This window comes from Photinus pyralis, unplaced genomic scaffold, assembly GCF_008802855.1.
Source record: "Photinus pyralis isolate 1611_PpyrPB1 unplaced genomic scaffold, Ppyr1.3 Ppyr1.4_LG3a, whole genome shotgun sequence".
Lineage (NCBI taxonomy): Eukaryota > Metazoa > Arthropoda > Insecta > Coleoptera > Lampyridae > Photinus > Photinus pyralis.
In genome coordinates this window covers 17,689,890-17,809,932 of record NW_022170509.1, presented here as the reverse complement: position 1 = coordinate 17,809,932, position 120,043 = coordinate 17,689,890, and the positions used below count along the sequence as shown (strand labels likewise).

Sequence of the window (120,043 nt, the reverse complement as noted above, 5' to 3'; positions counted from 1 at the left end):
ATCGCGGTAAAAAGTCATTGGAAACTATTTGCTTGTTGTTGGCTTACAAACTCAGGTATCCCAACCAGTTCTTTCTCTTAAGGGGAAACCACGAATGCAAGTCTATTAACTATCGTTACGGATTTTACGAGGAATGCGTAGACAGATACAGTGCTCGGCTATGGAGAAGCTTTAACAAGTGCTTCAATTTTTTACCAGTTGCGGCAATAGTGGGTAAAAAAATTTTCTGCTGTCACGGAGGTTTAAGTCCGCACTTAAAAAAGATGGAACAAATCGAGAAGATATGCCGACCCACCATTGTACCAAGAAAGGGCCTGCTATGCGATTTATTATGGTCCGATCCCAGTAAAAAAAGCGGTTGGCGTCCAAATCCTCGGGGACTAGGTGTGCTTTTCGGCGAAGACGTCGTCTACGAATTTGTTCGGAAACAGAACTTAAAATTGATTGTTAGAGCACACGAGGTATGCAAAGATGGTTTTAAACTTTTTGCAAATGACACGTTAATCACCATCTTCAGTGTTTCCAATTATTGTGGCATGAGCAATGATGGCGCCATTGTCTTTGTTAATGAAAATTTCATGTGCACCTTCAAAATATTAAAGTGTAAGAGAAAATAAAACAAACTACTGGTGGTTGCGATGTGTACTGCTTTGTAAGTTTATTTACTTATTGAACATAGTAGACATCAGAACAATATACAGAGTGCGACGACTATTATGGGAATGCCTTGTTTCGTATAATCAAACAGTTTGGAGATGCGCTTTTTTTTTTTAAATATTCCTACAGCCACTACTATACAAGGTGTAGAATTGGTTTACGCACCATAGGTATTTCGATGGTAATTCTCTGTATATTGAAATATTCTCTCCCCTAATTATTTTAAGTTGTACCTAATTTTTTTGTAAATTGTAAAATTCTGCGTCTATTCATGTACCCATTTGTAATTTTTTTGTTGTAGGAAATTTCCGGTTTCCCGAATTAATAAACCGATACAACGGAATATCAAAGGATCCTCAATATTACCATCACTTTTTTAATGACCTTTTATGTTAAGGTTGCAAAATTCATGTGGTCGCCAAAAATGCATTAAATTTATGTCTTGGGCATTGAGATAATACTCTCAGTGCCGGTATTTCCATCTCGGGATAAAGTCAAGTATAAGATATCTTCCAGGTAAACCGACAGTTAGCGTCGCTTCGGGTATTTCGAACCTCGTTTAAATATTATGGGCAGGATAAGTTCTAGATAAAGTTATTGGGTAGATTTTCTACAGTTATCAACATAACCCCAGGATATTGCGTCAAATTTCCAGTAAACTGGTGACGTTTTAAAAATTTGCGAAATTACCAACCGTACCTATACTAAATAGGAAGAAAGAAATTGAAGTATGGAAGTAAAAGTACGCAAATACATACTATGTTTTCTTGAAGGATATAGGTAACCTATTTTAGATTCCAAATGGATCAAGATTTTCTTGACACAAGCACACGATTTTCAGATGTGCTGAAATTAGCCTTTTCTTTCTACGCGGTGCATTTACATCACGATTTTGGTTCATGTTCAGAGTATTCATAAGTAAAGCTTATTCTGTAATTTACGTTTGACAAGTATATTACAAGTCACTGAATATATACTCTGTAACTGGAACGGCATCACCCGTAATCAGACGTTGCCAGGGGCCGTGGCGAATTTTTGTGAGAGAGAGATGGGTAGAGGTAGGTATCCCTTACCTTGTTCCACTCATGTGGGCTTATGGGATGGTTTATACTACGTCTTACATTTTGCTTATTTTTGTCTAAAATAATTTATTAAGAGATTTGCAAGAATGGTCATGAATTATGTTGCATATACGTGCAATCATTTTTATAATAAAAATTCAAATATTCAATTTCATGGGTACGTTTTGATCACATTTTTCAACCTCTACGCGCGCATTTAATATTTTTGCGCATGACGGCATTTGCACCGCTCAGATTTCTTTACTAATGTGTAATGTACACTCACACTCATTTATACTGTCCTTATGAATGATAATTCTTCTTTCGCACTCTTTAATACTAATTCAATAGGGCATGCCACTCGCTAGAGAGCATCATATGAAGAAAAGCGTTAACGCCGCCAAAACCTATAAAGCCGTTTTGACTTACTAATTTGAATATGAAGTTCTTTATTATTTAATTTTTCACTCAACATTATTATTGATACTGCTCACTAATGGGGCGAAAAATACCTTTAAGGATTGATTTTTTTATTTATTACCGATTCCTTCGGCCTACAATGAACGTACATTAGGAGGCGTCAAAGTGTAAAGATAAAATATAAAAGCATACACATATCACACAGGTATATCACAAAAGTTACAGTAGAAAATATCACGGTTTGCATTTTCTACATCCATATCCATCCACATATGCTTTAATGGTGTAGAAGCAATTACATATGAAAAACTTTTTTATTTCCCTACGAAATATTCCGAAGGATTTGCAGGTCTTGAGTTTTTCTGGGGCCAAGTTATAAAGGTGAGTTCCGGAAAATATGGGAGACTTTTTGTAGAAGGTGTAATTCTGACCCCATATAACTCGGCGTACGTTTCATCTTGGAACAAAACTGGGTTATTGTAAGGTAACAATGTACCCGTGCCTTTATTTATGGGAGCGTGTAAACGCTCCTTTACAAATGCACTACATTGACATCAATAGATGTCGCTAACTAATCATTAATGACATTAATGATAACATAATCAAGTGTCATTTCCACTTCCTAGTCGTAGTCCTAATCATGGCTGTATAAAAGGAGGATCCCTTGAGTTTAGAAGACACTTCTATCCTGTCATTTGATGACCAATAACCTGAATCCAGACCTGAAACTGATAATCATTCATCCGATTTCCCGTTTGCATTCGATACCGTTTCCGTTCCGCTTATATCCTTAACCCACCTGTCCCTGCACCCTTAACCTCGCCATTCATTAGAAATCGTCCAGTCCTTGAAAGACGAACCCTCAAACACCCGAGTTCGATACCTGTGGGGCCTGTGACCCGCATGTAGCCAGCTCCCGCTTGCTTGATTTAGTCGTAAGGTTGTGAACAGAGTTGGACTGGGTCACTGGGTCAACTGGGTCACCTGGGTCACTAAATTAAACTGGGTCGCTGGGTCACGTCATACTCTTTTCAGTTAGACCCAGTGACCCAGTTTGACCCAGTGACCCAGTTTGACCCAGTGACCCAGTTTGACCCAGTGACCCAGTTTGACCCAGCGACCCAATTTCACCCGGGGACCCAATTCGACCCAGTCACCTAGTTTGATCGAATAACGCAGTTAAGTCAGTGCCCTCGGTTCAAGTGTACAGATTATGAAATAAATGAAATGCTGGTTTGTTGAAAATAATACTCGATTGCTTGACAACTGCCATTTCTGTGATGTTTGCTTTAATACTGCCGTAAAAAACTTTCCATGTCCCGAAATGTATTAGAATAATGTTATTTATTTGCTTCAGAGCTTACAAGTTTGCTTACAGGTGTTCATTCACATTTAATTTTTTTCTACTCGTTAGCTTAATCCAAATAAATCTTTTGTCTAAATACTTTCATTGATTACTTGACTACAAACTATAAACAAATGCATTTGATTTTTTTAGGTATTAGTTCTCTTGAATGAAATTGGGCTACGTGCTTGTTGCCGAATATTATTGAGGAAGTTTTTTTAAAAATTAAAGGTTACTTGAAATTGTTTTGGATGATACCTAACAATAATTTAATTACTGGGTCACCGGGTCACGACGGGTCACTGAGTAAAGCTGGGTCAAGATGGGTCACTGGGTCAAGCTGGGTCACCGGGTCAAGATGGGTCACTGGGTCAAGCTGGGTCACCGGGTCAAGCTGGGTCACCGGGTCAAACTGGGTCACCGGGTCAAACTGGGTCACCGGGTCAAGCTGGGTCACTGGGTCACGGTCAAGCTGGGTCACCGGGTCACTGGGTCAGTAAACTAACTGGGTCACCGGGTCACTCTATGCTTGACCCAGTCCCACTCTGGTTGGAAACGTTAAGCGGAGGTAGTGGCCGTGTCACATCTTGCTTTTCGTTACCATACTATCACCAGTCCCTTAGATACGAGGCGAGTCAAAGTACGGGAACTGGGAACTGTGGGGCCTTCGACCTGCATTCCTCCAGTTTGCGACCGTTGATTCTGCTTCAACCTCGAGCGTGGTGTACGGGGGTAGTGGCCGTGTCACATCCTGTGTACCACCTCTAGCATAAGTACCATACCGCACTGACGGGTCGAGTATTCGGAAGTGCTGGTGTCATTCACCTGAAATAGAACCCGGCGGCACCAATCATTCGCACCCCGATTCATCGATAGCTTACCAACTCCCGGATAAAAACCCGCTAATCGATAAACTTACAGCTACCGGCCAAATTAGAGTACCGCTGAGCCGAGGCGATCAGCTCCGACATCTCGATACCTGAGATCGTGCCTGAGATCGCCGCCATTGCCCTTTTGCCGCAACCCGAGGCAACGGCATAGCAGAATACTACCGTATCGACAACACCAGGGATACCAACTAAATAATAATTCTGTATTCTGTGGTGTAGATACACGGTGTCCAAAAATAAAAGGAAACTGGTGTGTAAATAAGTTTTATTAAAAACCCTGGGGCACGACTGCAGCTACCCGCGTGCCCACCGAAAAACCCTTACATTATATGTATAAGTAGCGCAATTAACCGTCTGGTCCAATTACCGTGGTTAGATGCGCCAGAAACAAACGTTCCATAAGACCAGTATAAGGCATTCGTCTCAATTCGTTTCCATCTAACGGCAATGCGGTGACCACTACGAGTAAATTGAATTTTTGCTCTTAAAGTAACCATGATTCTTTAAACTCATTTTATTCTGAAAAAAAGTGCTTTTTTAGATTTAGTTTTACCTCGACGCCAATTGTAATATATTAGGTATCTCCTTGCTAATATATTATGTAAAGGGTACCTACGTTGCAAACGAACACAACCAATGTTTATAACTTTATTTTACGTTAATAAGCAAATGGAATGTGTCGAGCCACCGTGAATGACATTAGTTGACATTATACTTTTGTAAGTACAAGAATCAAGTATGTGAGTGTGTGAGTGAGAAATGAATGGCGCAGTTTACCACATTATTAAGTATACTTGAAATCACGAATCTTTGTCCCTGCGTCATTGATTTGTGAATCAATTTCAGACAAGTTTTTTATCGATTTCGCATACTTGACAGATATTACAGTGTTTTAGCGTATGTCTGAAATTGATTCACAAATCAATGACGCAGGGACAAGATTCGTGATTTCAAGTATATATATTTTAAGATATTCCATTAACAAATAGATATTGGCTCTTATAAAAGCATCGGCAAGCATTTATCTTTATCTTTCTAAAGCCTCAACCTTCCAGTTTATTTACTTATCTGTATTTTTAACCAAATACGTGTGATCGGTCCTGCATATGCAATACAAAACAACGTGCCAGACAAGGATGAGAATGCCTACGTTATGCTGGTTGCCTAAAATCATTGCGGCACGCGATTTTGGCGCTCGATGCCGTTCCAGTTACAGAGTATATAGTTCAATGATTACAAGTCACTGAATTTCTTTCCAAAACAAAAGCATTCGTTCAAATTGTCAGGTAGTAAGCTATCTTGCTCTAATATATGGCCCTGCCGTTCGCTATCTTTTTCTATTACAGACTTCTAAAATCGGCAACATTGGCTATGGTTAGGTAGCTATCTACGGGATATATTTATACCGGACGCTGATGGAAATACCCGCAGATAGATAAACGGAAGATATCGGGCGGTATAAGTTATTTTGCAGGTACGAATCTAGTACGTTATCCGAAGATGGAAATACCGGCCCTCAGTCTTTTTTGCAACGATCGCGGTACAAGAATAACAACTTTGATATGTTTTGATAAAAATCCACGTGGTCGCCAAAAATGCATCACATTTTGGTCTTGGGTATCGAAGTAATGCTCTTGGTATATTTCCCAACGATCTTGATGCATGAATATCGATGTTGATATGTTCTGATCAAACTACATGTGGCTTCAGAAAAAGGATTTAAAACATCTTTGAATCAAAGACACGCGGTTATCAAATGTGCATGTGTACATTTTCCGTTGATGCGTTTTAAAGCTTTTAAACTCCAAATTCGTGTGTAAAGAAAAATTTTACTCTGAAACTTTTGACCTAGACACTGGCCCGGTATGGGAGTGCGTACACATTGGTTTTCATTTTCGGTAAAACACAGAACGTACTTTTCGATCGATCTGAAACGACGGATTGGACAGATCGATCGTACCGTGTGTAGGGCCTTTAAGCTGGCTGATACTGCAGTCGTATCGCGACATCTGTGAGGTGCGGGATATCCAATGACCGGCGATAATACCATATATATTTCTTTTTAGCGCATTTCCTCAAAAATAAAAAAAAATGCGCTATGGTGGCCACTTTGTCCGTCTGTTCGCTCGTTCGTTGAGACGCTATTAGTCCTTTATATTAAGAACTATTGTTCTACTTTTTTCGCTAGTTCGCTTTGGTTCGTTATGGTGTCGAGGCCAAGGAAGGAATTTTTTCTGCGTTTATTGCTAAAAAAGTTATTGTAAAAAAACGAAAAACCCGTTTGTTACTTGTTCCATAATTTTACACTTTTGCCGTTTATTAACCGCCCTAGAGATCGTTTATAATTTTGTATTGCTGTCTGTCTGTTGGTCTGTCCGTCTGTTCCTTTGTCTGTCTGTCTGTCCATGTATCTGTCCGTGCGAATGATCTTTGTTTAGAAATGTCCGATCGCTTTGACATCCCCGTTAGTTATGAACTGAATTGCATGAAATTCAATATGGGCATAGGTACGCAATGCCAAAAGTTGAATCGAATGGATTCAAAATTCACAGATGCCCTTTTCGCATCTCGACCATGTATAAACCGAATTGCAAACTTTTTTATTTAGTAAGTATTTGATACATAGGCGCTTGGAATAAAGGAAAATCAAACGCCGGTTTCAAAATTTTTATATGTATGGATGGATAATAGGTATAATACCGTCCCGTGCCGAATCATCTTGGTGGGAGCGAAATAAGGGAAACTGTCGTCCCGATCCTGCCACGTGGTCGTCATTAATTTTTCGAAAATGTATTATCATATCGCATCCACAAATTGTGGTCGTTCATTGTTGTTGCGTTATTTTATTATATATTTCCTTCTTGGCGAGCATGCAAAAACTTTTGTTCATTATGAGCTGCACGTAAATAAAATTCGTGAACTTTACCGCTGTTTCTCTGCGCTCCTTAAATTGTGCATCTTTACATTTTACGATCATGAGCTCGCCCAGAGAAAACCGTTTAGTTGTTCGTCTCGAATCAAAAATATTTTCCGGTTGAAGACATCTTACGGAATTTGAAACTCAATTTGCAATTCGCTTCACTTTCATCAAAAGCAATTGCAAGTTTGAAGAGATGAGAAATAAATGAAATTAATTTAAAAGACGCATAATGCACCCGTTTAAAAGAGATAGTTGGTCGACCATTGCAATGTTGAGATACATTCTCTAAATAAATGCAGCATTAAAGATGCCAAGTCGGTCGCTGTATTTACACCCGATCCCATACGGGGTTGACGACCTCTACAATATTAATTTCAAACTAGATTAATGCAATTACTAATAAATTCGTTTCAAATTAAACAATTTACGAGTCTACGAATGAAATGAAAATATCATATGGACAGTTAATTAGATTTAAGATAACGTGAAAGTGATATTTCAGTAGCTCTAGTGGAGTATGAAATTTACTACTAGTTTCAATTAGATTATAAAACGATTCGATTTCAATCACATGTACGACTGAGTACGCATTTGTTTATGGTGTTAATTTTTTTAAATTAATTATCGAAAGACGTCTACTTCTTGTGGTCCCCACATACTGAAACAAGTTAAAAAGTAATCGTAAACGATTTACATGAAGCGCATTTCCACTTGTGATTCATTTCCTATTTGTAAGATGCAACTTTTGTTAAAATTGTAAAAATCCGGCCACAAATATGAAAGATAGCGTTGCACATGTGCAATCCATTTTTGACGTGCTACTTCAATTTCAGTTTATAAGAAGAGTTTCATTTCAATGCTTTTCTAAATAAGAAAGTTGGAACTGCACATGCGCAAACCTAAATTTTGAAACTGGTATTAGCTTTTCCTTTATTCCAAGTGCCTATGTATAAAATTTCATCTAAATGCGTCCATAACTAAAAAAGTTGGCACTGCGCATGCGCAAAACCAAATTTTGAAATTGGCGTTAAATTTGCTTTTATTCCAAGTGGCTATGCATCAAATTTCATTTAAATCCCTTCATAAATAAGAAAGTTGGCACTGCGCATGCGCAAAACCAAATTTTGAAACTGGCGTTAAATTTGCTTTTATTCCAGGTGGATATGTATCAAATTTCATTGAAATACTTTTATAATTAAAAAAGTTTGCAATTCGGTTTATAAATGATCGAGATGGAACTCCTTTTTGTTGAGTGTATGAAAGTAAAAGAGTTTGATTAGAACCACGATAATCACATGAGACGCTGTCTACCGTTGTCAGCGCTAATGGCCTCATTCACGAATTTGTGGAGGTCGCATCGTTGGAAAAATGAATTCACACATGTGATTTCCATTTCTTAAAACTATCGCTCATTTTGCTGTTATCAATTCTCCATGAATATGTTTCACCATTTATGAACATTTTTAGCACATACGAATATTATTGCATTAGAAATATCAAATTAAATACCTACATTTTCAAATTTTCTGGAGTGCTATGATGCGGTGCATTTGAAAAGACACAAAAGTGCCTATACATTATCTTAAAAAAATCTCTCTGTATAGCTCTGGTTATTTTTTAAAACAATTTTGAAGACTACATACCTACATAGAATACAGTCAATTTTTTTACTTATACAGATATTTTTGAAATCTTAACTAGATACTTCTAGTACAGACTATTGCATATAGTAAACATCAAATTTGCGCATGCGCAAACTGCATAATGTTAACTTTCTTACTTCTAGATATTTTTTGTAAATTTTTTAATTACTAGTTCTAATAAAAACAAACGCATACATGGTATAGAACGGTTTACGCATCATAGGCATTCTTTATATCGAAATATTTTCTCCCCTAATTAGTTTAGAGCAAAGTTGTAAATAGGTTTCTTGTAGCTTGGAAAATTCTGCGTCTGCTAATGTCCTCATTTATTATTTTTTAACTCGAGAAACTGGAAAAAATAAATAAATTAGAATTTAGGGATGATTTTGAAAAGTCCTTAATTTCTCCGATTTCCCACAACAAAAAATTACAAATGGGCACACGAATAGACGGAGAATTTGACAATCTATACAGAAAATGTATTCACAACTTTGCTGTAAAATAGTTAGGGAAGTAAATATTCCGATATAAAGAAATTAGCATTGAAATCCCTATGGTGCGTAAAACGTTTCTACACCCTGTATAGTAGAAATGACTCGATCATACCTAGATTTTTTAAAATTTTTAACTACAGATGTTTCTAACCAACGGAAACGTCGCGGTCATGTTTAAAATCAAATTTGACAAAAACGAATTATACTTGTAATAAATCAGGTATTCAATGAAAACCAGTATTCCAACCTTTTGTTTTATTTCTCAAAAACTGTAATAGAGATGTAAATTATTTCTAGGCCTCTGCCACTCACTGCTTCGGTAGTTTAAAAAATATTAGAAATGGCAGAGGAAGTTGTGCACATTTTTACCTAGAAATCAGAAGCGTAGAAATGATTTTCATATCTACCTACTACAGTTTTTGAGAAATAACGCAGAACTGTTTTTTATGTTCGCTTGTTTTCATGGCATACACGATTTGTTACAAGTCAAATTTGGTTTTGGTCTAACTTATTCATGATTTGAAAACAAATAAATCAATACATATTATTTATTTCTACGCCACTGATTTGTATTTACTTGAAAAATTACAAAACTTTCTTTTACACTTTTTAGCGTATTTTTCATGCACATAAATTCCACACTGGGAGTTTGAGATTTCAGCACTGGCACCTAGTAGGTTTCAACATGTAAAGTGGTCGAAAAGAAAGAAGAATGTCGAGTTTCCGTTTCTGCCCAAGGGCATTCCAGCTTTACTGTTTTATAAGATACTTTAACGAAATTTTAAAACAGGTACTTGTCATTAAAGTGAAATCAAATGGATTTCTTCACCTACAGATCTAACTTTCTGACCTATGCGAGCGATTCAATTTGAAATGATATCCTTCTGATAAAAGAATCAAATGGAAATTAAGGAACAAACGCACTTGTCGGTAGGGCCAGGCATCACATGCGAATATGTAAAGGGCGGAATGCCGGAAAAGGGTACTCGCAAAGGGAAAAGTGAAGGTTTTGACAAAATGAATATATTATGGTAACAAATGCGAGTATCTCCGGAACGGAGTATCGGAACTCGGTACTCACAACAAAGAGAAAGTGATAGGTCTCCCACGGTAACACATTCGGCTTGATTGTATCACTAGTGTCGGAGAAGAGAGTATTGAACCAGGGTAGTGACAAAGTGAATATGAAGCTTATTGAACAGATGTGAGATGCATCTATTTCAATGAAACATCATTTTTACTTTCCGAAATATGTCAAGTACGCGCAAAATATGCTTCAATAAAGACGTCTGAAAAATATACGCTTTACCAATTGCTGGAGTGACGGCTTTATTACTTGTTCTCATATGATAGATTAACTAACGGTCGAGTTGCGTGCAACCAGCTGTAAACAACAAATCCCCCTTCGCAGGGACGGACCTAGACAAAAAAATCGGACATGACATTTTGCCAACTCAACGGTAAAAATTTCCAACTCAAACGGGTAGTATCTATTAAGTATTAAGTGGTATTTCCAAGTCTAATAAATCATGTAGAAAATGTAAGATATCAGTATACGGTCCCTAATACTAATTAAAAGCATTACCAAAATACCAACCTTGTGTTGAAGAAGAAGGAAGTGACTTTCCTATTAAAGAGTCCTTTTTTATAGATTTTGCCGCAATTCCTCATTCCTTCAATAGTCGATTTATTACATTTACGATTTACCTACTTTCGCGGCATTCGCCAACTGGTAATGAAAATTACCAACTCTTGTCAAAATTGCCAACTAGTTAAGTATTGGAGGGGCAGCCTGCCCCCCCATAGGTCCGTCGCTGCCCCTTCGTTTCACCACTTAAACTGTGCTTGTTACATGCATCGGCTGATTACTTTCTTTAGATGTAGATTTTTGGAAACCTAAGGTAAATACAGTCGACCTGCGACCATTTCAATAATGATCTCAAATTGCTGACATTTTTTATGTACAGGGTGTAGGACCTAAGATCCCTCGGATCGTACCTCATAACAAAATAAGTACTTTTCAAGTACTCCAAGTCAGTAATAAAATATGGGGTGTTCCATTTAAAAAAATGCAAGTTTGATACGCCACTGGAATACAGCACGCCCCTGGTGATCAAAAATATTTTAGGAACATGTCGGCGGTAATTGTGTTCAATTTTGCTCTAACACTTTTTTCGGTATCTTTTCGGGTAAAGGAGTTATGACCCGATTGGTGCTACATCCTGTATACAGTGTGTCCCTTAAGCGGAAAGTACCAGGCGTAATTTCCCAATTTTATTTCCTTAATCGGTACGGTAGTCGTCAGCTACGGGGAATTAGTGACGTAATTAACAGTAGTCATCCAGTTATTGCACCAAAACGCTGTTGAAATATGAATTTGTTTGGTTATTTAAAAACAAACCATCATCCAAATAAATAAAGCGGATGTTGTAAGCATTACACAATTACATCTCTTTCGCCAGTGTGATTTACGTATTTTTGGTGTGTGTTGTCCGCTCTAAAATTGTAAAATGATTCGTAATGATACTGATTTGTGTGAAATTGCACATTCGATAGTGGATATGCAATATGTATTGTTTTGGGCATTCTATTATAAGGTCATCATTAAAATCAGCAACGCGTCCAAGTATGACACCCTTCAATACGCTCGACTGCCCTTTCCGACCTTCCTGTTACTCACCTTATATTGGTTGCGTTAGAAGGGAGAAACCCCTCTTTAATGTCCCCCGTATTTGTTGCACTTGTACAGATTACGCGGGTGGCAAGGGTTGAACGACCTATCCCGTTTTATTCTCTTATAATTCAAGACACGATCTTCGATAGGTACGTGATGTTTTTGATATGGGTAGAAGAAATAAAAGTAGAACTATAAAACACTGTCAAACAACATTGGCTTTCATTTCTTTTATACTATTTGCAGTTATTAAGAGATGCATTTAACGACGTAGCGAATTTGCAAACGAGCTATACAAAAAGAAATGAGGTACAGTTTATTAGACTGTGAAATTATACAATGAATAATTACCTATTTCATTGTCATGCAATTCGGCTATCAAATTTGCGGTTTAAATTGCAAACTCATACCTAATTTTTATCGAAGGATATTATGGTTACGTTCCTACTTTTAGTTTTTACTAGATTTTACAAAACATTCCCGATTTTATTTTTCTATCAGTAGGTGATTACGGTTGCATTAGCACAATGCTCGCAATTGCTATGGTACCGAGTATGGTACCTATATGGAGTCATCATTTTTCAAAATGCAGTCCCTACAGAACTATTACAAAACTAAACAACTAAAGTTTATCCGTAAGAGATAGAAGGCCGGTTAAATTAGAGAACAGTGGCACTATCTAGAGTACAGTTTCATCGCTTCAAAAAAGTCATGCCTAGCTTACTAGGTATAAACACAAATCTAAAATGGGTCATTTTGTTTCAAGTGGGATATTTCGATTATTACGTAAGCTGATCCGAAAATGTCTACAGACTGACATAATCATTAATCAAGATACCTATGTATATGTTGTCATGAAAACTAAAAACAAGTAAGAAGGTTTTCGCCCTAAGGCGAATATATCCAGCGCATTTTCCATGAATGATCAGTACTTCACAAAAGGCCGTAGCTATATGCGCTGGGATTTTCTTTACTAGAGGCATACATGGTTAAAATTTCAAAGAAATATCTCTAGAAGTACTACCGAATGCAAAAAGAACGAACTTAATATCTTGAAAACTGTAGGAGGCCACGGGCGGACAGAGAAAGTGACTGCAATAGCGCACTCAACTTTGTTGGAAAATGCGCTAAAAAGTAAAGGTTACACAATCTCGTAGTGCAGGAAAGAAAACGATTTAATGTTTTTTTTTGTCAAAGTGACCAAATTACTGTTCCTTTATCTATAGAGTTAAAAAAAAGTTTCAAAGCCCACTTGTGGGTGTTACGGCGTGCACAACTGTAAATGATGAGTCAACTGCCAAATAGACACCATACTAGCTATCATTGGGCAGGTTCGACATTTTTTATTTTAAGTGANTTATTATAGTGAGAATAATCTACTTACATTATTCCCAGCGAGAATTTTTCAATGTACATTGTTTTTAGTGAATTATGACAACCACATGACAACTATTTTCTTGATCTGACGCGTCTGTCATAAATTTTCAAGAAGCTCGTAAAATGAATCGCAAACGTTTTAGTGAATCATCAGTCGATGAAATAAGTAATATAATCATTGTAAGTAAATGTAAGTGCATTTAAGAATATGTAGTTACCCTAATAAGCAACGCGTCTGTTTGGAAACAATTCCAATTATTTTGCGACGAATTGAGGGGCTATAAATTGGAAGAAACCGCAAAACTAGTCGTTATTTTGAAGGACTAATGGGTTGAATATGCGAAGAAACAGAATGGAGAAGACTATAAAGAACATCTTAACAGTGATTTTGATTGTAACGTGAAAAAATAATCTATCGAATACCACACGAGAGTTCGATAAATTAGATAATAATTCTCCAGGTCTTTTCTCAAACTTGTTGCCATTTGGCAATAGCCACTCGAGCCCTTTGGGCTCTCGTGACTATTGCCTGGGAACAAGTTTTCTAAAACCTGTCGAATTATTTTCAATTTATTCTCACTCTCTTGTGATATTATTACAGAGAATATGAATTATTTACGAAACTAATTTGCATTTAACCCCAGCTAATGCCGCAAGTATTACAAATACATGTTTGTGTTTTTCTGCTGCAATAGACCACACTGTTAATTATACTGGGTGTACATAAATTAGGATTCATAAAAGTCCAAATGTATACGTTCTGTATTTACATTACGATTGTAATAAATCCGTAGTAAATGCAAATTCAACTTAACTGTTGGGTACTGACCCGACGTTTAAAAAAGCTTTAAGTTGTGGCTACACATGTGACATAAGATGAGCTTTACAGTGCCTTGCAATAAAGCAATTCTTTACTGCTGTTTTCAAAGCGTATACACTCCACCGTATATTTACACTGTTGTTTATAACTTTATAGTTATCTTGGAAACAGTATTCTGTATCCCAAGAGATTGCAGTTCCTTGAACCATAAGTAATTTCAAATGCAACTTGTGAAAAAGTTTCATGCTAGTACCCTGGGGTCGCGATCCCGCAAACTCCTGAATATACGTCGCATTTCCTTTCTTTCGAGAAAAGTGCCGTCAGACTACTCTCATGGGATCTTTCCTACGTTTTACTTATCATTATAGGTTTAAAGGTACGAAGTCACTTTAATGAATGGCCATAAGGCGATTAATCGATAAGAAGTTTACAACATCTGAAAGCTTAAATTGTATAACGCACTTACAACTATCCGACTTTAGTGCTACATTTTACGATACAATCAATATCTATTAAGGAAGGTTATTACACTAACAGCCACTAGTCCGCTAATACAAGGGTGAAGCAGCCATCGATATCAGACAACTCCAATGCCTTGCTATAATTAGAAATACGATAAAGAGCATCTGAAATCCAATTGCTCGGAAATTAGATTTTAATTATAAAGTACTTAATTGGAAAACCTTTAGGTGGCGTCTTTGAGCATATCCTCCTTTTATAGGCACAGGATGAAGTGCCCACCTCCTCTAGGGACATTAAACTTGTAAAAAATTCTAATCGTCTCAAACTTTAACGATATTTAAATTTATTCGTATCTGGTGACGTTATTAAGAAGAAACTAAGCAATATAATTAATCAAGGTGCTCTAATACATCCTCTTTCGTTTGCCTTCTTTCATATCCTGACTGGAAACACATTGGCAAAGAATAATCCGCAACCGGACAGTGCACTGGGTGTCGTAAAATGCGGAGTAGGGCACCGATTCCGAGTTTTTGGAAGAATAAATGCAGGATGTTAATGTATACCAATTTTCCAACTTTTCTAACATACAGATTATTGGTTTTTCTGATTTGGAAACGCTTTCTTTTTCCACCAACTTTATTATTCGATTTGTCGCAATCGTACGTTTTATCAAATTTTGATACTTATATCTTCAATATTCAATCATTCAATACCCGTACGTCTGTCTATCCGTGTAGTAGGATTTTCTTTAGTTCGCGCGCACGTTATTGGTACATTATGACGTAAAAAAAGTATTCTCACGATAAACTTTAGATTATATAATTTATAAGTAATAAAACACCTTCATATTTTTTTAAAAATTTTATATTATAATAATACCTACATATCTCTGGGAATACGAATCATCTTGAAACCATACGTCCTTATTTCTTAGAACTGCAAAAACCCTTTTTAGTCCAGGAGGCAGCGACATTTTTTATGCGCTCATTTCTATAAAGCTGATATTCTGCCATTTTATTGTTTTAATAGTACAAGTAAACAAAACGGTAGTCTACTGCGTCGGCGGTGTTGCCTAAATTTGCAACAATGTTCTGAACATGTTAATAAATAATATGTACATAAACTTATTTCTACAAAAATGAAATTTTTGTTTCAAAAAGTTGATGTCATAAGACACCAAAAAAATTGTTCTTCCGACCGCGTGATGTTGCTAAGGTCGCGGTAGACACGCTGGAAGATACGATTTCCCGAGCGCAGCTGCTGCACTGCTCTGCTAAAAGTACCTCTAAACCAGTGTTGTTAAGGGGGCCGCGAGATCCCTGATGTGTTTGAGGCAAATATTTACCTTTAAAATATTTTATGTACAATTGTATTTGACCAATTTTTACGCCAATAAGAAGGGTTAGCAGCGGCGTAGCGAAGGGGGGCGGGAGGGCGATCCGTCCCGGGCGCCACTTTAGTGGGGGCGGCAACTGGATTGAAAAATATAATATTTTATGGGCCATAACAACTTTTTTCGCACCGCCAAACAGTTGAGGAAAATTTACCAAGCTTTTGTTAAAAATATTTGTTGATATCTTTGAAAATAAATGGTTGTTTGGCGATAACTTCGCTATTTGTAAACCTACAAGACTTTTTGGAATGGAAAATTAATCACCATACAATTTTGCATAAATTGCCCCAAACGGTTTTGTATCTCTTATACGGTTTCCGAGTCCCCATAATGAAAAAAAGACTCACCCAGTAATTTTTTTAATAATTACGTTTGTAGTAACAGCACTCTTTATTTTTTAATCGGGTTAGGGGTGAGGGGGGGGAGGGAGGGTGTGAGTAATTTTAGTTTTATGAAAGGGAGCGCCATGGAAATAGGTTTGAGACCCACTGATCCAAATTATTATATACACGAGCATAAAATACATGTATTTCAAAAACGAACATAGGCAATTAACATGGGAAAAAGGTTTTCTGCAGATCGTTGCTCTTAATCAAAAAAATTGTTTTGCGGATCCGCAAACTTGTTTTTTTCCTTGTTAAGACCGCCGGAACGCATCAAAAACAGACCATCGCCATTCCAACAATCCTGCTTTTATTTAACAAAATTACAGTGTCATATTAGCTGACATTGATCTAGAAGGTTCAGTGTTGAACCTAATATACTTTGTTTGTTAATATATTGCACCATTTTGTCGTAATTGTTGGAATTGCGAGATACAAAATACAATGAAGCGCAGACACACACCCATGTCCATTAATTGTAAAATTTTATCAGTCCGTACTGTTTCGTAGTTCAGCCATTATATGAAAGATGGCATTATTATCGCGTTATATTTTTACTATTCGTATTTTGTAATTGCCGCGTCGAATGAAAAATAATTTCATTCATATTGTTCTTCAGTAAACAATAAGCGTTTTGTAGTAGGTAGTAGGTAAATGTTTTAGAAACAAATGCATGCGTTGGAAAATCTAAAATTTTCGCAAGTAGGAATTACACGCAAGTGCATCATAATAATACATTTTTTGAAAGCATGTTGTCTAAAAACTACATGAGCTATTTTCATATTTTGACCAAGGGCTCGTGTTTGAAACAAAGTATGGAAATAACCAAATGCAGTCTTTTACTTAACACTTGCTTGCATCAAAAATTATCAGGTTTATTTTAAAGAACGAGTCTAATTCGGCACAATATTTCTAGAATCTTTGATTTATTTCAAATTAGCATAAACCTCATTAGCACAGAAAGCACTCGTTGAAATTATTTTGCCTTGTTACTATAGACACGGGGCCTATAAGAAATTATTGCCGGGATCTTTCACATAGAGGGAAATTATCACTGTAATTGAGCGATAATTGCCCGCTTCATATGGGATTTATTACGCATGAGGCGCTCTTCTCTCTTCAGTTTTTTAGCGAATTTTTTAAGAATTAAAAAAGATGTGCCATGTATGCGTTTTGTCCGTCCGTCCTGGAATTTTTGCAGTAGGTAGCTTATACCTTGAAGGTGTGCCAGATGGACATCAAATTTCGCTGTGTAAAAGGGGGGGCCCCGCACGAATTATTTCCTGAGATGCTGTTTTTGAAAGAAAACGGCAATAGCTTTTACATACGAGATACGACAACAAATTGGTCTCAGATTTTGCATACGAATGCCTTTAATGGCGCCAAGTTAAACTTTAGAAAAGGGGGGGGGGGGGGGTAAACACATGTTCTACCTTTCATGGTATTATAATGAAAGGTCTCATCGAAATAAATTGATTTGTACAAACTATATAACTTTCCCGTGCGACTCTTTTTCGAAAACAATGAGCGAAGGGGCCTGAGGGGGGTGGGGGGGTTAAAAATTAATTTCATCTCTCATTGAATTCTAATTAAAGGCCTCAACGAAAGGAACAAACTACTGCCCTTCTTTCTGTCCTCTTATCAAACTACGGAGTGGAGGGGGAAGGGGGAGGAGTGGAACTAGTTTTCCTTCACGGTACTCTAATGAAAGGTCTCAACGAAAGGAATTAATTTATACTAACGATAGTCATCCTCCTCGATCCCTTGTCGTGATCGGTTATAATTCCTTATATCTTAAGAGTGAACTGTCAAAGGAAAGTACCTACAAAGGGCCATTGGGACGTTTGGAAGAAATATAACCATTAGGCATTTAATTTAAATAAAATTTGATACATATCCACTTGGAATAAAACTAAATTTAACGCCAGTTTCAAAATTTGGCTTTGCGCATGCGCAGTGCTTTCTTATTCATGGAGGCATTTAAATGAAATTTGATACATAGCCACTTGGGATAAAAGAAAATTTAACACCAGTTTCAAAATTTTTTCTTATTTATGGAGGGAGTTAAATGAAATTTGATACATAGCCACTTGGAATAAAGCAAATGTAGCGCCATTTTTCAAATTTGGTTTTGTGCAGGATGTACAGTGCCAACTTTCTTATTTATGGAAGAAATTTCGTAGGGGTGTTTTAAAAAAAATGCGCTTTACCAAGGGTTGTGCACAATTTGTACTTGTTAAACCTTAAATTTCATGTTTTCTTTCGGCCTAGCAAACTTTCGCGGTTCGCAGGATCTCAATTAGGGAATCGTTTGCAATACAGATGCACGGTTTTTATTGCACGCGAGGTACACTTGCAACATATCAGTTAATTGACTGAAATCCATTAAAAAAAATTAAGCCAGCAACCACAGTAAAGTTTCTCACGATTTCTGTTACATTCGATGCCCCCGATAATAATAATTTAAAACCTAGTTTAAAACATTTTTGTTGCATTGAATTCGGACAAAAACTGTAGGCGCTACAGGTTGAAGCGTTTTTTAAACTACCCCCTGTATTGTATCCAGACGTGAGACGATCCATTTTGCCTTTGTGGATGCTCTCCTCCCAGATATCCCAATCGGCCTTTGTTGAGTGCCCTCGTCCGACACTACGCTCTTAGGATATAAGAAATTATCACCGATCACGATAAAGGGTCGAGGAGAACCGGTTAACCCCCCCCCGGCTCCCAACTCTGATAAAATGTGGGTGAAAAGGGTGGTAATTGACAGGGAACAGTTCCTTTCGTTGAGACCTTTAATCAGATTACCTTGAAAGGTAAAAACATTTCCGCCCCCCCTCCCCCCAACTCCGTCTTCCCACGTCACTCTTATCTCTAAAAGCAGTCGCGGAGGAAAGTGGTAGAAACCAATCCCTTTCGTTGAAACCTTTCATTAGACTACCATGGACGGTAAAAAGTGTGATTACCCCACTTCCCATTTTCAAAAATTTTGTTTGCCAAGCGTATACAAAATCTGACACAAAAAGACGCAAATGAATATTATGCACCTTTTGCTTCCAAACCGCATCTCGGAAAACAATTCATGGGGGGAGGGGGCTTAAAACAATAAAATTTGAAGACTCTCTGCAAAAACCCAGCACAATTACCTAAAAAGTTCAATACCCCGGAATTCTTCTAATTTAATTATTTTAATTTTGTCATAGTCAGTATGCAGTTAATTTTGACCTATAAAAGGTGGCGTAAAAGTATTTATTGTTTTAAATGGTCCATTTGGCTCCAAATAACATGTATTTGGAGAGTGCACACCATTTTTTTCCCGGCACAACTTTTGGGAGCCAAAAAACCTCAAAATGTTTGGAGTTCTTTCAGTTTTTCGCTTAAACCTCGAAAACGGTCCATATTTAATGAATAACACTTATTTAGTGAAAAAGAAAACAAAATTCTGCGGTGATCAAAAGATGAACAAACAAAATCGGTCCGATAGAAAAATTTTTACAAGTGATCAAAGAACACCGATTTTTTCCAACTTTTCTAAAAAAAACTGAGTTAACCTTTTTTTAATGCGTTGTGGCTCCTTGCTTGTTTGTTTGTTCATCTTTTCACTTTTGATCGACGCAGAATTGTGTTTTCTTTAATATACTTACTAAAGAAGTTTTCTTCATATAAAATATGGACCGTTTTCGAGTTTTAAGCGAAAAACTGAAAAAAATCCGAACATTTTGAGGTTTTTTGGCTGTCAAAAATTGTGCCAAGAGAAAGTGGGTGTGTACTCTTCAAATACATGTTATTTGGACCCAAATGGACAATTTAAAACGATAAAATCGTTTACACCACCTTTTGCAAGATTCGCCCCTTCTGACTGCTCGGGCCGTAGCCAGATCAGTTACTAGCGGGCAGGAAAAATATTAATAATTTTCTGTGTTCTGGTGAAGGAATTCGTTTTTAACGCAATCCACGAAAGTGGAGCGCTGATGACTTCACATTTCTGTCCGTCTGCGTGTCGTTCCGTACTATAGCTCAGTCGCTAGACCTCGTATCGACTATCAAAAATTAACTTTGGCATTCATCACGTGTTATAGCTCTAAATTGGTCAAAATTGTTATTTATGCACCAATTTTGTTGGGAAAACGATCAAACTCGATTGCTCGATGACCAAGAAATGATACATGCCTATTTTTGGCGACCAAAATATTTTTATCGTTATTTATGCATCGATTCTCTTGAGAAATTCAATTGCGCAATGCCCAAGAAGTGATCCATGTGTATTTTTGTTCACAAAAAATGTCAAAATCGTTATTTATGTACCGATTTTCTTGGGAAGACTTCTAGTTTTCGCTATAAGAAAGCTTATGGTTCCAGATGGACAACTATCAAGAATTAATTTTAGTAGCAATCACTTTATTACCCAATATCGATCTAAATCCTTATTTAATCACCAATTTTTTTGGGAAAAAGACCAAACTCGGTGCCCAAGAAATGTGTGTAAGTGTATCGTATCGACTTAAAAAGTTGGAGGTAATTTGTAATTTGTACGTATTGCAGGTGGTAACAAAGATGATAAAATGATAATAATACAGGGTGAGTTTTTTTCATTGTCACCATGGGGATCTCGTACGAGATGCAAAGTCGCTTAAATGGGCAAAGTTACGCACGCATACTAGACTATAATAAAAAATGCTTTATTTTTGATAATGTGATTAGCTGAAACACACCATGTTCTTGTATTAGAATACCATGAAGGGTAGAACATGGGTCCCCCCCCCCCTATTCTAAATTTTAACTTGGCACCACTATGCATGCGTATGGAAAATCTGAGACCAATTGGTTGTCGTATGTAAAAGTTATGCACGTTTTACTTTCAAACCAGCATCTCAGGAAATAATTCGTGGGCGGCCCCCCTTTTAGACAGCGAAATTTGATGGCCGTCTGGCACACCTTCAAGTTATAGGCATACTGCAAAAAATTCCAGGACTCTAGGACCATTCCCCCAGTAGTTCAAAACGGCAGAAGTGGGTCCGGACGGACGGACGGACGGACAAAACCCAAACCATAGCAAATTTTTTTTAATTTTTAAAAAATGCGCTAAAAATGGTTTTTGTGCACTGTTTTTACCACCCGTACATTAGTAAGGGAGTTATTGCATCGGGGTAAAAAATGACCCCCCACTTTTTTGACGGAAATGCACGTTTTGAAGCACCGGGAATCTGAATCAAACAAAATATCGATGATGTCTGTCTGTCGGTCCGTCTGTACTCTCATTTCCGAGTTATAAATAGGGTTTCTGGACTATAGCCCAAGGTGCCACTTTCAAGGGAGCGGCAAGATGTGCTAAATTATATTTTTGCATTATTTGCAATTCCCCGCCTCTGTGGTTCTTGGTGAATTTTTTTTTCAAAATCAATACAGATAAATAACCGTCTGAAGCTTGGTCACTAAGTAAACAATTTTACTAATACAAACATTAGTTACGGGGGCAGTCGAGCTAAATATACCCCAGGGCGCTAAAAACATAGCCCGGGGTCTGACTGTTGTACAGATTATTGAGAATGAAGTAAACATGCGATGCGTTCTTTACCTTTAATTTTACCACTGAATAAAGAATCTGAACTTTATTCAATAACCGGCATAATAAATTAATAATTTAGCACCTAAGTAGCGTTTTTTCATGTGAGGAACAGTTTTGGTTTAACCAAATTTTAACATCGTTGATTAGTTCGATTAGTTGATTGATTAGCAAAGGCGACCGGGAAGCAAATATATTTTGCTTGGTCTAACAAAAAAGTGTAGTACAATTTTTTAAATAATGCAATCAACCAAATGCGCTTTATAACATGACAATCGTTATCATTATATAAAAAATAATCGCGTACAAGAACCTGCAGAACAAGCGTGTCGCTAAAAAATCATTCCGAAATATAGATCCATAATGATATTTGTCCCTTTGATAGTTTATAAATTCGAGGATAAATAAATTACCACTGCATGAGTGTTCACATAATATGCTCATTCGTGCAGACGTAGACGGCGAGTTGAATTTCATTTTTACAATCGTTATAAATAGGTATAATTTGCTATCAGCATTGAGTGCAGCTATCAGCTTTCAAGATAAATTTATTCAATGTTATCTTTTATGAAGCGCCAAAAGCGGCATCTAGTTTTGTATAACCATGGTATAACCCAAATATTTAACATTTTACTTCGCAACTGCCATCTGTATATGTATAGTACAATCTTAATGTTTAGGGTAATTTTCCACGCTTAGCAAGAAACACGAGGGATCGGGACCGCGGTCTTAAAGATTTTTAAGCGAAATTTTGTATCTAGTCACCTCGAATAAAAGTAAAACATGGCAAAACTAACTCCGTTTCAAACAATTTGTTTTACATAAGCTATTCCGATCTGGTGGGGCAGAATCAACCCCTTAAGGCGCGTTATAAAAATAATGGATGCGTGAAGAGAGGATCGTTCGGTATTCAGTTGTATCGGATTTTTTTATCAAAAATTCGTTATTCGTTATTCAATTCGAAATGAATACAAGTTTATGACAACTGTCAATAATTTGTTTTGTAAAATTTATTCACTGAGGAAAAAGTAAACGACGTTTACAGCGGAGTTACCGTACGCGATATTTGTTTTCCATCCATTTTAATGAGCGTCCCACTCTGTCTGTGTCATATTAGAAAATTTTCATGGCTTAACATGATTTTGGTAATTGGAGTTATTTTTGATAAAATAGGTAATAAGAAATACAACTGAAAATGAATTGATTCGTATACCATTAGATGAGAAAAGAATCTTCATTCTAAATCCTATAAGTTATCATGGGGAGCAACGATCTGCAAAAAGACTTTTTCCCATGTAGGCAATTAGCCTATGTTTGTTTTTGAAATATTCACCCGGTACGGTATATAAAAAAACAGCTTTACAGCTTTTCATTTTATGCCCGTGTATAATAATATTAATAATAAATTTAGAGATACTTTTAGAAAAGCGGTGCAGCAGGAAGTTGTACCTTCCAGCGTGTCTACCGAAACCTTAGTAACATCACGCGATCGGTAGACCAATTTTTGTAGTGTCTTATGACATCAACTTTTTGAAACAAAAATTTCATCTTTGTAGAAATAAGTTCAATTGAATAATGCATCTTGCGTGGGTGGTATAAACTTGTGATAGTAACGCTTCCAGCTCGGTAGACTATTAACATAGTTCATTTATATACTTAATTACTGTACAAACTTTCATTCTTGTAGAAATGAGGCATGTACCTACATACTTATTATTTATTAACATGTTCAGAACATTGTTGCAAGTTTAGGCAACGCCGCCGACGCGGTAGACAACCGCTTTTGTTTACTTTTATTGTACTATCAAAACAATAAAATGGCAGAATATCAGGTTTATAGAAATGAGTGCATAAAAAATGTCGCTGCCTCCTGGACTATTTGCAATGTCACTAAAATTTGACAAGCTGCAACGAGAAAATCAGAGCGCGGGGCCTCTAACTATTGCGGCTTAGCAACAAAATATGCTCAAAAGATGTTCAAATTGTTAAATTGATACTTAGTTGTTATTTTTTAGTACGGAGAAAAAATTTAAAAAAAAATTGGACTAGGTTGCAATTTTTATTTTTCTAATCCTAAATTTTCATTTTTGATCACAGTGCGCCGGGACAAAGCTGTCCCGTATTTTAAACCTTGTTTGATATTATTATATTATGGTGCTTGTTGCTCTCAACTTTGTTTCGGGCCAGAAACTGCACGCCCGGGATTAAACACACACTTTTAGTCTCTTGGAAGTATATAATATAAATATAGGTACCTTTGTTTTTCTCGGGTAAAAAAATGAAATCCCGTTTTGATGGCCGAAATAAAAAGGTGTCCTTTATAGCCCAAAAAAATCTGGCAACGCTAACTAGTTCTCTAATTTAACCGACCTTGTATCTCTTATTATTATCAAATTAGCAATAATGAAGGCCCTGTATACCTAAAAATGTGTATTATTGGTGGTCTAACCATTTGCAATAACATTGTAATGCAAATTAAAATTGCCTATGAGCATTGAATAAAAACACTATTTTATTCAATGCTATGAGTCATTGAATAAAGAGGAATGTAGCTATTCAATTCGTACATGTTTCGCCATCTACACTAATAAGTAAGACTAACAAGTAAAGAAAACGTTTCTTTATCAAAAGGTAAATTCTGATAGAATACTATTTGTCACTCTGCAAACTATTGCCATCTTCCATGAAATGGAGAACATACAGATATCTACAATGAAATTATAAAATTCACTTTGCTAAGGGTTGCTATACGGTTGGGATGTTATACTGAAGCAACAGGTATAATGTCAATAATTTAGGGGTGGTGTATTACGTATTTTAATAACGGTCCTGTTAGAGGCCGCCATACGTTATATTTGTTTTTACCAATTACGTCATTATTTAGTAGTAATGTACATTTAGAACAGGCACACTGTTATTCAATAGAAAGTAGTTATGCACATGTGATATTAAAATACGAGCTAGTCATTAGTGAGATGTGTACATTCCAAATATTCGACTGATACAGTTTATAGTGTGTGAAATTATTTCGTCGAAATGAATGAATGTCAATTTGCCTCGAGGTGTATCAATACCGTAAATAATAATGTATTTTTGCATAGGTATAAGTAATTGTAGCGGTAGAAATAATCGATAAATTCCAAGTGAATTGCTCAATCTTTATCTTATCACAGCCTGTCGTTTTTATCAAAAGCAACCGATAGATTACCTTCGCCAGTACCTAATTTACCTGCAATGGAGGGAAAAGTGGGCGATGGTGTTCCTCAATGGAAAAGGGAATTAATCATGCGAATTAGAAATAAAAACAAGTGGTACTCGGAGGTACAGCAGCAACAGCTGTTGGCGGGGACCCCTCGAAATGCATCGGTCGCGGTCGGATGTGCGGGACAACAACCTAACATAACGTGTTCTTCGGCGGCATCAGTCCCGGTTCTAAACTCGAGTGAAGGTGATTCTTTGAAATGTAATAATAGTTCAGTACAACAAGCGAAAATGGTTAAAGAACGTGTTTTTGTCGACCATAACCAAATTGATAACTACAATTACGAATCCAATAACATTCAAAACGGTGACGATTGCAGCAGTGTAGATTCCAGTTCGTCGGAGGAATTGCATTACGGTCCTGGAATTGTGAATAGATTAAAAAATAAGTACTTAAGTTTAACCTTACGGGAGAATACTTTGAAGAGTCGACCCTCGATACTGCCAATACGTAAAGCAACTTCCTTGGAAAACCTGCTCGATGATGATGTGCCGAATGGACAGCCGACAGTACCGCATGCACGGGAATATAACTCAAGATGGAAGGAAAACAACGCCAGGAATTTATCAAATAGGTACAACACGAAACGCGGTGACCTGAAGAGAGCTCGATCCGTGGAAACGATATCGAGAACTGGAAGCGACGAGCACTCAATTGAACTGACGAATGATGTTCGTCTTAAGCACGAATCGTTACATGAGGATATGATTATCGCCACGGAAGGAAGTGACAAAGTTTCGGGTAAACTATTTGATAAGAAACTATTGGAAATTTCAACAGAAAATAAACCATTCAGTAATGCAGTTCCGCACATCATAAACAGACCTAAACGAATAACGCCAGTGATGAGTGAAAAGGAAAAACCTCCCGTAGATGTTGTCAAGCAAGCCAAAAGAATTTTCGAAGGTAAAGCCGAGCAACGTACCAAACCTCCGCAACAAACCGGAGAAGTAGCCGCAAAGGTTGCGTCCTTTAAGAACATAATTGGTCAAGTCAAAAACGGCAAAAAACCGCCAATCCTCAAAGAGAAACCAACCGCGACCCAAGTTGTACGATCGCCCGAAAATTCCAAATTACAAAAACCGACCAATTTGGCCATCACCGCGATTGAAAACGGATGGAAGAAGGATGACAAATCGCCATCCCCCGATGTCGCCGCAGTAAGGTCAAGTCCGATTCCGGATGTGTCGAGGATCAGTTCACCGAACCGAGAAGACTTAAATCATCAATCGCGGATCACCACCAATCTATCGGAAACGCCTGATCTAATCCTCCATTCTAGTCCCTTGAAAAACCCTCCATCGCCGACATTCAAAATTTTAGCAACCGATAACTTTTTAAAAGCCGAAATATTACACTCGAACAATAACCTCATAATCAAAATTAACCAGAAATCATCCCCATCGCCGCCGGCGACAACCGAAACCGATGGCAAAAAAATTGTCACGCAAGAAAGTAGAAATAACATACGACAGGCCGGAAACACCATAACATACAACCTATCGAACTCGACCGATTTTCGATCTCATCTTCCAGGTATTACTAGTGATAAGTGCACGAAAACTTTGCCAATTCAAAACGCGCACGCCGATAAGACTGCAAAACCAATCTTGCCTTCGCAGACCAACTTAACGCCACAGGAAATTGAGAAAAATAGCAAAAATATAGCGAAAACATTAGAACAGAACGTAAGTTCGCCTTTGTTTCTCAAATGTGACGAAGTGAAGAGGGTCGAAGTGCCAAAGGCCACGTTACCGAAACAACCAAAAGAACAAAACTCTATAGTGTTTAAGTTTACCGATCGAAAAGATGTGCCAGATTACGTCGGAAATGATGGGAGAAACCGAGCCACGGCCAAACTCGAAAAACCGAAGGTGAGTTTTATTCTTCCTTTTTTTTTCGCCCGGCGTTTGATTTTGGCCATGCGCGACTGAGTTCAGGTAAATAAACCTTGGTGAATTTTGTTCAAGGTTGACTATAATAATAAGGAAATGTCTAATACAATTACCTACCTGGAAATTATTTTTAAATGGTAGTGTCATTGGCTTTTGAACAAAAGCATTATAACAGAAGCTTGTTTTTGTATTAGGTCCAAGTTATCAGTTATTATATCACAAGTCATAGGTCATTAAGATACCGCATGCATAATATTGACTTACATCTTCTATTTTGGATAACAGTTTCTTATCACCATTAGCCCATTACCAAAGTCAATTACGGAAAGATATTCATATTTACTTGCTTGACACCATCAAACAGAATACTTTCACCTTTAAAATGAAACAAATATTTGAAATGAGTCAGAGTCTCAGAGTTTCCTGTAAAATTTGTGACTGTATGCTATGTTTGGCACATTTTCAACCAAGGCGCTTTGTTTATATAGTGCATAACAAAGTCCCTCGGAAAGTTCATTTATAATTAGAAAATGAAATTTGAACGACTAACTATGTAATGTGTACCCGAGTGTGTACCTAACTTGGTACCTATTCGCGTGCGAATCTCGTCATATACTCATAGGAAGTGCTTGCAAGCACCTCGCTTTTACCATTTATGTACTTGCATATTTCTAAAAATAACTCGCGGACTCGCCATGGAGATATACAGAATGGTCCGAGAATATTTCCAAAAATTCTGCTTTTCTGTTGGCGTTCTACGTGAATCCGTGAGTGAATCCACATGCGGTAGTTTCACATTAATTTTGGAATTATTTTTCATTTGGAGCCAAATGAAATTTAGAGGCATGCATTGGGGGTTGGAGTGGACTACGTTTTTTTATTGTTGTGGAACAGGGAGATTAAGGGGTCTTGTTTGGTGTGTGTGTGTAAATTTTGTGTCTCAGTATCAGAAACGGATTTATATTAAAAACCAAGTTAAAACCGTGCAGAGCAAAAATCACATTGTCCAAAAAACGGGAGTGGAAATACCTCGGAAAATACCAAAACCCTCGCCAGAACCCGAGCCAGAACCTATAGAACTATACACATATTAACGCTTTAGATGAGTAAAATTTGGCTCAGATGAGCTGAGTAATGATGGTTGGATTGCAACATGATTTCAGGATATTTCAACCCTTAAGCCCTATTGTGGTTTAATAAAGAAAAGTATTTACTGTTACTCTCAAAAAATTTGTATCACATCGTTTTAATTAAAAAAAAGTTATTGCTTAAAATGCTAAAATGGCGGCCTTGTCAAAAAACCATACGGGACAAAAATATGCACAACAAACACATCAGTCCTAAAACTTTCAAACCGATATCTCCAACCGTTTTTACACCAGGGCTTTGGTTCCATCGTTATTAGTCACTCTGTATACAGTGAATTTTTTTTAATGCGAACATTGCAATGTAATTCCCCTATGTTCAATTTAAAAAAAAAACACATCAACCTATTGAGTAGTTCAAATGAGTAGTAGATACAATTGACAGCTGTCACATTTTTAAAAATACCGCCGTCCAATTTAATTACGAAATCGGTTAGGTTATTGCTTAGAATGTCAAGGAGGACACTTCGAACATTTATTGTAATTGTTCTCGTTATTTATTATCTTATTTCCTTCATTTATGTATTGAATCGATCAAATTAGTAGAATATCAGGTGCACATGACCTACAAATAATTGAAGGTTGGTTCCGAGGTTGGTTCACAATGAGTTGTGGTGTTAGTGCGTGGCCTATGAGGTCAAGTTATCGTAAGTTTAAGAAAAATGTATCCTAAAGTTGCTATGGCCTCACATGCCTTCTTTAAAAAAATCTTACCGAGTGCTCTTCATCATAAAGACCATGAATTGTTATTCATAGTCACACAAGTTGCGCGATTTGGGAATGTGAACCGCGCACATCTCATAGATTGATGTGTTTTTTTAAGAATCGAACATAGGGAAATTACATTGAATGCAAACTCCTATGTTCGCATTTAAAGAAAACTCACTGTATGTACTTACATACAAAAATATATTTATACCCTCGTTTATACCTACACATTATACCTCCCATTATTCATATGTAGATAAAAATAGATTTTAAAAAAGTCTTCATTCATTTCATCAACGTTCATGACCATATTTTTCCTTATCATTTTCATCAAACACTATTGTCACAATTTTCCGAGAACAAGTTAAATTATAAACGCCAACTTTCAAACAGCCACGTTTTTAATCATACTTAACTCTTTATGCGAGAAAGTTCAATTTAAAAAACCATGGGTTTTTACTCGGGTTTTTACAAGAGTTAATAGACTATTTATATCAAAATCTGTTAGTTTTAAAAGGGAGTGAGATTAAAGGGCCCAAAAAAGGTAGTGCTCTTACGAGTGCTCTTATCTCGGCTCTCATATAAACCGAGATATAAACATACGTTTGAAACATGAGCAAAACGTTTGGAATTAAAAAAAGCTACCTCGAAAGCTACAATTTGATACTGTTGGATTTTTACGTACCACCAGGTGTTTTGGAGTTAGGTAGGTAAATAGGAAATTTTTCACAAAATTCAAGAAACATGTTTTTCGATTTTAGCTCCAATCTCGGCTCCAATTAGTTCAAAATTAAGTATTATAAACTGGTTAAATTTCTAGAATCGAGGTATTATTCATAAGGCTCGAAAAAAGGGTAACGACCGAGGTAACGACTATATAATTTTAATTAGGTGGTTGTCTTCGCTGATTTTTTTGCTCAAAAAAAGTAGGGACCGCGGCGGATTGCGTTTTATGATTGTTGTCGAGGGTGGGGTAGATTAAGGGGTCGTATTTGCTTTTTGTCTAAATTTTATCTCTCAATCTCAGAAATTAGTTTTCAAGCTACCGTTGATATTGTAGCGAATATGGCTCGGAATATGGATTGCGTTTTATGAATGTTGTTGAGGGTTACAATAAGGGTAGATTACGGAATCATATTTGGATTTTGTTTAAAATTTGTCTCAATATCAAAAATGAATTTTTATTATTAGTAACCGCGCAATGCAAATATTGGGACATTTGAAGGGTAAATTATTTTTTCTCCAACCACCTGCATAAGACGCTATTTTGTGACAGTGTTCGGTACCTAAAATTGACGTTTTGCGGATTAATCGCTTTCACCATGGCAACTGTACAAAAAGTGGATACTTTTGGTCCTAGTACCAAAAAGAAATTGACCTTGAAAGTTGGCCAATTAAAAAATTACAATCACGGAGATATGTCACATTGACATCGTTTTACATTGCAGGTTGTAAGATATTTCTATACATACAAATCAAATATTTTTGCAGATTCAATGCAAATAATGATGTTACCTATACGTATGTACATGTATTGAAAATGATTTACGCTCGCTATTTTTATTTAAACCATGTGTAACGTAATTTACATATTCCGTGAACGTAATTTTAATACGTAGACAACCCGCCGTCGCGCGTAACGCCATCTACTTCAGACCCATTGCACTATTATCTGTCATTTTGAATTCAAAATTTGAAAAAGTTAATTGCAATTAATTTTAATTAAAAAACTGTATGGTAAGTTTTTTATTTCAATACAAAATATAACAATATTAATTGTGTATACAATAAAATGACTGAAACTGATAGCGACATGGATTGCACTCCGTCAGAGATTATAGAAACGGCAGAACATGCTACCTCAAGATTTGCTCCCTACAAAGTCGCGAGAGGTGAGAAGTAAGAGGTAAAAACGAATAGGTTATAAGTTAACCTAAAAAGTAGAGTGGCATGACACGTGAGGACAAGAATGCAGAAGTTCTTATACTATAGTAGTGAAACTGTAACTGAATCTAAATTGGAATATAATTTGAAGTAAAGGGGGTTGGAGAAAAAATTTTATGTTTTATTCGTACAAAAAATGCGTTTTCGGGACTCGGAAGGTTGCTGGACTCCGCTAACGCGTCGTCCAGCAACTATCTTCCTCGTCCCGAAAACTGACATTTTTTGTACTAATGAAACAAATAACTATTTTGTGATCGTTGTCGAGCGGTAGGGTAGGGTTATTAACGAGTTCCTCGCGTATTCATTATATCGCGATGTCTGTCCGGCTGTCCAATAGCACGTTATCTCGAAAACGAGTGGGCCGATTACGATGAAATTTTGCAGGTGAATGCAAATTTGTAGATCGGCGTTCGTGAATTGGCAATTTGGCGAAAAAATACGGAATGTCTTTTTGAAATCTCCTTTAGTTATGAACCGAATTCAAAATAAGCAGAGCTTAAGCCTCGGCTTTAGCCATATAATACGCAATGCCAAGCAATAGCTAAATATACCGAGGAGCTCGTTTGCTATATTCGAGGCTATATTTGTTTCTCGATTTGTTTATTTTATTAATAATAAGTATATTAGTAATAAACGCAAACAAAAGTGGTTTGAGCTAGGAAGCTGTTGTATCAAGAATGTGGCACCTGGTTTATAGTAATTTTAGCGAACTCTTATTCTTTGATTTATTTATATTATTTGTTACTACACCAAGAATTGTGCAATTGGATTTTTTTGCAATTTTCGACATCAAAGCTTTTTATACCTCCGCGACAAACCTCGAAAAGTGAAAACTTTATTATTAAGTAATTTAAGGGTTCTAACCATTTGGAACAAACCGATGGACACATTCGTTTGTTTGGTTGTTATTAGGTACCTTCGCTGTTAAGAGAAGAAATTGTAATCGAGATAACTGGTTTTCTGCGGTACTGACATGCCTCTGATAAGAAAAAGTAAGTTACTAATTTCTGCCGGTTTGTCGTTGTCGTCTTGGTTGTCGTCTTCTTCAAATTTGTTCCCCCGCATAATTTTCTAGAAGTACAACACCGATTGAAATTTTTGTTTCAGTTTTTGTTACTTTTAACGTCCAGAAGAGTTCAAGTGATAGATAGTAAATTTGCACTTACTAAGAAAAAAAACCATGACAAGAAGTTTAAATTTTATGGAAATTATTTACGATATACATAAGTGGGACACGAGCTCGGTGTGCAAATTTTGCATACGTACAGTTAATAAAGCCTTATCACACGTATATTGTAAAAATTTTTATCTACGCCTACGTCTCTAAAATGTGAAAATCTTGGTGAAAATAAACAGTATTATAATTAATGCGTGGGTCATAACAATTGGGTAAAATAAAAACGCGTACGGTAATAAATTTCTTATCTCCCATAAAATGAGTGACATAAGAAGTGTTTATCTTACGGGTTAGATTATAAAATTTTAAAGCGACCCTACTCATTTCCAAAAATCGAAAGGTTTCTTACTACTAAAATAGGTAACGCACGAGCTTGACGGATCTAGGGTCTCAAAAGGTTCTGAAAATGTATCGCAAAAAAACAGTCACAGAATTTTAGACTGAGGTGCTGTCGGTCCGTGTTATAGGGGAATTCTCAGAACTGGATAGAAATGGAGATAGAAATAGACTAGGAAACAAGCTAGGAAATAGAAGTTCCGTGAAGGTTTCAGTTGATAGTTATACACGCTCCCTCAGCATTTAATTTTTTACGTCTCAGTTCTTGTTATGGTGGGTTTATACAATCATTAGGTAGTTCACTTTTATTAGATCATTAAGTAGTGGCCAATAAAAATAAAGGTTTGAATGAAACCATACTTTTGCTTCTATAGATAGAATACAATTTATTTTTTAATGATCTAATGATAGTGAACTAATGATAATGATTGCATAAACCTACGATTAGTTAATGCTATCATTAGAACATTAAGAAATAGCCTAAAGACAAAGGTATGGTCCGTCAAGTCGTTATCTCGCAAAATTGTCAACGTATGTACATACGCACATACATATACAGGGTGATTCAACATTGAGTGCAAAGATTTTAAGGGCGTATTTACCGGTAAAAAATAAGATATTAATTTCATATAAGTCCTAACTTGCTTCGTATTCAGATACAAGGTGTAAAAGTTTTTTTGTAAAAAATCGGTTTTTAATCAATTATTCAAGACAACCGATTTAAGTAAAATTTGGTAGGCTTATTTGTCGTCATAAGAGCTTTCTTTTGGTGGGAATAAAATAAATAAAAACCGATTTTTCAAAAACTTTTACACTCTGTATCTAGAAAACGATAAAAATGACTGGCCAAGTTGTCTCCCACGAGGACCGCCCTTTTGCCAATTTCCCTATACCCCCATACTACTAATAAGTTGGAATGAAACGGAGTGAAATCAGCCACTTGTACTATGTCAGTAAATCGCGAGGTAAACCGTTTCTGGCGGGCCTTCGTTACCCCAATTTCCATAAGTATAAGTATAAATTTGAATCCACTTAACCTTTTCAGTGGAACGATTACCAGCGCCAGGGATGTGACGTTTCGTCATGCTTCTAAACTGTGTCCAAGATAAAAGTGTCTATCATGGGGACCTCGGAAACCATAGAAGATACGAAGATGGTCAAAGAAACGTTGTATTGAGCTCAAATAGTGGCACTGAGCAAGTATTTTTTTTGTATCTGTTCAATTCACATCAGGAAAAAATAATATTTTTCTCATAGGCACTGAACTCCAGGTACCACTATTGTATGTCAAATATAAGGTTCAACGTTCAATGACAACGTCTGGCAAATGCCAACAATTGCTGGTAAAAAATTCAATTGCATTTTGAAGCATGCCATGAGTGAGTCAGTGATTGTTTTTTCATCAATGCGAACATAGTGGGGTAAAATCTGGAGAACGTGGTAGCTACTAATTAGTAATTAGGTTACATGTTTATTACATGATAGTAGAAATACTGTAGTAGGGGTTGACGCTTAACGCTGACGTTGGTATTATGTGTTGAGGCACAATCCTGGAAACGTACCTCTCATAAATTTTATTAAGATTAACCACCACCTGCTCAACTGTATGTCTGAAAATTGATTTCTTACGTCTGCGTTCGAGTCTGTGTTTCACACCCTCTCGTACGTCGACAACTTCCACTGTTCGAACCGGTAGACAGCCTTGTAGTAGATTTGCCCTTACGCAAAACGTTCAATAATTCAATTTTTATAATAACGACGGCCAGAAATGATATGGTGAATAATGGGAATGTTCTACAGATCTCAACGCGCCTCTAGTATTTTTTTCTGTCAAACTTTTAAATATTTGCTGAGATATTCGCATTCGTATGTTCATTATAGTAGGGCAGCTACAACGCAATATTAACGTAGGTATATCAACCCCGTCTAGTGAATGTGAGTCATCACTGCCGAATAATTGGCGACGAAAATTTCCCAAGATAGACAACAGGACGGCGCCGGCGACGCGGTAGCGCACAAACTAGTAAAATACGACGTCCTATGTAGCTCAAATAATTATACAAAGGAAACATTACAATGAAATCATGTTTTTTGTTAGCAATTAAAAACATCCGTTACCCAGCCATATTATAGATGTGCCCGTTCCAGGTTATAACCACATTCATGCAGTGAAGTACAGCAGCTACATTTGCTTGCTACAGGGGTAGCGTACCTACGATAAAATTAGTACATTTTATCGCCCCTCTAATGTAATTGTAACCCGCTTACTCACTTCCATATCGATTTAACATGGGCTGTAATTTGAATAATTGACTTTGCGCGGCGTCATAGTTGCACAATTAAAAAGTAGATATGAATAATATTCGCCACGAATTCATATACCTACCTACCTACGCAGATGATATCTGAACGTTTAGCACGCAAAGATTAATGCTAAGTCAAACTATCGTTTTATTAGTAGATATAGATACTACTTTATGTCATACATTACTCTGCATACTTGCTAGCATTACGCGAGCCATTACATAATTATGTAAGTAGAACTAGAAGAAATTGCACAGAAACACTTTCATTTATACTCATTTGCATACAAACAAAATGAAGTAAGTCTCGGAGGAAGAATCAACATGTCAATAATGAATAACGATCCTCGAGATCGCTTATAATTTTGTACTGCTGTCTGTCTGTCTATCCGTCTGTCCGTGTGCACGATAACTACCAGTCATTAAAAGGGAACTAGGGCGCAGATATTTTTCTACTGCATTGCACATTCTTACAACGATCTCTCTGATAATCTCAAGTTGTTACCTTTATCCAGGTTTCGGAAGAAAGTAAAAGAACACCTAAGTACTAGTGCTACAAAGTCGAACACATAAAAGCAAACATTTCCATCTCTTTCTCGCATTTGTTTTTTTTTTCTCCATGATGATTATGTTATAGTAAGTTTAAGTTTAAAGCTGTATTTGTACATTTTTAGTATGCCACCAACGAGGTTAAGTGTAAGAGCAGCTAAGAATTACTTCGAAGCTGTACTTCGCCTCAAATTTTCTATTAATTTAATGTATTTTTTCAGTGAGACAATAAAGTTAAAGTTAAACTTTATTTAGAAACGTCCGATCGCTTTGAAAATTGGTACACATGTTCTTGAGGACATAAGTAACGTCGCTATTTTCAATTACGTAGCGTAGACTAACGAGCCAAAAAGTTACACCCAAAAACTGTCCGAACCTCCAAAAAAAGGGATATCTTTTATAATTCTTGTTACAAAGACCATATGAATGACCGGTTTTCTGTGTCAGTAAATATTCCTTAAACCTGAAGCAACTATGCAGATGCAAAAAAATGTTGTGCGTGCGCATTCCAACTTTTGTATTTGTGCAATCCTATTTTTAGAGTATTTTCCTCAAAGTGAAAGTCGCTATTGGCGGCACTTTGACGTTCGTCACACGTACTCCTTCTAAACCATTGAACCGATTTTGAACGGGCTTGGTCCAAGGATTCCGTGCATACCCATATTTTTTTGTTTTGCTCATGCGCAGTGTCAAAAATTTGGGTTAACGCATGTACGATACCATTGTTTAAATACTTTAACAATGACGATACTAACTTTTTTATTCATGAAGATATTTAAATGAAACTTTATATGTAAACACTACGAATATAAGTAAAATTAACGACATTTGCAAAATGTTGTTTTGCGCATGCATAATGCCAACTTTCTTATTTATGAAGGCATTTAAATAAAATGTTATACATAGGCATTTGGCATAAAGACAAGTCCTACACCGGTTGCAAAATTTGGTTTTGCGCATGCGCAATGCCAACTTCCTTATTTACTGACGCATTTAAATGAAATAGGCACTTGGAATACAAGCAAATCTAACACCAGTTTTTAAATTTGAAAGAAATTTTTTGATTCGGCATTACCTTTATTGGAGGCGCCTACATACAAAATTTTATTTAAATATCTTCACAAATAACAAAATCGGATTGCGCATGAGCAAAACAAATTTTTGATTCGGCATTAATTTTGCTTTCATTCGAGGTGTCTACATACAAAAATTACGTTTAAATACCTTAACAATTGAAGAAATTGGATTGCGCATGCAACACCAACAGACAATAAACGGCAAAAATGTAAAATTATGGAACATGTAAAAAATGGTTTTTTGGTTTTTTTACAATCACTTTTTTAGCAATAAATGCAGAAAAAATTCCTTCCTTGGAGCAAGCCTCGACACCATAACGCACCAAATAGCGAAAAAAGTAGTGTACTGCAATTGCAACATAGGTAGGTCATATCTAGGCTGATATAGGTGACCTCGTAGGTGACAAAGGAATTCATAGATATAATATCAGGAGGTGAACCTCCACCTGTAACCGTTTACACTCCACAGCAACCTCCCGTGGAAGCAAAGAAAGGGATAGAGATGTAAAATTTTGTAGAAAAAAATTTTTACGTCAATCAACCGTATTAGTTTTCAATTTTTTGCATAATAAAGACAGAAAATTGGAAAAATAAAACCCCCATCTTTTTCAATAATCTGTGATGCCATGGAATTCTATTATACAAAAACTACGCCAATATCCGTCATGCCATGGAATGTCTGCTACGAGTTCTGCTATGAAACAAATCAAATTCTATCAAAAAGTATTATATTTAGAACAGCGAATTCAACATAAAGAAAGACCAAAGTACTAAAAACGGTTTCCTAATATAACAATTTGTTCGAATAAATCATCCATTAACTGCAATACAGTAACCTAGTCGATCATAAAACCCATTTCGAACTGCTGCTAATTGATAACTGGATATCTTTTTGTTTTAGAAAATTCCATGGCATTGCCGATTATTGAAAAAGACGCGGGGTTTATTTTTCCAATTTTCCGTCTTTATATGATAGGAATTGAAAACTAATACGGTTGATTGGCGTAAAAAAATGTTTTCTACAAAAAACTTTAATACATTTAAGCTCTAAAATAACTTGAGGAGCCAATAATCGCATGTTATGAATTTTACATTGAAATCCCTATGATGCGTTACGCAAGTCACCACCCTGTATAAGATTTCATCATTTTTCAATTACTACATTCATTTTGACCAAGAGATGAAAATTTTGCTAAGATGATTTTTTTTCAAAATCGTGGAATCGCTTTAATTGGACTACGGTTCTCTTCGTCTGATTTCGTTTTCAAAAATAACCCTATTATTGTTGGTACCGTCCTGCTCCACTAGGTCGTTCTATGCGCCTTTCTCCTTTTTTTGACGCCGGCGCCGTACCTTGCTCTTTGTCTATTATTGGAGTCCTTCAAGGTTGGGCACCATTGTTACCTGCTTGACACCACTCAACTATGACCTTGTAGCTGTTATCCTGTAGGTTCTTTTTGACCACAGTGGCTGATAGCACAAAGAAGATCACAGACTCTTATGATGTCAGAGTAGCAAGACTACGATAAAAGGAATCGCCTTTGATTACCCCCTTGACGTCACTAAGATTTACTTGGTTTAACTAGTTTTGTGCTTGGTAATCGTTTTGTACAAAAGAAATTTATGACAAAATAAATGCCTTAGTTCATGTTTTTGTCTTGTAGAAAATGTTACGCATACGTTAATGAAACACGAATTTGTCATTAAAACTATCACGTATTCATACGTTAATAAATCGTGTAGTAAAATCAAATTGCCTCGCTAGTATCAAAATTTTGAATCTTCGAAGTTAATTTTGATGGTAAAGTCAACCCATTTTTGCTTTTAAATTGTCTGGCACTTCACCTGGGACCATTTATCATCCCATATCTCGTCCCATATTATCATATCTGAGATGAAACTTACTGAACTTAAATTTGGATCAGGATTTGGATATTTCTTTAATTCAGGAAAAATCTCTTTCTCGCTAATAAGAAATGTCTACTGCATTTATCTAATTTAATTAATTTCGTCTTTCTCTCGCAAGATATGGCGATGGTATTATACGAGCTATTCTATTAGTTGCATCTCTTTCATACGCCATCAAGGAAACAATCAAAATACCATCTGTTTTCAAGTTATTAACATTGTTGATTGTTAACATGCAATTTAAATTGTTCTTAATTATACACAAATATTACAAGATGTTTGGTTTTCATTAGGTTCCATCCATTTATCCAAATTTCTCTATTATAATTTACACCGGATATGAAAGTTATATCAGTTATAAATTAATATGCAATACCAGTAGACCTATTGTTAATGAGTGGAGTAGAGAAATGGTCACTAAAATTAGGTATACAAAATGTGACGTTTTATTGATCTGGACACAATTGATAAAAAATTCTTTATGACATATATTATGATTGGTTGTCGAAGTAGTAATAGTATTTTTAGGTAAAAACTTTTACTTTAGTTCACCCGTGGTCCTTGATTATTTACTAGAAAAACAAGGTAATAAATAAACACAATGTAATTAACTGTGAAGCTTTCTCATTTTTAGTCAAATTGATTTTTTAGCATAATAAACCAATCTAATGAACATTATCAGTACATCATCTACAAATTGCCTCTGTATTTCATCTTTTCCAGTGGCCGCCTAATTCACATTAATTTGTTAATTAAAAGTGTTGTCATTTAATTTTGGACCATTTGAATGTCTATTGAAAATTCGGTGTAGATATTGAGCATATGTTTCTCAGACAACTCATTCGGAATGTTAACTGGTTTCGGCAATGATTGCATTTGTACCTAGATTTGTACAGAAGATTAAATCATTTTTTCAAGAAAAATGTTGTGATTTAATTTACAGAGGAACTAACTGCTGATTGAGGCAATTCAACTGACTTTCCAATCATTTAACACTAGTGCTGACATCGTCACATTCAAGATCAAACTATAAGATTCGTCAGTCGTCACAGCGTTTTAACGTATACTACATTTCCATTATCCAAAATTTCCTACACAACATCCTCTAAAATGTCCCTCACAGTTTATACCTCGGTTTCTACGTCCTATTTAGGGATGTTTGGACACAAATTGTGTCAAATGTTGCGACTGGTATTATATCAACACATATTCTTTAAGTAACATCAATAACATTTATACAAATAGGCTCCATTTTTTGCGCATTTTTTAAAATTAAAAAAAATAGTCAGTGACAGTATGACTGCTCTCTCACATGGGGATCTAGTAAAGGCAGATCCAGGGGGACTCCATTGGCGGCTGTAGGTGTTGTTCGCATCCGTGCAAGCAAGGCAAGGTTGTAGAGAGTCTGGTTCTAGGCCACCAGACAATTTCTACATAACAGAAAATGGGGCTAATTACGGCAGTGTACAGCCACAAAACACCCTTCGGCGATGGCCCCCAAAGTGTGCCAATTGCATGGCGACATTGCCAGAAAGCCCTATTTGCTTTGTCCACTTTGAGCTGGGTATGTTTGCCCCAATTCAGTTTATTGTCAAGTGCGATCCCTAGATATTTCACTGACTCTGAAAGGTGATTAATATAAAAAGAAACCCCTCTAGAAATCAATTACGTTTACGTATCCACAGCCTAGCCACAGCAAATCATTTATTTTTCCTATGAGATTCCCGATATACTTCTGGTATGCATCCGACATGGGAAACGGAACTAACGATAATCCGGAGGGGCCTCCCAGAACAACCATTTACTGGTTGGTGGAACCAACGTGGAATGCAAGCTGTAATAACTTTTTATTTTTGAATTGTGATATTCCAGCACCTCAATTTTTAGTCTATAGAAAAATATCGTATTAATTGAAAAGGAAATTTTGAAACCTCGACTCCATTTTTGAATTTTTTTTAATCTGACACCTGGTCTGACACTGATGTAGTCAGGGCCGTAGCCAGACTGTATAATCAGGACAGGCGGCCTATTCCTGAACTATGACAAATGAAGCAAGCATACATAAACGTGTGTTTGCTATGCCACTGGTTCAAGATTACGTCAAAATGGCGTTACAAACGTATACAAACTTGTTCCAATGATATCGAGAATATGCCTCCAGACTGAAATCTGAAATGTAGGTAATGGCATTTCTAGTTTTCAAAAAAACACTACTGGCTTTATTTTCATAAGCACTTATTTTATTTTGCAAATAACCACTCGGCTGGCCTAAATTAACAAAAAATTCAAAATTTACTAGGTTTGTGAACACACGTGGAATTTTTTTTAAATAATGAATAATAACCTAAAATGAAACCCTGAATTTCTCAGAGTGACCTATTACTACATTAAATGTACCCTGGAACGAATTTAATGCTCATCAAACAGCACAGACGATAGCAGATATCAAATGTCACTTACTTTTACACACTTGTTCTTTCACGGTAAGCAATCGCAATCCTCTACCTTTTATATTTAATAGCATGCTCGAGAAAAATACATCAAAATAAAGTAGTACTTCGCATTTTTTAAATTTAAAAGTTTTTAATCACCGATTCTTAACCAGATTAAATTTTCTCAATCGTCCTCGTAATAGAAGCGTATATGGTTAAAATTTTTCAGAGATTTTCGTAAATAAAAAAGATGTAATTTTGCAGTTTGCGCATGCGCACATTTGATTTTTTACTACGTGTTTCCCTTTGCGAATTACATTTCTAGTTTTCGATTTTTACTAAATGTGATATGTTTTTCTTTACTAGAAGCATCTATGGTTACAAATTCGAAGAAATATTGTCATAAATAATGAAGTTGGGACTGCGCAGAATCTAATGTTTACAATATGAGATATGTTTGCCTTCGTTGAAAAATGCGCTAAGAGATCAAAGCTTCACCAAATATTTGTGATAAACCACCGACTTCACGAGACGCCCTCGGCCATTTGAGATGTTGATATATCGTCATTCTATACCGATAGACAGTGCAGCGTTGCGGGTTTTAAAAAACATGTTATACATAGATATGTTCGTTTAATTGATAACCGCAACATCGTCAATAGTAATAATTATATATTTTAGCACACTAGTAAATTACAATAGGAAATTCGGAAATCTGGCTAGGGCAGGCTTAAAATTTTTCAGGGGAGGCTCAGCCTGCCCTGGCGTACCTCTGGCTACGGCCCTGGATGTAGTACCTATTCATTTTACACTCATGTGAATTTCTCGAAACTGTCACAATACGCAATAGATGACGTACTCGGTTCTGTTATTATGCAAATAGGCTGACAATGAACCATATACTAGTATATTATTTACATTTAAATCTATTGTCGACGCAATTGTTAATGGTTTGTTTGCAGTCGTAGGTGACTAACGCTAATAATTATTGTTAATTTCTGATGAAACTTTGTTGCTGACGAGGTTGCTGATAAGCGCAGGTACTCATTTTACGGTCAAATGATACCAAATTGGCTTATAATGTTGCGTGCAATTATTTTACTGGCCATTTGTTACCTATTCGCAATTTAAATAGTTATAATGTCTTACTTAAGCAAACATATTTCACCTATGAGTGACTCGGCTAGGACATTAGAATCGCTGATACAAATCCAAGGAAGTATGCTAGAGGTCGGTACCTTGGGCATAGATTATAGATACCTACTATACATAATTATTAATGTGGATGCAAATATGTTTCCTCTGCCTACTTTCTTCCCTCGTTTCTTCGTCCCTTTCGGTCCTCATTTTACATTTTATTTTTGAGGTAGAATTCTAATTAGAAAGTACATTTTAAGTGTATCGAGTTATTCGATCCATTTGAAAAACACCAGTGTCATCTTTTGCGAAAGCTGTGCCTGTTTCTCAAAGCTACACCCAACAGTTTAAATGGAAACTGAGTCGCAATGGTGTGCTTTGACCAGAAGTTCTGGGGAAGTTCGCCTGTGATTAATGATTGTAACTGTTACTTAACAGTGTATTAGATTATCTTTAGGGTTTCTAGAGTTCTTCCAGTACCTATCGCCCTGTTCGAAAATTTTAACGATCGCCACTTTGAGCGAGACAGAGTTAATTTTTTAATCATAAAGGGGATAATGAGGAATTAAAACCGACCTATCTGACAGTATTAAGATAAATTTGTTTGATATTATAATTCCCTGATGGCATTTCAAAAACCCTGGTTAGTGGTTAGCGAGCTTAGGGAACAGAATGAACGTATTTTGAAAAACGTTATGATTACATAAACTAAACAGTTTTGGACAGAACATAGCAATTTGTTCCGTTTTTTGGATTTCCACTTCAAGCAAGGAAAAGTCTTATCTGAATGATATCATTTAGACAAAGTGGTTTACCGCTATCTGTGAACATTAACCGTGATAGCAAAATGTTTCATAAGTCCTATTAAAAAATATATTAAACTATAAAGGTATTGCGTTGCGTTGCAAATTAATTGTACGGAATTATAGCGGACGTAATTTAGCCTATTTTTAGTTAATTTTTGCGTAGGTAATCTACGTAATTACTTACCATAATCTGACGTTTAATTTTCCCTTTCGTTCGGTTCGTTTTAATCCATTTTAATCTCGGTTTTAATCCATATTGGTATTTAATAAATGTATACTTGCTGATGTTAATAGTTTTTTTCATCTTAAATTCTCAAAGTTCTAAATTCGATTAGAAAACGATTTAATTATTTTTTAGTAAACTTATACGAAATAGTATAATTCAATTTTTTTGCAGTTGTTAAAATGGTTGAGAAATAGAATTTTGTAAATTCCAGTCCAAAAACCAGAATTATAGATTTATGCTCGGATATACGGATCTCGTGAACGAGTGACATCGATTAAGCAACGAAGTCTTACAACCTAATCCCATTAGATTTATTTCTGGGCTGTATGAAACGGTTTATGTGAACAAGCTTTGTACGGCAAATCAACTACAAAGTATCTGTAAACTTGTTATCAAAAACTGCAGCATTGAGTCCATTCGAAATAAATGTGAAACTGATTTTTTGAATTGAAAAGTATAACGCTTTTAGCATAGTGCCGTCTAAATTAATTATGATTCGTTTTCTAATAAAGGCTAGAATTTCATCGAAAAGAAAAGATCTTTTGTAATTGCGAAACAAAGTTGAAGAATTCAGAGAATCTACTCCCTCTTCTCTGAAAATATTTTATTAACTATAGAACGTGTACCTAGTTTTTACCCTGGAAACGAGCCTGGAACTAAACATGTCACTTAATTTTGATTTTAATATCTCACTCACAGAGGTCTTTCCTCGCGTTTTTCTTACATATACGAAGTGGGAACGGACTTGTCCAATTTTGAATGTAGGTTAGGTGTGTTTGGACACAAAATATAACGTTTAACATAGAAATTCGGTTTTCAAATATAACATTAACTCATATCTTCAAATCTCCAATATAATCACGTTTTTATTACTTTGTGCATGTAGATAATATACAGGATGTCAATTTTAAAACTTGCAGTCGGCCATATTTTCCAAACTGAAGAAGATATTGAAAATCGCGCCAAACCGTTTCGGAGATATCGAGGCGGAACCATAATGACGTTATGAGTGACAACCCCCCACTTCCCCTTAATCTTCCAGTCCCCCCCCCCCCCTCTTCAAAACTCCTAAATGGCAACACCATACTTGTGACACATCGTTGGAAAGCTACTAAAAAATGCGTTCCAGTGGTAGCAATACAGTCAATATTCATTACGACAATTTAACAAAAATTTAATAATCAACAAAAAAAACATTAAATGTTGGCATTATGGCAAATTGGCCAAGAACTTCAATCTGAGCTGCTTCATTAAGCAATCTTGGTTGCTTTCTTTTTTTATTGGCCTACAGTACAGTTGAACGTGTGGAAATAATATTCATTTATGGCTCCGAAAATCGTTCATCTTTTAGAACAGCTAGAACGTTTAATGAGAGACATCCTGGGAGAAATGTAAGCCATGTCTATGTTCAAGATTTGGTCGCTAAATTCGCAGAAACCGGATCTGTTATCAATAAAAAAAGAAAGCAACCAAGATTGATTGCTTAATGAAGCAGCTCAGGTTGAAGTTCTTGGCCAATTTGCCATAAATCCCTCAATGTCAACATTTAGTTTTTTTCTTAATTACTAAATTTTTGTTAAATTGTTTCAATGAATATTGACTTTATTGGTACCACAGGAAAGCAATTTTCAGTAGTTTTCCGACGATGTGTCACAAGTATGGGGTTGCTATTTAGGATTTTTGAAAAGGGGGGGGGGCTGTCACATATAACGTCATTCTGGTTCTCCCTCAATACCCCCGAAACGGTTTTGCGCGTTTTTCAATATCTTTAGTTAGGAAAATATGGCCGACTGCAAGTTTTAAAATTGACACCCCGTATACAGGATGCCCATAATGTATGGAATACTTACAGTGAATTTTTTTTAAATGCGAACATAGGAGTTTGTATGCAATGTAATTTCCCTATGTTCGATTTTAAAAAAAACGCATCAATCTATTGAGTAGTTCAAATGAGTAGTAGATACAATTGACAGCTGTCACATTTTTAAAAATACTGCCGTCCAATTTAATTACGAAATCGGTTAGGTTATTGCTTAGAATGTCAAGGAGGACACTTCGAACATTTATTGTAATTGTTTCGTTATTTATTTTCTTATTTTCTTCATTTATGTATTGAATAGATCAAATTAGTAGAATACCAGGTGCACATGACCTACAAATAATTGAAGGTTGGTTCACAATGAATTGTGATGTCAGCGCGTGCCATGTGAAGTCAAGTTTTCGTAAGTTTAAGAAAAATGTATCCTAAAGTTGCTATGGCCTCACATGGCTTATTTAAAAAAAATCTTACCGAGTGCTGTTCATCATAACGACTATGAGTTGCTGTTCATAGTCACACAAGTTGCGCGATTTGGGAATGTGAACCGCGCACATCTCATAGATTGATGTGTTTTTTTTTAAAATCGAACATAGGGAAATTACATTGCATGCAAACTCCTATGTTCGCATTAAAAAAAAACTCACTGTATAGTAGACTGCATACAACTTTTTCTATATAAAAGTTGTTTAAAATTTCATTTCCCATAATAAGGTAGCTGTTTTGTTTTCATTTCAGAAAACAAATGAGTAACGAAAACAATTGAATATTTTTAAATAACATGTACCTTTTCGTTAGGCTCATTTGATAGAGATTTTTTTGTCTTTCCGATGACGTAACGTGTTAGTACCATTACCTATACAAGAACATTTTTCAAAAAAATTTAAAAATTCTTTATTAAATACTTAATTGCAGCAATAACTTTAATCTAGATATCCTACATCAAAATAAAACAAATGAACGTGTACATTTCTTATTAAACCTTGATGTGATGAAGAGGTGATCCAATCCATTACAAAATAACATCTGAAATGAAGAATTTGTTTGCTCGTAGTAAAAACAAAGACGAGCTTACAGAGTTCATATCTAATCACATACAACAATAGGGAAGAACAATAGCAAGAAACTCGACAAGAAATGAAGGCAAGCTTACCTGGTGGAAAACCTATATTGCCGTCAATGATGACCTACTAGATCCCTTATCAAAGTTTGGTACAGCAGTTTGTCAACTAATACTCCTAGTAGTAGATGAATAGCGAGATGAATAGTATCTCGCTCGATCTCGTACCTAAATCAGGTAAAAAAACCGAGATTGAAACATTTTCATTTGTTGTGCGTTTTGAATATTCTATTTGATTTGCAAATTAGTCTGGGTCGAGGTCTGGGTGTTTAGGTCCAAAAGTGAGATCAATTCGCATTTTTTTAGTAAAGCTAAGAAAATGGAGACATATGCTCTTTGACCCTCCCTCTTAATATTCCGACGTGGCGCCACGTTCATCTACCGCTGGAACTGCCGTTAGATATTTGGGGTGGACTACAGGGGCACATGTAAACCGATATGAGTAGGGATTGCCTACCTATACAGGTGTTAAGCAGCCCATTCTGATATTTGTTTGATTTTTTTTTTCAGTGTTTTAATTAGCCACAAAGGTAAGAAATTAGGTCACAAAGTTTTTATGGCACTCAGTACTATATTCTGAGCCCTTTCAGTGCACGTTGACTACATCTTCGGTGGTGCTAAGCAGCCACGTCATTTACGGTTTATATCGAGGTTTATATGATTGGGGTATCTAGCCTGTCGCTATGCGCAAAATGGTCAAATTATGGTTAACTGCTAATTTTGGGTAAAATGGGGAGGGGGTGAGGGGTGTATCTTTTTGGGGCATCAGTGGGAGGTAAATAATTAGGATTTGTGTGAGCTGAATTTTAGAGATGTACAAAGAAGACTCACTTTGAAGCTTGGATTCAGTGGGAACCAGTGTCCCGACGACGTAGTGCATGCATTTTCATCGCTTTCTTTTTTCAGATAACTTCACTGAAAAAACCGGACAAACTGTTTTTTTTCCTTTTCTATTTTAATTTTTTGCGAAAAACAGTGGTATAGGTCTGAAATTTCGAGGAATTATACAAAAAAGTAAAGTTGAGTCTTTTCCGAGATATTCACGATTTTCGAAATTTTTGCTTCCTGAACAATTTGTTTTTCTTTACTGATCCTTCTTCCTGCATGTTTTATTGTTGATGCGCTGACGCTGGGCCTTTTGAACTGTGATTTGAAGGAATTATAAATAAAAGCCTCATGAAGTTTGTTCCAGGTTTTATACAACTAACGTTTCTATTGCAGATTTTTTTATCACCGATAAATTACTGTTCACTTTTTCGCAGATTAAAAAATCTTCCTGATCCATACCTGCAATTAGTTTCACATTAATTTAGGGCTGATTTTCTCCAAATTTTGTTTATTTTATTTATTAAAATATAAGCCTTTACGAAAATGTTACTTGAAATGAAAATCGAGATCTCAACCTTCAATAAAGACGACCGTCACGTGGTTACTATTTTGCAAAAAGATAACATTTACTTTCTGCAGTAACTTCTTCACTACTGGTAGAATTTTGTCCTACCCTTGTCGCCGTCTAATTCTAATATCTAAACTGCTCCCATTGTAATTTGGATAAATTAGTCCAACGGTGTATTACAAATGGAATTATAATTTCTTTTAGAGAAAGTAATTTTTGCTTGGATATTCGTACTACTTCAATAGTCGAGTTACTGTGACAATTTTTTCCTACTTCTTACGCTCCAAATGTACCTACAGTTTAATAGTGTTTATCCCCAAATGAAATTTTAAATTACTACACAACATACAGGAAGTTATTTATAATACAAACTTGGGAGTTTAAATATTTGTAATTTCATTGAACTTGTGGGCACGTAAACGTGATGAACTTCTTAATTAGGTAACTCCGCAAGTATTTTTACATGCTACATAAAAACACCGCAATATAAGCAAAATTATACTTTTAAACAAACCATAGGAGTGTTTCTAAACGGACCGTTTTATGTCATGTCATCTTAGCGGTATTATTCTAGTACGGTTAAAGTAATTGATGTTCTTTCTACCGCGATTCGTGTCCAGATTGTTGGCCAACCATTTTGATTTAAAAATGCGGAAATTGGCAAGTATTTCATCGGGTATTTTATGTACCGATTCACTTTTCCTTTCCGAATTTAATCAACCAAAAACTTTCAATGTTTTCTAATTCCCTGTCGTTGCCTATTAAAATGATATGGTTGGAAGTATTAATTTCCCAAAAGTATGACATTATCAAAAGCATTCAATCTCCCTGATTACAATTGTGAAAAAAATGACCTTATAATGATAATGAGCGGCTTATTGCCAAACTTTCTGGCATGTTTCGTTTTACTTCCCATTTCTCACGCATTTACATGAAACATGCGATTTTGCTTTCTCTTTCCAAGTCTTTTACCTTAATTTGACTATATGAGAAATGGTTTTTAATGATTTTTTTTAATTGCCTACGTCAATCCTCCCTTTACAAATCTAAGACGGCCTCATTTACCTGACACATTGGTCCAATCCTCAATTATTTTAATGCATTCTGCAAGCCATCAATCTGACAACATCAAGGAACTCTTCTACGAGCTGTATCCGAAATGCGTTAGTAGAATAAACAATCTTACGCAAATCCGCGGTTTGGTAGTGTGATGTAATTAAAATTTGCGGTTTTTTTAATGCAATACTTATAGTACCTACGTTTACCATGAGAAAAGAAAAGAATCATCTCTAGGAACCAAGTTGGGTATTTTTATTGTCGAGGAACTGTCGTAATCGATTATCAATATCACAAAGACTAAAAATGTCGCAAGTCGAATCAACCACCGTTTAGCCATTAGCACCGGACGTGGAGCCGGTAGAATTTCAAATATTTTGAAATGAACGCTATATAAAAAAGAATGTGCCCCCTCCAAATTGCTAACACCAGGATGGAACCCCCGAATTTGTTGTTAATTTGACAAAGTTGTGTAATTGTTTGAAATTCTTCCATTTGAGAAACGAATTAATTGTCCTACTTATCATTAGCAGCACATCCGTTCTTCATTGTGGCGTTTGAATTGCGTATTCAAATCTAGTACGGTAAGTAAGGGTATTTGATTTTTAATTTTCCACTAAAACTAAAACACTCACTCTTGCGAAAAATGAAACCGTTTCACTTTAGTGTCGTAGAACAGATTTATAAAATCGTAAAAAATTTCCTAATATAGTTCTAGTTCCGGTATGATGAATTGGGTAAATAGAGCAAGTCAATCATTAGTATTTAACTTGTAAGCGCACAGACGTAATTAGTCAGCCTTAAAATATTTTTTTACGTAAATATAGGTATAAATAAACGTGATTTGTTAAATTATTTCAAGGCTAGCACGTTCAACTACTGTTATTGTTTCACGAATCATAAATGAATAGTTATGTGCACTGATAACGGAACCTTGAATGACTTATTTTAGGGCAAAAATCGTGCACTTAAACTGTAATGAATTATAATGATAAGCAGAAGCTGTAAAAATTAACTTACTCTTCAGCTTCACTATATAATAAATTTCTTTCAGTAATACAGGGGACTCATTACATAGGTAACAAATGAATTTTTTGAGAGTTTGAATTCCCTAATTTTAATACGTTGACTCATTGAGACCACAATGTTGCATAGGGCATCAGCTTGTATGTCTTTTTGAGCATACCCCTTTCGATAACGTATTATTCATTGAAACTAAACACAAACTTTTTAATCTCTATATAAAGGCGTGTCTTATCGGGGAATAGTTTAAATATAGCAAGCGTAAAGCTTATTATTGTTTCGTTCAATTTCTCCGTGTTATACAGGCTGATTCAAATTCGACAGCCACCATGGTGATCTCGGGAACTGGAAGAGACAGGTAGGTAGTTTAAATTTGGCAAAGCTGCCTATTTTGATGCTTAACAAAATGCAGTTTTGAAACTAAAAATATTCCCTCTCGTGATGGGATATAAATAATTCCTTATATTTCAAGAAGTTGTCGGAGAATGGTACTCACAAAGGGCGATTGGGGCCGGGGAGGTCTGGAAGAAATATCTCAATTGGTGATGTCAAAACTTTACGAACGAATATCTCGAAAACCATACGGCTAAGAAATGGGTGAACAGTGCAGTACGAGCTCCAAGCCAACACCTTAAAGACTTGTTCCAAATGAAAAATCACTTTCCAGAATTGCCCATATATATAACGCAGCGAAGCGTAATCATTTTTTACTAGTCAACAATACTAAAAAGGCCTACTTTCAAAACCAAATACTAAGCTCGGATAATGCGGCAAAGCAGTATGGTCTCATAGTCAATGCCATAACAAATAAAACTACACGCGCGAAAGATAACATAATGATAGATAATAATGGGGTAATAATCCTGCTACCAATTCCGATAGATTCAACACATTCCTCGATACGTTCTTCAACAGCGCTCCTTCTAAAATCCTAGAGAAAATTGACAAACAAGGTAATTCACTGTTTAACATATCCTTGTCACTTAACCAATCAATTCTACTGCTTCCGTTTAACACCGGTGAGGTGCTAAGCGTATTTAACAATAAGATAAAGAAGAAGACCTCATTTGGTCCGGATGGCGTCCCGCAGTTCTTAATCAGAAAGGTTTCTACCGCAATTGCTGAACCTTTAGCGCATATAATTAACCTATCTTTTCAAACAGACAGATTTCCAATGGTATTAAAAACCATAGTATAAATCCTACTTTAAAGAAAGGAGAGCCAAAAAACATGGAAAACTATAGGCCCATTCCAATGTCTTCTGTCTTTTCAAAAGTTATAGAGTACTGCTTCTTAACACGGCTACAACATTTTATACATAAATGTAAGATTTTGTCGCCCACTCAATTTGGTTTTCAACCCGGTAAATCCACAAATGATGCTTTACACTCCTTTTACGGAAAGTTAATTGAACATATGAACGCGGGCGAATGTCCTATCGAGATTTTCTATGACCTCAGTAGGGCTTTTAACAGTGTACATATTGACAGACTGTTACATAAACGGGAAAAATATGGAATTAGAGGGGTAGCCTTCTCTCCACCTTCGTCGCGAACAGNTTGATTATTTTCTGTTTAAATTTCGTGGTATGACAACTTACACAACTCTTCCACTGCATAATCAACCCAAGTTGAATACTTTGACAAGAAACGACCAGAAAAAATATTTTTAGAGTTTTTTTCTTTCTCATCGAAATTATGAGTCTTGTAAACTGATCTATTTTGCAATTAAAATTAGTATACCTAGTTCCACAGAGAATTAAGAGATAGGTTTTAGATCCAAGTAATTCTCTTGAGTCCGTACTATGATGGTTTCTGTGTTTTTCCTATTTGATTTATTGAAACTAACCAAGCAATAAATTATAAAATATATAGAGAAACTACCATTTAAAATAAATTATACCTATCTTCATATCATTATGTGATAGCGTAAATCAAACAATCTTTTTGTTATAGGTTGGCGAGGGTGGCATCATTTTGCTACCAGGGGCTTCGTTGGACGAATCCATCACCGATGACGACGACGAATGGATGCTTAGTTTAGAAGGCCCTCCTAGTCCTTGCGATGTTGTGTTCATTAACGATAATGTACTCATTGATGGTCGCTCTAGTCTTAATCAAAAAAGTAAAAAATTAAAGGTAAGCACTTTCAATTTTTCACAGTAACGAATGACAGATTTACGAGGAGAAAGTTCTAATATTTTACAAAGTTCAGTTTGTACAAAGAAGAAAAAGCATTGTTAAATGATGCATGTAGCTCCACAATTTAATACTTAACTAATAACTACGTTAGAAAGTGGATTAAATGTGTCATAAAAACAATTTTTTATGGTGTTATTGTTACATAAAGGCGTTTTGATTTTAATAGAATATTGACACTAATTTAGACATCAAAACACTTGGGCTCAGTCGTTCTCCACATTCCCATTAATTTGATTTTAAATTAATACAGATGTAAATTGAATTAAATTATCATTTATCGTGTTAAATAAATTAGTGTTTATGTTCAAATTTATACTAACAAGCGGCCGCGTTTAATTAAATTTTAATAAAAATTAGAACAATTGTTTAATTCTTACTTTAAATTTAATTCTGTTTTATTAATATTGACATCATGAACTGGTTAACCTTATTTTGGTTAGTTTGATCGCCATTGAAAGAATCATGTGAAATCTGTAAGCATGACCATTTTTGACAGTAAATAATTCTCAACTATTTTAAAGGCATCGGTTCTTTGGATACGTAAATGGTATGTTTAGAGAAACCGAAGTACAGTTTTGGTTTATTACCGCATTTTTAAGATTCACGTCTACGCCTGCGATTATGTAAGCGGCATTCTCGTTAAAATGTAATTACCGTAAATGTTTCAGCACGAAAGAGAAGAAGAAATCTCTATCGCAACTATTTGTTCAGAGCGTATTATTGTTCTAATTCTTTCAATATTAAATACATATTAACCTCATTAACGTTTTGTCTCCATGTTTAAAATTTAAATGACATCCGCGTGCCATTATCATGAATGCTATTGGGAGCATTCATTTGATAACAAATATCATTCAGTCAATTGGAATGCAGGGCTTAGATCCTGCATGTCACCCCAAAAATATAAGAATTTTAAGTTCAGTCACTATTGATTCTTGGCTGACAGACAAGTTCAGTTATATTTTTTCATTTATCTCCATGAGGCGCTTTTAAGAGATAAACAACAAATAAATTTAACAGCGATTGGATGTGAAATCAAAAATGAACGTAAAAAATAAAGTTCTGGGAGAACATGAATTCCGCAAATGGAATGTAGCGAAAAAGCGAAAGAAAGTTCTAAATGTTTTATTAATTCGAAAATGAAAGGAAAAACGATGAAAACTTAAAACCAAATTACGATTTTTCGCACATCGAAATGGAAACTCCCTTTTTTATAAAATTTACGAATTGAAAAGGCGAAGTTGCTTCCAAATTGAACTTAGATTACTAATCCAACGGACGCGGAGACTTCCTACATGTACCTCATGAAATAGGCTGAACAAGTTTAGTTTCCGGTTAACCGCAAGCGTACAGAACTAAAGTGTGAAGACAGTTTACCTCAAACCGGATCTTCGGATAACCCCAGTGTACAACAGCCCCTACAAGGGCTGACAAACCGTTTTTCGGCACTATACAATTTTATTTGTAAAAATATTTCTACGTTTTTGTTTTTCTAAGCACTTACTTAAGGATGTTAGAATTTGAGAGTTTAGGACTTTGAATGAAGCAAAAATGTTAAATACGCGCGTTTTATTTATCGTTAAACTTTTAGTACATCAAAAATTTACCCGAATTAAGTTACTAATAGTAACAAAATATTGTTAGTAAAACGTAAACTACGAACGAGTACAAGCATTTTTGTTTCTCAATTTTTACAACTTGACAAATCTGTATAGACTGTGCTAAAAAAATAAATATGTTTCAGGTTAAAAATAGGGATGACTTATTGCTATGGTTATAAAAACAGTCACTGTATTACCAATGGAAAATATGATAAGGTTTATGTTTTAAAATTACGAAATTTTAAGAAAATCCTCCTTTAGGTACAACATTGGGATAAAATTAATCAAAAATTGTAGTGATGAATAAAATAAACATAAATATAGTTACAAATCTACGAGAAAATTCGCAATGCATACCTATAAATTGTCATGTAACAACAAATTTTCTTAAAAATCATGTGATTAGTACTCTGAAAACACTAAGGATTACATTTTTATGTGCCTCTCCAGGGTTGTGAATTTCCCTTTCAAATAGAGTAACCTGCATCAATATAGACAACGATAGTCACTTCCGGTTGACGAATATTGACCAAAATTTAATCAATTGACCTTGACCATTGTCTAACTATTGCTAAAAACAGACTTGGAAAATTCGAATCCGTTAGTGAGTGATCGTGTCCACAGACGGACGGACGGACAGAAAGTCGAAAATGTGCAAAGCATCATTAGCCCTTCCCCAACGGGCGAGGTAGCTTAAAGACAGTTGCCCGAACTCACCACGGGGAGGTGTTTGCCTAATGAGCCCCTCCATATGAAGAATCTTTTGTATACATCATTTTTTGATGTCCCTGCTAGTTTCCGCAATAAGCGACTGTCTTAAAATAAATGAAATACTCTGTATATAAATTAATTAAGTAACATGATATATAAGATTACGAAACTGGTGATCGCAAAGTTTATTGCAACTCACAGAAGAAATGACCGCTACATCCCAATTTGTCCCGCTTAGGCAGGCGCAGTTAAACCCCAATAAAGAATCTCCTGAAACTGGTCTTTTCTAAGCAAAAATGTTTGGTTTAAAAGTATCGTATATAACCCACTATTTATTATTATTCTTTTCCGAATTCTAGCTCTTTGTTATACTTGGACAAAAAAGAAAGAAATTTATACATGTTTCACTCTGTATGTATCAACGACATTCTAATGAAATCGGGTAACTAGTGGACCCATTCACACACTTCGTCGTCCGTTACGAATCGTTGTCCGCGAACAGGGGTAGAAAACAGTTCCTTTTGTTGAAACCTTTAAAATTACAATACCATGAAGGATAAAATCAAAATGTTACTACGGTAACACGTTGAGGCGAGCAACTACTGATTTTCATTGGGATGTAATTCATTATGGCACCCACCCGCACACGCTTTCCCATAAATAGCAAAATTTCTTTGTTGTTAAAAGATCGCATGGCACGAGGTCAAGCGTCTTTATCTCGGCGTGTACAGTTAATAACCCCAACCCAGCAACGTTTAAATATTATTGTGGAGGACGAATTTAGGTTATGATGATTAGAATTTGACTTACGGATCCGAAAATGAAAGATTAAGTGCGAGGTTAATGAAAAACAGTTTTTATCAATCGTCTGATCGCACAAATTCCAAAGGAAATTAGGATATGTTAGAAGAAATTGATTATATTGCATAGGGTTGATAAATGATAATAATTGTTACGTTAGAGGGAAAGTGTATTTGGTTCTTGTACAGGGTGGTTCAAATTCGTGGCTCACCAGTCACCATTGGGATCCCACTACCGGTGGTAGATACAGTGTAGGTTCATGGGGACAAAGTTGCCCCTTTTTGTCACTAAAAACAAATCTAAATTTTTGAAAAATCTTTGCAAATAACGGAGATATCACCGAAAAACTGAAAATGTCAAATTTTGTTTTCATCTTCCCTAGCTGAATACGGCGGAAAATAGACGGTTCCCGGTAGCACCTTCTATGGCCAAAATCGTTTTTCAGTCGAGAAAAGAAGCACAACTTTGCCCCCGTTTAACCTACATTATATCTCTCACCGATACGGAGATCCCAATGGTGACGAATTTTAACCACCTTGTACAGAATAAAGTTAAAAATCTTGCAATAATTAAAAATAATGTAATAATCGAGGTAATAATTAATAAACATTAAGATCTAATGGGAAAGGCAAGTCCAATTTTTCAATGTTATTCCGAGGTATTTTTCCAGTTCGATAATTAGACACATTAAAAGGAAATGTAAGGAATTTACAATTTCTAAGGAACCGTCGCACAATTTTTTTAGGCATACTGGTAAGGATTTTGTTGTAATATATTAATATTAACGAGCGACAAAAAGCGAGTTTATGATTTTGGACTTTCTGTCCGTCCGTCCGTCTGTGGTCACGATAACTCACTAAAGGTTTCGAATTTTCCAATTCTGTTTTGAGCAATAGGTCGACAATGGTCCTGGGACTAAGTGATAAAATGTTGGTCAATATTCGTCAACCGGAAGTGACTTTGTCGCTCGTTGTGTATATTGGTGCAGATTATTGATGTATGTATCATATCATATATCATATGGTAGTTCATGTAGGGAGGTATTCAGTCAGGGGACACATTTTCAATTGAATTCTAACTAGCCCTAAAACGTCCACATTTTTCTTTAAAAAACAAAATGCTAAAAATCTGCTTCAATATCTCGGGGTTTGCTCCCCATTTAGATGGTATTAAAAATGTTTTTCCGGCTACTGTTTCACTACATTGCAGAATCGCGGAAAGAACCTTGATTATTGCATGATTAATTGATAACATATGGCTAAAATTGTACACGACGTAAAAAACAATAATATTTACTCTGCTTACATAACAATTTGTATTTATCAATTTAAATTGCGGCGCAAGTTAATTAAGTCATTAATTCTTTAAAAAAAACCAGCTATGTTTACTCTACTCGACATAAAAGTTTAACTTTTTTTGTAAAGTTATATCATCCATTACACGGTTGCAAAACCGAATAATAATAATAGGGCAATAAATATTGTGTGCGGAAGTATAGACGTTTATCTATTGACTCATATAAAAAATTGCTTGCTGTACGATAATGAATTGATTTCATTACCGCAAACAATAACTGAAAAAATGTTGATAAGTACAAAACCGTTAGGTTATTAATTTTTAGGAATAGGTCAACGATCTTAGTTATTATCTTCTTCTTGTCGGTGGTTTTATAAGTACACGATGTTTTTGTTTCATGTGAATTTGGCCCAAATATTTCTTACACATTATGCAATTTTGATCATTTGCCGGAAATTACTATCATTCATAAACCCTTTGAAGTGCTCATCTAATAAAATTTAATATTTAGAAATATTATACTATACCTATTTGTTGAATAAAAAAAATCGTGTGTTGAATACCAATATGGATACCTACATTAATTTTACCTCAATCGCAAGTAACATGAAAATTCCGTCAATTATTAATAATATTTAAAATTTTAGCAGATTTGCACAAGCAAAATTAAGTCGTTTATATAGGTTTATTAGAGCAATTGGAATTGTTTCTAGGTAGGAACAATGCTAAATAAAATTACGCAACTCAACTCGAATCTCACATTCAAACGAGATCGTTTTGCAATACAGTTTGCAATACCTACATTGAATTTCGAAATCGGAAGCGTGACTATTAGAAATTATGATACAGTATTTGCACTTGAGTATTCAAATACAACAAACAATAAACTGTGAGTTTTTTGTTTACAAATTAGCGGGTCAATGTCGTTTACGTTTTCGTAATTTCATTTATGCGTAGATTCAGTGTGATTACTACGTTGCATCGAAAGTATTTAGTTTGAAAAACGGAAATCGGGAAGGTTTTATATCCATTTCCTTAATTTTGGCAGATTCTGTATAATAGTATATAAAGTTCAACGTACATGTTTGCATATGTAGATGCAAGTCCATGTTGAGACGATAAAAAAATTAATAGTTTGAAATGCACGTGTTGTTTTGAAATTACCTTTCATATTTTTAGACAAGTTTTAATTAAAAAACGAATGAAAGTGTGAAGATTAATCTTCGGTCAGGTAACTGAAAAAGCGATGGTTCTTGTTGCAGTGCTGTATAAATTACAGTCAATATTAAGTATCATCTCTTATAATTATTTGTTCATTTTTAACTGCTAAGCTCCAATGCTTTAAAAAATGTTCGTAATTGTTAATTAAATACGTATAGTGTTTTTATATACTTATCGTCGATTTCTTTAAAAGAATCCTCAAATAAACGATTCGAATGTCGAATCAAAATGTTTACTAGACGTCGCGTCGTCTATAAAAACAGTCGCAGGTAGATGCCCATTGCAAAACTTATGTCATTTCTTCGCATGGGCTAGATAAAGATAAAAATATAAAAGCATAATTTGTGTCCACCTCGCAGGCGACCAGTGGGCGGCTACCTGCGATGATTGACGTGACTGTTTTTATACTAGACGACGTCTAGTGATTCGAATCGCGAGTTCTTTACCCAGATCCTTTTGGACCTTTGCTTCGATTCTCTTTTTTAAATCGCCGATCGCTGTTTGCGAAAAACTTGCACATATTAAAATATGTGATTAACACTATCACAATTCAGATAGGACCAAAACCAGTCTAAAAAGCTAGTAACAGAACTCGTCGATTCATACAGAGTACCGAAAAAATAGCGAAACAACTTCATACTGCATTATTCAGAAACGATTTGTTAACATGCAAAAATGTAAAAAATACTACCTTGTCATTTCTTACAGAAATGTGCAGAGGCGAACTTAACTTCTTCTCGCCCGCCTTAAGAAAACGTTTATGTACGTAAGACATTTTGGATGCCACTCCCACAATGGTTGTAGGATGTGAAAAAATTTATTTTTATTATTTATTTACTGAACAAATCAGACACCTGGCAAACTAGAGGCGCACATGGAGTGCTTAAATATTTTTTCCATACGCAATTTGAGTCAGTTTCTAATGTCTCAACGTCCAATGTCCCAATTATTGGAAACAAACATAGAAATTACACAAAATTTAATACGCATTTCGACATCATTAATGAAGTACTATCAATAACATTGCGCTGTTTTCTGATGATGACTACTATGCGATCAAAAATGAGTTGCTGTCGAGTCGCCTTTGAAATTTTTGTTTACATGGAAAATCTTGAACTTCCAAAGGCGACTCGACAGCAACTCATTTTTGATCGCCCGTTATAACAAACACGAACGCGTGATGCTTTCTGTCGACCTCGTCGCCATCTTCTTCATTCCCCCTAGCTGCGTTATGAAAATCCCCTAGTATTCGGCATCTGCGTAAAACGGTCGTTTGGTTATACAGGGTGGTGACTTGCGTCACGCATCATAATATAGGGATTTCAATGTAAAATTCATAACATGCCATTATTGGCTCCCCAAAGTATTTTAAAGCAAATGTGTATTAAGGTTTTGTATTAGTTTTCAATTTTTTGCATAATAAAGACGGAAAATTGGAAAAATAAAACCCGAAACGCGTGAGATATTTATTAAAGCGGCTTCGTGGTGCTCATGCTCACTGCTCAGTTAATGTGAGGTATTAGTTCAATAATTTAACAATTTTATAGCGTATGTTAAATTGACATTTTAATAGGTTTGAATGAGTAGGCTAAGCCGTTCTTTAACCGTAAGGATAGATAAAATGGCACAGTGGTGATACTTTGATAGCACTTAATTGCAGGGATCATTTGAACCACAAAACAAAAGAGGACCTAATTTCTCCCTACTTGATTCTTGAAGGGTGGTCATCTACGTTGACGACAAAGTCCAAAAAGAATTCGGGATCTGGATAATTTGATAGCACTTAATTACGGAGATCATTTGAACCGCAAAACAATGAAGCAGCTAATTTTTTAACCTTAGTCTTTTGTGCCAAACGGCGAGAGTATGAAATTTTTAAACTGAATACACTAAATTCGCACCTAAATTAGCACTTAATTATGAAAGGGGTTTGAATAAAATATTTCGTTAATAAATCTTTAGATTGTAAAAAGCAATGTAAACGGACAGAAACATTAACCCATTCTGCTTGAATAAGAAATAGATCAAATAGACATTGGCATGAAGATTATGCTGAAAATATGTCCATTAAACTTAAATAGTTATATCTGTTGATCTCTATTTAGATCTCTATTTAGATTTCTGTATGTGTGTATGGCGTTTGTAGCATGATCTTGGATTTGCTTTTCCTCCCAGTGTTCAGAGTAATTTTATTCTCATTACTCTTACTGGTGTAGTATTATTTCACCTAGTACATTATCTTTAAGCTAAGTTTTCTTTTATTTTCGCACTGCCTTAATGTATACTTTATATAATTTTTAATTTTTTGTTGTGTTTACAGTTTTGTATCTAGGTTGGAATAAAGATTATTATTATTATTATTATTATGGATACAAAAATCCTTACAAAAAAGGGGGAAAGGGTGTTAACTAGATCTGAATACTTGGCATTAGTGAGTTGTCAATAATTTGTTATTTAATAAAACGTCAAACAGCGTCTTCTTGTAAATAACTCGGTAAATAATAACTAACATTTTGCCAAATCTTATAACGGTGACACAATTGCCATTATTAAAGGTTACAAAAGTGCTTTTTGATACCTTATATTATGTAGAAAATATATATTATTTTTGTTGAGAGCTCTGCAGTGCTTATATGGACCATCCATCACTGGGGAATTATATGAATCTCCCTCAATATAACATGGCAATGATAACAGAGTGGAGAACGAAACGCACGCAAAGTACGAAAACGTAAGTGAAGTGTACAAATATGTAGAGCCGACTAAAAGAATAATTACCGCATTTTGCACCTTTCATTAATTGTTCAATATCAATATTACATATCCGATAGACCGGTACGTGAGATCAGATGAAGTCATTTCTCTTCAAAATATGCAAACATTATGCAAGGTTAACCTTTCAGTGAAATCACGAGAAAAGGTTGTTTATATTGTACATTTTTTTGACCATGACACAACTGTTCGTGAAATTTGACTAAACAATATGCAAAAATTATTAAAAATGAAAGTGTCTGTGGGTGAAAGAAACTATTTGCTATATCAAAGAAAGCGCACCAGCCTTGAACTCAATCAAACCGTCTTCGGTACAATATTTTGTCAAGGTTTTAAATAAAGACTATGTGCAAAGTATTTTATTGCACTATTCCGACACGAACTTAACGGTAGTACGAATACTTTAAATACCTCTCCTGCGGTTTCTTACCTGTCCTGGCAGCTTAGCTCAGTTCCCCAGAAAAGTGTCGAGATCTGGTTTCTATTAACTGCTATAAACTTTATCGAGGGTTTTTCTGACAAAGGGGAACTAAAAATAGGGACTGGGTTGCTATAATTAAGTACCCGGCTCCCCATATGCGACAAAACATAAATGTAAGTTAAACGAGACCAGCAACTGGTTAACCTTGAATGTGCTCTTGAGATGCAGACGAATTTTAATTATGTCTGAAGGGGCGGCATGCGTAAGTGTCAGCTTGCATTGATTTTAGGTGAAATCTTTCACGAGAAATGCAATACGAAACCTCACACAAATTTGTAGGGATTCCGTCACCGATACCGAATTTAAACGTTTATGTAAAACATTCGAAAGGATTTGCAAGTAAAAGGTGACGAGCCCTTTCGAATATCTTGTTGCCAAATACCTTTGCATTTTGTTCGATTGTTGCACAAGCCTAGTTTCAGTTCATCCAAATTACCTTCGGTACTGGTCTTGACATCCACTTAACCACATGTTAGTGAAATATTGCAGAAAAAGTTATGCTCGTAATTTCCGTTTGAACTTAATCCTTAACTTTCCTAATAATATTGACAAGTATTCTGCCAAAATTATGGGTTAAGATTTTACCGTTTTCCGAATAGGGCTAAGATGATTACGATCGGAGAATTGATTACTGAAGTGAATGAAGATTGAAGATCGAATTGAAGATCTTAATTTCTCCAGAAACATCTGCTTTAGCAACGAATGCATTTTCTTCTTGAACGGGGATTTGTAGGTATACTATAGGATAACGAAAATCCTAACTCGTTTCGAGAAAATCCCATCCAATTTCCGCACAAAATCAATATTTGGGCAGCTATTCTTGAGTTTCAAATTATTGGCCCGACATTCTTAGAAGGAAATGATATCAGAATATATGGGAAGAAGTGATAGACGCTCTGATTAGGATTACAGAATCTTTGGAAGACAAAATGGGGATGCAGCAGCTAGACAAAATAAAAATGTGCACTTTCACTCCGCCACATTATACTCTGGCAGTAATCGACGGTATCCCGGTAAAAGGACAGGCAAGGGGGCGTCATATGGCCACCATAGTCTCCCCTTTTGATTCCACTTGATTTCTTTCTTCTGGTGGGTACGGTAGTACTCGTAGTAGGTATACAAACACCATCTGACATTTTAGAGCTAACACTCTTCAGAATTCATGTTGAAATTTCACGTCTGGGGTGGGTGTAATTCAGAAGGAGAACTCTTACTGTGTTGAACATCGATACTATTTTGAACTCCAAACCAAAGTCAGTAAGAGTGAGAAGATGAGCACAGCGCAGACCTGCTCCGCCAATCCACGACACACTACCCCTAGCCCTAAGCGACGGGGAATATTTCACATTTTTTCTAAGATTACTAAACTGTATTTTCGGATCCGTTTTGCTTATACAGTTGCAGATTAGGACAAATCTAATACTTTTTAACAGTCGATAATCGAATAATCGATTAACGCAAATTGAATACGTACGCCAATACCACAGTTGTTCGGGTTGCAAACTGAGGGGTCTCCAGGGGCTCTAATATTTGATCACCTGTGCGTTTATGATCTTCGATGGATATAAATAATACCTCTGATGGACGTATAGAAACAAGGGGGAAAATGAACGCTAAAAGTGCAAAATTTACTGTTTTTACTGCCACTCTTTGATCATGGGATCTAGGAAAATTCCCTAGCCTAATTTAGGACATGCTAAACAAAATAAGAAATCAAGTACGTCGATGGATTTTAAGTTAATAGTTTAACAGTGAACCAGTGTTTGGTTGCCGAGAAAAATGAATACTTTCAATTTCTTAGGGCAATATCTTTTGTTGCGACAGATATACATGTTGAATATATAACTCGATATATACCCATATTTTTGCGTTGAAAAATCTTGGAACAAACGATTTTTTATAACTCTCCACTTTCCCTTTTTCCGCCACACCAAAAAAGTATGCTTTGACATCCGCCATCAAATTAAATTTTCCGACCTGTTCATGATTCCGCTCCCCGCCGCCTCCGCTCTCCCAAAAATGCAACTTTTCCGAGCTTTCTATAATGTTCCTGTATCTAAAGGATGCATAGCGCCTAACCGGGCGGAGGAACGGATGGACATAGTGTTTGGATCTTTGCCATTTTCCTTCTGCAACTGCGGTACAACAGAAAACCAATCCTACTTACTCTACGGGAGTGTGTGTATTTGAACAATCCGCTAAGCAATTAACAGTACAAAATGAAAAAAATTGCTGTGGCTAGCAGAGATACCAACCGGACACCGGCGCATGCGCGTTCTGCTCAAAATCTGTTCAACCCTTTCATGTTTAAGAATATGTGTACCAAATTTGGTTCCAATCGGTTCTGCCGTGTAGCCAATGAGAGTACAAACAGACCGACATCATCGAGATTTTGTTTGATTCGGATTACTGGTGCATCAAAACGTGTATTTCCGTAAAAAATGGTGGCGTCATTTTTTACCTCATTGCAATCCCTTACTATAACGTGCGGGTGGTAAAAAGATACAGTACAACATACAAAATGCCCCAAACCATAGTACTCTCGGAAACCGTAAGAAATACGAAGTCTGTTAAATAGAGGAAAATATGCACATTTTGGGTCAGAATATCAGGCAGCTTAGAACGTGGAAGAATTTCGAATACTTGTCGAGATAATGAAACGGGGATTGGTTTTGCAGGTTTAAAAAAATTATTACCGCTTTATACGGAAAGTGAACTAGAGCAAGTCTGATGATAAGCACGCACGCATTGGGGAAAGCGCGTGCCGTTGCCGCCAAGGTTTTTTTTGTCTTCCACTAAATTAATAATAACGAAAAAGGAGATTAGAAGTGGATTTTATATTTCGAAGGTAATCGTTTGGCCACATAGGCAAAGTAAATGAAGGGTGTGTTTGTCTATTTACGAGTCTATTTATATCAATGTGAGCCAAAAATTAATTGCAATAGGAAAATTTGTACCAGTGTCGTAGAGGTTCAATTTTATCGAATTCAGACAGGGGTAATCAACCTTTGTAATGTAACTAAGCTATTACAATAACCAGCTAATTTCTTTTGTGACTTTATTTGAAGAGATTTTTAAAAGCAAACGACATTTTCTTATTGCAACTTTTTCTCCCCTACAAGCTGGTCTGATTAGATTTAAAGTCGGACGTTTCGTTTTTAGGACTATCATCAAATTATTTCTTTAAATGCTAATCTGCATTTTTTATTTTGTATTTTAAAAGAGCTCCTCATTCAGAAAAAAAACATGTATCACACTTGCTACTTACCACCCTAAAGTTGGCAATAAAGCAAAATTTATTACACAAAAAAATAGCGTGGGTACGAAAAATACGCATTCGTGGACTAAATTTCGCACAAAAAACTCTGGGACGGCTGTTTTTTCGGCAGCTTCTCAGGGAGGCTCCCAGGCGGTGTGCGGAAAATTCGCCCCGGAAGACTCGCCCCGGTAAATTCGCCCCCACGTAAATTCTCCCCTGGAATATGCGCCCCCAAGTAAATTCGCCTCCGGAATATTCGCTCCGACAAATTCGCCCCCGTAGTATTCGCCCCATAACATTTATTAACCCTCGGAAGTAATAGGTTGGTTTAAATTAATGAAACTCAATACGGCGAGACTGACAACTCAAAACTGTTCATATTCAATCGTCTCTCACCTGTTAAAGGCTGATTCAACGGATCAACGTCAACCGTATGTTTACAATACATTTTACAAGCAAATTGCGTTTACAAAGGAGTCTAATTACTTATGGATGTATTGAAATATTTATGAAACTATTTATGGATGTATTGAAATGTTTTTGGCATCAATGTATAAACAAAGGATGATTCTTTCTTTAGACTTACATTTGAAAATTGGTCCAGATTTGATGTAAATTTGTGTTGAAAAACACCAACATTGATTAAGTTTGCTGAAGTATCAAATCATAATTAAAATAATCTAAAAAAATATAACTCGGAACATCTCATTTCTTTAAAATACAAAAAAAAGTTTGCTTATATATTTATTAGTTAAGTAGCAATTAGTCTGCTACGGTATTCTTGTACTCGTTCCAAATTCAGCCCGTCGGATCAGCCTTAATGAGATCAAAAAATGTTGAACGTTGTTACGTTGACCATTTACCAAAAATTTAGACCTTAAAAAGACAATGAATTTGTGTCCTACTATTATGTATAAAAATGACAATACAGACACGTTTTTATTACTGATGCCATAAGAGTTCCTTTTTTGCTGTTGTCAGTTCAATTTTTTTAGATTTTTGTATATACGAAAGGTGAAATATTGTGTTTGATTAACAATAAAATAAACTCTTCGTCTATTAGGATTGTAATATTTAAAATCTTAGAAAATCGTGCACAAAATTTGTTTTTTTAAGTAAATCTACTATCTAATTAAAAAATAATACGTAACTTACCAGCACCACGTGAAACCGATCTGCTTCAATACTTAAAACTATTTTTTCACACAGATAAAATCGTTAACCAAAAATCGAAGTTCGTATTCGCGCCAAAATATAACAAGTAGGAATATAACAAGTTTCAAAACAAATACACCACCAATGACGAAACGAGCCATCAAACGTTCCGTTAGGAAGAAATTAAGAAGCTAACAACTCAGTCAATCAAAAATGTCATTTAAATTAGATTATATATTACCTTTTCTTTTGTAATATGTACAAGAGTTAACGTGTATTTTCCATATGTCATGTCTGAAATAATAGAAGTCGTTAAGTCATTGTGAATACAGGATTTATTTCCTTTGGATGTCAAATACTTTGCAAATCACCCTTGATTTATTCAATCTTATCTTAATTACCTATTCATATTTTAGTTAACAGGTATTTGAGTGCTATTATTCTACCCCCTTTATGCAGGTATACACAGTTATTACAAAAAAAAATTAAAATTAAGCAAAAATTATTTTATGAACTGCTGGCCCTGTTAACTCCGAGGATTAATAAATCTTATGGCGAGTTTTCTTGGAGGCCAATTTTCCGGGGTGAATCTTACGAAGGCGAATAGTCCGGGGGCTATTCCGGGGGCGAATTTTCGGGGGCGGATCATCCTACAATCTCCCAGGCACCTGAACGTGTTTTTCATCTATCCATTTTCTCTCAGAATTCGTTTTGAGCTGTTCGCTGTTTATAACCGGTTGAAGATAGACTTCTGCCGCCGCTGAGTATTTTGTGGAAATTCTTTACAATGTGCGTTCCTATCTATTTCGTATTTAAAATAAGTGTGTGCGATTAATTATTTGTGTAGTATTTACGTAAATTTACGGGAAAAATGTTACATTTTAGCTCTCGAGCTAAAATCTAATACTTTTTTCTCTTGTATAATAAATAACTATTATTGATGAAAATTACTCATCTTTTGATGTTTAAAAAATGAAAGAGCATGAAGCAAAATTTAGTGCCGTCACACGTCCGAGAGACTACAACATTATTCCGAACTCAGCATCGCATCGCCCATAAAAATTCTCACTCGTGTAATCTTTCACTCTCCCCACTTTATAACTACTCGTATTTCCTGGGCAACAACCGTGCGCTGTGAGCCCCTTTGAACACCCGCGCCGCACTCCGCGTTCCCCTTGGCATCTTGACGGTCCAAACTTCAAAGGCGCATTTAGAGTTCAACGCATCGAGGTAGACAGTGTAACACGTGCGGTTCTGTTTGTGTGTGGTGCAGACAATAATTATTAACTGTGTACTATGGAAGTGGTCTTTAACTTAGTAAACGTGAAGAAATTTTTTAAACATTCACACGAGGAAAAGATAGAATTGAAAGCGAAAGGTAGACCATTACCAGATATTATTATTGAGAAAACTGGTGTAAGCAGAGGAAAAAGTTACACACGTAAATTTAATAGAGACATTTATTTAAAAAATGAATGGATTTGTGGATGTAACAAAAGAAATGCGCTATACTGTTTTCCCTGTTTACTTTTCGGTGGCGATAAAGCTTGGACAGAAAAAGGGGTCACCGATCTAGAGCACTTGAGTTCGAAGATAAAAAGGCATGAAAACTCTAAAAGCCATCTCCATAATTGTATGGAATTTGCGTTACTCGGTTCACCTAATATTACGGCTCAATTAGATTCGGCTTACTGGCTAAATGTACAGAGACACAATGAAAATGTGTCAAAGAATAGATATATTTTATCAAAAATTATAAATTGTATTAAGTTCTGTGGGGCCTTTGAATTGGCTATTCGGGGGCATGACGAGAGCGATGCTTCCAAGAATCCGGAGATATTTCGTGGACTTATAAATTTTTCGGCCGAATTAGATGCAACTCTAAGTGAGCACTTGAAAAATTCTTCAATATTTAAAGGGCCGTCCAAAGAAACGCAGAACGATCTGTTGCAGTGTATGCTTGAAGTCTGTCATGGCCAAGTAATTGAGGAAATCAATAATTCTCCATGTTTGGCAATCATTGCAGACGAAACAACGGATGTTGCTGAAAAAACGCAGCTAGTAATAATTTTTAGATATGTTCGCGATGGTGAGCCAATTGAACGTTTTTGGAACTACTTAAATCCTGAAAGATATGATGCAGAAACACTTTCTAAAACAATTTTATCTGTTATAGATCCTTTAATTCAAAATTCACCTAACAAACTCATTGCGCAAAGTTACGATGGAGCAGCAGTGATGAGCGACCAAACTGCAGGTGTTCAAGCATTAATTAAAAAAAAGTATCCTTTCGCTCACTATGTCCACTGCTACGCCCATCATTTAAATTTGATTATGTCTAAAGCTGCATCTGCAAATTCGCAAGTACGTGTATTTTTTGGAAATTTACAGGACATTCCCGACTTTTTTAATAATTCTCCTCGACGAGTAGAAGTATTAAACACGATTGTGAACAGAAGGATCCCCCACGACCCTACAACGCCATGGAATTTTAATATACGGACCGTTAACGTTGTGTACGAACATAGAACATCTCTCATTGAGTGTATGCATGAAATAGAAGATCAATTCTCCAACAGCACCGTCTGTAGTGCAGCCGCCTCTATTCGGCGTACATTAAATGATCCGATTTTCATTTTTTGGCTGATCTTTTTCCATCATGTGATGCCTCACGTAGATATTCTATACAATCAATTGCAGCAAACAAAAATAGAACCTAATATAGTAAGAGACGCTATCGATAATTTTGAACGCAGTATCATTCAAGTGCAAAGTAATATTGATAACATCATTAGTGAATCATCAGATATATTACCTGACGAACCACCAGAACATAAACGAAAACGTTCATCTGACAGCAAATTGGATCATCGGATTTTTGCATTGGAGGTGTGTGATGTTATTATAAATTGTGCAAAAGATCGATTTTATTTTAAAGAGAATCTAGTAGTTGCATCACTTTTCTTTTCGGAATACTTTGGACAATACAGTGGCAAATTTCCAGAGGATAAACTCACTTCTGTATGTTCCTTTTACCCCACACTTGAGAAAGAACGATTGCAAACTGAACTATCTGTTATTTATTCAAGAAATGATTGCAGGACATTAAATGGCACATTTCCTTTTTTGAAATTTTTAATAAAGAACAATCTAGGAGATACGTTTAAGGAGACAAAAAAATTATTAGAAATTATAGTAACAACTCCCATGACAACATCAGAGGCCGAACTATGTTTTTCAACACTAAGTCAAATCAAAACGTTTCTCAGAAATTCAATGACCGAAGATTGTTTAACAGCCCTCTCCATGTTATCTATCGAGAAAAGGTTTATCGCTGAAATAGACAATTTTAATGACAAAGTGATTACAAAATTTGCGAACAGAAAAGAACGTGGGATAGATTTGATTTATAAAAAATAGGTAAGTTTTTTTTAATTTAAAAGTTGCAGAACATTACAATTATTACCACGACCCCCACTTTTCATTCCTGCTTCTAAATAAATAGCGTTTCTATTGAGTTCTTACAATACTTCCGAGTACTATGTTGAACAGCAGTGTGCTTCTCTGTTTTTACTGAAAAATCCTGTTACATTTCTCGTTTTAACATCACGTTTAAGTTACATGTGATCTGTCTCATTGCCATCATCGTTAACCTTTGCAACTTTGCAAACTGCCTCGATTACCTCCATCAGTTTTTGCTCCTTTTCACCGAATCATACGCTTTTTTGAAATCGACAAACAAAATAACCCCCAATATCAAATACTTGAAGCATGTTGTGATTACGTCTTTCAATATGTACAATTGGTCCGTTGTCCCTCTGCCTTTCTTTAATTCTCATTTCTCCCTATCCCGGGTTCCACTATTGTATACACTATGTCCTGTAAGGATATTCGCCTACATTTATTGCAATCTGTTTCATCTCCGACAATCTTCTCCAAATCTCTATTGTTAACTCGTAGATCGTTTTCTTCAGTTTACCCCTCGGTTTACCCCCTCTTGTGTTGGCTCGGACACTGCTTTTAAAAGCAGTAATCGAATGGTTCAAATAAGGAAATAGTTGATTGAGAAAATACATCGCATTAAGTATAAGCAAAACTTCCTTTAAATTTGTTTGTGTGATGGTGTGGAATTTTTATTTCTTTTTTTTTTTAAATATACAGAGTGGCCCAACGAGAAGTATACAGAGGGCTTTTAGGGTATTAAATTTAGAAATTTCGAAAAATCCTCGAACACGTCAATTTTGTATTCGAGGGGGACAACTTTTGGAATACAAATCACGAACCCAAGTCTTCACCCCTCTACGTAGGGAGCTTAACCCCTAAAATTTTAAATGGAATCCTATGGCAAATGGCACATTATTTGAAAGCGAATTTAATCGTGATTACTAATCTGCTTTGCTTTTTAAATTCTATTGATTCGTTTCGGAGATATTCGCATTTGAAACCAAAACAAATGCGATCTAAGTCACATTGTATTAAAATTTTTTTAATACAAGGTTTAAATTGTGCAAAAAATAACAAATACCTAACTTTAAACACACAACATTTATTTCAATAAATGATCGAATTGCCTTCCGCCTGCTTCCATGCAATAATAAAGATTTGCTTCAAAACGCGGCGGTATATGTTGCAAGATTTCAGGGGTAATCGCTCGAAATTGTTGAGTTATACCATAGTGTATTCTTACACTATGGTTATACGTGCTCGCAACCCTTGTAATGTTCCGGGCGGAGTAGCATAAACTTTATTCTTTAAATATCCCCACAAGAAGTAATCTAAAGGACTTAAATCAGGCGAAAAAAACCATTTTAAATGCGAATATCTCCGAAACGAATCAATAGAATTTAAAAAGCAAAGCAGATTAGTAATCACGATTAAATTGGCTTTCAAATAATGTGCCATTTGCCATAGGATTCCATTTAAAATTTTAGGGGTTAAGCTCCCTACGTAGAGGGGTGAAGACTTGGGTTCGTGATTTGTATTCCAAAAGTTGTCCCCCTCGAATACAAAATTGATGTGTTCGAGGAATTTTCGAAATTTCTAAATTTAATACCCTAAAAGCCCTCTGTATACTTCTCGTTGGGCCACTCTGTATAACGTTTTATTTAATGGAATTTTTATTTCTTGCTCATATTTTTGTTGAATATTCTTTTGCATCTCTCACATATCATATTGTTTTTTTCTTTGTTCTCTTGTACTTGCCTTAGTTTTTGGCGAGGTTTTTGTCATTGTGTTCATTTTATCTTTGACCAAGAAATGGCCAGAACCCATATCAGGGCCTACATGCGTTATACAGCTTTGATGAGATTCAACGTAAATTTAATCACATGCTTTATTTATTTACAATTAATTACAATAAATTTATAACAGTTTTGAAATCAATTGATTTACAACAGTTAAAATATTTTTACCTACTCACAAATACACAATTTATAACAGCGCGAACTATTTATTACGAGACTTATTTATTACTTCAACGTCGAAATTGGAACTGCCCTTTAAACGCAATTCGATTTGTGTATATGTACAGTATACTCGAGTGTTCCCGAGTGGTCGTATCGTATAGAAAGTGTTATTTTTGTGTGTCTTTTTTTCATTAATTTGTCAGAACTGAATTTTTATACTTATCAGAAATAGTATTAGAAAAAATGTAAGAAAATTCATGGTGTCATACAGCCTTTATCTGATTTAATCATATCTGATGATGAGTTGTTAGATGAATCGTACGGAAATAATTCAATTTACCCGAGACGGCTGTGACTCATCTCTACGCTTGTTTTTGTGCCACTTTAACAGTTTAACACCTAATAAAACACAAGTGCTGTTTCAGATCAGATCAGATTTTGAATGATTCCAATATTTTAGGTGGTCCAATAATAAATGCTTTGGACAAGAATGGGTGAACGTCGAGGTGAACGTTTTACGTCTACCATTTCCCCTGTTCTTCACCGTAAAATGTAGACCATTTCTTTCAAAGAGTGTAGGGTTACTGAACAATTATCCATTCCTTTCCATCAGAAATATCATTGTTTTGTAATACATAGTGTTGTATTTCTCCTAAAAGGTGTTTCTCATGGATCACGCTGTACTTATATGGCAAAATACGAGGCACAACAAATGGAAAATCTATTAAAGGGGATAGCCGTTTACTGTAATGGTCGAAATATAGGTAAACGACGGCATACCAGAGCTTTATTTCCTACCTACTATAATGATCTAGTGTTACTAATAGATAGTAAAATGGGGGGATTATATTTATTATACCTTAAGCAGTTTTAAAGACGAAGTGATGTAATACTTAGAGTTAGTTAGTCATTCATTTTGTATGGCATGACACAATTCTTTTACAAATAGAATATTGATCAGATAACTCACTTTCTTTGTCATGGTAACAGATTTCCATTTATTCAAAATCAGAAGTCTCTGAGCTTATTAGATGGTGGCTGTAGCCCTTTAATCTGTAGGCAAGTGAAAGCATTTTTACTTACCTTACAGGAAGTGCATACCATTTGGGAAGAGTGGAGGAGCGAACAGCGAACGGAAATGAAAAATTGCGCATTAGTGACCAGAACTTTGTGAGCGTAAGTATCACACAATTTTTGGATATCATACACATTGGATAATTAATGAAACCACATTTGCGAGACTTGCTGACCAATCTGCGTATAAATGATGGTTTAATGAGACTATTTCGAGGGCGACAAACCCTTTCTAAAATTCTAAACGAACTTAACTTAATATTAGTATGAGTAATGAGTGAAACCAACCAACTGGTGTGCATGTAAGAGTGCTGACTGAAATAAAGAAAAAGAAACATGATAACGCATTTGTATAGGTAATCCAAATACAACAAATAAATCGAATTAAATAATTGTACACCTAAATAAATCTTTTTCTACGCTAAACGAATCTCTTCAAGGTCTATAATTAAATCTAGGTATTGAAATTCTTGTACTTACTCTCGCCCAAATTACGAATGTATAAAAATAGACAATAAAACGCTACGAGAAGACAATGTGCTTTTGCAATTTTTGTATACTTAGCGATATAAAGTGGTCCGTATTGAGGTGACATTATATCAAATTTTGCACTCAACGAACTGACCGAAAAAAGTTAATCTGCAACATTAAACTAGCTATAAATAAGCAGCTTACTTTACGCAAAATTATATGCTCAAAACTTCATTAATAGTATACATTTATTATTGCCTATTATTATTTTATGAAGGGCACGGTAAAACTCGTGATCTTGCTGCATAAGAACAAAAAAACCTTCATTTGTTGACCAATTTCGTCAGAGAAACTGAAAAAGACATTGTCCCTTTCCTACAATCTTGCTGGTTAAGTACTCTTAACTGCTATGTAAGCCACACTAGCTCCATCAAGTTAGCCCCCGCAATTAAAAAAAAATCTGTAATGAAAATTATTAAATAGTGCTAGTGTTCGAAAATTTGAACGACACAATCCAATATGCAGTGAGCATAATTGATTGACCTTATTTCTTATTCCATATTTGTAAAAAACGTGGGGGCTGAGAGTCAAGTTGGTCCCCGAGATTTGGGTGCAGAAACTACCGTGTACCGGAAGACTATTTTCCAATATTTGGCCGGCACAATCCAGTATGCATCGCGCACAACTCGTTATAGTAGTAATGGAATTTGTACGTTAAAAAAACCGAGGGGCTGAGAGTCAAATTGGCCCCCGTGTTTCAATTTAAGGAAAAATGATTTTCCAGATCAGCACAAATTAAAATCGAATCAGCACAATTTAGCACAATCCTAGCACTATATAAAAATGGTCATTACATATTTTTTTTTTAAATTGCGGGGGCTAACTTGATGGGGCTAGCCACACTTCGAAGGAGGATGTTTTTGATTACTCTATTATTCTGCTGAAACCAGTATACATTTCATAAAGTACTACTGGAAAGGTCTTTGCGCTTCGGTTGTAAATTGAGCCTTTGAATGCTCAACCATGAAAAAAAATGAAATTTTTCGAATTAACAACACCTGGTGTTACATCATACTGGAGTACCACAATGTAAGGTATCATAAAATTAATCACCTACCTTATTGGTTTTATTTTGTTATTTTATTGCTTTAGAAGCGTTCCTGTCGCGATTCATGTTGATTAATAGGTGATTGTTTCGAATTGTGGTTCTTTTTATTTTTCGTTTGACCTAAATATCTTTTTTGCTTTCACTTTTGGTATAGCCATAGAAGAAGGTACCATATTGTCGTGTTTCTCAACGGGGATTGCTTGTGTAAATTTTGCGTACGGATTGAGCAACTTTTAACTAGGTACATATTATCGCATAATTAAAATTTCATAGGGTTCATAAACAGTCCATTTAATATCTTGTTAATTCTTTATTTATTAATGAAAACAAAACTAATATTTCCATTCGTTGCTACACAATAGGATAGAGTCGGTAATTGTATACAACTGCTAGTGATTGAAATTGAGTTCTCGTGGAAGGTTTTTATTAGATACCAGTCATCTTTTCGCGGGCAGAGCCAAAGCTTACGGAAAGGTAAACCCTTTAGATACGACTCGATGCCAAATCTACTTATTAATCAATTCTTATATATAGCGATATAACCAATAAATCAATTAATCGTAATCATTAATATCATTCAGCCCGAATTGTCAGGATCATCTAGCCTTCTAACGGTACCTGGGCCTGGACCACTGTAATTACAAGAAACACAAGGAGCATCTCTGACTTGTAGTCAGCTAGATAGCGACTCGAACCATGTTACTCAACAATACCATTGTATATACATCGTATATACAATGACAATACTCAGCATGTTTATTAGTAGCTAGGTTAACGAGAACATAGGATCTCCTCACGTCCAAGTCCCCATGCGCCACCTGGCCGCGTACCCCCCTGTCCCTACCGTCATGCGTGGAACTGAACGAGGGTCTGCGTCAGCTGGCTAATGGCTCCACTTTGTCCCAGAAGCATTAACGCTGAAAACGCAACTTCCATGAAGGGGGCCTTATGACGCTCGGGTACCTAAAAAATTATGTAACTGTAGAAGAGGTCTTAATCTATGCCTCATTCCAAAACTTAGCCGCCTACGCGATTTAGTTTCTCTCCAAAAAGTTTTCGAAAAACTGTCCAATTTTGACGAAAAAAGGTTATAACAGCGAAATCGTTAAAGTTAGGGGTATAACATACTAAATAAAAAATAAATATTTTTGAAGTACGTGCCAAATCAGTACATAATAAAATATGGGGTGTTCCATTTAAAAAAATGCAAGTTTGATACGCCACTGGAATACGACACGCCCCTGGTGATCAAAAATATTTTAGTAATATAGCGACGGTAATTGCGTATACAATTTTACTTTAAGACTTTTTTCGGTATCTTTATGGTAAAGGAATTATGATCCAAGAGGTCTCAGGTGCTACACCCTGTATATTAAGACGAACAAGGACTCTATTTCTATTAATAAGTTTTACATTTTCTGGAAATATTGTTGTATTATTGTTGATTAGATCATGATCATCATGTATGGAAGGCAATCAATTGAGCTGCCGTAGGAGAAGCCACGCCAGTTATTTTAAAAAATGGTGGGTTCGATCTCCGATTCAATTTCATTTTTGTCTTTATCGTACAAACGAAAACAAATCTGACATGGATTTCGACAACTTTTCTTTATTCAATTGAAATTCCTCATTAAAAAAGAAACTGAGAAAACTAACCACACTTTTCGAACACCAAATTTCGAGCCAAATTTATATCGAAGCGTAGGTAACCAATGTTAGCCTCCCGTCATATTAGTTAGGATGCCTAGTTGCCTACCCCTTATGAAATTTCAGTGGTACATGGACCGTGTCATACCTTGTAACTTGAAAATGAGGTTAAATTTGACTTTTCTTCGATACAGATTTGATGTGTTATTTTCTAGAAAATGAATTAAGGGGTGCAAATTTTAGTATGAGCACCCTGTTAGACACTATCCTACATATGTATGTGTTCAATTAAAACAGTACTACCGGATTCGCCATTATTTGCCTTCTAATGTGTGCAAACTCCACAATTTATTATGTGACGGAAAACTTTTTCATGGCGTCAGTGTCGGTATTTGACAAATAGTTTATCTCCTGCTTACAATTGGGTTGTTTATATTTTTGATTTCATTATACGTATGTATAAGTAGCATAAGTATGCATGTGAACTATAATCTTTGCAATTTTGAAAAATAAAGCCAGATTTGCTAAATTTAATTTGTGACTAATGCGTCTTAAAGTCTTGGAATCAAAATTATTATGAAGGAATTAAATGCGTATTATTTCGACCTAATTTTCCGTCGCCAATTGACAAATTCTACGGTTGTGATTTCTATAAACAGAACTGGGAAGCATCTCTAAAATTAAAAAATGACAAATTTTAAGGCAGGGATTCTTTTAGAAATTTAGATGCTAATTTAAATTTCCGACTCTTTTATTCTGGTCATTGATTTAAATCACTATAATTGAAAAACAAATTTTTGCTATGCTTATATTTATAATTTCAATATAAATTAAATAAGATTTCTAAAACACTTTCCACTTAAAAGCAAAAAATGAGGCTAGTCTTGACGCACTAAATGGTATATTTTGCCAATCGCATGGTGACAATGGAAAAAATTCACTTCTTGTTGTAAAACACCGCAGTTACCTAAGTATTATTGTCGATCATAATCTGTATTTAAAAAAGTCCCAGATTAGCCGAAGCCGCCGACTCGGTGGTGATCGAATCTTAACCTCCGACCCCTACCTCATATCGGTGGGTCACTTCGTTCACTGCATTTTATGTATAAGAAGAAAATTCTAAAATTTTGGTTACAGGTAAGGTACATTTTTGAGATCCACTCGTTCACAAGCCCATATTACATGTGTAATCAACTTTAATTGAACTTAACGTGTAGCACCTCCTCTGTTTCTGTAACCTACCATACCCACGTTTGATTGCAATCGCTTATTTGTCATCTTGTTTGAGTTTAAAAACGCGAAAGTGTGTGAAAAAGACGCGCCCTGAGAAATACCCCCTCACTCGTCTCCCCTACTTTACCAAACCCCGCGAGCCATACTGCACGCCTACCAGTACGCTGTAAGGATAGGATGTAAGGACCAGTACAAAAACCTCGGGACAAAGAAGGAGGGCGGTTAAATCGTCTGTTGGTGACCGTGACCGTTCAAAAACAGCATTTTCTGTCAAATGCAAAAAAAACCAAGCCCAACTTATTCAAGCATTAAGCAGCAGGACAGGACACAGTGCAGCGCTGCTAAACAGACCAGTATGAAGGGGCACTTACGAGGATTTACTTTGAATTTTGCAAGTATAAGGATTTGTTTACTTTTATTCATACGGGCCATTAACATAAATTTTGCATTCATTTTTGAAAATTTCAAATGAAAAAATGAGAATATCAGTGAAAACCGCATTTTGAAATCTGTTTTCTAAACAGAGATATGGTGAAAATACGTGCATTTACAAATTTATCGACTATACTCTATAGTATCGGCAAAGAAACCTAAGGTACACTTTGGTATCGATACAAGTGGTGATAAGTTGTACGATAAATCGTACCGTCTATAGGGCCGTTTAACGGAGATGTCGAAAAGGCCTTCCTTATCTTTTTCGAGATATCGTGTTAACAGGCAGGCAGACGACCGGATAGACACCGCAACATTATGAACTAGATGGGAGCTGAAAGGCCTTTCGGCAGAATCGCTCATGCGCAAGTGTGTCAAACTTCAATTTCCAGCTAAACGGCTGAACCGATTGGAACCAAATTTGGTACACATGTTCTTAGACATAAAAGGGCAGTCGTGCTTGTTGTTGTAGAAAAATAACACGTCATATTTCCCGGAAAGATTGCGTCACATCCGCCTTCGTTATTTATTGCCAATGACTAATCTTTCATGGCGCTTTGATGTCCATTGGGATTTCTAGAATATTCGTTACAGTATTCCCCAATTAGTGTCGTCCAGGTTTTGTGTATATTTTTCCTGCTAAAAGACCTACTCTTGTCATGTCATTTCTTTCGCGAACTCATTATTACTTTTCTACCAGTATTGGCGTTCATATCTCCTATTTCTACTTTAATGTTCTTTCTATGTTTCGCATTTATAATGTCGTTGTTCTGATTCGGATTATGATGATAGAATGAACTTCATTCTAGCACGATTTTTGGTAACTTTTCCATTCTAACACGATTTTTGGAGGCTTTTTTTGTTTAGGAATTGGTATCCCTGTTATGTGTGACAGCCATATATTTCTCTTATATATATGGTGACAGCCAACAAAACGTCAGCACAAGAGTACGCTTTATACTTTGTATGCTCGTGTTCTGTGGTAAAGTTAAAGTTGGTTACTTTTTTTCACACTAATATCAATGTTTATTCATTAAACAAAGCTCATATTAAAGGAAAAATGCACACGCATTACGATTTATTATTAAATTACACCAATAAAGTCATTAAAGAAGTTTGCATAAACGATTTCTTAAAAATGTGCTAAAATGAAATTATCTAACCTCAACCTAACTTTCGTTCTTAAAAGAACAATTGTTATAAATTTTAACAGTCACCGTGGAATGTTCACCTGCATTTATAGTAATTCCGGGGACATTTTGTAACGAGTTAACAGTGGTGGATTCGAGGGTGGATTGTTCTCCGCTAGTAACAGTACATGGTTTCGTGGAGGGTCCAGCTTGTTTGGATTGAGTAGTCGAAACCGAAAGTAACTCTGCGACTTCAATTCTTTTTTTTTTAGATTGATCAACGTAACCCTCTGCTGTTGAGGAACTTTTCCACCCACCATGTTGCTTCAGTGTCATTATATCTGCACCATTGTTCGCCAAGTGTGATGCTGATGATCGGCGAAAGCAATGCCCGGAATATTCATCGCAGTTCCGCAACTTGAGATATCTTGCAATAATTCGGGGCATCTCGCCTATTTTGTTCAAACCAATTGGTTGCACCGTGCAACGTCCTTGTCGATAAAATATGAAAAACCGTTTGTGGGTTATATGTACAGGTCTTAAGCAAGCATACTCCTTGATTAAGCCTATCCACATTGCATTTGTAATTGCAAATAGCCTTGGACGTTTAGTTTTGGTTTTTGGTACCGTCACAAAAATTGAATCGGACTTGTAGTCTATATCATCCGTAAGCAAATTTTTTAGTTCCTCCCGCCTGCATGCTCCGGAATAACCAATTATTAGAATTACCTATAAATGTATCAGTGTGTAATTGTTGATTGAAAATTAATAAAATTACCTTCGCTGCCAAATACTCTGTGTTGGGTGCTTCATTAATGAATCTTTCTATTTCAGGATATTCTAATATTTTAGACTTCTTTGCCTCATATCCAACTGATGTTCGTCTTAATAATGCCTGCAGTTTCATAAATTTAGAAATATCAATATTCTCTCGAACATTCAACATAGATCGGAGCATCGAGTAATTCTTCCACAACGTAGAACTTTTGTAGCTCTTGCTCATTATTGTAAAGAATGCTAACAAAACATTTTCACTTATCACTGTCACGTTTTGTGCGCCACACCAATCTTTAAATTTTAGGTATTCTTTTTCATACTCTCCTTTTGATTTTGTCGGTAACAGATTATCGACCGCTTCTTCGGCTATTAAGTGTAGTTCTGGCGGAGTAGATGAAAAGGTTGTCTCAGACATTGCAAATTTTACCTTCGTGTATCTATTTTCAGGCGCAATAACGAAAAATGTTAAAATTTAGAGAGACTAATTTAAACATTTGAAAGATGTACGCAGTGCTGCCAACTTTATTTTTTTGACGCGGCAATATTTCTATTTTAAACTAAATACATACTTTTTTATAAATAATAATTAAGGGCTCAACATAGAAAATAGTATAAAACGTTCGTTGCAGAAGGCCTTCTATCACTCGTTCATTCGAACCTTCGCCGCTGCGCGGCTCAGGTTCGAAACTTGAACTCGTGCTAGAATAGGCCGCCTTCTGCAACTTATGTTTTAATATACTATTCTACTCTACCTATTGTATTGTATTCTGCTTCTAGTTTTTCGTAAAAAATACTATTTTTCGCCGAGTGATTAAATTACCCAAGGAAATTACCGGCCCTTTTGTCAAAACATCGTATGGAAAGTGTTATTTTTTTGTGTGTTGAATGTGTCTTTTTTTCGTTAATTTGTTAGAACTTTTTTTTTATACTTATCAGAAATAGTAGAAAAAATGTAAGAAAATTCATGGTGTCATACAGCCTTTATGATTGCTGAACCAAGCGGATTTAATCATATCTGATGATCAGTTTGTTAGATGAATACGGAAATAAAAGAAAGAGCTGAAAAGCTTTTGGGCAGAAGCGCTCATGCGCAAGTGTGTCAAACTTCAATGTCCAGCTGAACAGATTGGATTGGAGCCAAATTTGGTACACATATTTTAGACATAAAAGGGGAGTCGTACATGCGCAGGTGTACGGGTGGTATGTGCACAGCAAATTTTTTTGTATCAGTTCGAATCATATTGAATCAAACCCTGAGGCATTCATTCTCTGTGAATGGTTGAGGCATGATAACATAAGCTAATTGACTTTCTGTTCTAACCAAGGTTTCACTAAAGGTATCACGCACGATTACGAAACATTTGAAGTTAACCACCCTACAGTCTCCAGGTTTACTTTCTATGATGGTGGGAGATAAGCTCACTGATGATGAAACGGCTGTAATGCGATTAAATAAAGTCGAATTGAAGATTCGTTTAGCAGACGTTTGCACTCAAAGCTACTGGACTTTTTATTCTCACGCATTGATGATTTATGTTTAATCCCGCTTTAAAGTGCTTCCTTTTGATTATAGGTATGCTCACTATCATCTAGCTAGCAGCTTGATATTTAATTATGTGCATCTTAATTTGTTGAATTTTGAATTAGAACCATTGCAGTGCGTCAATTTTCATCATTATTTTATTAAAATGTATACTTTCTTATGTAGGACAGCTTCTAGATGAAAACGGTCCCTTTTTATAGGTATCTTCATCTGTAATTCAGAATTAAAGTATAAATTACGTAACCGTAAAGAGATGCAATGCTAATTTCTAACAGTTGATTATAATATTTCGAATTACTCTAATGCTGTGCGTATAAATAAAGATGATTTAAAAACGTAATTATATCTGGAAAAGAATTCTGCTTTGACTGAACGGCCTACTTCTTTATTTCTATTTTATAAGTAATATATCCCCTGCCATGTACAGTTGAAATAGGTAACTTAAAATAGCATGCGTATCCATTCAAGTTCCCCTATCTTTGAACTGTAAACAATCGGTATATTAAATTAAATGCATCCTTTGGACGTAAATATAATTTTATTTCCTAATTATAAAAGGAGCGGACGCCTAATAATTTCATTAGGCACTAATCGCATTCATAACTTTTACTTTTTTGTTTAATTAAGTAGAAAAATGTGTATAGATCCTGTTGAAATTTGACCAGTTTCTAGATGATTTGTTTACTAATTTGTACCTATGTGTACTCGAATACTAAATTCCAATGTATTCAATCGAGTGCAAGAGGGAATGGTGCTTCTAGAAGTGAATTTGGACTTACAACGATAGAAATACTTTAGACTAAATATGTTTATAATCTTGTAATTTTGAGGTCTTAAGTTCAGTATATTTTCACTCGCCTTGTGTTTCTTTTTCTTGTGGAAATCCTTCTTTCTAAGCGTAGATGAAAGAAGGATAAATTTTAATCCTTATTTGCACGATTAATCCTAGTATTTCATTGACACCTCTGGTAATATAGGCTAAATATTTCAGTTTCTCTCAAATTGTGCACATATACAGTGTGTCCATGATAAGACTGAACAGGATGGGGGAATCGAAAACCAGAAGCGGTGCGCAGTCGGTTTTAAAAATTCGGAAATTCCAATCAATTATTCAAAATCAGACAGTCAAAAAAAAACGAAATAAACCATATTCGTTTTATATTTTTTTCTGGCCCTGTTTGAAAAGAAATACAAACACAAATAACACTTCCTCATAGGAACTTTTTACTTTTTGTATCCGTAATAAAAACTGTTACTCAATACAGGTGCAATTTTTTATGGTCCATATAGTTGATGATGATTTCTCCGAAACGAAATGTATTGAAAATTTCTGGTTTTCTCGAGGATTTTCTTTAAAGCATGATAATTAATAACTGGAACTTTTCCCTAATTTGAACATCGTCGTATCTTTTATATTTTGGGAGATCCCCACGGTAGACATTCTTATCTTGGACACAGTGTATAACGTAGGGTATTTCTTGTAATTCTTCATGTAATAATTTGATGGTAATTTCGAATGAACACATAATTTTTGTAATCATGATACCTCATATCGGCAATTTTATGGAATTTTAAGTCATTTAAAATTAATGTGTAGCTTTACTACATTAAATATTATTTTTGTCACATCCCTCGTAACTGGTTGTTTTGTCACAAAATTCTATTACCGCCAAAACCAAGTAATTCAAATGCTTGGACACCAATTATATAAAATATTGCGATTCATATTAACTACACGAAGGCAAAATTTTATACATATACGCTTTATTTTTCGTAAGCTTTGTCCTTTTTCTTAGGCAACATTTTTACGGGATGCAGGGATGCAGATTTAGTTACAAGGGCAACATTTGATAAATTTCGTATCCGATTATCTTGACCTCGCATTTATGTTGTAAAAGGTACCTACGCTATTTGACAACCTTTTGAATATGAAACATTTTTATTGGCTTGATCCACAAACATCTTCCAGATCTCCTTAAAACTTACCCTCAGGTTTCTAACACCCAAATATTTTGCCATTTTTTCAACACGTTTAACAGGTGTAAGTACAATTTTTCATTGTTTTTATAAGATACGATACAGGTAAATGAATCTATTGTATACGCAACCCAATAAAGCGTAATTAACACAATTTCATCAATTTAAGGCGCCATTGTCTTCCTATTACACAAATATATTGTATTTATACTTTAAACTTTGATCTACCACAATCAATACATCAGCATTCCTTTAGGCTTCGACTTGCAAATTTTATGCATGTACTTCGCATTCTTTGACAAGTAAATATGTGCGGATCCGTATTGTATTGTTTCTTGCTGCATACATGTGAATTACCAATCAAAATAAAACAATGACTATTGTACCTTCAACCCGAGCTATATCCACCTAGGTACTTGTTTTTGGGGTACAGCTAAGTTATTCTAAGATCAATCTAAATCGCCATGCCAACTTCAGTAAGATAAACATGCTACATTTGACCTACCTGGAACGAACAGCATTCGGTCAATGGACTTGGGTTCGGATGGTTCTTTTTCCGCTCTTTTTTTTGCTTTGCGTAATTTAAAAAAGAATCCATCTGTAAAAACTTAAAAAAATCTTCTCACATTAAGAACATTTAAATGGTAGGCATTAATTTCTTTTTTAGTGGTTTGACGACCACATGTATAGTGTCTTAAGGGAACTTGCGGTAGTCGTGACGTAAACAATTATCATTTCCTTTATTTACGAAATTACATCTTCTGTATATCGTGAACTCATTCACTATGCAGATGCGTTTTTCTTTCCTTTTCACTAACATTGTGGTTGTTCACTATACCGTTACAGCTTGGGAAATTTTTACAAAACACTTTCCCTGTACAGTAAAACCAGTAGTCGCATCTTCAGCGTGCGTATCAAATTCAATCAACCCGATTTTGAAGTAAATATTCATTTGGCCCTGCAAATTGTACTTTGAGATAAATCTGCACGCTTCTAATGTCTAGTCGGCACATGCGTTTCACGGCTCTAAACACAATTGAAACGGTAAAGACGTATGCAAGCTTGTAATGTAACAGTTCTAGTTACTCAACTACAAGCACTGAACCAAGGAAAATGAAATTCTTCAGAACCTTGAGCCCGACTCTGCTCTTAGTCTGACGTGCCTGTTTTTAACCCTGGGGAATTACAGGTTGATACGGATTTAAGTTCCCAAAAATAATTGCTTTCTGCTATAATCCAAGAGAGCGCATAATGTCCTTAGGGAACAAAGTGCGTAATGACCGACCTTAAAATTAAAACTACGCTAAATGAAACGATATCAGATGAAACATCAGAGTGGACAAAGAACAATATTGCACCACGAATCCTCCAATAGTTCACGTAATTTTTTCGGTAATGAAGTTGATCCTAAAACACCTATCGAGTTTACTGGCCATTTCAGAAGAAAATTTAAAAGAAGAGCAGATAGAGACGGTTACACCGTGAAATTCATCTGAGCAATTATGGACACATGGACTCGCACATGGATGAAGTAAATATTAAAACCAGAAAACTTCCCTTTTTGCGGGAGTTTTGAGTTAAGTACGTCGTTGTTAGAATGAAAAAAGCATTTTTTTAAAATTAGAGTTGCGACGTTACGATATCTCTTCAGAGCAATATTTATTACTCTGCGGCACAACACAGTAAGAAATAACGCCAAACGCGAAATTGTATAATTACTTAATTCATATTGTAATACCAAATCAAATGTTAGGCTCTCGATTATGTCCCAGCAGTGAAGGTGAACACCAAAAAATTTTCTAGATCGAGAAGGACAAGGCAAAATGTTAATGAAATAACGTCGCAGTGTGTAATAAAATAATTACGTGAGAACTTCCTAGGCATAATGTTATCTTATGATTTCCACTATGTGAGAACTACTGTTTTTTGACATTACTTTATTTTTTCAGATGAAAATTAAATTCGTAGAAACCGTACCAGAAATATATGAATATCCTTCAGAAGCATCACTTTTGGATGATACTCATTTATCGCCGTCAAAAGAATCATCTCCTGGTCATGTTGTTCCTAATATCTCAGGTAAATATTAACTGTTGCTATTTTAACATTTTTAACCACATTAAATGAAAGTGAAATGTAACGTTAAATACGCTAATTTCTCGCGTTATTGTGAATAATAAGATCAATTACCGTAAATTGTTCATTGTGAAGTGTCACTTTTCCACAGAGTGACATCAAAAAGTTTATTTTTGCAAATGAATGGATCTAGATCGAAATATGCTTGGCTTGCCCTTTTAATGGAGATAAACTTTTTTCCAGTCAAGTAAATTATTTGACCAAGGTCAAAGAGCAATGTTTCTTTAGAAAAGCAATTCACTTCTCTTTAAAATAACGTATCGTTCCCCTCCTTTCATTTTAAGATTTGACTTGTCAAGCAATTTCTATTTGCAACAAATCGATATGGGCTGATATACTGTGATGTGCCACTGTTTATTCTTAGTACTATAACAATAGGTGTTCAAGGAAGCGTACAAACATTCAACAACATTACAAATTAAGAACACATTGCAAAAATATCTTTAAAAAATCTATAATAGAAATATAATCTTATATTTCAAACCTTTTAGGTTCCTCATTAGCAAGTTACATCCCAAAGTCAGGTTCATCGGAAGACTTTCAACTCGGAATTACACGCAGCGCACCTACGCAACAACTTTTACTCGAAACCAAGAATAGTAGTGTGTTTGTAGAGTCCGAATTGCAAGAAGTCGATCAACCCATACTATTTAGCGCTGGAACAAATTCGGACATTCTGTTTTAAGTAATTATTTCTCAATCTGTAATTGCTCTATTACCATTGTTTGTTATCAGTATAGTTTTATACAACCTGGCTTACATTAACAGTAGCGATAGCAAATTGAGAAAACTGCCAAAAATGCATTTATTTCTTCAGTCTTTAGCTGATTAGTGAAATGATTTTCAAAAGTATGCGCTTAGAGCTTACATTGAGGAATATGAGTACCTATGTAAGTTTTGTAAATTTTTTAATGTTTTTTATTATATAGTTATTTTAACTGTTCTGGTTAAATAAAGACTGTGATTTGTAATTAGAAATGACCAACATTACATATTAGTATACATTTTTTTAAGATAATAATTGCAATTCTTTTAGATACTCGAAACTAAATTGCAAGTTTAAACTTTAAATTTAGGTCATTTTTCAAATTAGAAAAATTACTGGGTGTATTTTAAATAACGTATTTATATACAGTCTATAGAAAATTTATAATTATAGCGTCAAATGTATACAATTTGTTACTGCTCAATTTAAACTTTTTTATTGTAGCTCTGTAAGCATATAAGTATATGATATTTCTATCGTTCAGCTATAGCAGTGTATTTTTCATGTGATTTAAGTATAACATTTGTGTATATTTTACAAGTATGTTTTCAATCCATAATAAGTATTAATTGTATCGTATCGCATTAATGTAGGTTATTTATTACTTATCTTTATAATACATCTACGCCTTATGCTTGGTAATCCTTTGTAAAAAAAGATTAATAAAACAAGTTTCCAAATTCTCTGTGGTTCCTTCAAAACGGAGTAGGAAATAATTAAATAAAAAATAAGTGGATTCTTTCATAGTGTAAAAATCAGGCAAAGAATTAGCCCTGCTGCAAATTGAACCCAGCCCATGCACATCCCACGCATAGTCCAAGTATAATCGAAACACAGCTCAAGCGCATGTTTTTTATAATGGTAACACATATTGAACACAGCCCACACCTGTGACTCATACCCATCTCCATCATTTTTCCCAGTATGCAAGATGACGGCAAGCCAGTAGCTTCTTCGCGATTGTTACTCTGAATCTATGAATAAAAAACGGGTTATCATGTTGCACCTAATCAGCAAGAAGGAAAAAGAAGCAGATCCATGAGTATGTACAAAAAAGAGTCATGGAGAGTTAAAGTTATCCAGTGAAATTGCAGATAGTGTGTTTAAAGCGTCGTTTCGGTTAAACAGAAGACAGTTGACTTGACCATTTCAATTAATTTTTCTTAGGTCCGGTTGTACAATATCAGTTTAAACTTCAAATTAGTTTAACTAACAGATTTCAGAAACATTATGATTGGTTAATTTGTGAAATATTAGAATATTAGCCAGTCAAATCCCTTAACCCACAATTTAGCTATAAAAACTGAAGTTTAAACTGACATTGTAGTCATTGTACAACTGGGCCTTAGAATACCCTGTAGGTATAATAAAGTATACTACACAAGTAACCTCCTAATTATCTTATTAATTTCTTATGGCCATTAATCTTTCATATGTGAAGCCAATTGTTATGTTCAGTATAGTTTAGTCTGGTTTGTATATTTTTAAGGAAAAAATGCGCTACATATAAACATAAACCTTACCTGTTCCGTCACATTAAGACCTCTGTTAGTCATCTAATCTTCATAGGAATTTCCCAACACATTCATTAAATCTATAAGTACTCTTAGTTCGACATAATTACATCACATGTAACAAACGGACATTATGAACCATGATACCAGCTCGAGGTAGTTCCCTGCTGTATGCCACTTGGTTTAAGACTTTATGCAACTTTAGAGGTTCAGATTAGTTAAGTTAATGTAGTAGGTCGCCATCCACAGCGTTGTGAAGTTGTCATCTTAGTCAATAACAGGATATCAGTATAAGGGGTGGGTGGGAGATGAGGGAACTATTATGTGCGATCATCATGTGTTAATTAAAAAATGTTACAAAAATAATAAACTTTTAAGTAAAGATACAATTGAGAATATTAATAATAATAATAATGCTTTATTTGCCCAACAGGAACACCCATTTACAGGACAAAGGCGAAAATACATAAAGAAAAGTTATTAGTCTTAGATTAGTAATAAACGCTAAAAGTGAGAACAACAAATAAAGATAAAAAAAAATACTCAGCAGAAACAAATAATATAAAAAAAACAAATGATTTGAAAATAAAGTATATTACAATTATACAATATTACAAGATTTGCGTAATTACAGGGAATCTTTCTTCAGAATTATACATTAGAACAATTTCTCCATCAATATTCATCAATTTGGTCTTCAGCCCCTCTATACTCTAAAAAAATTAGGATAAACAATTAGATTGACTTGTCTTAAGTAGTTACTTACAGTCATTAAAGCACTTGTAGCCTTTTTGTCCTTGTTTATGACATTTTTGCGAATGGCCATAACAGCGGAATGGTGATATCCTACCAAATTTGATACTACATTTGTGTGTACTTTGGCTTCCAATTCATCCGTTTCATCTCCAATAAGTAACACTAACGTCCACCCATCATCACAAACTGATAGTTTTTGAAGAACTCTCTTATACTGTGCTCGAATGACAAATTCTCCTTCCTTTGCATTACTTTTTAGCAAATATGCAATAGAAACTACTTTATGTGAAGAGTTGGATGACACATTGCCTTGTTGCTTGTCTATAAAGTCTAAATGAGCATCAATATCAGCAAATAAGCTATCATTTACAGTTGGTATGAATTCTTTAGTTAAGTCTACACATTCAATATCCTTTCTTGTGGTTTGCAAATCTACCCGATTACAGATTTCCAGGCCTTTATTACGATATGACTGATTCTCCACTGCCACATAATCTTTCGCCACATCCCTTTCTGCTTCCAAAAGCATATCTACTTCGTCTGTTATTAGTGTATCTTCAAGATCTATTGATGGAGCAATGGTGTTCACAATAGGTACATTAGTCGCTACTTCCCTCATATTTCTTAATTGTTGGGGAATGGAATTTTGAACATTTCGATTTGTTCTGCCCTCAGTTACAGGAACGGAACTCTCCTCGACGTTAGTGGGATGTGGGTTTTCGGGAAGTCGCAAAGCTCGCGCCAACACATTTTCATAGGCATTCGGGATCAATATTTCCTCAACTTCACCCCCTAGTAATTGTAAATGCTTTGACTCTAACATTATCTGTCCTCGACGTACCTGTACAGGACCTGTAATTTTAATTTTTGATCCTGGTTTTATGTTAGCTTTTAGTAAAGGTATTGGCTTATATTCAATGGCCTCTATTTGTTGAACACCGTCCGTCAATACCATCTGAAGCATTCGTTTACTACCAGTGTAAAACTTTGGCTCTTGATCTGTAATGGACGAATCGACTAGCACGTTTGGAGTACGAATTTTTTGCAGTTGTGATAGTTTTGGTTGTGAAATGTCTTGGACGTACAGTAATTGCAAACAGTAGACATTGTTTAATGATATCTTCTTCTGCTGTGCCAAGTTGGGAGGTAAAATCGGTACTTCCACATCTCTTAAATCTAATAATAACCACTGCTCATATACAGCGGAATTTAAGGTTTCTATTGAATAATTCACATTTGGATTCTCTTCTTGGTACCACTGAATACAACTTTCTAGCCAATAGTCCGATAATGTTATGTGGTGAGACTGAAAGAAACGTTTTACAGACAAAGATTCAGACATTTTAAAGATATTTTTATTAAACTTGATTTAAAAAGTACCATAACCTAGCAAATTGAACTTTGAAAATTAGAGCCACCGCCAATGCAGATTGTAGAATGTGGCCACGGTCGTATACAGGGTGATGACTTGCGTAACGCATCAGGGATTTCAATGTAAAATTCATAACATGCGATTATTGGCTCCCCAAATTATTTTAGAGCAAAAATGTATTAAAGTTTTTTGTAGAAAACATTATTTACGCCAATCAAACGTATTAGTTTTCATTTTTTTGCATAATAAAGACGGAAAATTGGAAAAATAAAACACGCATCTTTTTCAATAATCTGCTATGCCATAGAATTTTCTAATGCATTTTTCATGAGTTTTTGCTTGCTCTAAAGTGGTTATGTGTCTAATTAAGCGCATTATCTGTTACATGATATGTTCACAAACTTCCATTGCCTCTTATTATTAGTACTTATGACGAACTTTTTGAATATCACTCGATATATAGTACTAGTAATAATAATAGTATGTATATTAAGGGATTAAAAAGAGTTTTTGTTCCCGCGAGAAAATGGTTTAAAGCCCGAGTATTGCCGATGGCTTTAATATTCTTAAGGGAACGAAAACTAGTTTAATCCAGAGTGTTGCGTAAAAATGTTAATAACTTTGCGGTTTTGTTTTAGTAGTTCAAATAGCTATAGAACAAAAGTTAATACCTACACCTAATCGATAGAAAATGTTATGCATACAAAAAAGGTAACCACACTTTGTTTGATAAAGAGTGTAGTTTTCCTGCAAAATGCCAAAAACTCAAAAAATTGCACCTTTAAGGGTGGCTCACCCTTCCCTGCCAGAGGGTAGCAGATGGCTCCCCTTCTAAAAATGTTTGTTTTGATCCAATATACAATTGTGCAAAGTGAAACGCCCTACAATCGCATTTTTTCGACTTGTATGGCTAGGACTATACCTACCAACTGAAACGAAGGTTCCCAATATGGCAATATTGCATCCTATTCCTATTCACCTATACAATATACATCAACATCCATCAAACGACCACTAATGACAGTCGCTTGAATCTCTGCATGAACACAATGGAGCAAAAACAGAGGCAAAAACTGCATACTTCTTATTTAGTTTAATGATACAAATGAAACATAATATACAAATAGAAACAAATAACATTTAAAAATGTTCTTTTGGCAAGTGAGACCTTTTGGACAGTTTCCCAAACACTGGTAAAATTCCTTTTGAAACATAAGGCACAATTCCTTCGACACGGTCACTTGCCATGTACATTGAAGGTGGTAAAGCTACTGAACCTAGAATGAGACTGTTGACTAGTTCCAAGTAGTCTCTAGTAATTGGTGTTATTATGTAGAGTTCTCTTGTCTCATAGTCTACTGCACGCACTATACCTAAAATGAAATATTTGCTTTTAGATAGCCTATCCTTACAGCTGCAGCATTACCATATCCGTAACATAAATAACTTCCATGTATCGATGACGGCTTGCACATGGCCACTAAATTGGCATTCACAACTGCTGGAGCTACAATGTTGTCGTCACATATTAGATTCACTTCAGAGAAGTACACTCTGAAAAAAGTCAGTGCGCTATTCCTATAATTGTTTGTTATTTTATTACTTACTTATACAGGTGATTGGTTGCATCAGTAATGTATTTTTGAGAGTGAGGAAGACAGGCGCCAAAATAAGACAAAACACACATTTCTCTAACTTTTCTAGGTTCAAGCACCCAACCGTTACTTTCATCAGTCATAGATGGAATAGTTATAATCTCTAAATTTGACAGTTCTTCCGAGTGGCGTGTAAGGATCTGCGCGGATTTATGAATCAAATCGAGGCTTAAACACTGGGCAAAATTTCTATTAGGATTTGAACTCCTAATTTCAATAACAGATGATGGTTTCACACAACAAACAACCGATGAAAATATGTTTAACCCAAATCCACGAGTGTAGCCCATGTAATTCACAATTGTAGGCATAGAAGGGATATGTTCACATAGAGACATTAGTAATTTGACGTTCTTTATATAATCCCTCGGTTGAGCAGATATATCTATTTTAGGTACAAACACTGATCTGAAATGGGATAACATAAATTAGTGCTTACCGTTGAATTAAAAATATTAATAAATACATGATAATTTTGAGACAGATAACCTGTTTGAAGTAGAAACACCTGCATCAAGTTGGCAATAGATTCCAGCAATAGACATTTTTGTAGTGAACTCGATTGCATAACTTCATCAGGGGTAGAGGAGTTGAAAATAGAGAGGTAATTTATTTGTGGTAAGTACAAGATTTTTCATTATTCAAAAAATGAATTAAATTCTCGATTAAACGATACCTATAAAAATACCCAAAAATAAAACATACAAATCTAAACCTCTGTTTCAAATTAAAAAATGACTATTTTTGATCTTACAAACTTAAAAAAATTCAGCTGGTTCAGCATTTTACTAAAACAATGGAGAAATGCCCTTTGCTTGATTATAAAATATCTATTGCTCACTTCATGTGATTTTTTATCAATATTGTATACCTATATGGTTCCCTGAGGTGAGTGTAATTAGGTCCAAATACAGGCTCGGTCACTATAGTAGCCGAGAGACATCCGGATATTGTAAATTCTGGCTGTCCTGGATCCAAATCTATCACTAACACTTCCTTGTAACTCAATAATAACTTATTAACCATATAGCGGAGTGCTGAACTTTTACCCACACCTTTGCCGCCACTAAGCAATGTCTTTGACTTTTTGTGCATGCGTGAAATGATTGAATCTAATTCAGGATTAAACTTCAACAGATTGGAGTTTTCGTGCTCCACATTAAAACTGCACTGAACGTTATCAATGTTTGGAAAAATTTGTTGCGCAATGTGCCTGACTAAAAAGTTTATTTTGGGACTACTCATTTTCTTGCATAGTATCACCGCACTGGTACTTTCAATTTTGTCAACAAGCGTATTAACTTCTTGAGAAACGAAATTTTCTTTTAATAATGTTTCTTGAATAAAGGACTTATTTACTTGTTCGTTGTAATTGGTATTGGTCAAGTACAGAAATGCACTGCCACGTGGAGAATATAACTCTTGTGCTTCTGACGATTGAGTTAATGTGTATCCTAAAACGTCTACAGCTCCATGCAGCACTTGAGCACTCATTAACCCATAAAAATACAATGTAGAATTTTTTGGAAGTATTATAATAAGAGAATCACTAATGTGAAGAAATTCAACTGCTACTTTTTGTCTCCCTAAACGGCCTTCAGGCTGGCAAACTTCTTCGACACAGCTACCCTCCGAGTTATCACTGCTATCATATTTATCTGAGTCGTAACTGTTATTATTGTCTTGATCCTCATTGCTCTTAAAATGTAACTCGTCAACAACAAAGGTGGTATGTTTATCAGTCTCCGGCACAAAGCTAATAGAATCATTAGATGATGTATCGCAGATATCAAATTGAAGAGATTCCATCTTTTCGCATGTTACAGTCTCCAATATTAAATGTTGTTGTGCACTGTTAACAACCTTCATGTTGTCCTTGTTAGTTTGTAATTTTCGTTTTCCACTATAGCTAGATTCTACCCTCCTTTTGTCTTTGGAGATACTGCATGTCTTACCTTGTAGATTCATCTATGTACAAAAGACAACTGTAGTGAAAATGTGGTAGGTAGGTACCGAGGTAGGTACCTATCGCATAATAAATTTGAAAAATAAGTACTTACAGTTATGGTTATAATTTTGGCATTGCTTTCAAACGATAAATACAAAATACCACGTTTTGCCACTAAAATTTGTTAAATTATATAAAAGAAAACCCAAATTTAGCTTAACTATAATAATGTTAGGTTAACCATAGAATAAACATCAAACACGTGTTAATAGTAAAAATTCTTACATACAGAGTGCGAATGCGGTGACAGCGGTGGTTTACTTCCTAGACACCACGCACAGATGGCGAGGAGGTTTGAGTAAAAATTACAGAGAATGTAACATACTACAATGATGTAACGATGATGGGAAATAGCTTATCACGCGACGGAAGCCGCCTACATTTTACCTCCTTTGCATTGATCAGTTATTTTGACTTGCTCTACGATAAAACAAAGAGACGATGTTGCGATTCACTATATTCCCACATGTTCAGTAGTTTAAGCGTTCAATTTGTTTTCCTAGGCCCTGTAATTTATCGTGTTGCTTTTAACAAACAAAACGAGTTTTATTGCACACTTTAAATTGGTGTATCTCCTAAACTATACATGCTAGGGGGCCAAATAAAATATCAAATTAGAGGTACTTTTATACACTACAATTTTGAATAACAGAATAACATATGATTTTACCCAAGTATGGCCGTTGGGGCAAACTTGGATTTTTCTCTCTTTTTACCATTTAAACAAGTCGAAAAAATAACTATCTTCTACCGGACCTTTTCATTTCAGAATTCAAGTACGATTTTCAACAGTCGGTTACGATGATTGTAATGTACATACGATGGATCGGAGGTTTTTTGTATGTTTTATGTGGGGGCGAAAAATATTTACCCCACTATACATTTACAAATATCCATGCCCGAACCCGGATTCAAACCAGGGACCCTTAGCACCACAGTCCAGCTTTAACTGAACTGCGCCACACGGCCGGCTTTCCGTGAAAGATGGCGACACAAAAATTAAACAATCGGTACCTATTAAAGTAAAATTTCGAGGGAAAGGAAATTCACGACGGAGATAGAATTCTCCGATGAGGTGCAGTTTGAAAGGCGAGTTGAAAATCATGATAATGTAAAATTGTTAAATGGAAATTAGAAAAGAAATGAGAAAGCAAATAAGCACATATCCTGAAAGATTTTCAATAGCTCTTTTCCCTTTCTTGTAATCAATGAAGACCCTTGGGCATGGATTTATTCAATGCCCTTGGGCCATCTCGTGTGATTAAGAGAGGGCATCCCTGATTTGAATTTGACTGTTTTGTTGTTTAACGGATTACATTACATTACATTTCAAAACCGCCATTTCTTGTGTTTTATTTATGTTGACCGGTCCTTAAGAGCGACACACACACATAACCTCGAGCATCTCGTTTCAAAACACAACGTAGATCCTGCCATACATGATCGACATATCGAATTTTTTAATACCTTTATCATTTCCTCATAAATCCACTTATATCGTTAATTTTTTGTTATTATTTGCAAAAACTAATTTCAGATTCCTGATTTTCATGTTTAAAAACCCCCAGATACCAAATTTCGTCGAAATCAGATTTTTTTCGCAGCCCCGTTGAGAGGTGCGCCCTTTTGTGGTAGGAATTTTGAAAACAAAAATGCCAAATCGGAAAGGGCACACTCCAAAACCTATTAAAAGACCTGCTACCAGTTTTTCCAACTCTTATGGTTGCTGAGAAAAAATGAAAGAAGAAATGCACATTCTTGTTCTTCTTCTTATATGTACCATTGATCATTGACTGAATATAACATTCAAGTCATTGATTATACACGTTAGTGTGTATAATCAATGTATGTACCTATAACATCCTTATACAATTGTAAATGTGTGTAAAATGCATTGGCATTGTTTAAAAGTATTTAAACAATGGCATTGTCATTGAATTTATAATAGCATTGAATTTATAACTATAATAGTTATAAATAAACTCAATGGTTAAGTCTTTAGTGTGCTGCCATCCGCGCACTAGAAGAAGAACTATTATACTACAGTATTACATCAGGGCGTGTAGCAAACTTTGTTAGTACTCTTCTAGGACTCTGAAGATTAGATCCTCTAGATGGCGCCCAAGTTTTTTGTTGTTCATATGTGATTGTTTACAAATTTACAATGCGAGATGGTTTTTGGAAGTGGCAGTGATGTAAGTGGGATTATATGAATGCTATAAAATCGTAAAGTTCTTTTGCGCTAAAGTAGTGGGCTGTTTTTTGCATCGAGTAGTGGTGTAGTGATTACAAACGAAAATATTTCGACAACTATTACCCACATTTCCATGTTTATTTACATCGAATCAACCACTGCGAGTTTAGGTAAGGTAGCATTTATTTAAGATGCGCAATTTTAAGAATTAGGGGTTATCATTTAATTTAATATGATCACGATTAAGTCATACTTAAAATTGACATGTTTTACATGGTTTTGACTGCTCTAATTCCACTTAATCTATTGCTTCCGTATTCATAGTTCTCAAAAAGATGTTTACTCTTTAGTGATTTAATGACCCACATAATTATCTAAAGCTCAATTCATTTCTAATGTTTAATTTAAATAATAAAATTGTCCCGGCTCGTTGTGAACAGCTGCACTTTAGTTTGATTAGGCAAGGCACATTTCTTTCCGCCTTCTTTAATTCAATCCGCCAACGTTTTTACCTTTTTTTGTTGAAGAAAAAAGCCATTAGTTAGTACCTTGATTACTATTCTTTTCAATGAGATCTGTCTTTGATTATACTATTATATGCACTCTTAGTAACAATCGTTCTCGCAATAATCTTTTAAGCTATTTGTACACATTACACTTGTGACCGGGGTGTTCCATAGTGTCTGTTATTTTTCACCACAGGGTTTTCCTATTTGTTTTCCGAAATTCCATATCTCTCGGTACCAATGCACGCCAAAAATTCCCGGCCTCACAGGTCCAGAGATCGCATTCAGCATTCAGGCAAAATTTTTACAACACGGCACGTCCAAGTCTTATTAGCCTTGGAAGAACGAAACATGAACTTTAATGTCAATAAGTTTTCAATCAATTGTCATAGTAGCTATGTCAGAAATCACAAAAATCGAGTACTGAGCTGTGATTTCCTAAATTCCTTAGCCGAGAAGGTGTTTCTCTTCAGGACATTAACCATCGGTTACATACGACCCTAAGTAACTATTCTTTGGGCTTAGAGCTTTTTGCTCACATTTTGGGGACAAACCGAAGGAATATTTTTTAGGGGTGTTAAAATGCAGTTTGTGGGGATCAAGTACAATATTGAAAAAAATATTTGGCGCTGCCCTCGTAATAATGTTACTAGGTAGTTCTGTTGCTAACAATCAGTCATATTATACCCAATCGGAATTTGAGTAAATGTTCAATGAACATTTTACAAGGTATAAAAAAAAGCAATTATAGAATGCACATTAACAGAATTGTGCTATAGGTAATAGCGAGAGTAATAGGTACTTGTAATCACCTCTAAACTATTAATTTCATGCTTAAGAGAAGCTTGTAATATAAAGTTGGTATTTGCGACTTCGCGGTTACAGCCCACGAACTCAATTATTTGTAGCCGTTTGTAGCTTTGTTTATGTTTGCGAATAGTTCACACCCAACACCAAACTAAGCGAAATCCATTTTTTACCAATTGTACTACACTTACCGACTTAAAACCGAGCTTAAAACCTTAAAAATAAAAATTGTCGTATTTGCACACATGGCTATAGGGTGTAGTGATGTGAGACGCGAATATTTTCAAGGGAATTTTGCTATATTTCCGGAAATATTCGCAAGCAATGTTATAAGGGCATATAATTTTTCCGAATAAAATCAAAAAAACAGATAAAAGAGTTATCGGACCTAACCTCATTATTTAAACAGAACACCCTGTATATTTTAATCTAAAAATAAAAATTAACTTCAGGAATATAACACACTATGGGTGATATTATAAAAAGATTCAAGTGATAAAATATCCAAACATGATTTCAAAAAGATTCGTGAATTATTTAAATTTTTCGAATCTTTTCTGAATTTTTTTTGTGTGTTATATCTTTGAAAAGTAAACCATCTTTTACAATTAAAATCTAAAGAGGTTTTTTAAAATCTTTTCTAATTTTTTGAAATGCTTGAAATTTTATTAAATACGAGATTACATATTACTTACGATGTCGTATATTTTCAAAAAGAAAATTTAATTGGTATACTATCGTTTTAGATTAACATACAGGGTGATTCATGTAGCCTATTCGTTAGAAGATTTTTTAACTTGCAGTTGAAGTTGAAATTTGGTTCACAGCCATAATCGGCTACTTATTGCGAATTGAAATAAAATAATATCAATATTCCCGCTTCCGTAAGTACCGGAACGTAGCGCCATCTGGGTTTTTCAAATAGAAGCATACCATTTTTTATTATTCTTTAAATGCGACATCTTATTCTGAATTCAACTTCATTTAAAATTTGGGTCCTTTGATTGTCATTGACATACTTATGTCAATTTTTCTCTAAAAATGTGGGGATTCAAAACTTCGTATCTCTTAAACCGTTCAAGATAAGTTCTTCAGAAAGTATCGGTAACTCTATTAAAAATTGTATTTCAAGAATGTAGGACAATTGTCCAAAAATTAGTTGAAAACCGCAAAAGTATAGCTTTACACTCGTACGAAAAGTAATAAATATTGCGCGTTTTATCGATGAAAGCACTAATATTCGTCTAGTCAAAAATTGGTTGCGCATGCACAAATTGAATATAGATTAGAGCATTGAATAAAAACACTATATTCAATGATTAGAGGCAGTTTTTTAATACCACGTGTCTTTAGCAGATTGAAAAAGTAGAAATCTAGTGATCTTTTCGTTGTCATGCAGTTGAAAAACTTTTAAAATTTTAAAGGTAAGTTTGGTTTTGATATTGTCATGTTCAAAGGTTGAATTGTTTGCACACTCCAATTTGGGGGTGTGTCATTTTTGACTAGAAAAATGTTTACAAAATCTTATGTGTATCTTTTTTTGCATAAGTAAATCGTTCAAGTTGCATTAGAAAAGCTTAACTCCAAAAATCCAGGTTGGTACCGTGTGGCAATTTTGAGAAAACTCAAAAAGTTTTTGGATTCGACTTATCTCGAAAACGGTGAGTTTTTGAAAAAATTTCATTGAACAAAAAATTTATTTAATCGATCTATCTTAATTTATTCAGATAGAAAACAAAAACAAACGAAAATATCACTTGTTTGTTGCTAATTTGCTTAGTTACATTTGTATTAGATAATGAATAATTTCCACTCTTTCGCCTAGTGTGTAAACCATTTTGGATGTAAAATGTGAATGAATAAATTAATTTTCACTATCCCAAGATTGTCACAAAGGTAACTGACAGCAAATTAAATTCTTTCTTTCCCATAGCAACAAATAAGTGATATTTTTACTGTAGTACCTCTCAGACAGGCGAGTCGCTGGACCTTTCCTAGCTGCTTCCTGTAGGTTGCCATGCGCATGGCAGGCCACCATACAAGTGCACCATACAGTATTATTGGCCTTGTCACTACAGTGTAACTTAAATATACCATTCGAGGGTTCAAGCCGAATGTACAACCAAAAGCCCTTCGACATTCCCAATAGACATGGAGTGGCCTTTTTGCTTATTCGCTCAATGTGCCCTTTCCAGTCAGGCGGGAGTCATTTAGTCATCTAAATGTTTCCAGATATTTCACTGACCTGGTCAGATCCATTTGACGTCCTCGAAGTTGTTACAATTGTATAGTTTGTGTTACAGGCTCTAGGTCAGTCTGTTTATTTGCATTGAAAAGTATATTTCTCTTTATGATGAAATTTCGGAAACAATTAGTACATTGGTATCGTAATCATAAAGTTCTTAATTGTTTAACATTTAGATTAATAGAAAGATAGCGAGCCTTGTTTGTGAATTAATATTTTTCATTTATCGTCAGTAATTGACTAATAAATAACATTAGATAATACTTGATGATTCTTACGTGGATAAGCGAGTGCTTTTGTGCTGTTATATTTGATAATTAGAGTGTACGATAAAAGCACATCATTCACATTAATTATATGTTAATTTTAAATTGTGGTGGTAATAAGCATTGAAAAATAATTAGCTATACAATCGATTCATTTCGGAATGTTCTCCACTCAATTTTTATTTTTATGTAATAACGAAAACGACCTACAGCGTAGTGCAGTGAACACGCAGATTTAAATGACCCCCATGTCAAGCAATGTTGGGTGCTGTAGTGAAATTTTTATTTAGCGATAGATTTCGGTACAGAATCTGAAAATGACCGGTTGATGGGCAATAACCCAATACAGTTTTTGATTTTATTCTTTGGTACTTGAATTCGACTCCGGATCTTCTTATGAGCCTATATAATGTCTGTTTCGTAAGAATTTGTATTAAAGAAGCTCAATTTAGTCTGGTGTTGTATCGAAATTAGAAACAAATGCTGCTGGTTAATAATCGGATAAGATTTTCGTATGGGATTTCTTGATCATTTTATTCGCGCCCCCTCACCTGGCGCAAATTTACTAAATCAGAAACTTTCGCGGGCATACGTCCAACCATTCCCCAAAGTATCTTCGCAATCGGATGAATGGTTTAGGTATGCATAAGAGACATACACACATTCATTTTTATTTATATGGATAGTTAGCGGATATGAAAATTTCACATTCCCGAATCTCTATCTTAATTCGTAAATCGTGACGATGAAAGCCAAGAAACATTACATTACCTATTGTGTGGATACTACGATACGTAATTGAAGATATCCACATACATAGTTATTTCTCAAGTTAAAGGTCAGGAAATGTGAAAGTGATTATTAACGTGCGATAATCGGCCAAGATTGTATGTACGAAGCCGGTAGGCTTCCTATTAAATAATTAAATAATGGCATATTATAGTTGCAATGATGTTAGTTTATAGTAGGTACCTACAACAATACTTTGTTAAAATAGATATTTGATCTTGAAAGGTGTAAGATTTGCACGGATAGATTGATTGTTTTCAGGTGGTTATTGTTACTAATTTCGAGACTAATTTCATGCGATAAGAAGTTTAGAATATTTCTTGTCTTTTATCTTACACGAAAATTTATGATCGTTTCCATATTTTTATTGTCAATTTTCTGTGCTGAGGCCAAGTGTTCATCTTTAATGAATCAGTCTGTACCGAGGTCTGTACGGTAGTCAGTATAATGATTTTCGTTTTTCGTACCAACATTCATCGTATGTGGAAAAAGTTTAGGATGCTGTAGAAATGTTTGGGAAAAATATAGACTGACCTTTGTCTGTGAATCTAAACTTACATTGTATTCGATTATTTTTTAAAATTTACAGTGTCCCACATTCGAGAGTGGCCGAGAGAGTGACCGTTGGCATCTTGGAAACTGTACACGAAAAACGAAGTCGGTTAAATGGAGTAAAAAATACGGGAAATAAGGTGAAATCATATTCAGGTTATACACGAATACATGTCTAATTAAGTGGGCTGATTATTCGTAATTTATTTATTAATTATCCCTCTCTTGTTCTGAGCCAGGGTTGCGCCCAATTACAGAGTGACCCGCATAATGTTTTTTTAGAGGTGCCTCTGCAGAAGGTCTTAAGTTGATTTATACTACTCCGGTATTTACCTTACGCATTAGGAAAATTGCAGAAAAACCTAATTCGCAGTAGCCGGCAGAATGCTCGAAACTGGTCTAAGGTAATACCCATCTCTGCCACAGATGAAAAATTCACCTCAACCCAAGTTCGAACAATTATTATTATTATTATTGCATTATTGCATGGAAATGTCACTTGACGTTTGCTTATAAAAATTACCGTCTTTGTAAATAAAATGACTTCGGTTGAAGAAAAGAATACCTATATTGTCCATCCATTCACTGACTTGTTGCTGAAGCAAAAAAAGTTGGTACCTGCAAAATCGAATATGAAAAGTTGTTGACGTGGTTGAATAGGAAGCTAAATGTATCGTTAATGCTGGCATATATGAAGGAAAGGTCAAAGCTATTTAAATACTCTATACATTGGTGCATTCATTCCCTTCAAACAATGCTGAGATTAAAAAGAGGAACCGATTTGGCAGCATACCACAAATCAAGTTTGTGAAACTTTCCAACAAAGGATACGAGCCAAAGACATCTTTTGCATTTGCAGAAAGCGATCTGACGGTCAGTTGCACAAAAAAAATAATCCAGGATTATTGTTTAATCCGGTATTAAGACATTTGATTGGCTTTATACTACAGTATGCAGCCAATCAAATGTCAAAATTCTTGTTTAATCTCAGATTTGGCAAATAATCTAGGATTTTGATTATAATTCACTTTCCTGCAACCGGCCGAGTGAGTATTTTTTATATCAATCCCAGATTATAGTTTCACATGTCATATTTGAAGTAACGTTTCTTAGCAACCTTTAAAGCTTGTCGTGTTTTAATCGCCTTTTGCAATACTTTAATTATATAATTATTTAGAATATCCTAGGAAAATTTGTAAATAGGAAATGTGATTGATAGGGAGAACATTGTAACTTTTTAATCAATAGATATATTCAAACTGTTACGGTTTGGTGTGTGATTTGACATGCAAATTGTTCAATTAACTGTCCAAATTTGACGGAAATTTTTCAGGAAAAAGGAGAAGTTCTACAGTAAGTAATTGGGTTAGCTAGCCGGTGTTATATTCTAGGTAATTTGCACTTACTTCTTGCCGCGTGCAACCACGTGATTTCCGTCTTCGTGACTGTGCGAGACCCGTGCGACGTTGTCACGTTTACCTTATAGTACAGCCGGGACAATAAATGGAAATTTCGGGATATTTATAAAAAGTTTTGCTCCTTCGGAATGGCTTCTTATACATTTTCAAATAACAGATGCTTTTTTTGTGGTACCTAATGTCAAACTGGAATAAAATGCCATTCAGCAAATTCAAATGTGGCAGCGCGCGTTGGAAATGTCAATCCAGTACAATTTTGCCATGGAGCACTACACGCCAAAAGATTGAACTGAAATTGTTAGATTTTATTTTCTGAATCAGTTACACTGGCACAACGTGCGTATAGGGATAAATATCGCGGTCGGAATGCGCCAACATCGAAGACAATTAAACGTTTAGTGACTAAATTTAACGACAGCGGTTCTTTAATATCACAGTTTTAGAATAAAACTCGTCGACGTCGAAGTAATGAGATTATGAGCAAAATCCACTCGAAAATCCAGCAACTAGTGCTGCCGTGAGAGAGAGAAGGTCTCGTCTCGTCTCGTGACCTCGAGACGAGAGACTAACTCAAAGTCTCGTCTCGCCCTGGCTCAGTCTCGTCTCGTCTCGTCTCGTCTAGTCTCGTTTGGCCTCGCGTGGTCTCACCACACTATCCAAAAAGGGGGTAGAGCATATGAGAGGCACCACGAAGGCATGACAAATAATAATGACCTTCCTTACCTATCTGCTAATCACGAAACATAATTATGCGTATTTTAAGGCCTTTCTTTACCATTCTGCAGCTAAAAATATTATCTTTCATAAAATGTATCTGGTAATGTAACTAAGTAGGAAAGTTTCACTGAATTCTTTGTTACTTAATTACTTAAAGTTAATCTGGTTAAGTTATTTTGTAATATCTTACTTTTATGGTCTTAACTACTCTGTAAATATCCTGGTAAATATGTAAGTATCTATACCTACAGTAACTGTAGATGGATATGTCATATGTCACAAAAAAGTGTAAACTCATACTAAAGTACCTATAGCGTTTTAGACCCAATATGGCGACCAGAACGAACTACGAATCAAAAACGTGATACCCAGTTCTATCCACTGTTCTAAATTGAGTCACTGTACCTATACCTAGAAACGATTGGATTTAATGCCATAAACTTATGAAAATACAATGAGAGCATTAAGAGCTTTTAAATAAAGCAATCCGCGAGATCCTATTAAGTATTATATCCAAATCTTGTTTTTTTCCGCATAGACAATTACCATTATTTGAGTAAGCAGGTATACTGCTATTGATGAGGGTACAAGTTTAATAAATCAATTGTCCGCCAATAAAACAAAATAAATCTGTCGAAGGCTTCCTGGATTTAAGAAAAATTACAGTTGTATAAGACCTATGGTAATTAAGTCCTAAATCAGTAAGGTCAGGAACGGTTTATGTAAACAATTGAAATTCGTGCTATTTCAATGGATTTTCTTGATTAAAATTTAAAAAAACCAGTGCAAATAAATAGACTGAACCTTAGTCTCGTCTCGGTATGGAGAATTACTGATTCCAACAGGATGGCGCAACCTGCTGTACTTTTCGTCAAACAATCGCTTTTTTAAAAAGAATGTTCTCCAATCGATTAATTTCCAAAATGCAGATTTCGACTGGCCCGCGCCGTCACCCGATTTGTCTTCCCCTGACTTTTTCTCGTGGGGATATTTGAGAAGCAGGGTGTGTGGCAACAAACCGGAGACTCTCGAATAACTTAAGACAAAATCATTCGAAACGAAATTGCCGGAAATTCTTCAGAAGGTGTTGGCAAAGGCCAACCAATTTATGTTTGGCTGCAGGAGGTGGCCATGTGCCAGATGTTATTTTTAAAAAATGACAAAACAAATTTTATAGGTCCAAATTAACTTCTAAAAACTGAAAAATTTTAAAAATATGATTCTGGTCAAAAAAACTTTGGATGCCACAAAAAAAGCACCTTGTGTTAGGATGGTCGCAGGAAATTTGTAGCTCGAATCCTCGATGCCGACCTTCTATGGAGTTTTTTGTTTTAGGGAAACCGGCATTTACCTACTCTTTCGAAACAATTATAATAATTATAAATTCCTTTTTAGGGGAATCCCTTACAATTTAAATTTAAATAATAACTTTCCAAGGTTTTAAGTAGCCATGTAGCACAATACAAAGTATTATTAAAGCTTCTTCGTTGGATGGTTCATTTTATTCCAAGCCGCGGGAAATTTTCGTTGAACTAGCAGACTGGCTTTATTGGATGCGGTTATATACGTGCATTAAAAAAACGCACATACATAAATTTGTATGCACAAAAACGTCACGTTTTTGAATGCGCAATCATACAAAATCATACAAAAAGTTTTGAATTTGCTCATTTCTCATTTTAAAGTAATGTCTGATTGTAGAACACTCCCGCGTTAATTCCTGTGGGAATTTATTGAATTATTTTGTTCATTTTTGTTTGGAGCACAGCACAGTAGTGCACGCCATTGCTGCCAATACTAAATCAACCACTTTCTTGGACATCGCTCAGAATATAACGAAATTGTTTTGTACGTGCGTTTTTGAATGCACACGCGTACAAAAACGTCCGTCTGTAGCCCAATCGGTCAAATGTTTTCGGCCAACTGTTGGTAAACTTTCCTAGACCCGATTTCTGCAATGTTTAAATAGACTTATGACTACACAATAATAAAGAACATCAGGAGAATTAATTAATCGAATCACTAATTAATTTTATTCGTGGTATTCTTTAATCCGTCACAGGTAATTTGTTTTACAAAGAAGGTTTGCGGATTGGGAACAGAGTTTGTTGCTCATGACAGCTTTGTTTTCGTTATTAAAACTTTATTTTGGTTTATTGGTGGGCTTGGTTTCAGTTGGTATTAAAAATAATAAACGCAAATTTTCTGACTTTAGAAAAAAATGTTTGTTGTGGTCTTCCTTGTGATAAAAAAAGTATACCTAGGTGTAGGAATAAATCCTATACCTTCCCATAATATTTGTTTTATAGAGTTGTGGCAAAAATACCTACATATCACTCAACCAACCCCTTCAGTTATATACATGCTTAATTTATGAAGCCCTACCCGACACTGTGTTTCTACGATTGTAATTAGAAAAAAATCTCAATTAGAACTTGGTGTCATGCTGCTGTTTTTTTTGGGAAATAAAAAACAGCCTTATGTAATACAAACCTTGTTTTTCAGAACCGCTTTCCTTACCTTATACGTCCGCTAGTTTTCTAATTTCGCGTGATATTAACCTTTACTTTGCGAAATTGCATTGAGGATGCTCACCGTGCGAATGTAAGAATCTTTAGTTGTTCATCATTAGGCAACAGGTTGTATTTCTCTTTATTTAATGACATATTGATTACATTTTTTTCATTAGTGATGAAAGGATCTCCGTACGTCTCCGTATGTACGTGATTAGAATTTAAGTACGCCGAGACTTTATGATAAGGTATTGCAGTTTTCAAGTGTGTTAGTGTTTGTAATTAGCATCTCATTATTTCTAAGAGTTACTTTGGGCTTTACTGTAGGTAGTGCAAAATTAGCGATGGCATTTAGGTAATGAAATTACATCATCGAACTGGTGATTGCAAAGTTTAGACACAGTTTGTGTTAGGAATTATTTAATTACATTCAATTATTGAAATGTTGATGTACATTGCAAGTACGATGGCTTGGTTTAAATGCCGGTCGTTAACTGTCTATTCGATGTTATCATCGCTTTAGTTACAGTTTCCGTTTTAAGTAATGCAAAAATGACCATTTACCTTGTACTTCACCAATGTTCTGTGACATTTCGGTACGTTATGTTCATTTTCATACATACAAATGAAGTAAATGTGCAAACTGTAAATAAAAAGCTCCAGGAATGTTAATGTTCCTCTTTTGGAAATTGGAATGAATGATTGTTAGTTGCCATTATAGATGACCTATATGTCCATTCCTTTTGAAAAATTGCAATGCTATATCAAGTTGGATGGTTAACGTGGACTCGGATGCAATAACTAATAACACATGTATATAATAAATACAATGTCAAGAACCTTTGCAATGGCGAATTGCAATGTAGGTATGAAATGAGAAAAAAGAAGGTTAGAACACGTTTCCAAATTAAAGTGGGTGGAAATGAAGTTGTACCGTCAACCGAAAACAGTATGGAATTTGGCAACAAACGAGTGCAAGTAGATTTTGTGCAAAAGTCTAAAACTAAAATTGGTCTAATCAATTATAATGGCTAGAATAAACTCATTACATCGGTAAGTGATTATTGCCTTTTGTAAATTAACGTTGTGCAATAGACACGCTTGCACTGAAATAAATTACAATGAAGGTCTTAATTAATTGCCTAAACCTCTGAAACTCAACTTATCGTTCCATTGTTAGCATACGTTTCCCAAGCAATATGCATATTATAACGTTAGACATTGATTTAACTGTTTTGTAGTTCACAATTAATACATCTTTTGTAAACAAGGTGTTATTGACTCTTACCTAATGTGATATATTATATTGTCCGGGTCGAAGAACAATTTGACAAGAGCTTTTAAATTAAATTTATTATGACGGTTTTTTATAATTTTTCTAACAACCTTATTTATTTCTATGGCAACATTTTTTAATAATTCAGTGAACTTGATACAAATAAATTCAACATTTCTCCACCCTAGTAATTGCCTCTCTTCCAGCAATTACTACTGAAGATCAAGTACAATGAGTTTGGACAGCGCTCTTCGGTATACCTTTCCATTCCCATCCTTGACGTCAACTATACGAATTCTACCATCTTTGGCAGGATACGTTTTAACTACTCTTGCTTTTCGCCAATCATTTCTTGTTCCATTTGGATCAACAATTATAACAATGTCATCAACTTTGATATTCTTCTGTTCTTGATACCATTTGGACCGTTTAATAATTGTTGGTAAATAGTCATCAAGCCATCGCTTCCAAAAGAAGTCTGCCAAACGCTGAGCTGACCTCCAACTGTTCATAAGATTAAGATCTCGATTGTCAGTAGTCACAGTCCAAGGTTGTGCTACAAAATCTGGTCCGATCAGGAAGTGATTTGGTGTTAGAGGTTCAGAGTCATGAGAATCGGAAGAAACGTGTGTCAGAGGTCTGGAATTCAATATATTTTCGCACTCTATGAGGAAGGTTCTGAGTATATGTTCTTGAGGATACCTAGTATTCAGAATTTCCTTTAATATCTTCTTTATGCTTTGAATTTGCCGCTCCCATATGCCGCCCATATGTGGTGCATGTGGAGGATTAAAATGCCATTTAATTCCTCGCAAAGAACAAAATTCTATTATTTCATTTTGTTGTAAATTGTCAAGATGTTGCGAAATTTCCCTTTCAGCCCCTCTAAAGTTCAATCCATTGTCACTATGGATTTCGTGAGGAAACCCACGTCTACAACCAAATTGCCGGAGTACATTTATAAAAGCATTAGTCGTGAGGTCATGAGCAATTTCTAAGTAAACTGCCCTGGTTACTAAACAAGTGAAAATAACTCCATACCTTTTCTCTCTGCTTCTCTTCACTGCAACTTCAAAGGGTCCAAAATAATCCACTCCACATTTTATGAATGGTCTGATTGTTGGTTCTATTCTGCATAACGGTAATTGTCCCATAATTGGTATCATGGGATTGGCTCGCCTATTGCTACAGTGCTGACAATTATGGAAAACATTTTTCACTGCTTGTCTCATACGTAAAATCCAAAATTTACATCGTAATTTGTTGAGTACTATTTCTTGTCCAAAATGATATGCATTTTCATGATAATGTTGAATTATCAGTTTAGTTATTCTATGTTTCGGGTCTAATATTATCGGATGTTTCGTATCGAAATTCAAAGATGAAGAATTATTCAATCGTCCATCTAGCCTCATCAACTTGTCCTCTTCTCTGAACGTACAAGACAATGAAAAGAGGCGACTCGTTTTCTTGATTATTTGACCTTGTTGTAACATCTTGTATTCTTCTAGAAAAGATTCCATCTGTACCTTTCGATAAAGAATAATTTCAGCTTCATACAACTCTTCAACGGTAATTTCGTTCCGGATGAAAACTTTTGCTCGTAGTATGTTTCTTACTCGGATTATGTAGGCTGTAGCTCTAAGAAGTCTCGTCCATTTTGAAAATCTTTCAGGATTAGGAATATCAGGGATCAAATCTTGTGCTGAAAAGTTGATGCAAGTATACTCCAGTCTTTTCATTTCTAAATTGTCTGAATCAATTTTCAAATCATGTTCGATTTCTCTTGGCCATTCCTGGGAATTCAATAGTAGAAACTTTGGCCCACATATCCACCTAGAATCTGCTGATACTGAGGAGTTGATAACATATTTCGTCGCTTCGTCCGCAACGTTGTCTGAAGATCTAACATATTTCCAGTCAGTTACACATGTTAATTCTTGAATTTCACCTAGTCTTTGGGCTACAAATACTTTAAAACGTCCAGCTTCCGATCGAATCCAATGGAGAACTGTTTTTGAATCAGTCCAATATGTCGTGGATGAAATATTCAAGTTTAAATTCTTCATTAGATAGTTACCTAAGCGTGCACCCATTAATGCCCCTTGAAGTTCCAACCTTGGTATTGACATAGGTTTTAAAGGAGACACTCTTGCTTTGGCATTTACGAAACTGACCTGTACTTCATTTCCATATTGTATTCTCAGATAAGCTACTGAAGCATAGCATCTTTCTGAAGCATCGCAGAATATGTGCAGCTGCAAATGACTTGAACTCCTATCGAATGTGAAATATTGTCGTGGTATCTTGAAATTATACATTTTCTTCAATTCCTCAATCCATATGTTCCATTTATTCGCCAAGTTATCTGTAATTTCGTCGTCCCAACCTAACTGGCTCCTCCAAACATCCTGTATCAGCATCTTACCTTGAATCAATATGTTTGTCTTTGTAATAAATCCCAGTGGATCAAAAACTGACATTACAATTTTCAAAATCTCCCTTTTCGTCGGTCTTCTTATATTTTCCAACAAATCCTTTTCAATTTTGTGGAATTTGGTTTTGAACTCGAAAGTATCATTAATTGGGTTCCAAAATATGCCAAGTACTCTTTCGATATTCTTATCGTTTTCATTTCTCAAAGTTTTCATTCCATCGGCCACTAATTTGGAATCAATATGGTCAATAATTTTGATATCATTCGCAATCCAATTGCAAATCTGAAAACCTGCCTTACTGTGTATATAAATCACATCTGCAATTAATTTATGGGCTGCTTCAATTGTGTCTGCTCCACCCAAATAGTCATCCATGTAATGTTTCTCTATAATATCGTGAACAGCATCTGGATGAGTCAGTTTAAACTCTTGCGCATTCTTATTCTTAGCTTCCTGAGCTAAGCAAGGACCACAAGTCGATCAAAAGAAAACAACTTCGATTTCATAAACGTCAGGTTCTCTCGTTCTATCCGTCTCTCTGAAAAGGACGCGTTGTGCACTACAGTCGTCTTTTTTAACGTGAACTTGTAAAAACATCTCTTTAATGTCAGCTGTGAACGCATATCTGCAGATCCTGAAGTTAATTAGTATATTAAAGAGAGAGTTATATTTGTCCGGACCTGTCAATAAAAAATCGTTCAAACTGACAGCATTACTCTTGGCAGAAGCATCGAAAACAATTCGTAATTTATCAGGTTTATTTGGATTAATTATACCAAAATGAGGTAAATACCAGACTTTGAATTGATCTCCACATATCTCACTGTTGTTCAATTTTCGTATATACTTCTTTTTCACCAGTTCATCGAATTTCTGACAATGTCTTCTGCCATACTGTTCATTTTTGTCCATTTTTCTTTCAGTGCAAATAAGTCTTCTCACTTGCTTCCGGAAAGTACTACATTTTCATCTCTCCAGAAGAGTCCGGTTTCAATTCTTCCTCCTGATCTTGTCATGGTTCTATCTATTATAGACTGAGCGACCATTTCTTCTTTGGACATTGCTTTTTCAAGCTTATATACTCCAGACGAGTCTATTTGCCATTGTTGTTTAACTAAGTCATGTAAAACATCCAAGTCATCCTTATCTTCACTACTCATGTGACATACGTGACTAGTAGTATGCTTGTTTGAAAATGTGTTAGCAGTCTGGCTTACATTTCCATGAAGTACCCTTCCCAGCAGTGTCTTGCTTAAGGCAGGGCCATTCCAAGGTCCAGAAATAATCCTTTTGTTAACTATAGTTCGTTCACTCAACAGAAATAGTTAAGCCACTCCTACAAAATTTGGGCCAATGTAAGCAGCAACCAGTTTTACAACCACAAAATTATAAAAAGCGGAAAATTTGAAAAATCAAATTGAAATGTCACTTACTCAAGACTAATTATGGCGCTATCTCTCTGAACATAACTCGTGGCAAAAATAGTAAAACCTGCAAACTGTTAAATACATGTAAATATGCAACATAAAAACACTGTTTATATTGAGAAAAGTACAAAAAAGTATTATTACAGCAGCACAAAGTTTTGAAATTACAAGTGCACTTGAATATAAACAAAGGTACATAACAATTTAAATCCTATAATATTAATTTCCATAAAGTAGTTCGTTTCAAATGGGGTAAGTCTTCGTCTTCGTGTAACACTGCCAAAACTTTACTCAGGGTAGGTGGTTCATTTCTTTCAAAGAAAGAATGAAGCAAACGCCGAAGAATACTTTTAGTTCCGGAATCAATATTGTCCAAAATTGCTCGTGGTCGATAATATTTGTTAGGTGAATGAAGTTCGTGTACCTCTGTATACTCCCGAAGAATCTTGTAGACACTCGGAATGCTTACACCTAAATTACACAATAATATGTAAAAATGAATGTGCCTAAGATGAAAATTACCTGCTGCTTTAGCCGTAAACTCAACTTTATCCGTTTTAGATACCTCCGGGTTGTCTTCCGAATATGCCTTGAAGATATTTAAAATGCCAGTTTTGTCTTCAACTGAAAAGTGCTTGGCAGAACGTTTTTTCGGTGGAGAGAAAGCAGCACCGGCGACATTCATGTTTGCGTACAACTTTTCTTGATCGCGAATAATATAACCCTAAAAACAGGCATGTAAAAATCGTGTATAAAATTTTATAATTACTCACCTGACTATCTTTAGAATACACCGACGAGTTTTTATAAAGACTATTTTGTGTGAATAAAGGAGATTAATGGCAAATTGACGCAAGTAAAGATGTAAAAACGTAAAAACCGGCAGAAACGCAATAGGCAAGATGACAGATGACAGATTACCCAATTCGGCCAATTCGCTTTACAAGTGTGATTGTGGCTTCAAAAATTACACCAATAACAATGTCGTATTCAAATGTGGCGGTAATTGTTGAGGAGGGGCTTCACTATTTCTGTTGGGTGAAAACTGATGATCGTGAACGAAACTATAGTAGCACTAGAATTAGTAAAACCAGCTCGATTAAACAAATAAGGGAAGCTGAATTAGTCGAACGCTTTCGTTAAAAACATAAAAAAACAAATCGAAGCTCAAAAGCGAAGGAAGAAGCTGCAAAAAGGGAAGCTGAAGCCGCAATAACAGAAGCGATGATCGGTATTGAAAATAAGATGCCCGGCTCAATGCAACGTTGGACCAACAATGTGATATGAAAGGAAAAGATAATCTGATAAACATGTCAAAGTGACTCGAGGAGGAGTGAAATATCGCGTGTCAAATTTTACCAACAATAACGTCATACGATAATGGCAAACAATTTTATAACTTAGACGGAAAGAATCGAAAAATAAAGTAAAAATACGTATAGAGAGTTAATTGGGAAAACCACAGAAGGGAAATATTTGCAGAAATGTAAGTAATTAAGTAAGTAATTTATTGTGTTAATAGGTACATTGAAGAAATGCTTACACTCGTCCGTCGAATCGTATAACACATAAACATAAAATACATGAAACATATAGAACAATATTAAATAACATGAAAAATCATTTAGAAATAAAATAATTAAATACAAAAAAAAATACAAACAACAAAAAATAACTTAAAGCGTTAAAGTCTTGAGGTCGTTATCTAAAAACTCTTGGATGTTATATATTGGATTTTCGCGTTTTAAGTTTCTTGGAAAACAGTTGTTCATTTAGAGATTGGAAACAAGAAGGTAAACGATTATACAACACAGGGCTCCAATAATTATGTGCCGCGACGTTTTTAATTGTAATCTATCATTATATATTTGATTTTTGTTCGGAGTATTGTAAGAATGAACATTTTTATCCGTTATATAATTTGATTTATTTCTATGAACGAACAAAACTGAGTCAAAAATGTATTGTGATGGAGCTGTTAGAATTTGCAACGATTTAAAGATATTGCGACAGTCCTCCCAGTAGCCAGCATTTACAATATTCCGCACACAGCGCCTTTGCATGGCAAACGTTCTTTTCATTGCCCCGAGTATGGCTAAGTACACAATATTTATGTATGCGAGAAATGCAAGATGAAATTTGTGCAAGAAGAACGAGATATTGATATTCCAAATTCAAAAATATATGGGGAAAACGGTATTAGACCATAAAATATGATACAAGGAAGTAGAAGGAGGAAAAGTGAGACTTTAGTCCATTAAATGAAAGACAACACATGCGGATTTAGTCCTCGGGGTGCAAAATAGTAATTTCCATTCTTTTTTATATACCGCCCTTTATAACACGTAATCCTCAATTTCTCAACACTCACGTGAAATTTGATTTGCGGTCTCATTATCTTTCAGTGTGTTACGATCCGAAAATGAAGGAAATAAATTCTTTTTAAAAATGCGAAAAAACTATCGTCGAATGTCAGTCCGGTGATGTCCGGTTTTGTAAAATTGTAAGAAAATCGAATTCTCCGCTGACGAGACGATTCAACCTCATCTCGACATACGGGAGTTTCCATACCTGTTCGTTTGCTTAGTTGGGATTCTGTTCGATTCGGTTAACACAACGAAGACGTATGGGAAATACACGCCTCCGCGTTTAGGGAAGAAATCAAATAAGGGATTTGCAAATTAAATTTATTCAATAATTCAAGTTCTAAATTTAGGAATATTTCATAAATCAGCTTTTACGGTATAGCATAGTTAATTTAACATTCGTGGCACACGAATAAAACAGCAATATGAGAATGTGGTACTTTAAAATAATTGAAACGAAGTCCTAATTTTGTATCGAATCGTTGAGTGAATCTGACTTCGTTATTTAATGACCGAATCTAAACAATATATTGCCACAAAATATATTATGATATGAAACCAGTTGCCAAATTCTTGACAGAACAGCTCAATCCATAAATAGCGCTTTTAGAAGAGTGTCTTCAAAAAATAATAAGTTTAGACAAAACTGTTTCACACGAAAGTTTATTATTTTCCGGTGTAGAATAAGAATACTCAGGTTTCTATTTCAAAAAATTAAGTTGCCCTACACTATGCCGGAACTGGTAGCCCAAAAGAAATGACTCTATACGCCCTCGGATACACCCCAATTCGTCTCGTGTATCCAGTTAAACCCCCATAAATTGTTCCTGAAACGAATGCAATATATTCTATGCAACATTTTTATAGGTTGTACACAGAAAAATAAGGTTTTTAGAATAACTTAAAAAAAATGTAGGTTGCTATTTGAAAAAAAAGTTTGATGCCGTTGCGGTATTCCACACTTTTTTTTCAAAAATCCGGTTAGTTGTTTTCGTTTCAGTATGCCTAATATACATATCCAAAATTTGAACAAAATCCGTCGAGCCGTTACCTCGGACAATTGCCAACGTACGCACATACAGACAGACGGAAAAAATGTTATTCTTTAAATGTCGCATAAAACGATCTAAAACGTAGACATTTGATGAAATTTTAACATTTCCAAAAAACGGTTATCGCAATAGCCACCTAGCTCAAGCTAGGAAGCTAACAATAGGAATGAATGTGCAAATAGCTAGAACAAACCTTCACAGTAGCAGATAACGCCATAATATGTAAAACACAAATTCCAGGTGCATATCTATCAAATTTCATTTAAACATTTTAAATCTTGAACATTTGAGTCTAAATGTAATTAACCCCGTAAGTATGTAATTAGTCAATTAGGTTTTTCTAACTTTTGGATGGATTAAGTCTTGTCAATTTTTCGGTTAGTATTCCCCTTTAGGAAGGCTGATCTTTAATTTGCCTTAGGAGTGTTCCCCGTCTGGGATCTCTTCCGTTTAATTGTTGTATATGGATTTTGTTCCGTTACGTTCTATTCGTCTAAATGTAATTTAATAAATATTTTTCCCGTAAGTATGTAATTAGGTAAATAGGTTACTTAAACCTTTAAATTTTAGATAAGACTTGATGGATTGTTCCTTAATTTAATATTTCGGTTAGTCTTCCCTTTAGGAAGGCGGTTTTTTAACTTGCTCGGTTGGAGTGTTCCCCGTCAATTTTTTCAATTGAATTTTATGGGGAAGGTTTTGAGTTCTTAAACGTGGATTATCATTTAAATGCTTTTGTAAATAAGAAAGCCGACATTGCGCAAGCGCGAAACAATATTTTGAAAACGCCGTTAGTTTTACTTATATTCGTAATGTTTAGATATACCTAAAGTTTCATTTACCTTCGTAAATTAAAAAAATTTGCAATTCGGTTGGGACATGGTCGAGATACGAAAAGGGCACTGCGAACTGTTGACTATTATATGACTAGAACTATTCCCATAATCAATTTCATGCAATTCCGTTCATAATTAACGGAGATGTCAAATTTTTCGCCCTACATTGCCAATTCGCGAACTTCGATGTACAAAATTGATAAAGAATCCACTCGTAATTCCATCGTAATCGGTCTACTCGTTTTCGAAATATCGTGCTAACAGACAGACGAACGGACTTGTAATTACACCCACATTTGGCCAAGTTGTGTACTAAGAAACGCTTATAAGTACTTAGCTCTTTGCTTATTACCAACGTGAGCGTTTCATTTTAACGTTACGCAGAACTTCGAAACTAGCATCCTGTTTCAACACTAAAATTTAATCTGGGGTTTCACATGTTAAGATTTCCGATTGCACCAGAATTTGGCTTCAGAATTGTGCTCTTCTGTGTACATACGTAAAAATTCTTTTATAGAGGGTGTAACATAGAAGTCTGTTAAAAAGGTAGCAACTTTTCAAATCTTAATTTGTTAAAAATGCACAAGATGAAATATCATCCCTTGTTTTATCTTGTTTATTTTGCAATAACCATTATCCTTGAATAATTTTTTATTCAGAGACAAATGCAGAATTGCGTTTTTCTTTATTCTTCCATTCTAAACTTGAAAAGAGTTTATAAATCTAAATGGAGTCTATGGGGATTAGAAGCAAAATAAACGATAAATATTTATTGCCTCATGTAAATAAAGACAACCTTTCCCCGTTTCATCCTTACCGCTCCTTTGTTATGTAATAGCTGATATCAGTCGATAAATTTTAACTATTCACACTGTAATGTTAGAATGTATCGATCGACTCTGCTGGAATTGGACCTACTGCATAATTATGTTCTGGAATGGTTGTATCAGAACATTACAACGTTTGGCATTTTTCTGTTTCGTTAGTAAAATATATATGATGAAAATCGTTTAGTTCTATTTAAACTGATGTCTATGTACTAAATTAATATCGTCAATAAATGTATTAGTTTCCTCAGTCGTACAGATCGTTTAATACCATTAATAATATTAAAAGTAGTAGGAATGCATTCAATAATACTACCAGCATAAAAGACTGGTTTTTCGGAAAAGCTCATTCTGTTGGCCTGCAATGGTTATACAACTCAAAATTCGTCAAGTAGTTGTTACACTAAAGTTTACTTATAAATTGTTTGTCAAGTAAGGTGATTTTCATTTGGGTGCCATCTTGAAAAGCTTGTTTCGAGGTATGACTAAATTGTTCTGACTGATTTTGATAGCTTATTTTATGTCAATTTCACAATCGATTAATGGCACTCTGCCAGAGTTGAGCATTTAGAGTAACTCAATATGGCGTCCAGCATGGTGCCCGAAATATTGAAAATTTTATTCTCCAAGATTCACCAAGATGTTTCCAAGAAGAAAAAGGCATTGTACAAGTTGATTTTGATGCAGCAATTTTTTCGGCAAGCACACTCATGAAATGAGAATGATTTTTATAAAATATCAACAAGACATTGTAAGTAAATGGAAATAACCACCATCTCCAGAATACCGAAACATTATTAAAAAGTTACTCTTTCTTGAAAGCCGTATGCTACAATTGCAAGGTACAGAGGGCCTAAGAAAGTCCCTATGCCATCATTTTCTTTGCCGCTTTGAAAGAATACCACCATTGAAATTATTAGCTTTATAAGTTGGCAAAAAGGTTGTATTTTGAAAACGTACATAGGTACTTTAAAATTCTAAACTTCGTTCCCCAGAGTTCGGATACTCCAGAGTATACCTAACGTTTTTATACAAGATAGGAATACTGCAAATAGTTGGGTAAAGTCATTTGATTCCACGAATTAGTGCTTTCTATCTGTATTATATTCTACAAATAAATCGATAAGATGCTAAAACGTGACAATCAATCGTCTATTTTGAAATAAGAAAGTTTCCGGTATTTCGCATCAAAATTTGGTAGTGACAAATTATAAAATTGCGGTACTTACTAAAATGTGTATTGAAATACTGACAAAAGATAAGTAATTTTATTTTTTGAGCCAAATCTTGAAATAGTGAAACCAATATGCAAGCATATCTGAAATGAATTTTGACAAACGTAGGATATTAGCTATAATGGCATATTGAAATGAAAATGATATGAATAGGGGTTCTACTGAAGGTATAATCCATTCTAAAGAAAACCGACACGACTCTTATTCAAGGTGATGTGATAAACGCGGGAATATAAAATCTTGCTTTAATTTTGAAGACAGGCCGCTGCGCGATTTCCATTAGATAAAAACTTAGAAAGGACTAAGAGCATAATTACAAATGGACTCTATGGAAACTTAGGTTGTCTTCACCTTTAACGAAACCTGTCGAAGGTTTAATTTGCACTGTACGTTTACCAGTTGATATAAAAAGTCATCCAGTGCGTATTTATTTTCCTTAGGTATATTTGATCTTTGTCCAAAATGCAGTCAGTAAATTTGCTCGAACCTTTCCTCGATTCAAACAACAACTCTAATTTTTGAACTTAAAAATGGAATACATTGCTATAGAAGAGGCCGCATGGATTGTAGCGAATTCTATATTTTTGATAAATTTCACTAAATCGCAATGAGCACTAATACAAAAGGTATGGGCAAAATAAATCCGCACAATTAATCAGGCCGGTTTAATTTAAAATAGGTATAAGTAATTTTAATGCTTCTTCAGGCTTATTTATTTGCCTTTGTAATGACACTCCATATTACATACCGGGAAAGTTTTTCTTATTAATTTTGGTGCGTAGAATCCAAAACAATTCGTACTTTACGATCAGACTTTTCAATCAAAAGTTATAGACTAGAAACCAATTTCGAAAGAAAATTCAAAGGGCTGTAACTTTTGAACTAGTAGCGCAATCTTGGAACTGTTTGAAATTATGGATTCTACAGGCCACATTCTATAAGAAAATTTTTTTTCCGGGTCGATCTGAGACAATTTTTTTTTCGGGGCTCAAAAAAAAGCAGTGTATAACCTTCCTTTTTTACCAAAAATCGACTACACCAAAATTTCTCGGGAAAACACTTTTTCTTATTAATTTTGGGGCGTAGAATCCAAAACCATTCGTACTTTTTCGATCAGACTTCTCAATCAAAAGTTATAGACTAGAAACCAATTTCGAAAGAAAATTCAAAGGGCTGTAACTTTTGAACTAGTCGCCCAATCTTGGAACTGTTTGAAATTATGGATTCTACAGGCCACATTCTATAAGAAAAATTTTTTTCCGGGTCGATCTGAGACAATTTTTTTGCGGGCCTCAAAAAAAGGCAGTGTATAACCTTCCTTTTTTACCAAAAAACGACTGCACCAAAATTTCCCGGGAAAACACTTTTTCTTATTAATTTTGGTGCGTGGAATCCAAAACAATTCGTACTTTTTCGATCAGACTTGTCAATCAAAAGTTATAGACTAGAAACCAATTTCGAAAGAACATTCAAAGGGCTGTAGTATCAGTACCTTAACGGAAACAGTATCTCATTTTGGCGTTAGAGAAAATAATGGCGCATTTAATAATCACGACATGAAATAGTGAAATACTGTGTCTGCTTAAAAGCTTTCACAGTATTTCCATTGGGGATGATGATTATACCTACACTATTCCTGTATCAACAACTTGTGGATTTAGTTTGCACCCCTGAATCGGAACCCCGATTTGCTGCATCTCCAAAATATTGTGCCGATTTGTGTTCCAATTGAGAAGTTTTGTGCGCCTTTCGTTCCGTTGGATGTCCAACTTAATGCTAGAACGCCATCATCCACGTACCAACATGACACTATAATATTACAGTTTTATGCTGATTTGTTGCGCCCTTCGTTGTGGAGAAATACAAAGTTTCAAATTTTTTCAGCACCCCTCACAATCGGATCGACTTGAAACCTACGTCATAATTTTGTGTTGTACTGTATACGCCTCTCGTTTCGGAGGTTGGTGATTTGGGCCCCATTAAAGTATGTATATTGTTTAGTACTTGTTTTGTGAAGATTTGTGCGCCTATCCGCAATTTTTGTGCGATTTTCCTTAAAATTTTTTTTTGTTTGGTTGGAGATGTTATGGTCATCTCAATATTTTGAGAACAGAGGCAAAATATTGATAAATCTTTATAATTTGGCATTCAAAGGTTCATACCTCGATCCTATAAATGCTAGACAACCTGTAAAACAGTACAACCGTTAACAATGGGTACATTTGGCAAATTGTTTATGTTATTGCCTTATTGGTTAGCCAGCGTAAATAAAAATGATAAGTAAGGTAACATTACTTAAAAAACTAGGATTGTACCAGTAATAATAACGTTTATTGCTAGGTAAAAATAAAAAATGAGTATTTATCAGTTAATTTTTGCGTACATATTATAATAATTACTGTATAGCAAATTGTACGAATGACTCGTATACTAATTTCCGGTACTGCTAATTACACTTAGAAAGTGATCACGATCACAATATTGTTGCGAAATGAAAAATAATGATTAAAAAAAGAATAACCAGTATGAATTTTAGTTAATACGAATTCTACCCCACTATCGGCTATAAAATGATTACATGAATCAAAGATAAAAGACAAGCGAAAACTGAACAGAGGTCGGTCAGGATTATAGTTCACGAATTTTGCAATACTTAATCTAAAATAAGCAGTAGGTATTATAAGTTGTGCAATTCCATGTTCTTTTGTAAGAGAAGAACTGGACAGTTGCTGTTTACTTGTAAAACATAACGCTGCCATATTTTTACTTTGACGATGTCCGTCATATCCTAAAGGGGTTTGTTGGCGGTTTAGATTTTTTGTGAAGCTATACCTTTAGTGTAGTATTGCTCGCTTCATCGAACACACATTTTGAGGGTATGCAATTTAATATTTAACATTCAATTGACATGGATTATTTCATTTAGGGTTTTTTTCTTTCTGTTCTTCCTTTGTTTTCAACATGAACAAATATACAAAAAATGTGCAAAAATTCAGTATAAACATTTCAAATATGTACAATATAAACGAATTTCTGCGTGTTACAAAGGTTTCTCCCGGTAAAAATTCGAAAAATGAAAATGAAAAATGCTTTGAAAATTCATAAATATTTCACAGCACCACGAAAAATTTCAAAAAGAATGGAGAGGTCCGTAGTACAATGTACACAAAAATTCAAAATAGATTTTCCCCTCATTTTTCTTAAAAAAATCAGATCACCGGAAAATTCAAAGAATACAAAAAAATGTTTTAAACGTCCGGTACATTCATATTTCAATCGTTAAAAAAGTTACTTTCACAAATTTGAACACCACAATAAATTCAAAAGAATTCATAAATTCCAAAAAATTTTGGAAATTATCGAAAGTATAACTACTAACTTGAAACCAAATTCGGAGAAATTCAAAACATTCAAGAAATAACTATCGCGCGCAAAAACTTCAAAATGTCTTGTGCTGGAGGCCATTTGGGCGCATACCTTCCACTTGGAGTCAGTCGTGTTCAACCCCATGCGAATGGATAGGGTGGATGGATTACTGACCCTGTAAATTAGAACAGATATAGAGTCGGAATTTTCACCTAAATTCAGTACGAAAATCCCTTTGTTCTGGAGAAACTTGTAAAGTACCTAATTAAACATCTGTTATACAAAGATCTGCTCAAAAAATACATTCATCGGAATCTTGTATCAATTTTGCATCATTTTGTTGCAGCACATATTACTCTAGCTAAAGTAAGAGGGGTGAAGGAAGAGGAATAACTCTTTAAGGAGTTGAATATAACTTCGGTTTAGGTCATTTATAGTTTAACCGATTTCCACAGAATTAGTTTTTTTGGACAAAACTCTCTCCGTGTAATCATATTTCACACATTGTGTGTAAAAGTCTCTACCGAGTGGTCTTTGTGTGCTTTATTTTAAAGTCAACTTTGTAAATGTGCGCATTTTTGCCATATTTCTGCTTAGGAAACATATATCAAAATGCGCTTTTCACTGATATTTCCACTTTTTCATTTTATTTGATAATATCATATAATAATCGCATCGTTCCATTTGACATCTTGGGTTTTCATTGACATTCATTATATCGAATCGAAAATGAATTTCTAAAAAAAACCTAAAAAGGTTCATATATTTTGATCAACTATAACTGCTCTGTTCCTCTATTTCTTGCTAGGTACCAAATAATTCTGTCATAATAATAATAATAGAGTTTATTGTCCTACAGACTTTTCAATCCAATTATAGGACAATGATAGCATTATAATAGGTAGTGTACATAAATGTCAAATAAATCTAAATAAAAAAATAATATAATAAGAAAATTCACCGATATTAAAGAATTATTAAGACAGAGAGAGAGAAAAAAAATAAGAAAAAAAAAGTAACTAACATAAGTGAATCCGATATAAAGTTATAAAGATGCAAAAAACAAAAAAAACAGAAAGAAAACACGAATTAAATTAAACTATTCATCTCTTATATAACTAAGAATGCTAGAGTAAGTATTTTTTAGTGTACATAATATATATTGTTACTCTATAGGTGTTTAAAATAGAAAAGCAGGCATATTTGCACAAGGTACTTATAATGCGAAGGTAAAAATACGCGTGTGTCTTTCTTGCGCTGCATTTGTCGACAAGTAAACGAGATGTCAAATTCA

At 35.1% G+C, this 120,043-nt stretch overlaps 5 protein-coding genes and 1 long non-coding RNA gene across 9 annotated transcripts; 1 reads left to right on the top strand and 5 right to left on the bottom strand.

The window, feature by feature from the left end:
* Positions 1-24,983: 24,983 nt before the first annotated feature.
* Positions 24,984-85,631, top strand: LOC116165448 (zinc finger MYM-type protein 1). Of its 3 annotated transcripts, XM_031479905.1 has the most exons (4): positions 24,984-27,238; positions 51,373-51,555; positions 83,662-83,791; positions 84,340-85,631. In XM_031479905.1, the coding sequence occupies exons 1-4, from the start codon at positions 25,337-25,339 to the stop codon at positions 84,531-84,533; spliced, it is 2,409 nt and encodes an 802-aa protein (XP_031335765.1). In that variant the 5' UTR covers positions 24,984-25,336; the 3' UTR covers positions 84,534-85,631. The 3 variants fall into 3 exon arrangements, 2 of the variants coding, with proteins under 2 accessions (XP_031335765.1, XP_031335766.1); XR_004144150.1 differs by lacking the exons at positions 24,984-27,238; positions 51,373-51,555; positions 84,340-85,631 and adding exons at positions 65,836-68,335; positions 71,411-71,496 and having other exon boundaries at positions 83,662-83,793; XM_031479906.1 differs by lacking the exons at positions 24,984-27,238; positions 51,373-51,555; positions 84,340-85,631 and adding an exon at positions 65,855-68,335 and having other exon boundaries at positions 83,662-83,793.
* LOC116165449 lies at positions 77,434-78,633 on the bottom strand. The gene is made up of 2 exons (XM_031479907.1): positions 78,194-78,633; positions 77,434-78,144 (listed from the first exon to the last, which is right to left on the bottom strand). Exons 1-2 carry the CDS (start codon positions 78,605-78,607, stop codon positions 77,455-77,457), a joined length of 1,104 nt encoding a protein of 367 aa, XP_031335767.1. The 5' UTR covers positions 78,608-78,633; the 3' UTR covers positions 77,434-77,454.
* A 1,072-nt stretch (positions 85,632-86,703) lies between the features above and the next one.
* LOC116166192 lies at positions 86,704-88,314 on the bottom strand. Its single transcript, XM_031481057.1, has 2 exons — positions 86,895-88,314; positions 86,704-86,841 (listed from the first exon to the last, which is right to left on the bottom strand). The coding sequence occupies exons 1-2, from the start codon at positions 88,224-88,226 to the stop codon at positions 86,740-86,742; spliced, it is 1,434 nt and encodes a 477-aa protein (XP_031336917.1). The 5' UTR covers positions 88,227-88,314; the 3' UTR covers positions 86,704-86,739.
* Positions 88,315-89,334: 1,020 nt separating this feature from the next.
* LOC116165989 (polynucleotide 5'-hydroxyl-kinase NOL9) lies at positions 89,335-92,139 on the bottom strand. The gene is made up of 5 exons (XM_031480790.1): positions 91,972-92,139; positions 90,783-91,879; positions 89,864-90,319; positions 89,683-89,810; positions 89,335-89,629 (listed from the first exon to the last, which is right to left on the bottom strand). Exons 2-5 carry the CDS (start codon positions 91,877-91,879, stop codon positions 89,397-89,399), a joined length of 1,914 nt encoding a protein of 637 aa, XP_031336650.1. The 5' UTR covers positions 91,972-92,139; the 3' UTR covers positions 89,335-89,396.
* Positions 92,140-105,208: 13,069 nt separating this feature from the next.
* On the bottom strand, positions 105,209-107,950 carry LOC116166129. Its single transcript, XM_031480970.1, has 2 exons — positions 107,689-107,950; positions 105,209-107,630 (listed from the first exon to the last, which is right to left on the bottom strand). The coding sequence occupies exon 2, from the start codon at positions 107,623-107,625 to the stop codon at positions 105,415-105,417; it is 2,211 nt and encodes a 736-aa protein (XP_031336830.1). The 5' UTR covers positions 107,626-107,630; positions 107,689-107,950; the 3' UTR covers positions 105,209-105,414.
* A 1,334-nt stretch (positions 107,951-109,284) lies between these two features.
* Positions 109,285-110,095, bottom strand: LOC116165460. Of its 2 annotated transcripts, XR_004144155.1 has the most exons (3): positions 109,841-110,095; positions 109,590-109,791; positions 109,285-109,538 (listed from the first exon to the last, which is right to left on the bottom strand). It is a non-coding gene; the product is annotated as an uncharacterized LOC116165460 (long non-coding RNA). The 2 variants fall into 2 exon arrangements; XR_004144154.1 differs by having other exon boundaries at positions 109,590-110,095.
* Positions 110,096-120,043: the final 9,948 nt, after the last annotated feature.

Bases quoted from the DNA above. Each gene is read 5' to 3' on its own strand.
- LOC116166192 (XM_031481057.1), bottom strand. From the start codon at position 88,226: ATGTCTGAATCTTTGTCTGTAAAACGTTTCTTTCAGTCTCACCACATA. The intron at 86,842-86,894 runs GTAAGTAACTAC...TAATTTTTTTAG, and splicing joins CTACAAGTGCTTTAATGACT to AGTATAGAGGGGCTGAAGAC.
- LOC116165448 (XM_031479905.1), top strand. From the start codon at position 25,337: ATGGAGGGAAAAGTGGGCGATGGTGTTCCTCAATGGAAAAGGGAATTA. The intron at 51,556-83,661 runs GTAAGCACTTTC...TTATTTTTTCAG, and splicing joins AAAAAAGTAAAAAATTAAAG to ATGAAAATTAAATTCGTAGA. The intron at 83,792-84,339 runs GTAAATATTAAC...CAAACCTTTTAG, and splicing joins TGTTGTTCCTAATATCTCAG to GTTCCTCATTAGCAAGTTAC.
- LOC116165449 (XM_031479907.1), bottom strand. From the start codon at position 78,607: ATGTCTGAGACAACCTTTTCATCTACTCCGCCAGAACTACACTTAATA. The intron at 78,145-78,193 runs GTAATTTTATTA...ATACATTTATAG, and splicing joins CAGAGTATTTGGCAGCGAAG to GTAATTCTAATAATTGGTTA.
- LOC116165989 (XM_031480790.1), bottom strand. From the start codon at position 91,879: ATGAATCTACAAGGTAAGACATGCAGTATCTCCAAAGACAAAAGGAGG. The intron at 90,320-90,782 runs GTATACAATATT...ATCCCATTTCAG, and splicing joins CACCTCAGGGAACCATATAG to ATCAGTGTTTGTACCTAAAA. The intron at 89,811-89,863 runs GTAAGTAATAAA...GACTTTTTTCAG, and splicing joins GCAACCAATCACCTGTATAA to AGTGTACTTCTCTGAAGTGA.
- LOC116166129 (XM_031480970.1), bottom strand. From the start codon at position 107,625: ATGCTGATACAGGATGTTTGGAGGAGCCAGTTAGGTTGGGACGACGAA.